This window comes from Jaculus jaculus, chromosome 1, assembly GCF_020740685.1.
Source record: "Jaculus jaculus isolate mJacJac1 chromosome 1, mJacJac1.mat.Y.cur, whole genome shotgun sequence".
Lineage (NCBI taxonomy): Eukaryota > Metazoa > Chordata > Mammalia > Rodentia > Dipodidae > Jaculus > Jaculus jaculus.
The window spans coordinates 11,021,798-11,165,650 of NC_059102.1; the positions used below are offsets into that span (position 1 = coordinate 11,021,798).

General features: G+C 46.0%; 3 protein-coding genes across 3 annotated transcripts; 2 read left to right on the forward strand and 1 right to left on the reverse strand.

Moving 5' to 3' along the window:
* The first annotated feature begins 5,182 nt into the window (after window positions 1–5,182).
* LOC101616319 (protein FAM24A-like) lies at window positions 5,183–6,400 on the forward strand. The gene is made up of 2 exons (XM_045141693.1): window positions 5,183–5,307; window positions 6,208–6,400. Exons 1-2 carry the CDS (start codon window positions 5,183–5,185, stop codon window positions 6,398–6,400), a joined length of 318 nt encoding a protein of 105 aa, XP_044997628.1.
* Window positions 6,401–9,360: 2,960 nt separating this feature from the next.
* Cuzd1 (CUB and zona pellucida like domains 1) lies at window positions 9,361–19,779 on the forward strand. Its single transcript, XM_004659205.2, has 9 exons — window positions 9,361–9,442; window positions 11,360–11,510; window positions 12,860–13,074; window positions 13,617–13,767; window positions 14,111–14,328; window positions 15,711–15,883; window positions 17,122–17,513; window positions 18,908–19,176; window positions 19,541–19,779. The coding sequence occupies exons 1-9, from the start codon at window positions 9,361–9,363 to the stop codon at window positions 19,777–19,779; spliced, it is 1,890 nt and encodes a 629-aa protein (XP_004659262.2).
* Window positions 19,780–24,980: 5,201 nt separating this feature from the next.
* On the reverse strand, window positions 24,981–110,554 carry LOC105944059 (deleted in malignant brain tumors 1 protein-like). The gene is made up of 42 exons (XM_045141712.1): window positions 110,467–110,554; window positions 110,336–110,404; window positions 110,011–110,088; window positions 103,625–103,942; window positions 103,094–103,123; window positions 101,014–101,052; window positions 99,618–99,765; window positions 97,529–97,719; window positions 96,462–96,491; window positions 94,710–94,751; window positions 91,646–92,020; window positions 90,502–90,531; window positions 88,796–89,113; window positions 87,851–87,877; window positions 83,483–83,708; window positions 81,023–81,240; window positions 78,375–78,692; window positions 75,243–75,453; window positions 72,179–72,396; window positions 70,996–71,307; window positions 67,251–67,404; window positions 66,292–66,509; window positions 65,102–65,413; window positions 61,297–61,590; window positions 58,056–58,370; window positions 50,603–50,641; window positions 50,268–50,306; window positions 50,121–50,159; window positions 49,786–49,824; window positions 49,041–49,079; window positions 48,900–48,938; window positions 47,393–47,431; window positions 46,914–46,952; window positions 46,698–46,736; window positions 46,562–46,600; window positions 41,320–41,358; window positions 39,230–39,268; window positions 37,094–37,405; window positions 34,169–34,204; window positions 33,491–33,666; window positions 30,679–31,061; window positions 24,981–25,266 (listed from the first exon to the last, which is right to left on the reverse strand). Exons 1-42 carry the CDS (start codon window positions 110,552–110,554, stop codon window positions 24,981–24,983), a joined length of 6,240 nt encoding a protein of 2,079 aa, XP_044997647.1.
* Window positions 110,555–143,853: the final 33,299 nt, after the last annotated feature.

The window sequence follows — 143,853 nt, forward strand, 5'->3', positions numbered from 1 at the left end:
AAATCAAGTTCAGGACCATCCTGGGAAACATTAGCTGGGAGAGGCCTATAGAGCCACAGTTCCAACTCCATCCCAATGAAGACAGTGCCTGGATAATAAATAAAATAAAAAAAAAAAAGAGAGAGAGAGAAATGAGCATTTGAATCATCTTTCCTGCTTTGAATCTGGGCTTTCAAACTCTCAAGTTAGTTATCATCCAGCTCCAGCAAGACATTGATCACCATTTAAGGGCAGTTGTAGGCTCCACTGGTGACCTCTATTCTTGTGGCCTGTGATTCTCTTTATTCATACCTTTTTCCAGTTTGGGAATAGCTGTTTGTCCTGACTTCCCTTCTCTAGTTGACTCATGAAGAGTTATTGATCTGCAGGCTGGTCAGCTGGTTTCTATTTGCATGGACACAGTAACTTCTAAGCTCTTCACACAACTGGAGCAGAAACCGAAAGCCCTGTGCTGGCCTCACCCATCCTTTGGTTTCCCTGCTTCTTGGTCTAGATAAGATCAATGGCCCTACCTTCAAATTCATGGAATTTCTCTTGCTCAAATTTACTACTAAACCTTTCTAGTGAATTTTCCATTTCATTTATTACACTTTAAAACTCAATATTTTCTACTGGGCTCTTCATAATAGTTTTATTTTCATTGATATTCTCAAGGGTAATAGACTTTCTTAGTTCTTTAGACACGGTTTCCTTTGAACATATTTGAGATGGTTGAATTAAATCTTTGTCTAAGTAAAGTCAATGCCTTGTATTTTTGAAGAAAAGCTTTCATTGATTGCTTTCCAATATTTCTGGAAACTTTCCCGCTATTTTTTTTTTTTCTTAAATAAGACATGGCATCTTTGGAAATCTGATTCTTTTGTCTTCCTAAGATGTGTTGTTGCTGTATATTATAAGTTTTTTTTACTTACTTTCCCCAACTACTTTGACAAAGTCTATATTCTTTATTGTGTGTGGACATTGATTAATTTAGTGGAAGCTAATTATTGGGCAAAGATTTCCTTGAATTCTTGGAGAAAACCTCCCAATCTTTACTGAGGGGCTCTAGGTGTATGTGGGGAATGCCCTCAATACTCATTCAAGCAGTTGGAAGCTCGATGTTTGTCTTCTCTTTCTGGTTGGGAAGAGACTTGAGGTCATCCATTTATAAGAGCTTAGGGTCAATTTATATCTTCTAAAGCATGCTTAAAGCCTATAGCAGCTACTCCCTTGTTGCTGGGACAAACACCTGACCAGAAGCAACTTATGGTTGGGAAGGATATATATATATATATATATATATATATATACATACACAATATATATACATACATATATATATACAATATTTAAACTTATATATATGATTTTAAATATTTTATTTATTTATTTGAGATAGAGAGAGAGAGAGAGACGGGGGGGGGCACACTAGGGCCTTTAACCACTGCAAATGAACTCCAGACACACTTGTGCATCTGGCTTACATGGGTCCTGGGAATTGAACCTGGATCCTTAGACTTCACAGGCAAGTGCCTTAACTGTTAAGCCATCTCTCTAGCCTGCAAAGGGTATATTTTTATCTTACAGTTTCAAGGGGAAGTTTCATTATGGCAAAATAGCATGGAACAGGCAGATAGCCAGATATCACATTTGGTCACAGCATCATGGAGGAAGCAGCAAGAGTGAGATAAGGACCATCCATTGGGGCTGGACCAAAAAATCCAGTGACATGCCTCCTTCAGCAAGGCTCCACCTCCCAAAGATTCCATCAGCTGGGAACTAAATGTAGGTTTAACCACAAACCCTGGAGGCTATGAGGCACTTCATGACTCTTTGTTTCTGCTACCACAATCCTTTCCAGAACCAGCACTGGGTGGGTTGCCAAATTTATTAATCCAGCAGGGATAAAGCCTGATCTTGAGGAGCAGGAAAGTCCTCCAGCATTCTTTCTTCATCTCCCCTCCTTTAAAAAGAATTAGCATACTTCCTATTGTAGCTGGCTCATCCTCAACTGTGGTAATCTCTTAGACAAGTGTAGCTGGGTCAGCTGCAGTCTCAGGGTCTGAACTTGTTTACATTACTACCTGTGCCAAACTACATCTTTTCATATTTTTCTGATCTGAATTTTATTCTGCTAACATACCAGTTGTAGTAGACAGCTTCAGGTCCCTAAGATGAACTTCCAGACCAGATACAGTTATGCAGGAAGGGATTTATTGAAGTTTACAGATCCAGGGGAAGTTCCATAATGGCAGAATTAGCTGGCTCTGCTTTCACAGGGAGAAGCAGAGGGAGGGAGGGAGGGAGGGAGGGAGGGAGAGAGAGAGAGAGAGAGAGAGAGAGAGAGAGAGAGAGAGAGAGAAGAAAGCCACAAGCCCAACAGCGAAAAACCACACTGCACACTTCAGGAACACCAGGTGGAACTCAGCACTTTGCATATATTTAGACTGGAATTGCAAATCCACCACTATACCTTAGATCTACCAGTGACACCTCCTCCAGCCAGGTGGGGGCAGATCCAAGCTACAAACTAATAAAACACTGAATATATTGGGGGCTATCTATTCAAACTACCACACCAGTCCATTACTTTTAAATGCAACTTTGCACAAGTTCTCAGGACACAGGCAGAATGCAGCCTGTGTCTTTTACCAGAACTTTACACAAACTGTCTCTAAGCCAGTCCTATATTATAAAGTTATAAAGTCCTATATTGCCCTCTAAACTTCATAAGCCAAGCCTCCAGAGTTCATGCCTCTCTCTGCATTTTTCTTTCTTTTCTTTTCTTTTTTTTTTTTTTTTGGTTTTTCAAGGTAGGATCTCACTCTGGTCCAGGCTGACCTGGAATTCACTATGTAGTCTCAGGGTGGCCTTGAACTCACGGTGATCCTCCTACCTCTGCCTCTTGAGTGCTGGGATTAAAGGTGTGTACCAACAGGCCTGGCTCAGTTACCTTTCTTGTGATAAAACACTAAACCAGAAGCAACTTACATAAAGAAAAAGTTCATTTCCAGTATACGGGGTTCTTTTCGAGGTAAGGCCTCACTCTAGCTCAGGCTGACCTGGAACTTACTCTGCAGTCCCTACATGGCCTCAAACTTGCAGCAATCCTCCTACCTCGGCCTCCTGAGTGCTGAGATTAAAGGTGTGCACCACCATGCCCTGCTTCATTTTTTTTTATGTAAAAACATTTTGAAGTTTATTATATTACTAGTATTGTGTGTGTTTGTGTTATGTGTGTATGTGCATGCATGTCCGTGTGTGTGTGGTGCATGTGCATGTATGTGTGCATGTGTGTGGAGGCCCCGATGTTGGTTGTCTCTTTCTCTTGATCTCCATCTTATTGAGTCAGGGTCTCTCACTGAACCCAAAGTTCAGTGGTTCAGTTCATCTACTTAGTCAGCTTTCCCTGAAGATCTTCCTGTCTCCACGTTCCAAGTGCCAGAATTACAGGTACAAAACGCCACACCTAGCCTTATGTGAGTCCCTAGACTTCTGTGGCAGCTACTTTACTCACTGAGCCATCTCCGCAGCCTCTTCTTTTATCACTATCTTATTGGCATGTTCACTGCAATCCTTGATATCACCTAGGTTTTGCTCAGAATGGTAGGAAATAACCTGTTGTAGTTAAAGCAAGTATTTAATTAATCTAGCTTCTCTGAATTGACATGCCTTGAAATCCTATTTTGAGTTACCTTAAAATTTTTCATCTTGGGCTGGAGAGATGGCTTAGTGGTTAAGCACTTGCCTGTGAAGCCTAAGGACCCCGGTTCGAGGCTCGGTTCCCAAGGTCCCACGTTAGCCAGATGCACAAGGGGGCGCACGCGTCTGGAGTTCGTTTGCAGTGGCTGGAAGCCCTGGCGTGCCCATTCTCTCCCTCTCCCTCTGTCTGTCTTTCTCTCTGTATCTGTCACTCTCAAATAAATAAATTAAAAAAATTTTTTCATCTTAATCATAAAGAATGATACAATGCCATGGGATCTATGTTTGGACCCTCTTAACTGACTACATATTCTTTCATCATGTGGCTAAAATACAAAGCCTCGCTTGTCTTTTACAATTAGACCTGTAGTTATTTGAATATTTTTCAGATATTGACTTCCCCACATTACTGCCTGCTAATTTTATTGAAATCTTAAACTTGTTTTTATTAGCAATCAAACCCTAAGCTTTTCTGGGGGAAACAAAGTCTGAAAAGGCAAAGCTAAGAATGAAATGATTTAACACAGCATTTTGGCATTCAGGGTTCTGTTGGTGCTAAGGTGTATCTGAGTGTGCAGTGGAATTCGGAACTCTATGTGTGAAAGGACGTTGGTCTCCAGAGAGGTGATGTCACATAGTACGTGTCCCTGCCCGGAGAGGTGCCGTGCCCATAGTGGCTGCCCTTTGCAGCAGCTGTGATAGGAGACTGCCCTTCTGGAAGTAAGTTCTTCACACTTAAATCTTAGTAATTACAGTTTTCTTTGTCAAAGTTTTAAGAAATTCCTAAGGTATCCTATTACTCAAGGTTTGTTTTAATTATACTTAAAAAGAACAACCTGTTGACTTCACCCAGCAACGAAGAATAGAAGGCAGTAAGTAGGCCTTGTTGGTCAAATGCTTTTTCTTTTTTCCCTGGTTCACTTTTCAACTCAGATAGTTTCAGAGAGTAGATTAAAGAAATGGACTATTCCAAGTTATATTTCATGTGGGCATTTGAAATACAGGCATTAGCAGGAAATGGCATTTTTTTAGTAGAAATCTTGAAAACACTTTTTTTCCCCCTGAAAATATGCATTATTTACAAAAGGGATTGACATGTTCTCAGTATTTCTACAGAAGTCCCGTGAACCTGATGCACAACCAGATCAGTTCTGGCTCGGGGTGAACATGGTCCAGGAGGCCCAGGTGTGAGGAAGACAAGCCACCGACCCTAACTAACGTTAACGCCAGTGAAAGGTAAAGGTTTTTTTCCAGTGTATGTCCCTTTGCATTTCTGCTCTCTGGATTTTCCTTGTAAGTCCCTTTTCACATAGAAATCATCTCTGCTGCCCCCCCTGGTCCGGCTGAGGGCTCCCTGGGAAGAGCCTGTCCTGGTTTACATGCACACGGTTCTGTTTTGGGGCCCATGCCTCCTCCATGGAAGGAAGTATGTGGAGGCTGCAAGTGGCCGTGTGGGGAGGGTGACCACCTTCACCGCTTGCCTGCCTTTCTCTGCCCAGGTATGTCTAGCAGTCTGGACCTCCGGACCATAATCACGCTCACCATTGGTACTGGGATCCTGGCAGCCATGCTTGTGTTGACGGGCGTGGTCCTCTGTCTTTACTCCAAAGTATCCAAGGCAATAAAGTGAGTCATGTGGGTAAGAGTGAACACCCCTCTCCCCTTCCAATGGGACACCGGGGCTCTCTGCTTGAGCAGGGTCTCTCCTGCAGTGGCCATAGTTTAGGGTGTGGGGCAGAGGTCAAGAACTACAGGTGGGTTTGAGGTGAAGGCAGGTGGGTGCAGAAACCTGTGGCTTTCTCCAGTGCTTGAGTTGTGAGCTTGCAAGTAGCAGGTGTTAAACATGGAGGCTGTGTGTGTGTCAGTCCAGCTTTGCTGTTCTCACTTGATCTCACCGAGGGTGCCTTCAAGTGTTTAATAGTCTTTGGCTGAACACTCCTGGTGTCCCAGCACTGTAGACTACAGAACCCACGGAGGACGCTGGTGGCGATTAGCTCTGCCTACTACTCACAGAGTACAGGGCACAGTGTCCTCCTATCCCCTCGTTTGGGAGTTCTTGGAAGGTGTCCTCATTAATTACTGGTGGCCTTGGGGATAGTGAGGTGGGCCAAGAGGGCAGAGGCCCCATCGAAGGTGTGGGTCAGATAAGCGATGGTTGAGTGGAGCCTTAAGAGAGAGATTGGTTGTCAGAATCAGTGGTGTCCCCATTCTAGAGAGTTAGAAGGTGGAACCCACCGCAGGACCAGCCAGCCATAGCACTTTCCTAGTCACTCACACGATTTATGGACCTGAAGCAGCCACTGGGGTACAATTCCCTTCCTTTGGTAACCAGTTCCACACGCATAGCAATGGTAGAAGAGGAAGGGACGGGCAAAGAACTTGCACAGGGGCAGAGAGTTTGAATCTAGGGCTGCTGTCACGTGTGTGATGAGCTTCAGTCTGGTTCCACACTGCCTGACAGTTGTTGGGGGGGGGGGAGGGGAAGGAAAAGTTCTAAGTCCCTGTTTTGTGCTGTTTCTTCTTAAGAGCCTCAAAGGAAGCAGATGTTGTGGCTTCAGACTGTATTCATCTATGCAAGGCCACCCAGAGCAAAGCCATCCCAGCCAAAGCCATCCCTGCTGAGTCTTGTCGCGTCCTCCAGCCCTGTGACGAATGTAGCATATATGCTAATATTGATGCCATGCCACCTTGCTTTTGTGGCATAAGGGAAGGACTCTGATATGGCAGTGGTGTGCACAAAAATCTTCATGATCAATATATCTTTCTTGGTAGAGTCTTATTACTTGTCAATTTCTATAGTGTTTATGTTCATGTTTCTATGTACTAACGCTATTATTTATGGACCTTTGTATAAATGTACAGTAATGAAAATACTCCTGTCTGCCTCCAGTATGCTTTTTAGCTACACTCACCCCTTATTTCAGTACACGTACTACCACTGTGACTTTTTGGGGAACCAAACGTGTAATGTTTCTTTTTGAGGCAAGCTCTCACTTTAGCCTAACTGGACCTGGAACTCACTGTGCAGTCCAGGCTGTCCTTGAACTCACTGAGATTCTATTAGCTTCCCAAGTGCTGGGACTATAGGCATGCACCACCATGTCTAGGTCTTGTAATACTTTCTGGTAAAAGAAGAAAAGGCATAATCTAAGTTAAAGTGACTAGCAATTTTCCAACTGTAGGGGGAATGTGTAAGTTGATTTCAGGGCGTTTACAACTTCAGCAACAGTGAAACGTGGGAGACTGGAGAACCGTGAGTAACTCTTCCGAGAGCTCGTTCCCTGCCAGTCCAGGTAGTCACACTGACAGGAACAACACTGGTGAATAGGCAATGAAGAAAGGTGGGGTGTCTCTGCGTTTAAGCGGGCTGATGTGTGTAATTGTTGAGGTGAAGTTACTGGCTTCAAAAGGACATGGAGAGTAAGGTCTGGTGGCGCACACCTGTAATTCCAGAACTTGAGAGGTAGGGATCAGAAGTTCAAGGTCATCCTCAGCTACACTGTGAGTTTGAGCCACCCTGGGAGTGAGACCCTGTCTCAGAAAAACAAGCGAGGGATGGAGAGATGGCTTAGCAGTTAAGGCAGTTGCCTGAGAATCCTAAGGACCCATGTTCAACTCTGCAGGTCCCATGTAAGCCTAATGCACACTGGTGACACAAATGTACATGGTCGCACATGCACACAAGGTGGCGCACATGTCTGGGGTTTGATTATAGTAGCTGGAAGCCCTGGTGTGCCCATTCTCTCTCTCCCCTTCTCTCCACCCCCTGCATAAAAACAATGGCCAGTCTGCTGGGTTTGCCTCAAAAAAAATTCTTTTGAAAAGCAAACAAACAAACCTGCACAGGAGATCCCTCCTGCTGCTGTCGTCCCACATATGTTCAGAAGCAAGAGGCTCCTTCTTGGGTCATTGTCACCCTCAGAGCCAGGCCCTGCCCTGTGGGTATCTGAGGGGTCCAGATGGGCTCAGAATGTACCCAGATGCCACATTGTCCCTGGCTTGCTGATCCCAAAGGCTTCCATTTCTGGAGAAGAGCAGCAATAACTGCAGGAGTCACTGGTATCAGTACAGATTTGGGGGCTTGAGGAAGGGGTCTCCCAAATTTATGAACTCCAAGTTTTGGGTTCTGTCCTACCTTTAATAAAGAATTAATAAAGAGAGACTCAAGAAGGATTAATTATGAATTATTAAGCTTATTTAGGGAGAAATCACAAATTGTGGGGTTTATTTAAGGGAGATTGGGATTTAAGAGAAGCGGAGGCTTAAATTAAAGCCGCTAACACATGGAAAACAAATAGAATCTAGGAGCTGTGTATGAAGACATAGGATGAATCTGCATGGCATCTGCCATGTGCTTTTCCATGTAGGAAAGTTGAGAGGGCAAATGGTGTTCTTCAAGGAAAAAATGAGAAGGCAGATATCAAAACAGAGACCAGGAGATTCAGAGGAGAAATGAGCACTGAGAGGGTTACCCCAAGTTTAAAGAAATCACACAGGCATCAAGCCTGTGTAGAGTTGGTGAGAGCGCCCACTTGGTAGATCTGGGGTGTAAGGGAAACACACACATGGTAGATTCGAGACCAGAGGAAGACCAGGCACGTAATCAAAGTGAGAAGTTACCCCAACCTACAAAGCAGAAGCAGAGGCAAGCGGACGAGATCTCCCAGACCAAGAAACAGGGTTAGTTCTCTCCCCTTCTTTTTTTTTTTAATATTTTTTTGTTCATTTTTTATTTATTTATTTGAGAGCAACAGACACAGAGAGAAAGACAGATAGAGGGAGAGAGAGAGAATGGGCGCGCCAGGGCTTCCAGCCACTGCAAACGAATTCCAGACGTGTGCGCCCCCTTGTGCATCTGGCTTACGTGGGACCTGGGGAACCGAGCCTCGAACCGGGGTCCATAGGCTTCATAGGCGAGCGCTTAACCGCTAAGCCATCTCTCCAGCCCCAGTTCTCTCCCCTTCTATCCCAGGGAAAGCTAGACTCATGTGTGTCCTCGTGGCTGAGGGAAGAGAGGCAGAGCTGAGCAGCAGAGCCAGAAAAACAGAGCTGAGCTGAGCTGAGCAGGGCGGAGCTAGTACCAGGCAGTGACAGGCAAGGGAGGACCCACCTGGTTTGTAGATTTGGAGGGCAGACCCCAGAGCCAGCCCCCCTGCGCTGTTTATTTAGGTAGCACTAGACTGCGGGCAGGTGGGCATGCTGTCCATCGATCAGTCTCAATCAACACAAGTTCCATTTCTGCCAAGAGTCTGGTTCTGTATCAGGGTGAGGTGGCATCTCCTGGTTCTCTTTGGGCCTCACTATCTAACTAAAACTTCCTCAGAAAGCTAGCCTTCTCCTGTCCTTCAGTGCCACCCACTTGTGATCTGCAGACAGGGCAAAGGCTCAAGTGCAGGTCAGTCAGCAGAGAAATCTCCAGAGCCAGCTGTGCAGCAGTGGAGCCCCCGGGGCCTGCTGGGCCAGGCCTGCCCAAGCCCTTCCCGTGAGTGCCCTGAGGCGGGCCGCTGGCTGGAGGGCAGCCCCGCAGCTGCTCTGTTCTCACATGCGTCCGCCTCTTTCATGGCCACATTGACATGTTCTCCTACAAGTGGCCAGGAAACTTATGAAACCACATGCTTATAGAGCCTGGAGTAGTATAAAAGCTTGCCAGCCCCGAGGGCTGCTCAGCCCCTGACGAAGATGGTTGTCACAGGAAGACTTTTCCTTTGGGCCTTGTTAGTGGCCTCCTGTTGGGCAGAGCTGAACTACACTGAGGCTGAAGGTAAGAAAATTGGACCAAATTTCTCAACCCAAACAGGGAGGAACAGCTTTCACAGTGCCACTTCCAGACTTTGAAAGCTTTCCTTCCTGAATTTCTATCAGAGTATACTCTATTGCTCCTGGTGGGATTTTGGTTTAGGACTCCTTTTATTTAGGCCCATATGACCATTTTCATTGAATTAAAAAAAAATCACTATCATAGGGTATCATTGGGAAATAACCCTACCCTAACAGGACACAATGAAACACGTATGAGAATACTTGTATTTGCATAATTTTAAAGCAACCTTAATTTTTGTCACTGGTTTTGTTATGGTAAATTTCTACAAAGGAATACTCATGCAAGTTTTTTTAAAATTCTTTTCTTTTATTTTATTTTATTGATTTTTCGAGGTAGGGTCTCACTCTAGCTCAGGCTGACCTGGAATTCACTGTGTAGTCGCAGAGTGGCCTCAAACTCATGGTGATCCTCCTACCTCTGCCTCCTGAGTGCTGGGATTAAAGGCATGCGCCACCAAGCCTGGCTCAAGTTTTTCTTTTTAAATGTTAAATAAAGTATCTACAAGAAAGGATCTCCATCAGAGGAAAGAAGTACTTAAGCTTTTACAACATAATAACATTTATATTTAGAAATATGAACCAGGTTGTTTTTAAACCCAGGAAGAGAAAATGACATAAAGAACCTGGAAGTATTCACAGCAAGGTGTTAATGATGATGCTGGTTCTGGATGGATGGGATTGTGGGGTTATGCTTTTCTGATTGTTTTCCTAGGAAACACAGCTGTTGTTAGATAAACAAAAACGAAGAACTTTTTAATATTATTGACAATTCCATAATTGTAGGCAATAAACCATGATAATTCCCTCCCCCTCACTTTCCCCTTCACAACTCCACTCTCCATCATATGCCCTCCCCCTCTCAATCAGTCTGAAGGACTTTTCATAAGACCATTTTCACTTACCAGTCACAGATGAAAAAGACTATGAACAGGTCTTTTTGAAATACATGGAGTTTTTTGAATGTGAGTCTCCTTTGAAAGAATGTCTTGTTTTTGTTGTTGTTTTCTTGAGGCAGTCTTTCATCACGTCCTCCAGGCTGGCCTTGAACTTGGGAGCCTCCTTCCTTGGCCCTCCAAACACTGGGATTACAAGTGTCGGCCGCCACACCCAACTTGTCGGCTACTGCACCCAGCTTTAACCAGTTAATTGGGTCCTTTATTTTTCAATTATTCAATTTTAAGAATTCTTTACATATTCTAGTTATAAAGCTTCCTTTCAAATTTATCTTTCTTCATGCCCAAATATGTTCTTTTTATAGACCATATGTAGAGAAATGACATTTTTCTCTCTAAGGGCTAGAAGGACAAACCTATGGCTTGTGACTTGGTTTGGAGTAAGAGGAACATTGTTCTCAATTAGTTGCTTCCTTTTATGGACATTTTTAAAAATGTTTTTAAAGTTTATTTATCTATTTATTTATTTGAGAGAGAGAGAGAGAGAGAGAGAGAGAGAGAGAGAGAGGGAGAATGGTGTGTCAGGGCCTTCACCCACTGCAAATACACTCTAGATGCATGCACCACCTTGTGCATCTGGCTTACATGGGTCCTAGGGAATCGAACCTGGGTCCTTTGGCTTTGCAGGCAAACACTGTAACAGCTAAACCATCCCTCCAGCCCTCTATGGACATTTTTTTGTCTGTTGTTTTTAAAGGCAGGGTTTCACTTTAGCCCATGATTACCTGGAATTCACTCTGTACTCTCAGAGTGGCCTCTAGCTCCCAGTGACCCTCCTACCTCTACCTCCCCAGTGCTGGGATTAACAGTGCACACCACCACTCCTAGCTTCCTTCTGTAGTTATTGTATGGGGGCAGATAGAGTCCTAATTTCCATCCTGAGTGCCAACTGTGGTCTCTCCTAGGTGGATCAAGCTGCAGGGCCAGTCTGGGCGGGGCCAGTCTGGGAGAGACACACAGAGCCCTGATCCTGCAACTGGATGGGAGTGAGAACTGCACCTGGACCATTGAGAGACCAGAAAACAGGAGCGTCAGGCTCATCCTCTCCCATGTGCAGTAAGTGGGGCTGCAGCCCCCAACGAGGCCCTGGCACCAGCCATGTTGGGCAGGAGGTGGGGGTCTCTGCTGGGGAACACTGCTGCCACTGACAGTGGAAGTGATCATGATGACAATGGCAGTCTCTCAGCAACAGTGATAGCGGCAATCAGGGCTTACAGTCATGGATGATGACGTAGGAGCAGATCATCATTGAGGACTGCCTACCCAAGCCTGTGAAATCACTGCCAGGGTTACAGACCCCTGGAGGTTGAGAACGTGTTAAGGTCACACAAGGAGTCCAGGAATGAGCAGGGTTAGTACCCAGTAGTCTTTTGCCAGATTCTAGGCTTACAGCTTTCAACTTTGGTTGTAAACATTGATTTGATTATAATCATCATAAAAGCTGAAAAAAAAACCAAACAAACCAAATTCCCAGCTGTACCCTATAAAGTGAGATCAAAGCCTATGAGGGCAGGACCCAGCACTTGCAATTAAAGCCATGTTTTGAAAACAGCATACATTCATAAATGCTGCTTGTAAGTGGCCATGTCATGCCATGCTGAGATTCTGGAGACTGAGCTACAAAGCCCCAGGGCCTCATGAGTTCTGCCCCAGGTGATGTCTCTAGAACCCTCTGCAGCAGATGCAGTCAGATCTCCCTGCACTAGATAGGAAGTCTCAATGGGTCCAAGGTCATGGATTAATAGAAATGGGAGGGAAATAGAATAACCCTAGCCTCTCAGCTCCTAGCCCTGTCTCCTATCTTACTTGAGTGGCTCTCACACCTCAGCCACAAAACATCTGGGAGGCTCATCCAGGCACATGTGCTGGGCCACCACAAGATGCCCACCATCCCGTTCAGATGGGGTGGGTGGTGCCAGAGGTTCTGCATAGGAGATGAACCCTCACAAAAACTGAAATGCTGGGCTGCCCCATTCAATTCAAAGTGTGGGACTGTGGTTTAGAATGAGAAAGTGGTGATGCAGAGAAGAAAGCCATCCTGAGGTTCGCTTTACCTAGAAAGAGTTGCCTCTCCTTTCAATAGACTTACGTATCCAACCTCATCAAAGATGAATTCTACGTTAGAAGGTTCTATACCAAATAGTAACACAGGCACAGGGAACAGGACCAACGGAAACAGGAGAATGAATGGAGTTCTGGCTTCAAAGGCCCACCTCTGCTATCCACTTAATATGGGCGCAGGACGTTGAGGATGTTGGGACTGGCTACTGGTCTTAGGGAAGTTTAAATGAAGCAGATGACTACTACTTTATACATTGTTTTGTCAATATGAACAAAGGACAACACCTTTCGAAACCTACTTTGCTAGTGGTTCTTGTCCGGCCACAACCATGATCTGTTTGCAGGCTGAATCCAGATGCAAGTTGTGAAAGTGAAAACATCCAAGTGTTTGATGGCAGCTCTACCAGTGCTCCTCGGCTCGGGAAAGTCTGCAGCAGAAATGACTTCGTTCCTGTCTTTGAATCGTCTTCCAGTTCACTGACTTTTCAAGTTGTCACTGACTGGGTGCAAATCCCGAGAACTATCTTCATCTTCTACTACTTCTTCTCCTCCGAAGCCTGTAAGTTGACGTTCCTCACCCTCTGCAAGCTCAGGTTGCCCTGCTCCTGCCCGGGACGGTGGCCTCTTGCATCTGAGTCCGATCCCACAGAGAGACCTAGTTGGTAGAAGAGCAGTCCTCCGTCTCTAGTGCGCATGAATCAGAGATTCAGTCCCAGCTTTGAGATTCTGATTCCTTGGTTGTGGTGAAGCCCATGAGCTTTCCGTTTTTACCCATTCCTGCTCATGGCAGTGGGATGTGGCTTATAAGACGGCGACAGGTTGAGGGATACTGTGAATTTGACTTTCTTGTCTGTGGCTCAGTGGAGGGCTCCTCCTTCCAGGACAGACTAGCATAGCTCATTTCTCAGCAGGATAAGGACTCATTCTCTGACTTCTACCAATGCCAATGAAGGTTGGAGACCTCAACACCCAACCCATGTATAAGAGAGAGATGGGGTACGACTCGGAAGACAGGTTAATCTTCACACGCAGGAGACAAATTACAGGTGGTTTCTAAATGACTTCCATCTAGATCATTGACCATCTTCATGTCCCTTGCAGCTATTCCAGACTGTGGTGGTTATTTGGACGCCTTGGAAGGATCCTTTACCAGCCCCAACTACCCAAAGCCACATCCTGAGCTGGCTTATTGTGTGTGGCATATCCAAGTGGAGAAAGATTACAGGATAAAATTAAACTTCAAAGAGATTTTGTAAGTGCTGTGGTCGACTTCCTGTGTCGTGAAGCTACCTGGCAATTGAGGGGCCAACTTGGGGAAGAGAAATAATGGAATAACCAAATGTTCTTTCCCATATGTGGGTATGTGTCAGAGGATCAATGATAAAGGAAAACCCTTAACAATATTACTATACCTATGTAAGCTGACTCTGGGGAGATTCTGAGGTCCCGTTAGTGACTGACAAAGGCCCAGACTTGTCATCATAAACCTGAGATGCCATTGTAAGGGAAATTCCTTAATTGTTTAAGAATGGGATGGCAGAAAATAGGACTGAAGTGGTTGGAAAAGCTTTTACACCAGAGGTCCTTCTTCTCAGCCTAGAAATGGATGAACACTGCAGGTTCGATTTTATTGCAGTCTATGATGGCTCCTCTACCACATCTGGCCTGATGGGGCAGATCTGTGGCCGTGGGACACACACATTCGAATCTTCCTCAGACTCCTTGACTGTCGTCTTATCTACAGATTATGCCAATTCATACCGGGGCTTCTCTGCTTCTTATACTTCAGTTTATACAGAAAATGTCAACACTAGTAAGTCAAATTTTATGATCTTTAGCTGTTCTTTTTTTAGAGAGTGAGAGAATGAGAGAGAGAGAGAGAGAGGGGGAGGGAGAGAGGGAGAGAGAGAGAATGGGCGCCCCAGGGCCTCAGGCACTGAAATCGAACTCCAGACACTTGTGCCACTTAGGGCTCATGTTCGACCTTGTGCTTGCTTCACCTTTATGCATCTGGCTTACATGGGATCTGGAGAGTCAAAAATGGGTCCTTAGGCTTCTCAGGCAAGTGCCTTAGCCGCTAAGCCATCTCTTCAGCCCCTTTGGCTGTTTTGAGCTCTTTGTCTTTGTGTATGTGACATGCATGCATATGTATGGGGGTGTACTTGTGTGTGTAGCTATGCATGCATGTGGAGCCCAGAGGCCGATGTCAGTGGGGTTTCCTCAGTTTCTCTCTACCTTCTTTTTCTCCTCCTCCTTTTTGTTGTTGTTGTTATTTGTTTTTGAGACAAGTTCTCCCACTGAACCTAGAGCTCACTGATTTGACTAAGCTAGCTAGCCAGCAAGCCCTAGGAATCCTCCTGTCTCTGCCTCTCTAGCACTGGGATTACAGGCATGTGCTGCCGTGCCGTGATTTTACGTGGGTGCTGGAGATCTGCGCTTAGGTCTTCATGTTTCCATGGCGAGCACTTTACCCACTGAACCATCGCCCAGACCTCCTATTTGAGCTTTTAATATCACATGCATAGAAACTGCTACTTAATTCATAGCCCGACTGTGGCTCTCCCTGTGTGAGAACCTGTCACATATAAACAGATGCATGGTCATAATCTGAAGCTTGAGAATCTGTTCTGTGGATGACAACACAGGAGGAATCAAATGTTTTTTTTTTTTTTTTTTATAACCTGAAAAGAATACAGAAACTAGTTCCCTTAATGTCTCTGCAACATAATTAAGAACAGGTTTTTTTGTATGTGAGTAAATTTTAATATTAACAGACCACTGCTATGTCACTAAGATTAACATTCTAACACAATTCTCAGGTTCATGAACTGCCCAAGTAGGAAGCATTAGAAAAAGAATTGGGGCTGGAGAGATGGCTCAGAGGCTTGTCTGCAAAGCCTAACAACCTGGGTTCAATCCCCCTGTACCCATGTAAAGCCAGATGCACAAAGGGGTGCATGCATCTGGAGTTTGTAAAACATTGGTTTTACAGATTCTAGCTCTATATAAGGTGCAATTGAACACTGTAAAAAGCTTGTTGACTGCCTGTCTCAGGCTTCTATCCTACCATGTAAGGCAACATGGGTTTCAGCTTTTTAGAAATTTATCTGCACACAGAAGTCTTCAAAATGCAACGTTCAAAGCTGGAAACTATCATCATGTAATCATCTCTTCTCCCCCTCTTTCATCTGACAGCATCTTTAACGTGTTCTTCTGACAAGATGAGAGTTATCATCAGCAGATCTTACCTAGAATCACTTAGGTACAATGAGAACGACTTGCAACTAAATGATCCGACATGCAGACCCAAGGTGTCAAACGTTGTGGAATTTGCTATCCCTCTGGATGGATGTGGTACAGTCAAAAAGGTACTATGAAGCTGACGGCTGGGTTCTGCCAAATGCCAAATGCATAAGCCTAATGCTTGCCAGCCTCTTCCACAAGACATTGCCAGTTCTTAGTGGTTGGACTAGAAGCATGTGTGGATATGGAAGTGTATACCCTCACTCACACACAAGGGCCCAATTGTCTCACTCATTTTCAGGGTAACTGGAAGGGGGTATTTTTCCACCCAAAGATGAAGAACTCTGAAAACTCCCACTAGAGAGCTTGAGTCACTGTGATGTGCTGGGTTTACTAGCAAAACCAGGAAGAGCAGTACAAAAAAATGTTTACATTCCGTATTTAGTAAGCTTTCAGCTACATTCTTAGATCTTATTTGCTTTGTAAAGACAAAAGACAGAGCATCTTTATTTTAAATATGAAGGCCTTTCTGTACATTGGCGATTTGCTCTACATGTTCTAGAAATCCCACTCGAGATCTTAAGCACTTTTTACATTTAAATTCTTCAGGATATAGACTCTAAGCTTTTCACTTTGGATGCTAAACAGCAATGTAATTTAAAAAAGTGGAAGCTATACTAGAGGACAGAAATAAATAATGTTGATATTTTGTCAAAAACGAACACACAAACCTCATTATGACACTAAGGAAGGAAGTCTAGTGAACACAGAGGCAGGTCTTCTGTCCATGTAGAGCTGGGCAGCTACTCCGCCACACCAGCTTAGTGCTCTCCACGCAGGGATGGGTTGTAAAGTCCAGTCTTTCATCTGTTGCACCTGGGGCCCCATGCACGCTAGGCAAGCCCTCTACCACTGAGCTACATTCCCAGCACCCTTTTTACTTCTTTTCCGCAGTCTCAGTAAATTGCCCAGGCTGGCTTGGAGCTTACTCTGTAGCCCAAGCAGGCCTTGAACTTACGATCCTTCCGCCTTGGCCTCCCAAGCAGCTGTGGTAACAGGTCTGCACCACCAGGCCTGGTCAGTTTAAAGTCTTTATAGGACAGGAAATTTGCATTCAGAAATGATTTTAATGTAACTGAAACAAAATTCTATTCAATTCCATCTTCAAGTGTAATATGCTTTTTTCTTTCCCCAGAGCATTCCTTCAATAAGCCACACTTAAGGTTTGAAGTATTTGACATGAAAGCTGTTACCTTGTGATTTAAGGAAATTATGTCTCTACCTGAAAGTGCCATTCACATGTGTGCTCTAAAATATTAATGGAGTTAAAAATATAAAATCTGAATTCCATCCTATTCTGTAGGCTGAAGACCATTCAATTATTTACACCAATGTAATCACCTTTACAACATCCTCGACTTCTGCAGTGATCACCCGTCAGAAACATCTCCAGATTGTTGTGAAGTGTGAGATGGAATACAACTCCACCGTGGAGCTCATGTACATGACTGAAGATGATGTCATACAAAATCAAAACGCCCTGGGCAGATACAATACGAGCATGGCTCTTTTTGAATCCAATTCATTCCAAGACCCTATACACGAGTCACCGTATTACGTGGACCTGAACCAGACTCTCTTTGTTCAAGTCAGTCTGCACAGCTCAGATCAAGACTTGGTTGTGTTTCTGGATACCTGCAGAGCCTCTCCCACGTCAGACTTTGCATCTCCGACCTATGACTTAATCAAAAGTGGGTATGTATTGATGTGATTGCTGTCGCTATTCTTTATCAGATGTACTGATGATTTTAATCAAGTAATTTGGTTTATAGAGTTTTCCTAGAGCAACTATCATAGAATTGTATTAAGCTTAATATTTTAAAAATATACAGCTATGATATAAGTTAGAACATTTATATAGACAGTTCATATCCTTCAAAAGTTTAGTATTATAGCAAAATATCTTCTAGTAGAAAAAAATACCTTAAATTTTGTCAAGAAGACTATTTGTTTTTGCTTTTTGTACATTTTTTTTCAAAGTCATGTGCCACCAAGTCTAGCTTCAGGGATTATTTTTAAATATTTTATTTATTTATTTCAGGGAAATAGAGAGAGAGAGAAAGAGGCAGATAGATAGATAGATAGACAGACAGACAGACAGATAGAAAGACAGAATGGGTGTGCCAGGGCTTTCAGCTGCTGTAAATGAATTTGCACTCCATATTCATGCTCTATCTTGTGTAACTGGCTTACATGGGTCCTGGGGGATTGAACCTAGGTCATTTGGCTTCATAGGCAAATTCTTTAACCATTAAGTCATCTCTCCAGCCCCTGTACATTTTAAAAAATACTAATTTTTATTTGCGAGAGAGAGGATGATAGAGAGAGAATGGGCATGCCAGAGCCTCTAGCCACTGCAAACAAACTCCAGACACATGCACCATCTTGTGCATCTAGTTTATGTGGTGCCTGGGGACATCAAACCTGTGTCCTTTGGCTTTGTAAGCAAGTGCCTCAACCGCCAAGCCATCTCTCCAGCCCTGCTTTTTGTTCATTTTGGCTATTTTCAACAAAAACCTGGAAGATCACTTAATGTGTGTCATACTTAGAGCATTATGTCATTTTATTGGGAAAACAAAAATATAAAATTCACTGGGCGTGGTGGCACACGGCTTTAATCCCAGCCCTTGGGAGGCAGAGGTAGGAGGATCGCCGTGGGCTTGAGGCCACCCTGAGACTACACAGTGAATTCCAGGCCAGCCTGGGCTAGAGTGAGACCTTACCTCAAAACCTTCCCAAAAAAGTGTAAAATTCTTTGAAAAGTTTCCTTATTCCCTAAAAGGTGCACTTGTATATTGCTATTGAGCATGTAAGGAAAATGTTTGATTTTCAGTGGATAGATACTGATTTTCTGACCAGAATTTTAGACCTGGGAGGAACCACTTTGTCTTATTCAGGAACCAGACTCACAGTTTTAGCTCTCTATCATATGTCTCTAGTGCGCATGAATCAGAGATTCAGTCCCAGCTTTGAGACATTTCTGGATTCACAAATATAGACAGTTTAGAGAGGAGTTTATCATCTCTTTTAGTGTCCCCAAACCTAAGCTTCTATGCCTCTTCTGAAAGTGTGTCTCACTTCTGTCCCAGATGCAGCCGAGATGAGACGTGTATGATCTATCCCTTATTTGGGCGTTATGGAAGATTCCAGTTTAATGCCTTTAAATTCTTGAGAAGTCTGAACTCTGTGTATCTGCGGTGTAAGGTTTTGGTGTGTGACAGCAATGACATGGAATCTCGCTGCAATCAAGGCTGTGTCTCTAGAAGGAAACGAGATGTTTCTTCATACAAGTGGAAGGCTGATTCCATCATTGGACCCATTCGTCTGAAAAGGGATCACAGTGCAAGTGGAAAGTCAGGTAAAAAGAAAAGTCATTTTGTGGGGTTGAGTACATAGCCAAGTCGGCAGAGTGCCTGCCTAGTATGTTCAAAGCCCTGGTACCACAGAGGACAACTTCAGGCGTTGGTCATCACCTCCCATCTTATTTTGAGGCAAGGTCTCTCACTGCCTACCAATGTATTCACTAGGCTAGCTGGCCTCCAAACTTTTGATATTCTCTTGGCTCTATTTCCATCTCTTCATCAGGCGGGCTGGGGGTTACACATGCTTGCTACTGTGTCTACTATTTTTATGTAGGATCTTGCAATCCAAACTCTGCTCATCTTTCCAACCACAACTTTTGCAATGCTAACTCTGTTTTTAAAAAATCATTTCCAATGCAGGACTTCTGCCTCAAACACATGCAGAAGGCAGTCAGGATCAGCGGCCTTTCGACAGTCTGCACCTGTTCTCGTTCCTGGTCCTTGCTCTGAACGTGGTGATTGTGGCCTCAGTCACGGCGAGGCATTTTGTACACAAGCGGACAGACTACAGATACCGAAGGCTGCAGAACCATGCTGCTCACGCTGCGAAGGCGCAGTCCCCCTGGGCAGAGGACTGTTACCTCAGAGGTTCAGAATAAACCAGGAAGGGCCTGGGAAAGCAACCCACAGGCCTTCATGTCATTGTGACAGTGTGTTTCATGGCAGGATGACAGAAATGAACAAGTATGATGTCCACTCACTCACTCTTGTTCTTTTTTTCCGGTGCTGAGGACTGAACCCGGGGCCTTGTGCTTGCTAGGCAAGCACTCATCCACTGAGCTAAATCTCCAACCCCTTACCCACTATTAATAACTAAAGATATTACATGGACTAAAAAAAAAATCACTTTTCCTGAACATAAAACATTTGAGTATTAGAGCCGGGCATGGTGGCGCACGCCTTTAATCCCAGCTCTCAGGAGGCAGAGGTAGGAGGATCACCGTGAGTTCGAGGCCACCCTGAGACTCCATAGTGAATTCCAGGTCAGCCTGGGCTACAGTGCGACCCTACCTCGAAAAACCAATAAATAAATAAATAAATAAATAAAACATTTGAGTATTACATGAAAAGAAAAGAAACTAATATTTACTTTAAAAAGTAGTCTTCAGTGTATGATGCATTTGTGTTTTAGATGCTAAATAAGACCAGAAATTATAGAGCACAAGTAATTCGTAGCCAATATCCTACCTTTGAAGCGTCCGAAGGCATAAGCGAAAGTGCAAATGCACGGCTGCTTCCTTGATCCCTGTGCCTCTGCCCTGGCTCGCGTCTCAGCGCCTCTCACCCTGAGCAGCTCCGCAACGAGCAATAAAGCGAGAGGTTTCCTGCTGTTTCTGGGTTAAGGAGATGAAGACATTTCTACTCCTATTTACCTTGAGGATGGGTGAACCAATATTATTAAAGGCCTCAAGGTGAACTGATCATGCACCTGCTAGACACTGACTCATGTTACATGACAAATACAGCTTCACCTGGCCACTTGCACAGATATCACAATCGAACACAAACTGAAGCAGGTCACTGTATTCCAGATGCCAAAGGCACTGGCTCTTGTCGTTTTTTAAAACTTCTGTAAACACACTGCACACACCAGATGGTGGTGGGAATACACATATACACAATGGGTACAACAGAAACTTGATTCTTATACAACAAGTTTTTAGGGGCCTGGTGGATTTTTGGCTCTGAATCAAAATGAAAAGTCCCCATTTTCCTTTTAATATCTCCACCAGACCTTCAATAAAACCCAAGCAGTCATGTTAAGACTCTTCTCTATGTCCATCCATATAACCTAAATCAAAATACTGTAAACGTCTTTTTCAGCATAATATAGAAACATCTAAACATTTCACTAGTAGAGGCAAATCACATCAAGTTCTCCTTACCTCCCCCTCTCTCTGTGTGTATCTGTCCCTGTGTGTGCACATGTGTGGGTACATGTATGTGTACATTTGTGTGGAGACCAGAGGTTGGCTTCATGTGTCTTCCTCAATTGCTCTTCAGCTGCTTTTTGGAGTCAAGAACTCTCAAGAACTTGGAGCTGACTTACACATTTAGACTAGCTGGTCAACCAGCCTCAGGGGTGACTTCTGTCCCTACGCTGGGATTACAGACACGTGCCACCACACTCAGAATTTACATGGGGGCTGGGGATCTGAACTCAGGTCCTCATTTTTGTCAACAAGCACTTCACCTGCTGAACCTTCTCCCTGGCCCCACCGTAAGTTCTTCACATAGCATAGCCTTGCAGCTGTCTCTGACCAGATGTTCTGCACTGACTGGCTGTCATGGTAGGTACTCAGAGACACTCTGGCATAAAAGTGGAATTCTAAGAGAATTATCAAATATTGTGTTTCTCTAGGGAGTGCACAGTCAAAAAGTCCTTTATGGTGGAGAATTAAGCCACATTGATGTGACTTCCAAACATATGCTTCTACTCAAGGAAATTTAAAAAAATTAAATATTTATATTTATAGTTATTTGTTTATTTGACAAAGAAAGAGGGAGAGAGAGAGGGAAGGAGAGAAGGAGAGAGAGAGAGAGAGAACAGGCAAGCCAGGGCCTCCAGCCACTGCCAACGAACTCCAGATGTGTGTGCCCCCTTGTGCATCTGGCTAATGTGGGTTCTGGGGAGTCAAACCTGGGTCCTTTGGCTTTGCAGGCACATGCCTTAATTGGTAAGCCATCCCTCTAGTCCTCAAGGAAATTTTTGTATGTGTGCTTGTGTGTGTGTGTGTGTGTGTGTGTGCATGTGGAGGCCAGAGGTCAACTTTAATTGTCTTAATCATTGACCTTATTTCTTGAGACAGAATCTCTTGGTTAATTTTGAGTTTACCAATTCAGCTAGACTAGCTGATCAGTGAGCCTCTGTGATTCCCTATCTCTGTCTGTCCAGTGCCAGTGTTATAGGCATGAACTCACATGCCTGGCAATTTATATGGGTTCTGAGGACCTGAACACAGGTTTGTGCAACAAGCACTTTACCTACTGTGCCATCTCCCATCACCATCTTTTTTTCTTTAGGAAAAACTACAGCAAACCAGGCAAGGCAGTATCTACCTGTAATCTCAGCTACTCAAGAGGGTAAGGCAGGAAGATTAGAAATTCAACATGAGCCTTGTCTGGAAAATTTAGTGAAACCCTTAAAAAAATAGTGATGTGGCAGAAGAGCGCTTGCCTGGATTTGTAAGGCCCTAGGTTCAACCCCCAAGTACTGCAAAGGCACCATAGTACAGTGATCAAAGGTCACAGGTCTGGAGTTGGCCTGGGTGCTATTCCTTTCTACTTACTTGGTCAGGTATATTTTCCGAGTCACCTTCTGCTTTGGCCTCCACATTTTATTTTGAGACTGATAGTAGCTACCATTCCCCTAGGGGGTGTGGTGAGGATTATAGGAGAGAATTTCATAGCAGTCAGGCTCATCCATGCTCCACTGGCCACTAGTAAAGGGTCCTCAAGTGGCTCATCTTTGGATGAGGGGTTCAAATTGGGGCTGTGGACTTGGACAAGACAGCAGACTTGAGGTGAAGCTATAAAGGGATGGGCAATGGAGTACCAGGCACATGCAATGTAGAGGGGCAGGGAATGGAATCCAGGCTACCATCGGCTTCAGCTATCCCAAGGCTGCCTTCTTACTTGGTGGCAAGGGTGAAAGTCCTAGCTCTCCACAGGGTCTGCTCAGAACCAGAGGGTGCCTCATCTTTTCTACTAGGTGTGAAAGAAGTCCAGGCTTGCCACCTGTGCTGTACCTGACAGGGAGGTTCAGGTGAGGACCTTACTGCTTTCTGAGTGATGAGCAGCCCAATCCTGATGGTGCCTTCTCTGATATCACCCCAGAGACTGGACTTGATTGCCCTTTGCTGGCGGGGGTAGAGGTGGGGCCCAAGTCTTTCTGGCAATTGGGTGGAGTCAGACAGGTTTTATCTGAAAATTTTCTGTCTTGCTAGGCTGCCCTTCTGTTGAGAAAGAGGAGAGAGAAAGAAAGGAGGATTTTTTTTTTTGTACCTTTCTATTCCCAGACCACAGGTTTCTTCCTGTTTCATAAATTTTGATAGATGGGCTATGGAATGTTAAATGGTGGCTTTGGCTGTCACACTATATGTTTCTGGAGATACCCAGAGTGTTTTTGGAGTAGGCCTTTCTTGCATCTCATCCTTTAACCACCCCAAGAGGAACTGTTTGTTTGGATTTTGTGCTTATTTATTTGAATGCTCATTTTTTCCACACTTGGGGTTTGTTGAAAGTCATAAATGTTTGGTTTTCATAACTGCTAGTTTGACTTCCTCAGGACGCTATTGTTAGTGGACAGACAAACTTTGAAAGTAGAAACTCCAGCACTCACCAATGATTGGAAAATCTTATTCTCTGAAGAATTTTCATGAACTATACAATCATTGCTCAAGGACAAAGTCACTCAGGGACAATTCACTCTGATTTAAAGATATGTGAGTCACCAAATCAGCCACCAGTGACAGGTCATCAGCCGCCAGTCACAGGTCATCAGTTTTTATGTATAAACATGGAACTTCATAAAAATAATCATACCAAGGCAGTTATTGATGAAGGTTATTTGGTAATCAAACTGGGATGCTCTCTTAGAAGGAAGGCCCTTCCAGCTTATTTGTCAGGTTTCCATCTTTCAACTCCTGGGGTTAGCTCCTAGGCTCCATCAGACATTGCCTCCTTGCCTCAGAACTCAACAATACTGTAGTCTCATTTCCTACACGCTGTTTCACAACAAAGACCAGAGTAATTTCTTGGAGGTAAGGACTCATTTTTAATGTTGCTACTGAATATTTCTCAACAAGTGTAAAAACTAAAAGCCATCGACTATGCTTAAATTGTATCAAAGACAACTTCGAACTGGGGCGTGATGGTACACGCCTGTAATCCTAGCACTTGGGAGGCCGAGGTGGGAGGCTCATGAGCCTGAGGTCAACCTGGCATACACAGTGATATCTTGACTCAAACAAGGAAATACAAAATGCCACGTGGAGAGCAGTGAGAGAAGAGGGAGATGAGAGCCAGCCCTCCCTGTCCAGGAACCTGGTGGAAAGTACGATCCCTTCTTGTTTGCTTTTGGGTTGCCTGGTCACTTTCCAGGTTAACCAGATGTCTTGAGACCCGGGAGTCAGCTGAGAATATGACTTATGTGAGCATTTGGCGGCTCGGAGCACAAGCACCGTGGCTCTATGTCAGGCCCCCTCTCATTTGCATCCCAGCCCCCCAAAAGCTGGGACCACATTTGTTACTTTCAAAATAAAACAAGTGAAGCTTGTTTCAATGAACCGATGACTTGTATAATTCAGCTCTCCTGTCACAATAGTTTAAAGACAAATGGATCATGGCTTCCTGACAAATACCTAGTTTATTTTTTCATAAGACTCGTGGCAAGATCTGAAAATAAATTCTCACGTCGTCAGAGGCACAGAAACAGAGGTCCACTTACCAACACCTGAATAAGTGAGAATTAAACATCTTTAAGCTGTCTACAAGGTAAAGAGAAATAACCGTTTTTTTTTCTAACATTTTCTACACTTTAAGACACAATGATCAATTTCTTGATAATGAATAATAACAAAATCAGCATTTTTAGCCTATAAGGGTAACTGCCCTAGGGCTTAGTAACCAGAGAATTTTCAGTAACCAGCAGCAGAGAAGCAGTTCCCTGGTTCTTTGCCTGTCTGCATGGGTGGTGTAGACAATCCAGTGGCCGTTTGACTTTCTCAAACACTGCCTCCCTGATAAAAACAGACTTTGCCTTCAGTTATCTAGCCCAATCATGCGAAGGTTGGAGAGATCACACAAGGGTCTGATCAGCTGCTCTGTGGATCTTCAGGGGTCCCACCATTTGGAAATACTTAGTCTGTTCTTCTGTGACCTCCAGGGGGCCTGCCCCTCTCCTGCCCTGCCCTGTACAGCGCTGGGAGCAGTGAGGAGAGGAGTCCCTGGCTCGGCACACAGCAATCGTACACTGCACAAAGACCACATCGTAGCCTTTGAGAAAGCTGAAGGCATTGAACTTGAACTGGGCCACGTTCTTCTTAGGGGAGTGGAGGTTGGTATAGGTGTTGTCTTTGATGCACCTGTTGCAGGAAGAAGAACCCAAGGTCAAAAAGATTTATTTAAGTATGATATGAAGATATGAATTCATTCTATCCAGGTTGGCCCTAGGGTTCTGAATTCCAAGTGGGGTTTTTCCCACTACCCTCTATTTATGAAGAAACTACTAAGACCATGGTTAGAACAATTTAACTGGAAGGCCTATTCCTGGCTACAAGTACAAGGAAACTATAAAATAAACACAAGATGAAAACAAGTTTTTAGCTAGAATTCTTGCTTTTAGAAGGCCTACTCCATTTAGACTAAAGAGAAGACTGTATGTGCTATCTGTATTGTTCAAAGGCGTGAACTTACATTATCTAAAATGTATATTGTCAGGTGGGGAGTGTAGGTCAGAGCTACAGTGCTTCATAAGCCATGGATTCAATTCCCAACACTACCAAAAAGTATATTACAAACCCTAGGGCAATCATTGAAAAAAATTAAGGAGAGTAAATGATAAATTTAAAGAAGAAAAAAAAAATGGAATCACATAAACTACTCAATTAAAATCAGAGAAGGCACAAAAGGGAAAGTAGAAAAAAAACAAAAGCAATGAGTAGATGATAGATTTCAGTCCACCTGTATGAATAATAACTTTAAATATGAATGGTTTAAATACAACAATTTGAAGACAGAATAACAGACTACAAAGCAATACAGTGAGAACATCCAACTATATGTTGTCTCCAGGAAACTCACTTTAAAAATACCAAGACAAGAGTCAATTTAAAAAGTGGATGTTGAAAGGCATAATGATTCAATCTTATACAGGACAACTTTAGAGAGGACAATGGTCACAGACAAAGGGGGATAATATGTAATGAAGGGAGGAGACAATCCTCCAAGAAGATGACCTTTAGCCCCACTAGTCAAGTAAGGAGTAGTCTAAAATAACCAACCTCAATGTGTAAGTGCCTGCAAACAGAGCATCGAAACACACGAGCCTTGCAAGGACTTATAGAAATTCAAAGAGAAATGGCCACACACACTACTATAACTGGGTTTTTCAAAATCCTTCTATCAGTTGACAGGTTTGGCAGGCAGAGAGCCAGTAAGGATGGAGATGGCCTAAGGGACACTACCAATCCAGTAGACCTACTTGACATTCATAGAACACTCTATCCAGCAACAGCATACGTATTCTTCTAAAACCCACGCGGAACATTCTTCAAGACAGACCACATTCTTGGCCATAAGAAACACTTCAACAAACTTAAAACGATACAGATCCCATCATATGCATTCTCAGATAACAATGGGATTAAACGAGAAACCAGTAGTAGAAATATTTCTGGAAAATTCCAAACTATTTGAAAAGTAAACATCACACTTTTAAGTAAACCATGGATCAAAAAAGTCACTTCATGGGTTGGAGAGATGGCTTAGGGGTTAAGGTGCTTGCCTGCAAAGCCTAAGGACCCGTGTTTGACTCTCCAGGTCTCATATAAGCCAGACGCACTAGGTGATACAAGCACGTGAGGTCACCCATGCGCACAAGGTGGCCCTGGATTCGATTGCAGTGGCTGGAGGTCCTGGTGCACCAATTCTCCCGTCACTCTCTCTCTTTCTTTCTCTCACACTCTTTCATAAAAAAGGCCAGTCTGTTGGGCTTGCCTCAAAAAAAGGCACCTTGAAAGAAGTTTAGGGGCTAGGGAGATGGCTCAGCAGTTAAAAGCTTGTTTGCAAAACCTGGTGACCCAAGTTTGATTCCCTAGCATACAAGTAAAGTTAGACACAAAGAGTTACATTGTCCCGTGACCCCTGTGTTTATGGCAATGGGAGGAGGACCCAGGAGAATCCAAAGCTCAAGGGCCGGTTTGGCTTATCTTTTGTTTGCATGGCAACAGGCCCTGTCTCAACGTAGACTCAATGTAGACACAGACTGCTCAGGACTGTGCATGTTCATGCCCACACACAAACTATTTATTTATTTTTTTTTTGGTTTTTCGAGGTAGGGTCTCACTCTGGCCCAGGCTGACCTGGAATTCACTATGTAGTCTCAGGGTGGCCTTGAACTCACGGTGATCCTCCTACCTCTGCCTCCCGAGTGCTGGGATTAAAGGCGTGCACCACCACGCCGGGCAAACTATTTTTTTTTTTAATGTAGGGTCTCATTTTAGCCCAGGCGGACCTGATATTCACTCTGTGGTTTCTGACTGGCCTCGAACTCACAGCAATCTTCCTACCTCTGCAACTTAATTTTTTTTAAATTTGGGAAAAAATTGAAAATATTCAAGCTAAGTAAAAACAAGTACTCATAAAAATGTGTGGGGTGTAGCTAAGGCAATTCTTTGTTTTTTCTTTTTTTAATTTTTAAAATTTTTATTAGCATTTTCCATGATTATAAAAAAAATCCCATGTTAATTCCCTCTCTCCCCACCCCCCACACTTTCCCCTTTGACATTCCATTCTCCATCATATTACCTCCCCATCACAATCATTGTACTTACATATATACAATATCAACCTATTAAGTACCCTCCTCCCTTCCTTTCTCTTCCCTTTATGTCTCCTTTTTAACTTACTGGCCTCTGCTACTAAGTATTTTCATTCTCACGCAGAAGCCCAATCATCTGTAGCTAGGATCCACATATGAGAGAGAACATGTGGTGCTTGGCTTTCTGGGCCTGGGTTACCTCACTTAGTATAATCCTAAGGCAATTCTTAAAGGGAAATTTTTAGCATTAAATCCATACATTAATAAAGCAAGATGTCAAATCAATAAGTTCAGCTTTAAAAATTAGAGAAAGGCACGAAGGAGGTGTCTCCTGCAGAGCATGGTGTGGATCCCCAGGGTACATTGGAGCTGGAGGTGCAGTGATGCCCAGACTGCAATCACAGTCCTCCTAGGACAATGGGAAGCGGGTCCAAAGATTCCCAAAGCTCCCAAGCCAGCGCACTGTTCATAGAAGGAAAGAAAAAGAAAGACCAAAAGAAAAAAAAAAGAAAAGAAAAGAAGACAAACAAAAAACCCAAGAGAAACCCTGTCTCAAACAAGGTGGAAAGAGGGGAGCAACATCCAAGGTTTTCTCCTGACTTCCACACAGGCACCTGTACACGCATGCATGCCAGTAAGAACAGGTACACATTTAAAAATAGAGAAAGGAGTCAATTAAGACTAAAGCAAGCAGAAGTGCTACTTGTTAAATTTTGGCACCAAAATGAACTTTTTAAAAAATATGTTCTAAGATTTTATTTTTATTTATTTATTAGAAACAAAGAGAGGGGGAGAGAGAGAGAGAGAGAGAGAATGGGTGCACCAGGGCCTCTAGCCACTGCAAATGAACTCCAGATGCATGCGGCACCTTGTGCATCTAGAGAATTGCACCGGGGTCCTCAGGCTTCACAGGCATGCGCCTTAACCACTAAGCCATCTCTCCAGCCCCTTTTTAAAAAAATATTTTTATTTTATTTTATTTTATTTATTTATTTTGGTTTTTTCGAGGTAGGGTCTCGCTCTATCCCAGGCTGACCTGGAATTCACTATGGAGTCTCAGGGTGGCCTTGAACTCATGGCAATCCTCCTACCTCTGCCTCCCAAGTGCTGGGATTAAAGGCGTGTGCCACCACGCCCTAAAAGAATATTTTTAAAAACGAACTTCTTGCCTTAATATGCACATCAAAGGAAGAGCTTCCCCTTGAGCTCCGTGAAGTTCAGGGCCATTTTTGTGCAGGGGTCAGATGGAGGCAGGTGCCTCAGTGGCCCTCATGGAGTTTAGGCTGCTGGGCTCTTACCGTGCTAACACTGCCAGTCAGTAAGTGTAGGTTATTGTTAGTTTTGAGCTGATCCCGAGTTACCCCTCTGGACACTTGGCCTTTTTGTGAAGCATTGTCCCCAGGCACGACACGATGACCTTTGCCATCTCAAGGTCAGAGGAGTTCTGATTATCTGCACTCATGAGACCCTTAACCCAGGCCTATAATGCTTCCTCATAGAAGCAGGGGGAGGCGTGGGTCCCAGACCCAGATGCTCATGGCACCTGCTCCTCCAGGCCAGCTGCAGGTAATTATGGCCCAGCTGCCTGTGCTCTGAGGTGCTGCGTACATAGAAGGAGGAAGGTTAACTGAAGGGCGGACCCCATCTATGAAGCCTTTGTGTTGTGCTAGGTTGGGATTTTTCAGTGACACGGATGAGTTTGGGTCACCCACGCTCCTGTAAAGTGACCCCTCTCATCCATGTTCCTGTAAGTGAATCCAATACATTCACTGGGTATCCCAGCTGGGCTTGGATGGATTTTTTGTTTTTGGTTTGTCCTTGGTGCTCTATCTGGGGTGAAGAGATGTTTGTTTATATCTCCTCAAGAAAAGAAATGCATTGACCTCTGATAAGGGATGAAGGAATAGTAAAAGCAAATATGGGCTGAGCAGTTAAGGCACTTGCCTGTGAAGCCTAAGGATCCATGTTAGACTCTCCAGGTCCCACATAAGCCAGACGCACATGGTCACACAAGTCTGCAAGGCTGTGCACGTGCACAAGGTGGCACATGCATCTGGAGCTATTTTGTTTTTCTTTCTTTTTTTTTCTGAGGTAGGGTCTCACCCTAGCTCAGGCTCACCTGGAATTCACTATGTAGTCTCAGTGTGGCCTCAAACTCACAATGATCCTCCTATCTCTGCCTCCCAAACGCTGGGATTAAAGATGTACACCGTGCCTTTATGCGTATGGAATTCTATTGCAGTGGCTGGAGGCCCTGGAATGTTAATTCTCTCCCTCCCTCTCTATCTCAATAAAAAATATGAGAAAAGCAAATGAGGGCTGGAGAGATGGCTTAGTGGTTAAGTGCTTGCCTGTGAAGCCTGTAAACCCCAGTTCAAGGCTCGATTCCCCAGGGCCCACATAAGCCAGATGCACAAAGGGAAGCATGCATCTGGAGTTCATGTGCAGTGGCTGGAGGCCCTGGCGCACCCATTCTCTCTATCTGACTCTTTCTCTCTCTGTCTGTCACTCTCAAATAAGTAAATAAAAATAAACAAAAAAAATTTAAAGAAAAAAGGAAATGACTTGCCAAGCTTGTGAACCTTAGAAGCCACGTGTTCAACTAAGAGCTTTGCTTGGGAAAACACCTCAGTCTATCAGCATAAGCCAAACACTCCAAAGCCTTTCCTTGATAGCAGAAAGCTGACAAAAGTCATCAAACTAGAAAGAAGGGAAGCATAAGCTTGGTAGGCAGGGTAGCAGAGTCCAGGGCAGCAGGGGCCCTGTCCAGGACTCAGGAATCAAGCGAGGTTGTCCAGGTTGCCTGCAACTACATTTTCCACTTGTCTCTGAGGTTTGGGGGTGAGTCTATTCACTCTTTTGGTTTAGGACTGTGGGCTCAGAACTACAGGCTCCCTAAAGGGATATGCCACGAGCATTTGACAGGCAACCAAGGAGAACCTTCCATTTTCCTTACCCTTGCTGGATCAAATCGTACTTGACAGTTGTGAAATCACTGGCATCTGGTGAAGCCACACAGGTGTCCACGACAAGTCTCAGGTCAGGGTTGGGGCTTTGGAGGGTGGCCTGGAGGAAGACCTCTTTCCCCTGATTGGCATAGGGAGGTGCCATGCCCCCCATATCCTGGGATGTAGGTGACTGGAGGAACGAAATGGTCACATCGTAGCTGGCATCGTCTGTCTGGATGTCATCCCCGTGGCCGATTTTAACTGCTGATGGGCCATTCACTTTGCAGGTGAACTTCACCTGGGGCACCTTGTGCCGCACAATGATTCGGCCAGGGTGGCCGTGTATTCGGCCTCTGATGGAGTTGGAGTAGCTGAGGGACCCGAGCTGCTCCTGTGAGGATGAGAGGAGAGCTGGGGGCCAGCATACCTGGTCCCCGACATCACCTACTTTCTAGGGCACAGCCTTCTTCTTCTCGTACCTGCTGGGCACCACGAGGGCAGGAGCTTCTGGCTGGAGCTCTGTGGCATTTAATGCCATAAGGGGGTGTTGGGATGTGAGGGTTATGTGCATGCAGGGAGCCCCCTGAGGTGAGGGTTCTTCCTTTCCTCTTCTGGGGGTTAACCGGTGCATCTGTGAACTAGGTGGCAGGTTCATGAGAGCTCTTTCTTTCCTGAACTCCTGGACAAATTCCACTTCCTTTGCCTCCCCAGGCCATGCCCCATGGTGGCACTTGTCTCCTTTCTGCCCTTGACTCCAAGACAGTTTTGCCTCTAAGTTAGCTGCAGGTCTGTCCTGCCAATCTCGGCTCCTGTCCTTGTTAAGATCTATCACACATCAGCTCCAACTCCATTCGCGGGAGTGCAGGGTAGGGAGGGACTGAGAGCCCTATGGGCTGGGGCCGCTGCCTGTCTTTCTTTTGCCTTGAGTGGATACCCAGAGGCTCAGCCTGGCAGGGACATCTGCTCCTGGAAGCTGCCACTTGTGTGACTCAGATGGTGGGACTTTCTGCCTCACATCCCTCCAAGGAGGTGAGGAGTCTACGGGACACAGGCGCCTCTGTGCTGAGACCAGCATCTCTCAGCCCTTCGCCTATGGTGACCCTCTGAAGAGTTGGGTAGACATTTTTATTCCCACTTGTTCTGCCCTTGTTCCAGTCTCCATGAGGAATTTTATCACAATAAATGCACTGTTTGTGTGATATGTATGCCTGTGTCAATCCATAGAGGCTCTGTTGCTTTTACGTTCATGAGAAAGACTCCTCCTGGAGGGTGTTACTACCACCTTCAGAGCTCACAGCTTAGAACCACAGCCCTGCGCGCCTCCTGGCCTGACCCTCGAGTCTGCTCCTCACCCTGCCCCCAGGCTCGCCACTACCTCGAGCTTCACCTGTTGACGCCCTGCACAGAGCACTCCTCCTGGCCATGTTACCTCATCACACGGGCTGGGCCCCTTTAACCAATACAATATTCCTTTGCTCTCTTTTCCATCAATGTATTCTCACTTGTGTCTCTGTTAGGTGCCCATCTCCCTAGCACTGAACTTAGAGCTGTTTCTGGTCTCATGGCTGCTGTGTCCTCAGTACCCAGAGGCTTGACCACTCACTGACTCTGAAATCAAGCCAGGAATGTCCTGTGACAGTGACTTCCTCAGGCTAACCTGGGCGTAAGACTGTGCTGTGCCCTCTGTCCCCCACTCCATAGCACAGCAGATGGGTCTTTCTGGGTGAACCTGGGCATCTAGGGCAGGAGAGGATGTTTGCAGCATCACCTCTGTGGCTCAGAGCATCCAGGGGATGATTTCCTCCCAGCCTGGCTTCTTGGGCAAAAACCACACAGGTACAAAGTAGTTTCCAGAGCAAAAAATATGGTAAGAATGACCATGTCTGAACAATCAAATAACAGATGTGGGGTATGAAGCTTGACAGGTTATTTTGGTATCATATGGACTATTTGAATGAATGTGGCCTTCAATTATATCAGGAGGGCCTTTTTTTTTTTCTTTTTCGAGGTAGGGTCTAACTCTAGCTCAGGCTGACCTGGAAATCACTCTGTAGTCTCAGGATAGCCTCAAAATCGTGGCAATCCTCCTACCTCTGCCCCCCTCCCCCCACCCTCACGAGTTCTGGGATTAAAGGCGTGTGCCCCATGCCTGGCAGGAGGGCTTTCTGAATGTGTATCTAACAGGACATCAGGACACCAGCATGAAGACCATGCTTGGGATGTGTCATTGTTAAATATGACAAAAAAGGATGCCATGGCCAAGCAATTCACACACACACACACACACACACACACACACACACACACACACACAATGTGTGTATTGTTTTCTGATTTCAATGTCTTTGTTTTGTGAAATAAGCAAGTGGTTGGGGAAAACTGAATGGACAGTGTTTTCTGATTCATACACATCCTAGAAGGTTGCCTTCCAGGTGGCATGTGACTACCTACCTAGTTACAAACATAACACTCAGACACCAGACAGCTTGTCCTCCTCCATCTCCAGGCCACAGCCTCCACACGGTAGGCATGACACTAATGCTCAGTCAAGAAGCATGCTGTGGGGCTGGGGAGATGGCTCAGTGGCCCAGGCCCTTGCTGTGCCAGCGTAAGTACCCGAGTTCGTATGTGCAGAACCAACATCATCCAGCGGGCACAGCAGAATAAGTGTGCTAGTGAGCTACTCTAGGTCTCACCAAATTCAGTGGTTGTGTTTGTCCTCGGTCCCTAGATGGGATTTTAACAGGTGGTTGAATTTTCCAAGCCCCTCCCTTTGGACTCCATTCATAGATGGATCCTGCCTCCTTGTTGGTTTTTTACCTGTTTGACAGTGCCACAGTGGCCATAGGGGATGTTGAAGATCAGGTAGCGCCCGGTGACTTGGGGGCGACACATCTTGTCATTTAAATGGATGTCCCAGGAGGAATAGCCCAGTCTTCGGAGATAGCCTCGGTCAATGACAGCTTGGAAGAGGTGAGGCAAGCAGGAGAGCTGAGCTGCGGCAGAAGGAGGGGTGGGAGGGAGGGAGAGAGAAGATGGCCCACCAGATGTGAAGGTCGGGGCTGGATGTACACTCACTTTCTGGGCCAGGGCTGGCTCAGCTCTCCACTCTACACCCTTGGTTTCCACTGTTAATGCTCTCTAAGGAGGTCTGAATCAACCACATCCACAGGGAATCCTATTCATCGCACATCACCCACAGGCCATAAGCCGGAGTCTTGTCCCAAGGTTTAAAGGACAGCTCGTTTCTCTGAGAACACATGAACCTGAACTTGTGTTTGTCTGGGCCTCCATTCAGAGGTAAGCCAAAAGCCAATAGGGAGAGAGCCTGGGTGCAAAGGGGCTTTTCTTCAACCTCCTGCATCCCATAAAATGAATAAAAACACAAGCAATCTTAGGGGATGACTCTCACAGCCTGGTTTTTCTTCCCCGTTCAGCCTGTCTTAGCTCCCCCTTTAAGCAGCCTCAGACCCAGGGACAGAAAACACACAACTTTACCATTATCACTGGGCACAAGGGTGTCCTGCACTGGACCTGTTGAGGGGAGAGATGATAGACAAATGTCAGTGGTGTAAAAACACTGGGAGAGGACAAAAGAGCTAACAGTAGACAAGCCACTGAAGCTGTGAGAATATTCCAGAGCGTGCAAAGGGGATCCAGGGCTTCCTGACGGGGTTGGATTCTGATACGTGTGGAGTAGTGCTGAGAATATAAGTGCCATCAATACCAAGATTTGTAGGAGCAAAGCATGAAAACAGAAAACACTACCACATGTATGAGCTCTTGGCTGGCGTCCCTTTCCCTGCTCATGACACACAGGACCTCAACTGGAAAACCTGGATCTGGCTGCTTTGAAGGGCTTCTCTGGCTCAGACTCAAGGCAGCTCAGTGACTCATGATAGGCTCAGCCCAGGAAGTATGGCCAGTTGGACTCACTCACCTCTTTCAGACAGCCCAGAACCCAGACCTCTGGCCCCTTAGACGTGATACAGGATGAAACAAAACCCCTCAGTGGATAGTCCGGGAACGGAACCTGTACTACTGGGAATTGCCACTGAGATGGAGTTCCCTGTCAGCACCAGGAATCACTGGAATGTGACAGGCACCATCGAAATGAAGTTCTGGCAGGTTAGAACCCAGGAGTCCAGTACAGACTCTTGGGGTTAGTGCTTAGTTTCAGGGGGCTCTGACAGGGTTTAAGTCCGGGCCCCGTGTCTATGAAAAACAAGGCAAAACCTATACAAGGGCCAAAGCAATGGCAGCAATTTGATTATCTGTAAAAAAAAAAAAAACCAAAATCTAACAATGGAACAAACAACATAAACTCAGACTCCTTCGGATTCTAGAACTCCCTAACTCCCTGAGATGTGCATGAATGAGTTTAGGGCAAATTCAGGACAATGCAAGGAGGAAGTCAGACTTCCAAGAATGACATAGATAATAAATACATTCCAGGAAAGGTATAAGGGATATAAATAACCTGTGAGAAGACGGGACACTGCTGGGATGTCTTTTTGATTTTCAGCCTTAGTGGAGGTCACATGATATAGCGTCCTGGGCATAGTGCCCTTGCAGGACAGAAATGCCCTGCAGAAGCTGAAGAAAGCTTAACCCTAAAACCATGGGTTCTGGCTGGTAAATTTCAGAGGTAGAATTGGGTTCCCACAACAGTGAGCTGTTGGCCAGGAAGATCCATGAGGTCCCCAAAACAATGCTGGCCATTACCAAAGCACTTGATTACTGGCCAGAGCTAACAGATAAGACCCTGTTGCTGAAGATACCACAGGTGCTGTCACAGGACATCGAGAGATCATGCTGGAACTGGGAGGGAAACCATTTCCCTCCTGGCGACCCCTCGTAGTGCTAGAGAGAGCTATGGGAGCTGCTGGGGTAATGGTTGTCGGCAATGTGAATAAATAGGAGATCCTGCAAGCTACAAAATCAACCAGCCAGGCAATAGTGGCACCTTGCAATAGTGGCACACAGCCCATGCAGGTAGCCAGCTGTTCTCAGATTGGACATGACGCCTGCTCAGTGGGAGAGAACTCATACCTAATACTGGAAACCACGTCAGAATCCCATAGGTAGGAAGCCAATAGGCTCCAGAGAGAACCTCCACTGCTCTTTGGCTAAGAAGAGTGTGTACCCACCTCAAAAAGCCAAAGAACTGTGCTTATTCCCTTTAATCAAAGCTGCTCTCACTCTTGGTTAAGGAATCTGTTTTGTTTTACAGATGGCAGTGAACACTGGGGAGATAACAGGATCCATTAATGCGACAAGAAAAGATAGCTGGCTGTTCACCATGAGATGTGTCACCTCTACCACATCTGCCAAGGCCCAGGTGACGTTGCAGAGGAAGCAGCAGCACAAGTACTTCTCTCACTACTTGCCTGACAACCAGCTCCAGGGAGATGGCAATAGACCCTACAGCCGCTCAAAACTCATCAAAGCAGAAATCCAGAGGCGACAGAGAACTCAGCACCAAGTCAGACTCCTAACACCCCCACCAAGTCTCAGGGAACATTGCGGAAGAAGGGGCAGAAAGATGGCAAGAACCACTGGGTGGGTAGGGATACTCTGGAGCACTGTCACCCCTGCAGGAGACTGAGGCCTTCAGGACCTCTCAATGAATAACAATAACCCCACTGAGGCGGGCCCTCAGTGGAATGGGGGTGGGGGAGAGGGGATATAAGAGTATAACTTTTTATTATTTTATTTTCACACACACACACACACACACACACACACACACACACACTCACACACACACACACAGGAAGAGAGAGAGAAAGAGAGAGAGAGAGAGGGAGAGAATGGGTGTGCCAGGGCCTTTCAGCTGCTGTGAATGAACTCCAGATGCATGCGCCCCCTTGTGCACATGTGCAACATTGCATGCTTGTGTCACTTTATATGTGGCTATGTGGGACCTGGAGATTTGAACATGTGCTCATGGGCTTTACAGGCAAGTGTCTTAACTGCTAAGTCACTTCTTCATCCCAACAATATAACTTTGAAAATAAATTAAAAAAAAAAAAAAGAATGTGGCCTTTGATGAACTGCTCAAAGCTTGACAAAGGAACAGAACAAGTTGCAGGTAGATACATATAGTGGCAAATTTCATGCCCCCAACCATTTTATGACAGTCACCCCTTTCTTTGATCTCAGAACCTTTTAGCTAGATTTCAAGTATTCCCTGACTTGGAATTAGAGCAGATGAGTTAATAAACTCCCAGGTCAGATGACTAAAATTTACCACTAGGTGTTTGCAACATATTAGCCCTATTTCTCTTGGGACCTGGGGCATCGGCCAAGTCCATGTGGTGTGTTTTGACCTCAGGCAAAAGCTTCTTTGGTGGGCGATGCTGGGACGGAGCTTCAGGGAACCTTCCTACTCTTGCCTGGACTAGCACTGGGTGCCCATACCTGCGCAGACCACACCAGCATCCTTGTTGTGGTGGCAGTTGTGATGTGCCCAGCCCGCGTGGGCACAGTGGTCCAGTGCATCCTCATTCCCTGAGCAGCGCACTTCGTCCATCAGGATGGGGCCCGAGCCTGGTCCAAAGTGACCACGGCCTGGGGCGCCCAGCGCACGGCCACAGCCCAGGAGGCGGCACACCACCCGGGCGTTCTTAATGTTCCAGCGGTCATCGCAAACCGTGCCCCACACGCCCTGGTGCCGCACCTCCAAGCGACCCTCGCAGCGGTCCTGCCCTCCCGCCAGGCGCAGGGGCAGGTCTGCAGGTGAGAGAAGTCAGCAGTTCATGGTCAGGGGTCTAAGTACATGGGCACCCATCTCAGCGGGACACTGTGATACTTGTAATGGAAAAAGTGACACGGCAAGAAACCAGTTGCTGGCTTTACACTTCTCCTCCTCCTCTTCCTTCTCCCCTCCCCCTCCTTCTCTTCCTCCTCCTCTCCTCTTTCCTTCCTACTCTCTTGCCAGTATGGGCAAGTCTAATTTCCCAAACATCTAAGAACTGAATCTTAAAACAAAACAAAAAGCCGGGCATGGTGGCGCACGCCTTTAATCCCAGCACTTGGGAGGCAGAGGTAGGAGGATCGCCATGAGTTCGAGGCCACCCTGAGACTCCATAGTGAATTCCAGGTCAGCCTGGGTTAGAATGAGACCCTACCTTGAAAAAACCGAAAAAAAAAAAAAAAAAAAAAAGAAAGCAAACATAGGCATAAAAAATAAAAAAATAAAAAAATCAAACAATTAGCACCCCATACACCTAAAAATATCTCTGGAAAACAGTTATTTTAAATAGGAACACTGCCTTAATACGTCAAAACATGTCTTACAAAATTACTATTACTTTTAATGGCTAAGAGGGAACATTTTGACAATGAAATCTATATACCTTAGCTATTCTACTCATGTGTTCACTCAAGATACCTGAGACCGTATGTCCACAGAGAGATCTGTGCATACAAAATTCTTCACTGGCACGTGGAAGAGGCTCTTTGAACGTTAGTGATCCCACTGGCAGCAGTTGTGACTGCGGTATGCTGCTCTGGACTAGCTGCCCTCTCTTGGCTCAACTGGGCCTTCATAATGGAAGCAGTACAGTAGTTTGAACTAAGAAAACAGGGTAAGGGCGAGGTAGAGTGCTGGCCTGTCTGATTGAGGTCCTGGTTTCTATCTTCAGTAGCAGGGAGAGAAAAAGCTCGACACACGAATGCAGATTAAGATATTCTGAGTGAAGTCCTGGGAGGTGAGTTTTGAGGGAACTTGACCCACACTGTGGGTATGTCTATTATATGTATATGTCTATACATAATACACCTGCTCATAATTTTTTCAGTAAGGCATAAAAAGTTTAAGTGACAAAGAAATATACTATTGGTCTAATAGAAGCATCATTTTGATGATTAGAAAGAAACACACATTACCAGGTAAAGGAACCATTTCATCACCCACTGAAATTGTACCTGTAAAAAAAGTTATGGAGGTTTACAAAATGCATAACTTCAAAGTCACATATTTTTATTTAATATGAAGAACCAAATTCTCTAATATCAGACACTAATACTTTGGTTTGACTGCAATACTTTGGTTTGAATGCAGAAATACTGTACCCTAGGTTTTATTTTCTTGGCATCAAATGCATCAAGTAGCATTATAACCTGTTTATTCTCTAGAAGTAAAAATTTATTAAATGGTCATAAAAGAAGTGTTATAAGTATACTAAATATTTTAGAGGAAGAATAAAAACATTATGTTTTATGGAAAACTTAAATATTAAATCCAGATTAACATTAACTTTTGACAGTTTCATACATGAATATAACATATTTTAATTATATTATTTCCCATTACCCTCTCTTCTTCCCACAAAAATGGAAAGTTTTTTTGTAAGAGCTAAAAATGAAGTGAGGAAAGTCATATTGGATTCCTCAGATATATTTTTGGGTAAGAAAAATATGTGAGAGGTATAATTCCATATTAATGAATATAGAGGAAAGTCAAGTTGGAAATTAGCAATGGATTTTTCTGACATTTGGAGCCATAAATTATAAAACTTAGGTTCATCTTAGCAATAGGCAAAGGATCATTACCAGGTGATGGTGTAATTTTTGTGAACACTGGCTCTGTGGCTGTTGAAAAGAAAGAAAGCAGTAAACAGAAAGTGTTAAAGTTTGGCTGCATTGAAGTTTTACACTGTAGACTGCAGGTTTATGAAAACAAGCTGTGTGTGTTCACAGTGATACGTATTTGTTTTGTATGGCCATGACATGGTGTGTGACAAGTTAGGGTTCAGCAAGGTGGATCAAGAATGATTTTCATGAACATCTATGTGTCAGATCATTTGCATCTCAAACCCTAATAAAGACCAATACAGGAAAGTACTACCACACTTCTAGGGATGAGGAAATGGAGACTCAAGGGGACTGGGTAACATGTCCAGGAAGGACACTCACAGTTCAAAACCACAAGCTCTCTGAGCGTACGCTGTTCTTTCAGAAGCATAAGGTGGGAACATTGTGCTCACACTGACCCCACTGTGAAGAATCGGGGATGAGGAAGGAGGAAGGTAAGGGCTCATGGCCACTACCCCATCCTTATGCTCCAAGAAGTACTTCGTGCAGACATAGGAAATGATCTGGGATGTCATACTTTCATTAAGGAATTAAAACATGTGTGAGCCAGGCATGGTGGCGCATGCCTTTAATCCCAACACTCAGGAAGCAGAGGTAGGAGGATCGCTGTGAGTTCAAGACCACCCTGAGACTATGTAGTGAATTCCAGCTCATCCTGGGAGAGAGTGAGACCCTACCTCACAAAAAAAAAAAACAGACACAAAAAACGTATGTGTGCCACCAATCTGCATAAACTCTAGTTGTCAACCAGGTGTACAAAAATTATATACATAAACTTGCTTCATGTGATGTCGAGGGCCATGAGAATTATTGTGAGATAATCTTTTGGCAAGACCCAAGTTCAGCACCTTCTTTTTATTTGTTTTTAACATGTTCTCCCTTTTTCCCTGCCTCTTACTTCTTTCCCTTCTTAACCTCACCCCCTCCGCCTTTTCTTCTCTGCCCTTATCATGGGAGAGCTGCTTTTTCTTGCCCTAGCTCTGTGATCTCAGACAAATCTGTTTCTTCTCTGGAAAGGAAAAAGATAATCTCTACTTGGTCCTTTGGACTCTGCATTTGAGGCTCTTTTATCCTGCTCATCCTGTCCCCAGTATCCAGCTTCACAATATCACAGCCAATGGTGGGAGAGTGCTCTGATAGCCTTCGAGAATTGACTGGCCTCTCCTGATCTCTCTTCTTCCCTGACTTCTCCTGGGGAAACAGGAAGAGTTTTTTTTTTTTTTTTTTTTTTTTTTTTTTTTCTGGGCCTGTTAATTTTTGCTGAGCTGGGGTTGCTCAGAAAGTGGTTACCAAGGAACCACAAGGGGCAGAGAACATAACCTGGTGAAGAAGGGGCTTTGCATGAAAATGCCAAGAATATTTTGGTTTGACCAACATCAATGTTGGAAAACAGGAGAGCAAATAGAATTAACACAGTCACAACCCAATTGTCCCGTGGAAGGCAGAAAACATTACTAGAGGAGTTCTCCTCTTCTGCTGAGGCTGATGCTGCATCTGTGTATGAACCCAGAGGATAGGATGCTTAAAAAATAAAAGTGGAACAAACCTGGGAGAGTTTTCCATTGATTTTCTTTTTACCTTGTCAATGTGAGAGTTAAGTAAACTCATTATCTTAACACAATGTCATAGAGAAGAGACCCATCTTATGAGTTTACAATTTTTTTAAAAAAATATTTATTTATTTGCAAGGGCATGCCAGGGTCTCTAGTCACTGAAAATGAACTCCAGATGCATGTATCATTTTGTGCATACAGTTTTACATGGGCATTGGAACATTGAACCCAAGTCATTAGGCTTTGAAGTAAAGTGTCTTAACTACCGAACCATCTCTCCAACATGCATTTAAACTTCGTAAAAGATTTTACTGATGACCTCCATACATAACACAACATACCATGTTCACAATCCCCTCCCATCATCCTCTTTTGTCCTTCCTCCCCATCCTTCCTTACTGAATCTCTTCCTTCCAACTATTTTGATTGAATTATATCCCCCTCTTATTGGGCAGGTCCATCTCACTAGTTTAAGTAGCCCAATGGGCCACTTACCAGTTAATGAGGTCACTTCTTCTGAGGCTGAAGAAATATCTGTAGACAGAGAGAACAAGAGGCATATCTAACACCGATGGTGCTTAAGAGATGTGGATCTGGGCTGGAGAGATGGCTTAGCGGTTAAACGCTTGCCTGTGAAGCCTAAGGACCCCGGTTCGAGGCTCGTTTCCCCAGGACCCACGTTAGCGAGATGCACAAGGGGGCACATGCATCTGGAGTTCGTTTGCAGTGGCTGGAGGCCCTCGTGCGCCCATCCTCTCCCTCTCTCTCTCTCTCTCTCTCTGCCTCTTTCTCTGTCTGTCATTTTCAAATAAATAAATAAACATAAAAAAAAGAGACGTGGATCTCTGGGTAGGAGGGCAGTGAGAAGCCGTGTCTGAGTGAGCGAATGTGCTTAAGAGATGAACTTGGGCTACCAGCTTGTGTTGCTTCTGACCCCCATCATCCAGCATTAGGTGTCACCACAATGAGCTGCTCTCGTGACCTGTACCAGGCGGCTGGATTAGGAGAGCATTGCGTGTGGACCGAGGCAGGCAAAAGGCCAGGTCTGTCCGGTGCTGGTGTCCAGCTGGGGCACTGCTACACTGCCACTGCCAGTCAGTGTTAACTGTCTCTACTAGCGAGCTGTTTGCTGGGAGAGAAAGCAAAAGGCAAAGGGGGAGGGGCAAGCTGTTGATGGAGAGTGAACTGGAATGAGGTAATCACAACAGCGAGTAGAAGAAGGACGGCCAAGAGCCCCGAGTCTGAGTCAGTCGCCGGAGGAAATGACTCCCCTTCCTCTGCCCTTGCTGGGGGTGTGTGGGGCATAAAAAAGAGTCACCAGAGGGCTCTATGTGCTGTGAACTTCAGGCAGACCTTCCTTCAGAGCCTTCAGGGCCTGAACTGCAGAATGTCTTCCTGAAAAACTGGTTAACTACCTGCAGAATGGAATTATGATACCTACTACCTTGCACAAAAGTAAATTCAAAATGTGTCAAATACTTTAATTAAAACCTGAAATGGAGACTTCTGAGTAAGACACCAAAGCAGATTAGGGAGGGAAGCAAGCAGGAAACAACAAAGCACACTCTTCTACCGCAAAGTGCAGGTGTGTAAGTTATTATTAACCACAGCAGAGGAGAGACCCAGATCTTGTAGAAAGGAGGAAGCCGGCCAGAATTCTCGAGGGGCTGGCAATCCCAGTCCATGCACGTGCCGCCTGGGAGGCCCCGAGCTGCAGGAGCAGAGGTCAGGTGGAGGGATTTTCCACTCACATCAGCCTCGCAAAGTCAAGAAACCTGAAGCGGGGACAGCAGGGAGCAGCTGAGCAGCCGCTGAAGGAGATCACAAATGGGAGCAGCTGAGCAGCCCCAGTACGACTTGGGGCACCCTGCACAGCCCCCCATCCCCCAGCCGCCAGTGCCGTGAGCCTACTGAGAACTCATTCACACTGCCCCCCCCCCCCGGCACATGGCATCCACCCTAGCCGATCAGAACACTAGATTCACAGTGCAACAGAGAGATCGAGGTGGACACTCAGCACTGGTGAGATTGGAAGCCATCCCAAAAGGTAACAAGGCCTACTTACACAAAGCCAGGTACATGGGCCTGATGAAAGTGCTAATCTCTCTTTCCATGTCAGGGCAGGATAGGTGTTACATAGTCTTGGTTGGTTTTACCATTCTCCAGTGAGCTGTATTTTGGTGTCATCTATTATTGTCTTTGATGCTTCCTGATTTATAAGGCTTTTGTCTTTTTCTTCTGTCATTATTGGGGGCAGAATATGACTTGGACCCAGGCTGACCTGGAACCCATTTCAGACCAGAAATCTCAGCCTCCCAGTTGACAGGATTAGGGGTGTGGGGCAACACACACCCTTAGGGACTTTGGCTTTGATAGATTATCTATTTGTTTTAATCCCCACTCTTGTATACTCTGTGCTGGTTTGATTGAATGTGTATATTGCTCAGTTGAATTTTAGAATTTGCCAGTAAATTGCTCCACCCAGTCTACTAGAATACTCGAATAGTATTCTATCCAATTAGGGCCACTTCTGCTGTCTCTCTTGGAATATAAATGGTACATCTGGCACCTTGAAGTCCTACCCTGAAGATACGTAAAGTCAGATTTACTGGCTAAGAACACTGCAGGTATTTGGAAAACCCAAGCATCAAATTAATTTGAGATAAAAAAATCTCTACATCATAGTACAAGAACTACAAAAAAAAGCAAAACAATATAATCCCTCCAAAAACTATAAATCCATTCAGACATAACCTCCAAGAAGAATGTTTTAGATGAAATGCCTGAAAAGTATTTCAAAATAGTGATTATATCTATATTAAAAGAAATCAAAGAATCAAAGAAGGAAATAAACTCCTGAAAGAGAAGACAGGAACAGGCAGATTGAAATAATTTCTTGCACTCTATCTAATCACAATGGGATTAAACTACAAAACAACAGCAACAAAAGCCATGGAGCATACACAAAATCATGGAAACTAAACAATACACTACTAAATGATGAATATATCAATAAAGAAATCAAGAAGGAAATCAAAAAAGTCATAGGGTCAACTGATAAAGAGAACACAACATACCAAAACCTTTGGGACACAATCAAGGCAGCCCAAAGCAGGAAATTTATAGCTTTAAGTGACTATATTAAGAAATAAGAAAGGTCACAAATAAACAACTTAATGCTTCACCTTAAGGCCTTGGGAAAAGAAGAACAAGGCAACCCAAAAATCAGTAGATGGGAAGGAATAATAAAGATTAGGACAGAAATTAATGAAATAGGAACCAAAAAAAAAAAAAATACAAAGAATCCATGAAACAAAGAATTGGTACTTTGAAATAATAAACAGTATTGGTAAACCCTTAACAAATCTGACCAAAAGAAAGAGAATAGAGACACACATTAGTCAAATTAGAGATGCAAAAGGCACAATTACAACAGGTACCAACGAAATTCAGAAAATCGTAAGGACATACTTTAAGAACATATACTCCACTGCATTAAAGATACTTGTGCGCCCATGTTTATTGCCACCCTATTCACAACAGCTAGGAAGTGGAACCAGCTTAGATGTCTCCCAACTGATCAGTGGATAATGAAGATATGGTACATTTATACAGTGGAGCTCTATTCAATGGTAAAGAAAAATGAAATTGTGAAATTTTCAGGGAAATGGATGGACCGGGAAAAGATGATACTTAGGGGGGTAAGCCAGGCCCAGAAAGCTAAGCACTGCGTGTTCTCTCTCATACGTGGATCCTAGCTACAAATGTTTGGACTTGTATGTGTGTTGGGATAAAACTCGGTAGCAGAGGCCAGTGTGCTGGAAAGGGGCTATAAGGGAGGGAGGAGAGGGGAGGACTTACGGGGATGATATTGTATATGTGTAAGTATGCTGAAACTGTTAGAAGAAAACACTTCAAGATATATGTCTGACTAGGACCCCATTAGCACAAGAATTAACAAATGGGATTATATAAAATTAAAAAAAAACCCTTCTGCACAGTGAAGTGAAAAGACAGCCTATAGAAAGGAGGAAATCTTCGCAGCTATACTTCAGACAGGTTAATACCTAAAATACATAATGCACCACAATAACGAAACACCATCAAACCAAAACTACCAATCAATGAATGGAATAATGAACAGAACAGTTTTCAAATGGCCAATAAATTTAAAATATAATTTTTTTTTTTTTTGGTTTTTCGAGGTCGGGTTTCACTGTAGCCCAGACTGACCTGGAATTCACTATGGAGTATCAGGGTGGCCTTGGACTCAGCGATCCTCCTACCTCTGCCTCCCGAGTGCTAGGATTAAAGGCGTGTGCCACCACGCCCGGCTTTCTTTAATTTTTAAATTTTTTTGCCAATAAACATTTAAAAATTGATCAACATTCTATCTAATCTCAATTAGTATGGTTATCACCAAGAAAATCAATAACAAATGCAGATGAAAATGTGGGGGAAGAAGAGCCCTTATTCATTGCTGGCGTGAATGTAAACTGATGCAGCCAATGTGGAAATTTGTGTGGAGTTTTCTTTTAAAACTAAAAATAGTGCTGTAAAGATGGCTCAGTAAAGGCACTTGCCTGCACAGCCTAAGAACCTGGGTTAAATTCCTCAGTACCTATGTAAAGCCAGATGTGCAAGGTGGCACAGGAATTCGGCATTTGTTTGCAGTGGTTAGAGACCCTAGGGCACTCATTCTATCTGCCTCTCTCTCAAATAAGTAAATAATAATTAAAAAAACTAAAACCAGAACTACCATATGACTCAGCCATACCCCTTATGGACTATGCCCAAAGAAATATAAATGCTACCACAGAGATGCTTTTTCACACATGTTTATTGCTGCTCTATCCACAGTAGCAAGGAAATGGAATCAACTTAGATATCCATCAACCCATTAACGGACAATGAAGATCCGATGCATATATACAATGGAATTTTACCCAGCCATAAAGAAAAAGTGAAATCATGAAATGTACAGGAAAGTGGGTAGGCCTGGAAGTTATTACATTAAGTGAGGTAACCCACATCTATGAAGACACCTGCCACATGGTTTCTTTCATGTACTGATTCTAGTTTTTAGTCTCTCTCTGTGTGTGTGTGTGTGTGTGTGTGTGTGTGTTGTGAGTGAGTGTGGACATAGATCATCTCACCGGAAAGGGATCCATTTGAGGAGAAAATGAGGTTTTAGCAGGTGGTAGCCTATGACATGTGACTGGAATGTAGAGAGCAGTCAGCTGGCGTGGAAGGGAACCAGCACTGGCATGGGCAAGAGAATGGGGCAGAGGAAGATTAAGAGAAACAAAGCACTGATGAAACTTCTATCATGGGGGTTGGGGATTTAGCTCAGTGGAAGAGAACTTGCCTAGCAAGTACAAGACCCTGGTCTTCAGTGCCAAAGCAAGAAGAAAAAAATAAAAGAAAGAAATAAAAGAAAGAAATAAAAGAAAATTCTATAATGAAAAAATTAACTTTGTATGCTAAGTAAAACATATATCAAAATAATTAATTATAAAAACATAAATCTGACAAATAGACACATTACCAGAGCGGATCTTCTGTCCCGCTGAGGTTGAAGGTGAGTCTGTGTGTAAACCCAGACAACAGCCTGCTTTATATGACTGTCTTTCCCTTGATTTTTACCTTGTTGCCAATATGGTCATTAAGTAGAACTCATTTTCTAAATGGTGAATAAGAGAGCCCACACATTAGTTAACACAATGAGGGACCTTACCAGTTGGAGAGGTCGCTTCTGCTGAGGGTGAAGACGTATCTATAAAGACAGAGAAGGGATGAAATAGGAACACATATAACAAACAGAAAGAGAAAAGTGGCGTAACTTAAGAAATGTGTCAGGCAGAAAAGATTACCAGAGGAGCTATCCTCTTCTGTTGATATGGAAGATGAGTCTGTGTATAAACCCAGAGAAGAAGGGTGCTTTCAAATGAGTAGAGCAATACTGGAAGTGTTTTCAATGATCTTTGATTTGATGTCAATGTGATCATTAAGTAGGCTCATTTCCTGAACACAAAACGATAAATAAGAAAGCCATCTCACCAGTTTAAACAACACAGAGAGGGACTTACCAGATGAAGAGGTCTCTTCTGCTGAGACTGAAGATGTATCTACACAGAGAGAAAGGGACATGTCTATGACCACTTGCCCAGTGGAAAGGAAAAGCTCTGATTGTGCTCAACCTAAGAAGTGAGGCAGGCAGAAAGCATTACCCAAAGAGGTCTCCTCTTCTGCCACGGATGACGACGAGTCTGCGTGTGAACCCAGAAAATAGGACGTTTTAAAATGACTCTCTTTGGCTTGATCTTTACCTTATTGTCATTGTGCACATTAAGTAGATTCACTTTCTAAATACAACATGAGAAATAATCCAATGTGTTAAACAAAACAGTGAGATACTTTACCAGTTGAAGTGGTCACTTCTACTGAAGTTGAAAAAGAAATGCCTACAAAGAGACAAAACAACATAACCAGAATCACTTGTCAAATAGAGAAAAAAAAGTCTCTGATTGTGCTCAACTTAAGAAGTGAGGCAGGCACACAGCATTACCAGGGGAGGTCTCCTCTTCTGCTGAGGATGATGGTGAGTCTGCGTGTGAACCCAGAAGACAGGATGTTTTAAAATGAGCAGAGTACTGGGGGAATCTTTTTACTGATCTTTTTTTTTTTGTGGTCATTGTGATTGATCAGTAAGTAGGCTAAATATAACATGGCAAATAAGAAACCTTTCTTACTGGTTTAAACAGTACAATGAAGAACATACCAGTTGGAGGTGTTGTTTCCTCTGAGGATGAAGAAATATCTAGAGAGAGAGAAAGAGAAATACCTAGGACCATATATAACATCAAAAGAGAAAGTGTTGCCTGTGCTCAACTGAAGGAAGCCAGTTCCCAGACAATTAGCCCATATGGGGCTGTGAAGTGCTACACGAGCTGCTGGGGGGAATGGCCAACAACATCACGAGCAACCAGGACACACTGCTATGCAGAACCAGCAGCCTGAGAAGACGTACACACCGGCGCAGTAGCAGCACACAGCCTAGGTGGGTAACCAATGGCTCTCTGATTGGCTAAGAGATCTGCTCAGCAGAAAGGAACCCACAGTTGGAACTGGGAACCAAGTCAGAATCCTACAGAGACCAGGATCATGGACTCCAGTGAGAAGCTCCCACTAGTCTTTGACCAAAAGAGAGTCTACACACATCAAAATTTCTCTAAATTGTGCCTATCCCCTTTAACCTATGCTGATCTCACTCTCTGTTGGAGAACCTGCTTTTTGTTTTACAGAAGGCAGTGAAAACCAAGGACAGCCAAACTCTATCAAGAAGACTAGAATAGATAGCTGACTCCCTGTCAGGAGAAGAGCCACCCTCACACAGCAGCCAGGGCCCAGGTGAAACCACAGAGGAACTGGTGAGAGGAGCAAGAGCGCTGCTTCCACCGTGAGCCTGACAACCAGTGTCAGGGTGATGGTGACAGGCACTGAAGATACTTGAAACGCACCAAAGCAGAAAATCACAAGCAATTGAGAGCTCAACACTAAAGTATACTTAAAACATACCCATGAAGGCTCAGAGGATTTTGCAGAAGAGGGAGTGGAAACATTGTAAGAGCCACAGGGTAGGAGGGAATAAATATCCGAAAGCATTGCCCCACCCACCATTAACTGACAGCTTCTCTACCAGCTGATAACCCACAACCCCATAGTGAATACCAGCAACCCCCGCCCCTGCCAGGAGGGCCCTCAGTGGAATGGGGGTGGGGAGGAAGGAAATGATGGTACCAACATATAATGTGTCTACATACAGTTTCTACTAAAAAAAAAAAAGAAAAGGAAATGTAGCAGGCATTAAGAATTACCAGAGGAGGCCTCCTCTTCTGCTGAGAATGAAGATGAGTCTATGTGGAAACCCAGAGAACAGACTGCTTTAAAGTGACTATCTTTCCCTTGATATTTATTTTGTTTCAATGTATACAGTCAGTAGATTGATTTTCTAAACACAACGTGACAAATAAGAAACCATCTCACCAGTTTAAACAACACAGTGAGGGACTTACCAGTCGAAGAGTTCTCTTCTGCTGAGGCTGAAGAGACATCTACAGAGAGACAGAGAGGCACATCTAGGACCACTTGCCAAGCGGGAGACAAAAGCCCTGATTGTGCTCAACTGAAGAAATGAGGCAGGCAGAAAGCATTACCTGAGGAGGTCTCCTCTTCTGCTGAGGATGACGACGAGTCTGCATGTGAAGCCAGAAAACAGAATGCTTTAAAATGTGCAGAGTACTGGAGGAATCTTTTTTTCTGATCTTTACTTGTGGTCATGGTGATCATTAGGTAGGCTAAATATCACACGACAAACCAGAAACCTTTCTCGCGAGTTGTAACAGCACAATGAGGGACGTACCCGTTGGAGAAGTCGCTTCTACTGAGGATGAAGAAGTATCTAGAGAGAGAGAAAGAAATATATCTAGGACCACTTGTCAAGTATAAAAAGTGGAGGGGGGGAACCCTTTGTTTGTGTTTAACTTAAGGAATGTGTCGGGCAGACAAGGTTACCAGAGGAGGTCTCCTGTTCTGCTGAGGCTGAAGATGAATCTGTAAACCCAAAGAACAGGAGGATTCAAACAGGTAGAATGACACTGGGGATGTCTTTTTATTGATCTTTACTTTGTAGTCAACGTGATCTTTAAGCAGGCTCATTTTTAAGCAAAATATGGCCAGGAAGAGTGCCATCTCATTAGTTACATAGCACAGTGAGGGACCCTACCAGCTGCAGAGGTCGCGTCTGCTGAAGTTGACCTACCTGTGAACAAAGAGAAAAGACATACCTAGGACCATCTAACAATCAGAACAGGGAAAAGTGGTGTAACTTAAGAAATGCATAGGCAGAGAACATTACCAGACTCATTTAATTCATTTGTTAAACAACACTACGGGACTTACCAGTTGGAGAAGTCACTTCTGCTGAGATTGCAGAAATATCTACAGATAAAGAGCAAAAGAAGGGTATCTAAGAACACTTGCCAAACAAAAAGAGGGAAAGCTCTGATGGTGTTTAACTTAGGAAATATGCCAGGCAGGAAAAATTACCAGAGGAGGTCTCCTCTTCTACTGAGGTAGAAGACACATCTGTGTATAAACCAGAGAATAAGATGCTTTAAAATGATTATCTTTCCCTTGATTTCACCTGATTGCCAAAGTGATCACTAAGTAGACTCATTTTCTAAATCCAACATGACAAATTGAACTCATTTGTTAAACAACACGACGGGACTTACCAGTTGGAGAAGTCACTTCTGCTGAGATTGCAGAAATATCTACAGATAAAGAGCAGAAGATGGGTATCTAAGAACACTTGCCAAACAAAAAGAGGGAAAGCTCTGATAGTGTTTAACTTAAGAAATATGCCAGGCAGGAAAGATTACCAGAGGAGGTCTCCTCTTCTACTGAGGTAGAAGACACATCTGTGTATAAACCAGAGAATAAGATGCTTTAAAATGATTATCTTTCCCTTGATTTCACCTGATTGCCAAAGTGATCACTAAGTAGACTCATTTTCTAAATCCAACATGACAAATTGAACTCATTTGTTAAACAACACGACGGGACTTACCAGTTGGAGAAGTCACTTCTGCTGAGATTGCAGAAATATCTACAGATAAAGAGCAGAAGATGGGTATCTAAGAACACTTGCCAAACAAAAAGAGGGAAAGCTCTGATGGTGTTTAACTTAAGAAATATGACAGGGAGGAAAGATTACCAGAGGAGGTCTTCTCTTCTGCTGAGGTTGAAGATGCACCTACATAAACCCAAAGAACAAGAGGCTTTAAAATGAGCAGAATGGGGCTGGAGAGATGGCTTAGTGGTTAAGGCATTTGTCTGCAAAGCCCAAGGATCCCAGTTCAATTCTCCAGGACCCACATAAACTATATGCACAAGGGGGCACATGCATCTGGAGTTCATTTGCAGTGGCTGGAGGCCCTGGCATGCCTATTCTGTTTATCTCTCTCTCTCTCTCTCAAATAAATAAATAAATAAAATTAAAATGAGCAGAATGATATTGGGGGTATCTTTTCCTTTGTAGTCAATGTGATGTTTAAGTAGTCTCCTTCTCTAAGTACAGCATGGCAAATAAGAAACCCATTGCATTCGTTTAAACAGCACAATGGTGGCTATACCAGTTGGAGAGGTCACTTCTGCTGAGGCTGAAGAAATATCTATGAACAAAGAGAAGAAGAGAAGTATGTAGTACCACTTGCCAAATAAAAAAGAAAACTTCTGATTGTATTTGACTCAGGAGATGTGACAGACAGAACATATTACCAGCGGAGGTGTTCTCTTCTGCTGAGGGTGAAGATGCATCTGTGTATGAACCAGAGAAAGGGTGCTTGAAGATGAGAAGCACAATGCTGGGCATGTATTTCCACTGATCTTTACTTTGTGGTTAATATATATCATTAAATAGGCACATTTTACAGCTATCACATGACAAATATGAAACCCACATCTGGGACTGGGGCGACAGCTCACTGTGTAATATGCTTACGACACAAGCATAAGGAGCTGAGTCTGGATCGCAAGCCCCCAGATGAAAAGCACAGCAGTACTTGTTGCTTGGAACACCAGCGTTGGAGAAGCAGAGACAGAAGACTACTTACTACCTATGGCTTGACAGCTGGCTAGTCTAGCAACATCAGAGAGCGCTAAGGTCAGTGTGAAACCATGTCCCAAAAGATATGTGGAGTGTGATCGAGAAAGAAAGCTGATATCAACTTCTGGTCCCCATATGGACACGAACACACATGTATCAGCACACACATGAACACATGCATGCATACATAAACACTACACACATACGCACACACAAAAAAAGAGAACCATCTCATTAGTTAAACATATGCAAGGAGCAACTTTGCCAGTGGGAGAGATCGCGTCTGCTAATGCTGAGGAAATATCTACAAAAAGAAGACATTAGTGCCTGTGGAGGGGACCCGCGTTTTGCTTTTACTGAAGCTGTGTTGGGGGCAAACGTATTTGCACACATTAAAGTCCAAGAAGAAGTGGTTGAGACAGAAGCTTCTGATGACAAAGTGGCACAGCAGCAAGTAGAAAGTTATGTCAGGAACTCCGGCTCTCGAAGACGCAGGGGACGCTGTGGTGCCATCAGAGAGCGGCATGACCAGGCAGGCTGACTCCTGCTTCCAGACAGCCGTGTGATAGGGCACCTCCAGATCCTCCACTTCAAGCCATGCCCCGCCCCCCCATCCTTGGGTCCCCATTCCTGTTGCCCAGCCCTCACTTCTTCCAGCGGAGCTGGAGATTGCGCATCACGTGACCACAGGCGCTGTTGCGTGGAGCTAGCACCAAGAATCCCGCCTGGGGACCTGACTCTCTCTGCCTTCCTTCAATCTGGACATTTAAACTCTTACTTGGAAAGAAAGGAAATAACTAGTCTTTGTAGAAGTTTCCTTTCAAATGGGGAAGAGGGCAGAACTCAGAAAGAGGCTCGCTTTCCAGTTGGAACTTTCTCTAGATGGGCTGTTTCAAGAATGAGCTGAGGGTGAATGGGGGCAGGCTTATCTGTCCTTCCCACTAAGCAATCTCAACTCGGCTGATCAGTAATGAAGGCCATATTTTATGCTGACATTGATGTCTTATTTCCCAGTTGCATCAGAACTCAGGGTGGAGAGGTATACCTACTTTAGTGCAGCCCTCCAAATCCCTTCCTCATTCTGCTTGTAAAGTTCTTGATCCTAAAGTTGCATTAAGAAGTCCTCAGATAAGCCAGGCATGAGGCGCAAGCCTTTAATCCCAGCACTCGGGAGGCAGAGGTAGGAGAATCGCCATGAGTTTGAGGCCACCCTGAGACTCCATAGTGAATTCCAGGTCAGCCTGGGCTAGAGTGAGACCCTACCTCAAAAAACCACAAAACTAAACAACAACAACAACAAAAGTCCTCAGATAGCTCCAACTAGTATCATGCAAACTGCTGCACTAGAGGTAGGTCGTTAGTTACATAATCACTCTGTGCTCGCTGCGTTGGTAGAGTCACATACACACAGCTCTCCTCACCAGATGCTGGATGGATCTCCAGGAGGATCTGTAAAAGCCATGAATGGCCTCTCCCTTTTCTAGCAATACCACTTGCGGGCTGGTTTCCAGAGACACTTTGCCCACAGAGTCAAACAGGGGATGGTGTTGGCCCACTTATTGGTCGATGTTTTTGTTTTTTTTCCCCCCATGGACTTGATGGAACTGCCCGAACAATTTTTCCCTTGGCCCACATATTTAGCTGGGCCATGCAGAACTCAATCTGCACTGGGGTTATATACATGCATAGCCAGCCAATATAAACATATTTAAAAGTAGATAATAAAGATGATCAAATAATCAAAGAATTAGGTCAAGGCACGAATGGTTGTTGAATTAACTCACTGGAAAATCAAATAATGTAGCAAATATGATAGAACCTATAAAAACACTTAAATTACCTGTAGATGTGGTTATAACAGTAGTCGAAGATCCTGTAATAAGAAAATGTATTTATCAAAACCTACAAAATGGCAAGCAAACATTGTTTTATAGTTGACTCATTTTCTCTCTATACCTAGACCACAGAAAGTTGGCTTTTTTTGTTTGACATTTCTCAGTCACCTAGTCCACCTAATTAGTTGTGACAGGCACTGTGACATGTGCCAAAACAAGATTAGGCCACAAAATTACCCATAGTTCCTGTCCCCAACAAGAGGCTCATTTCTGGGGGAAGATAGACAAGATGGAACCATCACACAAGTAAATGTAGAACTGCCATGGTGACGAGGCCGTGAAGGAGAGACGTGTGACAGTATGAGAAATGGGTGACATGACCTAGCCAGGTCCCCTCCTTACACTGACCCTCCCACCACTTTGCGCCTGGCACTGGGTTTGGCTTGGACAAGCTGCTCTGTTCAAAGACAATGACAGCCACCCCAACCCTGTCCTCATCTTGGCCCCAGTGGCATGATGGCCATCCTACTGTCCTGCATGTGCTGTGTGGTGGGCAGGGGGCATTACCTAGTGATGAAGCTTTTCTTTTTGAAGTGGAAGTGGTATCTGAATATGAAACCCAGTGGGCATGTTAGTAGATTGATCATAAAGATTTCATTCACTTTCTGGTTATACTCAATTGTGCCTTTTCTATGCCCTCAGTCTTTGTTGGTGGAAAAACTCTAGTATGAAGACTAGTTATTTTCTATGTTTTCAAGTGAGAGCTTAAATGTCCAACTTCAACGCCCATGCACTGTGACAATATAAGTCAAATCTGTTCTGAAGCCTGCTTCACTGTTGTTTTAAACAGGAGATACTGGTTATTTATTCATTGCGTGTGTGGTGAATGCACGTGTGTGTGTGCAGATGCTCATGCCCCATTTGCACATGTGGAGATTTCAGGTGTCCACCTCTATCACTCTTGCATCTTATTTCTCTGAGATGGAGTCTCTCTCCGAACCCAAAACTCTTCATCTTCCTCCCAATCAGACGGACTCACTAGGGAGCTGTGGAAATTCTCCTGCCTCCGACCCCCTCAGCACTGGGGCTACAGGCCCGCATGACCATGGCCAGCTTTTTAAACATGGGTGCGGGGTTGGAACTCAGGTCCTTGTGCTTGGGCAGTAAGGACTCTCACCTGCTGAGCCATCTCCCCAGCCCTCCGATCATATTTCAGGCTGCATGATTCAGGCTCACTGGGGAGAATACACAGCTATTAACAGAGGAGCGTCAAATGGCATCGGGGTACGCTGGCCTTTCTGGTCTCTGTTGCTTCTGTGCCGTCTACTAGAGTTCTGCTGTCGTCAGCACGGCTCCACTACTTGGTTGAGCTCTCAAGCTCCTGCACTGGGTCTCTGACCTATGTTTTCTCCTAACGCACAGTCAGTAAGTAGGGAGGCCAGATGGCCAACTGCTTTGGGTGTGTAAAAGAAAGAATAAAATGGCAGGCTCTGAGAGAGGCTTTGTGGAATGCCTTTACATGCATTTAAGCACATTAATTGCACTTGCACTTGAACTTGGGGTCTTGACTTGGCTGCATCGAGGCTCACTTGGTATACTTCTGGGACGTAGTCTATTTTTCTTATTTTATTTATATTTTTTTTTGAGGGAGGGTCTCACTCTGGTCCAGACTGACCTGGAATTAACTCTGTCATCTCAGGGAGGCCTTGAACTCATGGCAATCCTCCTACCTCTGCATCCTGAGTGCTGGGATTAAAGGTGTGCACCACCACATCCAGCTGGTAGTCTATTTTTCAAGAGATCAATTTAGCCACATGACTGTTGGACAAGTGGGGGTTATAATTATAATAACTTGCTAGACTGTTAGCATAGCTATATCCTTCCGACAGGGAGTAAGTGAATAGATGAGTAGAAAACTTGTAACTGAAACTGAGGAAGAAGCTATCAAAACAAGCAAAGAAAATTAATCGTAATTAAATAGCACCCTTATTATTCGAGTTCATTAACAAAAACAATTTTTAAAAGATTTAATTTTATTTATTTATTAGAGATAGACAGAGGGAGAGGGAGAGAGTGAGAATGGGCATACCACGGCCTCTAGCCACTGCAAACAAACTCCAAACGCATGCGCCACCTTGTGCATATGGCTTACGTGGGACCTGGAGAATCGAACCTGGTTCCTTAGGCTTTGCAGGCATGCTCCTTAACTGCTAAGCCATCTCTCCAGCCCAACAAACACTTTCTAATGATCCTATTTGCAAATGTATGCCAACATATTTGATCATTTTCTGCTCCTATTTGAGTCTCTTATTCTTGTTTCAGTAATAAATACTCAGGATGGGGCTGGAGAGATGGCTTAGCAGTTGAGCGCTTGCCCGTGAAGCCTCAGGACCCCGGTTCGAGGGTCGGTTCCCCAGGTCCCACGTTAGCCAGATGCACAAGGGGGCGCACGCGTCTGGAGTTCGTTTGCAGAGGCTGGAAGCCCTGGCGCGCCCATTCTCTCTCTCTCTCTCTATCTGTCTTTCTCTCTGTGTCTGTCGCTCTCAAATAAATAAATAAAAAATTTAAAAAAAAAATAAATAAATACTCAGGACGGTAGCACACGGGGATGTAACCAGAAGACCTGGGTTCCGGTCTCTGCATAGTCAAGCATGTGACCCTGGGCAAGTCCTTCTGCCTCTCTGAGCACAGCTGCATATGAAGACCAGCTGTGGACTGGCAGTTTTGTGACTTGTAGTTAGACGTACAGGATGCCCTGAACCAAAGGCCCCCAAGTGAGTCATGTGTATGTTAAACTCTGAACATGCTACATGAACATTTCTACAGCCCCCCCCCCACCCAGACAAGACAGGACCAGGAGAAAACAGAAAGCATGCACCCTTATAAAAGGAGAGTCCTCCCTGCCCAGTCCCTGCCAATTACTGACCTCATGAAATTCACACTTCTTCTAACCATCTCGACATGTTTCAGTCACAGCTAGCAATCCTGGGCTGCGGGTGTATCTCATAGTAGAGAGCTTGCCTAGCATGTGTGAGGCCCTGTGTTTGATCTCCAGCATAGGAAAAAAAAGATAACTATGTGGATTTTATATGGAAGCTTTCATTTTCAAAATGCGGGGATAATAGTGAACAATAAAGGTATATCACTTACAGGAAAATGGATGGAACTGGAGAGAGACATATGAAACAAATTAAGCCAGTCTCAGAAAGGCAAACATATGTTTTTCTCAAATTTGTGGTTTCTAGATTTTCTATGGCCACGTAAAATCCTGTATGTGTATATGACATGAAAATAGAAGCAAACCCTTCTGGGGGACAAAGTGGGTGTTCTGAATCTCATTTAGGAAGGCACACTAGGTATTTTACCTGCTACTTCAGTTAGTCAACGTAGAAGAATCTTACATTAGTTTGATATCAGTTTGGCTTATAATTTCTTATTTTCATATGATGTTTTTTGAGACATGGTCTTGCGTGATGCAGATTGACCTCTACCTCACTGTTGCAAAGGACGACCTTGCAGTTCCGATCTGCCTACCTTCACCTCCCCAGCGCTGGGATCACAGGCATGTACCACCACACCCTGTCTGTGCAGTTCTGGAGGACAGACCCAGGATTTCATGCATGTTAGGCAAGCAGTCTTCCAATTGAGCTACATTCCCCAGCCCTGACATGCAGTTTCATAAGAGACACAAAATAAACACTCTCAGGTAAGGCAATCTGTACACATCTGGTTCAAAGAAAGCAAAATAAATAAATATAATAAAATTACCAGGTGGTAATGTGGTCATTTCTTTGGCCGATGCTGAAATTACAAAGTAATCAGGAACTTAGAAGGTAATTTTTTTAAATTAAAAAACTTGATATCTTAAAAACATTAAGATTTGATATAAAAAGCTCATGAAATATGAGACTAAGACTACGAACTAAAAGCTCAGCTACATTTCTTAGTTGAGAATGAAACAGAGACAGAGACATATGTGGAGAGGAAGTGAGATATGTTCATTGGTTGTGGGACTACAGCCCCCCTGGGCTGGACCACGAAGGCCACTTCATGGATGCAACACAGAAGTATTTTCTAGAATGGCAAATTACTAGGACCTTTCCTGATTGTGGCCTTAGATTTCTGATATTGATTTCTCATCACTGCCAAATATGTTTATAACATAAGACTTAAGTTGTCTGAACACTAGGAAAATAATTTCAGGACCTTCAGCCACTGTAAATGAAATCCAGATGTATGCACCACCTTGAGTATCTGGCTTATGTGGTCCTGGGGAATCAAACTTGGGGCCTTTGGCTTCACAGGCAAGTACTCTAACCACTGAGCCAAATCAAGCAAGAGGAGACTATGCAGTACAGTTTCTCTATGGAAATAGCTTCATGAGGTGCTTCCTACCTTAGCACATAGGAAGACTATTGCTGGAGGTTAAACGCTGCCTGGAGCCACACCCTAGTTCCAGGTTTATTTTTACAAAACTCACAGGATTCCTTCTCTCCCAGGGCCTGGGAAACAGGCATGAAAATGGGCAAGGGGCCTCCTTTCCTGACACAAGGATGACAGTGCCACTGGGTGTCGGAGCCAGGGGTGCTCTGGGACGTGGACATTCAGTGCTACAGCCAGGCCGAGCAGGGCAAGTTCATTCTACCTGGAACCCCGTGGTCTTCTGGACTGTTCTGTGTGGTATGCTGTTTGGGAGGGGAGCCAATACCCTGCCAGAGTTCAGGTGCCTGAGCAAATGGCCCCGGCGTCCTCATGGTGTCCACCATTGTGTACAGACAGGCCCAGATGGTGGCACTGCCCCAGATTGGTCTCGGTGCCCGAACACCTCACATCGTCTAGGAAGATAGGACCAGAGCCACCTCCAAACAGACTGCTCCTGGGGGCTGCCAAGGCCACCCCACAGCCCAGCTGCTGGCATACCACCTGGGCGGCCTGCACGCCCCAGAGATCATCACATACAGACCCCCAGGTGCCGTTGTGCTGGACCTCCACGCGGCCCTCACAGCGGCTCCCCCCGGCCACCAGCCTCACCAGCGGCAGATCTGCAGAGGTCAAGGGGGTGTCGGGACAAGCTCCTTCAGGGCTCAAAGAAGACAGTGTTTCTGGCTGGAGAGTTCCACCCCAGCCCGCAGCCTGCTGCTGCGGAAGCAGACACCTGCCTGGGCAGGGCGTGCTGAGGTGGGAGACTCCCATAGGCAAAGGAATACATATGACCACATCTCGTACTGGAAGCTTCGCATGGGTTCTATCAACAATGGCTCACTGCAGAGGGCAGGTTTGCTCTGGGAAGCAGGCCACACACTGGATTTCGAGGAAGACACATCCAGTGACATTCAGCTTCCACTGAGGTACGCTCCCAGCCCTTACAACCGTTCCTTCTCGGCCTCCCAAGCAGCTGGGGCTTATGGGCCTGTGTCACCAGGCCCAGAGCTAGAGTTATTTTCATGTCATTTTTCTAAAAATGCCAAGTTCAGGCTGCATTTCTAACCCTGGTCTCTCAAAGAACATGATGAGATTCTCAGAACAAAATGAGTTGTGCTTTACTTAAATCTAGAAAATGGGTATAAATTTATTTATTGGGGAATCATGGAATAATGGGGAGGGGGTGGAAAATAAAAAAGGAAGAATATAGCTTCCCAAAGTCAGAAGGTGAGGAACTGACCAGGCTAGATATACTCTTTGAACCCAGAGCAGATAAAGTCAGTTCTCAGCATGTGAACCCTCGAGATTAGGGCTGGCTCATGGGGTCTTCCCTTGAGTTTTCTAGAGCACAGGGTGGAGCCAGGCTTTCTGGTGCCGCAGCTGGGACGGGCACATGAGCTGGCTCTCTCTTATACAGCCCCAACAACAGGACGAGGCAGCAGGCCAGCTTGTCTTTAATAAACACAGCTTCTTCACCACACAGCTCCAGAGCCGTGGGAATAATTGTCACTACATTCCTGTTGGTCACAAATGGCCCCAGGGGGGAAAAAAGAGTCACGAAATGTCAGAATGAGAAAATTACCTATCGGATGCAAAACATGTGGATGTTCCCCAGGAGTTGACGCTAGACATGTAGAAAAGAAAAATAGGCATTGTAAGTTCATTCCAAGCAAACAAAATGAGCTTTCATATTTTTTTAAAAAATGCCATCTAAAATATAAGTCATATACAAACCCTTTGCGTCTCTGGCTAAATGGTTACAATTTAAAACGTGATGGCAGCTCATGCATGTGGTTACATTATTCTGATTATGAATACATAAGTGAAATTCATGTTGGATAGTGAAGCGGTGGCCCAAGAACAGAGGCCCTTGTCAAGACCAGAGTGCAGGCTGGAGACATGGTTTGGTGGTTAAGACTTGCAAAGCTTGTTGGCCTGAGTTGAAATCCCCAGTACCCATGTAAAGCCAGATGCACAAAGTGGTGCATATCTTTGGAGTTCCTTTGTAGCAGCAAGAGGCCCAGGCACACCCATTCATTCATATTCGCACCCCCCACTCTCTGCAAATAAAAATAGTAAAATAATTTTTAAAAATTTATTATTATTATTATTGAGAGAGAGGGAGAGAGGGAATTGGCATGCCAGGGCCTCAGCCACTGCGAGGAACTCCAGACACTTTTGCCACTAGTGGGCATGTGCAACCTTGTGCTTGCCTCACCTTTGTGCGTCTGGCTAACGTGGGATCTGGAGAGTCAAACATGGTCCTTAGGCTTCACAGGCCAGTGCCTTAACTGCTAAGCCATCTCTTCAACCCAATAAAAACATTTTTTTTTTTAAATTTAGAGAGAGTGCACATGCATGCAAGGGAGATACAGAGAAAGAATTGGTGCACCAGGGCCTCAGCCACTGCAATCCAACTCCAGACACTTGTGCCACCTAGTGGGCATGTGCAATCTTGCGCTTGCCTCACCTTTGTGTATCTGGCTAATGTGGGATCTGGAGAGCAGAACATGGATCCTTAGGCTTTGCAGGCAAGTGTATTAACCTCTAAGCCATCTCTCCAGCCCAATAAAAATATTTTAAATAAACAGGGTACATCAGCTGCAGCCCAGCTTCTAGGAAGGGCTGCAGATGGAGAAGCAGCTTTTGTCCCCACCCCGTCCCATTCCCAGGTTCATCGGCCCCCAGGGCCACCTGCTCTTTCTGGCCTGCCATGGTCTCTGTTTCTTGAACAGACATTCTGGGTTAAGAGCTGGTTTTAGATCCCTGCTAAATGGCAGCACCTGAGTGCAGCAGGGATGACCGGTCAACCTGTCAGCACCCAGAGCATGTTTCCCTGGGGTCCATGGCGAGGTCTCAGGGAATGGGAAACGGCCTTGGTCTTTACCTTATGGAAGAGTCTGGAGCTCAGGCAATTGTGCAAGAAAGTTAAAGCTCAGAGCGTACCCAGTATGGCAATCCCTGAGCTGGACTTGAACTCATAGATACCTGGATGTCCCACAGCTGCAGACTCTGCAGAGAGGGGGCATGACGGCAGTGGATATTAAAACCCAGGAGAGCTGGGGTTGCTTCGAGGCAATACTTTCTTGGTCAAATGTGACTGAAGAAAGCTAGGTGTAAGTGATCGCTCTTCAGCATCAAGGTGTGTCCCCTCTAGCGTGAGTTGTCTCTCATTCCTGAAAACTCTGAGGCAGTGATTCTGACAGAAGCTGCCCAGTGACTAGAGTCACAACAGACCAGCAGTGTTTGTGTGTATTTATGGATGTCAGATGTTTGACTAAACATCCTATGCAGGTTGCCTTGTTCACTTCTTTCCTTCCAGAAGCTCTATAAGGTGCCATTATTTTCTTTATTTTATGGCTGGTTAACCTCATGCCAACCCTCACTTTGAATAGGGCCACCCCAAATATCATAGAGCAGACACATTTTTCAAGTGTTGGAACAGAAATCCACTGTCAAGAACACAGCGGCTCAAGGTATGGAGGCATTCAAGCTTGGCCTGGCACTTCCATGACTGGCCTAGGATGGACCTTCACTCCCCCGAGCAGATGACCCCAGCGTCCTCACGGTGCCCACAGTCATGGGTAAGCCAACCACTGTGAGGGCACTGCTCCAAGGAGGACCCCTTTCCTGTGAAGTTGACATTATCAAGGACAATGCTGCCTGATCCAGGCTTGAAGCTGGCTCCTGGAAGGGCAGACAAGGCCAGCCCACAGCCAAGCTGTCCGCAGACCACGTGGGCATCTTCTATGGACCAGTTGCCATCACACACAGTACCCCAGGCATTGGCATAGTAGACCTCCACTCGGCCCTCACATCTGTTTGTCCCACTCACCAGCCACAGGCCCAGACATCAGTGACCATTCCAAAGGACAACCTCTGTGGGGGCTCACTCTCAGACCACCAGAAAAACCAGCCACTTCTGGGAATCGTGTGGTGAGAGTTAAGGATAACAAATTCACTTCTCCTCCAATTTCAATTCAGCGATCGCCCCTGACACCTCTCCATGTGTTCTTCAAGATTATACTTGGTTAAGAAATGATTGTTCTAGCCGGGTGTGGTGGCGCACGCCTTTAATCAGGAGGCAGACGTAGGAGGATTGCTGTGAGTTTGAGGCCACACTGACACTACCTGGTGAATTCCAGGAGATCCTGAGCTAGAGTGAAACCCTACCTTGAAAAGCCAAAAGAAAAAAAAAGAAAGAAAAGAAATGACTGTTCCTTGCCAGCTGGTCAGTAACCTGCTCCCCAGTATCTGTCCTTTCACTGCTGTCTTGGGTTCTGACACCCAGAGCCTGTTTTCTTTCTCATGGGAACTTACACTAACCGGTATGTGTGAACGCGCATGTGTTTACCACTGCGCATGCTGGTCAAGAGAAATAGCTCCCAGGATCAAGTGAGACCAATGTGTGAAGATGTCTCAGGGCATGTGAAAGGCAGTTATCACAGGCACATGCTCATCTTCAAATGCCAGGGTGTCAAAAGGGAGAAGGTCATACCAGCCAGCACCAGAGTGCAGGTGGGATAGGTAGAGATGGGTGGTCTTCAAGACACCCCAAGCCTCCCAAGGCACCAGCTTCCAAGCACCCCCTTCTCAAAGCCATTCTTGCATCTTACAGCATTTTCTTCCCTCTCACTTTTTTATTCTCAGGTTTTCTAGGTGGGCCAGGCATCCCAGACCTTCCTCCAGCAGCAGAGCAGCCGTCGATAGGGGCCTGAGCTGGGGAGGAAGGTGGGAATGGCAAGCGAACCAGTGGGGATGCTTCTCCCACAGAGCGGCTGGGATCTCTGTGAGCTCAAGCTCTACAGGGAGAATGAGACTGAAGAGAGAAGAAAGGTTTACCTGTGGGTGTGGGTGCCTCTGTTGGTTTTGGAAAAGTTGCTAAGGACAGAAATAAAAAGAAGAAATGAGACAACATCTTGGTTAAGTATCTTAGCAAATTCAGCTCTCTGTCATCTGTTAACAGGGCTCTTCCCCTTGTGCACTGTCTCCAGACTATTTCCGGTTCTAAGCCAGATTCTCTTCTGGTACCCTCTCTCTGTAGGGAGGACCTCTTTTAACCCCTAGTGTGTGCACAGTAAATATTACCCAATTTATAAACTCAAGAAAACCAAAACCTGCATTAATCCCAGCACTAAGGAGGCAAAGTAGGAGGGTCGCACGGGTTCGAGGCCCCTCGAGACTCCGTGGTGAATTCCAGGTCAGCCTGGGCTAGAGGAAGACCCTGCCTTGAAAAACCAAAACAAAACAAAAAAGAAAACCAAAACCCAGATTTGTAGATCTTAAACAGTACATTTTAAAGTCAAGAAAGCATTCTTTGGGGGAACTCTGCCTTCTAGAATAACCTACTCTGGTCCTTCCTCTGAAGGCTTAGGGTCATTTCTTTCCCCAGACACTTCCCTGCATGTTAACTGAAATAAAAACTGTAGTAACTACTGGGCAAAAATTAGACCCAGAAACAAACTAAGAAGTGATGTTTGGGCTTGCAGAGATTGCTCAGTGGTGAAAGGGGCTTGCTTGCAAAGTTTGAGGCCTGGGTTTGACTACCCAGTACCCACATGAAGCCAGATGCACAAAGTGATACATGCATCTGGAGTTCATTTGCAGTGGCTAGAGGCCCTGGTGCACACATGTTCTCTCTTGCTCTGTGTTTATTTCTCTTTCTTTGTCTTAAATAAATAAGTGAAGTTTTCAGCTTTTCCATTCTTAATTCTGCCAAGGAGAAATCAACGTACACAGACAAATTCCTGCAGGATTTTGCCCGTGGGGGCAAGAAGTTAGATACAATCTCATGTATTCTTACTTTTAATTAATTAATGGTCTAATATAATCTGAGACATGGTCTAACATAGTGCAGCATGACTTTAAACTCATATGTAGCCATGGGCAGTCTTGAATTCTTGATCCTTCTGCCCTGGACTCTTGAGTGCTGGTATTTCTGAAGTGTGACCCTATCCGTTTTTGAAATTCTTCCTTCCTGCCTGCCTGCACGTGTGTATATGTGCACACACGTGTGCTGTCTTGTGCCTTATCTCAGGGTTATAAATGTTAGTTGGTAGAAGGCAGAGCCACATTGTTTCAAGAATGGACATGTGCGCCTTAGTACGGGGAGGGAAGTGTGCGGCAGCGGAGCTGGGAATGGTGCTCCAGGATGGGGAATGTGGAAGAACTCAGAGCTGTTTCTTGGCGGCCCTTCCAGGCACCTCCAACCCCATTCCTGACAGCTAAGGGCCCTAGTTCCAAACATTCTGTATTCAGTCCCCTGCCTTGACTGGCCTCTGATGTCACACTTGACATATGATTTCAGCTTCTGCCTAGGATTTTGTTCCTTGACGATCCCTTCCTCTTAGAACCTTCCAGTAGCCTCACCCTCCATGCTCCTCCACCTTATTTTCTCAAGGTGACAAATCAGTCTGTCTCTTTCCAGCCAGGCCCAGCACTATGCAGAGACAGAAGAGGGATTTTAAGTCCAACTACAAAGTGTATTTGTAGAAACTCAAATTGAGCAACGAAAGGCCTGGGCTACCTGGGGGCCTTGTTGTTAGGAAAGATCTTTGGGATACCTGTAAAGCACTGTAGAACAGGGGAATCAAACCACAGAGATGGTTGCCAAAGGTTTCACTCATCACTGGTGGGACTGAGATAATTCAAGGGGTTGTTTCCTACCTCAAAATTTGCATATTTATTGTATTAAAGATTTTAAAAGTATATTTGGTTCTAGCCTACAAAAGGATATTTTCAGAATGCATGGACATGAATGGATTAGAAATTTCATCTTTTATTTTAGAGAGAGCGAATGAGTGAGCGAGCGAGTGAGAGGGAATTGGTGCCCCAGGACCCAGCCACTGAAATCCAACCCCAGACGCTTGCGCCACCTCGTGGGCATGTGCGACCTTGCGCGGGCCTCACCTTCGTGTGTCTGGCTTAGGTGGAAGCTGGAGAGCCTAACATGGGTCCCCAGGCTTTGGAGGCAAGGCCCCTAACCGCTGAGTCATCTCCCCCGCCCTCAATTTCACTCTTCTAAAGAAAATTTTAAGCATTTCCAACATGGTTTTATAACCATTCTTTGTGTTTAAGCATTGCTTGTTTTCAGCAACTGGTCCTAGTTCTCGGTGCAGATAAAGTTAGGAAGTTTCCTGGTAAAATGAACTCGTGTGCATAAAAAGAATTGGTTTAAAGCAGGCTTATGGAAATCACACAGTGGGCAATAGGTAGACACGCTGGAGAGCTGAATGGCTGATGTGTGGGAACAGTAGCCTGGGGATTGTCAGGGTTCCCCACCTGCTCTGTATGTGGGGCGGGGCCGGAGGCTACCAGTGATGGGATATCAGTAGCCCAGAACCTCACTCACCTGAGCAGATGACTCCAGCATCCTCATGGTGGCCACAGTTGTGGGCAAACCAGTCTCTGTGCAGACACTGCCACAGCCTGGCCTCTGTCCCCACGCACTCCACATCGTCCAGGGCGACAGGGCCCTCTCCTCGGCCGAAATGTGCGCTCCCGACGGCCGCCACAGCCCCGCCACAGCCCAGCTGCTGGCACACCACCTGGGCGTCACGCAGGTCCCAGCTGTCATCACACACGGTGCCCCAGCTGTGGCTGTAGCGAAGCTCCACGCGGCCCTCGCACGGGCGGCTGCCGCTGGCCAGTCTGAGCGCCACATCTGGGAGAAGCAGACACACTGGGTCACCTCCCAGAGCAACTCTTTGCGGCCGAGTGCTAGGGGGCCAGGAGGGCGCGTCCCCCATCTTGGCTGGTTTTGAGGACCTCACCCTACTTTACAGATGCACCATATGGGTTAAAGCTGCCTGCAAACGCATATGGGGCCCTTATCTCCCACATTAATATGATTTTTTTTTGGGGGGGGGCTTTCAAAGTTCCCTGCCGGGGTTAATTTCATGGAGGTCAAATGGACTTCTTAAAGCCTTCTGTATAGTTCTAATCAGCAAGCATGTCACACTGTTGCTGTGGGAATTATGGAACGTGCTCCTTAACATGGCTGTGAGTGTCACAGGCTTTAGCCCGGGCGTGCCCATGGCTGCTTTCTTGGCATGGTGCAGCACACCACTGACCTCAGGGGACATGTGCCCACAGCTGTCCAGGGCAGCGCTGGGTGCCCAGTTAAGTTCTCCACCTCATGTCGTGGGAGACAGGACTTCCCTGGAGTTTAGGAAACCCCTTGTGAGGGTTAAATTCCATTGTCATCTTGATCAGATTAGGAGCCAAGACCTTTTTGGTGGGTCTATGAGGGTATTTCCAGGAAGGATTAATGGAGGGAAGACCTTTTCCCAGAGTGGGTGGTTCTTTCTGCAGCCAGCTGTATGTAAGGAAGCTCCGTGAGCACATAGAGCCCCTTGCCTGCTGCCCTTGCTGCTCCTCGGTGAGTGCATCTACGTATATCCATTCTATTGGTTCTGTTCCTCTAGGGAACCCTGACGGATGCACTCGTCTCGAGGCCTCGGCATCCAGTTGACCAAGTGGCCATTTGAGGCTAGTATCATTGCCACGTGAGCCAGCTGCTGGATTCATGGAAGAACTCACCTGTGTCTTTCTCATCTTGCACCAGAGACTCGTAGGAGGCATAGAACCCGAGGCTGGTGATGATGGCGTCACTGTGGAACACCACGCTCATGCGGTGTGACGAAGACGTAAAGACTGGGGTTATTCCTGAGCAGAATCTTCCCAGTGACAAAGAATCATTTTGTGGCCCATCGAAGACTTCAATGAAGTCATAGGGACAGCCATAGAAGTTTTCCATTCTGTGGAGTGAAACAGTGACATTCAAATGCCACCCCATGGGGGACTTTTCTCCAGTCAGCGATTACTCAGATGGTCTCATCCAGGGTCTTTGAAAGCTACTGGAAACATGTATGTTTTTCACAGGCTACAAGAAGGAGTGACCTTACAATCACGGACAAAAGTTACCTTGTTGCTTTAAAATATCTTATTTTAAGTTTTAATTCAATGGCACTTTCTGAATAGTTGCTATTAGTACAAGGGACAACACTTAAGTGGTATTGATGGCTTATGGCAAAAAGTGAAAATTTCTCCTGTCCCGTACTCTTCCAACCACACATCATCCTCTCTCTCAGAGGCAACTCCAATGAACTGCTTCTTCAGAGAGAGAGATAGTCTATGCATGAATGCTGACAGACCTTATACTGCCCTTGTCTTTTGGTAGTCAGATTCACTAAATATGTGACAGCAACAAGAGGCTGTATCAAAATCTTGACGGGCAAGTAGATGGATCCAGTGTGTTGTTAGTATATAAGAGCTGCACAGCCGTCGTCGGAACTCGCAAGACTCCCTCTGCAGACTGAATTCCCAAGACTGGAAACTCTGGGTTAGAAGATTTGTGTATATCAACTTTTAAAATCAATATTACTATGTGCTTCAAGATACAGCTCACCCTCAAAATTGGGTCAGGGAAGGAAGAGAGGCATTAACCCTTGTGTATAACCAAGTAGAGGCAGCGGGACAAGCAGGAACTATTTACTCACTTGACCACTTCAAATGTAAGCTTGACATGAGCCTTGGCATCCACCTGTATGTCCCAGGCACATACCACATTTGTGGGGTACTTTTTAGGATACCAGGGACTGGAGAAGGAGCCTGAACTGTTTACGAGCAAGCCACCACAGCGGAAACTCTCATCTGCAAGAAAGGGAAGAAACCCCTATCAGAACGGCCACTGACCTCTGGCAGTTTTTAACAAACAGGGTCAAAAGAAGAGACAAGCCAGGCGTGGTGGTGCACGCCTTTAATCCCAGCACTCGGGAGACAGAGGTAGAGGATCGCTGTGAGTTCTAGGCCAGCCTGGGACTACAAAGTTGAGTTCCAGGTTAGCCTGGGCTAGAGTGAGACCCTGCTTCAAAAAAAATGAAAATGAGGGCTGGAGAGACGGTTTAGCAGTTAAGGTGCATGCCTGTGAAGCCTAAAGACCCAGGTTTGATTCTCCAGGACCCACATAAGCCAGATGCACATGGTGGCGCCTGCATCTGGAGTTCATTTGCAGTGGCTGGAGGCCCTGTTACACTCATTCTCTCTCTCTCTCTCTCTCTAACAAATAAATAAATAAATAAAAATAAAAAAAATAAAAAAGAAAGAGGAGATCCAATTAGAACAGAATTAAGGAAAGCAAGCTGGGCATGGTGACACACTCCTGTAACACCAGTGCTTGGAAGGATGAGGCAGGAGAATGGCAACTGTGAGGTTCATCTGGGCTGCCTTATATGGCAAAACCGCATCAAACAAAGCAATATAAGAAAAGTGTGTTCTAAAGCTGCTTCCTGAGACTGGGAAAATTTGTTTCAGCATGCCCACAAGCTCTCAGTCTTATCCTCTTGGCAAACGAGGGTCTTTACATGTACGGCAGCTTGAACGAAACATCCCTTACTGGCTCATGTATTTTGAATACTTGGTCCTCAGCTGGTGGCAATCTGGGAAAGTTGTGGGGCTCGTGGGAGGTGAAGCCTTGCTGGAGGAGGTGTGTCACTTGGCAGGCCTCGGGGACTTTGTAGTCTGGTCCTCTGGGTCTGTGGTAGGAGCTCATTCTTGTTGCGACCTCCCAGCGGAGGTGACAAGATGTGGTGGCCAACCCCAGCTTTGCCATACTTTCCTTGCCACGGTAAAGCTTCTCCTTGAGACTGTAAGCTGAAATAAGCTCTTTCCTCCCTTCTGCTCCAGCATTTTGTCCCACCAAGAGAAGGAAAGAGCTTCAGTGTGTTCTGTAGAGGGAGGCCGACAGTATCTATAGTTGAGAGGGTTTTATGAACCCGTATGCACAGGTAGGTGTGTGTATGCAAAACCAGTTGAAAAAGATACAAACATAAAAGTCAAAGTATGCTTTCTTGGGACCCTGCGCTGTGAAACACTCATATTTGAAGATCCCTAGTTGAATTTATTAAAGCAATTAATTGTGAGGCTATTAAACCAATCCAGTGCTTTGGTACCAACATAAACAAAACAAAAGCCAACTCAGTCAGTTATAACCCATGAGAAACTGCGAGCTCACCTCTAACTAGAGACCTCCCACTAAAATGATCCAAAGAAAGCACCCTGGCCCACTTTCATCAAACATTTTCTTTGCCTCAGACCACCTTAGTTCGGAACTGCGTGATTCACAATTTCTATCTGCTCAAATAAATTCTCTAAAGTTTTAAAGTGTTGAATGAAGCTCATGTATCCAATTTGGGCTGAAATATTGCATGTGGCTAATGATCCCCCTGCACAGAAAATTTTCATCTATTAGAGGAAGAAGGAGATTTATTTAGAGACAGGAAGAGCCAAGTTGGGAAACATCCAAGACCAGCTTATAAAACTTCAGCGCCTGTCAGGGTGCTGTCATCGGCAAAGCCAGTGAAAATGCACAGGAAAAATAGCGTGAGTGAGGACTTTATCCACCTCCTTTTCCTAAAATACTGATGATATCGACCCTCAGAAGAAGTGACCTTGCTTTGCCCAATGAGCAGAGATGACCCTCGCGCCTCAAGCATTGGGACGTGTGAACAGGGGTCACGCTGAATGGCCCTGGGATTTCTCGCTACTTGTTCCCTCCAGCATCTCATGCGTGAGCATTGCTACAAGCACTTGGTCTTGTCTGCACCGCAGATGCGGACTCAGGGGAACAAGGTGGCCAGTGACTCTGAATCCTCCCTCCCTGTCCTCCTCTTTCCTTCCTATCCAGCCCCTCAGCCCCACCATTTTGTCAACTCTGATGAGTGACAATGCCATTGTTAACTAGAAACAGGGTGTTCTAACTTGTACTGTGCCCCAACATCAGAACTGAATGCTGGCCAAAATTCCCCTGTATTAGGGCCCTAGCAACTGGCAGGATGTATTAACAAACAGTACCTTTTGATTCTCCGCGTGGCTTGCCATCAACACCTATTCAAGATGAGAGGAAGAGAGGCAGACTGAGTAAGGAGATAGCAGAGCTCATCATAAAAAGCAAGTACTTTGTTCAGCATCAGACATGTTGTGTTCTGAGCCACTGTGAAAGTAGTATCAAATATCAAAACTCATCCCGGGGCTGGAGAGACTGCTTAGCTGTTAAGGTACTTGCCTACAAAGCCCAAGGACCCATGTTCTACTCTCCAGATCCCACGTAAGCCAAGACACACAAAGGTGAGGCAAGCGCAAGGTCACACATGCCCACTAGGTGGTGCAAGTGTCTGGAGTGTGATTGCAGTGGCTGAGGCCCTGGTGTGCCAATTCTCTCTCCACCCTTGCTTTCTCTAAAATAAAAAAGTGAATAAACTCATCCAGGATGGTGAAGCGCTCAGTGACCCTGGGTGAGGGGACACACTGGGTTCTTGCTGCTCCAATGCTGCATAGTGCTTAAGTGCTTTGGGGTCAGTCACTGGGCCGACAGAGCTCCTGTAACACAGTGGAGCTCAGTCTTTAACCCAGAACCTCAGTGGAGCTGTTCTTAGGAGAGTGTGCGGTGAGCCTGTCATTTTGGATACATATGTCTTTGCTGGCCTGGCAGTTCATATGGATGCCAATAGTCTCCACTTTTTATTTCTTTTTTTCTTTTACATGCATATGTGTGTGGTGTGTGTGTCTGTATTTATGCATATGGGTGTGTGTGTAGGGGGTGCGGGCACATGGCACATGTACAAGCTGAGGTTGGGTGTCTTGCTCAATCTCCCTCCACCTTATTCTCTGAGACAGGCTCCCTTGCTTCAGCTCATGGATCCCGCTCAGTGAGCTCCACAGGTTCCTCGTCTCTGTCTCTCCAGCCTTGGGGTACAGATTCACACCTCCACACCCAGGATGTTACATGGGCTTTGGGGACTCAAACTCAGGTCCTCGCACTTTGGCAGCAAGCATTCTGACCACAGAGCCACACCCCCAGCTCCCGGCAGTGTCCACTTGGAGGTTGTAATTCAGGGAGAACTCAAATGCACTTTTGTAACACAAGACTGGACAGACAGCACCGTCAGGCACTAGCTTCCATCCTTACTCAGGAGAATGGACTTTCATCGTTACCCTGGCATGCCATTTCAGGAATAAAATGTCCAGTGCTACTAACCATTCAAACACCACAACTTTTCAGGTGGGATCTTGAGAACCTTACAGATGTAAGACCCTGAGAGAAAGCCAATGAAATCTTAAACAAATTGACTTAAAAGCTGGCTCAAAGCCCAGCACCTGTTGCTGACTAACTGGTGGCCGGCTGATGTTGACATCTCCCTTCCCAGAGGTTCTCCCTGAGATGTGACACATGCCCACATCACTCACCTGAGCAGATGACACTGGCATCCTTGTTGTGCCCACAGTTGGGGGATAGCCATCCGCGGTGTGAGCACTGCCACACCTTGGATTCATTCCCCATGCACTGCACATCACCCATCATGATATGGCCAGCGCCTCCATCGAAGTGGCTCCCGGTTAGAGCTGATACCGCCTCACCGCAGCCGAGCTGCTGGCACACCACCGTGGCGTCTGTCAGGTCCCAGCTGTCATCACACACCGTGCCCCATGTGCCATTGTAGGAGACTTCTACCCGGCCCTCACACCTGTGACTGCCATTCACCAGTCGCAGGGACATGCCTAGGGGATGAAAAACAAGAGCTTCCGAACTGTAGAGTGAGCTATCCTCAAACTCTAGAATCTTTTAGAGGTTAAAAAAAATGTTCTCCAGCTCTTGGACCCATGTTCTCTATTAGACTGCTGGATGCTGAGAGTAGTCCTGTGTCCTGATTTCCTAGGTTAGTCCTGGTTTGTGACTGACTATCATTTAATGCTTGTTAATGATTTTAGAGTCTCTTCTAAACTCTCCAGGTATCGCAGTTGGAAAATAACTTACACATTGCCCTGAGAGCTTTGGGATAGTCCCTGTATCCTGCTATAGAACTCCAGAGGTCCACGGGTGTTCCGTACGGCGTGCGCTAAATTCACTTGAAGTCAGAGAGAGAGTTTTGTTCCAGAATGATTTCTTTTCATCTTTGCTTCCCCTTCCTTTTTTTTTTTTTCTTGAGCTAGGGTCTTGCTGTGGCCCAGGCTGATGTGTAATTCACTGTGTCGTCTCTCAGGGTGGCCTCAAACTCACGGTGATCCTCCTACCTCTGCCTCCCAATTGCTAGAGTGAAAGGTGTGTGCCACCACACCCAGCTTTAAAAAATTTATTTATTTATTATTCAATTCTGCTTCATTTGGGAAAGGAGGGTTCCAGCTGGGTCCTCTATGACACACACAAACAATGAAAGACAGAGACCTCAGACATCTGTTTCTTCAGTGAGGCTGTGGAAGGGGATATCCCAGGGTTGGTGGAAGCAGGGCTGAGGACTGGGGCTATCAGTGTGTGAATGTCAGCAGTGAAGGCGGATGAATGCCAGTCGGCTTTAGAATGTGTCTCCTCTCTTAAAGGAAAAGGACAAGCGCTAGACATGTGGCCCACCAGGACCCATGTCAGGATACCCACCAGTTGGCCCTTCATCTTGCTGAATGGCGTTGAACAGAGCATAGAACCCGGTGTTGGTGATCACAGCATCACTTTTGAACACCACGGTCATGACATGTGAGGAGGAGGTGAACGTGAGCTCTGCCCCAGAGCAGACTCTGCCCATGGACAGTGAGGCAGCTGGCTGTCCGTCGAACACTTCAACAAAGTCATAAGGGCACCCGTAGATGTCCTCTAGTCTGAGGAGAGGAAGACACCATTAGTCTCCCCAAGGAAGCACAGGCATCCCTCCATCTCCTTTTCACACATCCCTCTCATCAATTCACCTCTAAGAGTTTCTTGGGTTTTCCCTCCTGGGACAGCCCTGGCCTGTCAGACTCAATCCTCTCCTCTAGTCTATTTTGTTGGCCTCCACCTAGAATCCTGGTTTATATTTTTAAATATATATATTTTTGCATATGTATGCTTATATAGTGTGTGGGCACACATATGTATGTATATATGTGGAGGTCATAGGCTGATATCAGAGGTTTTTTGTCAATTCTTTTTAAAGATTTATTTATTTTTATTTATTAGAGACACACAGAGAGAGAGAAAGAGAGAATGGGCCTGCAAGGGCCTCTAGCCACTTGCAAACAAACTCCAGACTCATGTACCACCATATGCATCTGGCTTATGTGGGACCTGGAGAATCAAACCTGGGTCCTTAGGCTTTGCAGGCATGCTCCTTAACCACCAAGCCATCTCTTCAGCCAGTTTTGTTTTGTTTTTCTGAGATAGGGTTTCTCATTGAACCCAGAGCTCACCACTATGCCAGATGAGCTAAGCCCCAGGGATCACCTGTCTCTACTTCCCTCACTTTGAAATTGCAGGTGCATTCCACCACACCTAGCATTTTATAAGAAACCCTTAGAGGTGCTGAGATCCTGGCTCAGGTCCTCACGGTTGGGCATTGAGCACTTTGTGACTGAGCCATCTCCCGAACCCTGAATCCTGCCTTCCCCACATTCTTTCTCTCCAGCCTAAAAATCTCCTTAGTATCTCCAATCCTTCCATCCAAATTCTGCCACTCAATGGGGTTGTAGAACGAACTCCACAGTGTCTCATTGAGTAGAACATTCATGGAGACCCCAAGCGGGGAGAAATGACGATGTCTGTGAACATGCCTGGACCTGTTGAGAGGGCTCCTCTCACCAACATCCCAAATGGCCTGTTAAAAATCACATTTCATGACATGTTTCATCTAATCTGGATGGTCGGGGAGCCGTCCCAACCAATCCTACCCACTGCCACATGTTTCAAACAAGCCTCGTCTAACCTGGGTGGTCAGAGAGCTGTACCAACCACCATACCCACTGCCACCTTCTCCTTTGCACTCTCACCCAGAATGACGGATGTCTACTGCTTTTGCTTCCTGGCACTTATCAACATATCACTGTCTGAAGTAACCTGCTGAGTTAATGGTTTATTCACTACTGTTTGTCTTTCCATTTAGGATGCAAACTCATGGGAGCAGAGGCCTTGTCTAGCTTGTTCCACCCTCCAAACCCAGCCCTAGATTGAAGCCCAACATTAAATAAATGAATAAAAACATATTTTGCTCTTAATACACAATGCTCCTACCTAAATGGGATTTGGCAACCATGTAAAACTGGCAGAATCTATTCTGCAGTGCCCATCCTTTCTATGCATTTGAAGGCAGCACTTGGAGCCGTTGATTGCTGGGGCTCATGAACACAGACAGAAAGCAGTGCAGAGGTCTGGGACATTCTTTGGGACAAAGTCAGGAAGACAGATGAGCCAGATGTAAGTCAATGTAGAAAAATGAAACAATGGTTTAATCATATCAGGAAAACTATTTTTCCCATTAAAATTACTCATCTACCGAATACATGCATAGGTATGTAGTTAGTCCCACGTGTCTGTAACCGTTGCATGTAAGGATCCAATCAAGTGCATAACAAACATATTTGAAAAAACGTCTGTACTGAACAAAAATAAATTTTTTCTTGTTATGATTCTTTAAACAAGATACCATAGTGAATATTTACACAGCACTCACATTGTACTAGGAGTTGTAAGTGATCTGGTATGATCTGAAGTGTACTGGAATATGTGCAAGGGGTTTCCATTCAAATGCCATGACCTTTGATATAAAGGCCATGAGCCTCTGTGGCAGGTGAAGGGGATCCTGGAACCAGTCTTTCGTCAACCACAAGGGACAACAGTGTGTACATACATGTACATACACATTAAAATGTGGTTAACTGCATGTACATGCATGTAAATACACATTAAAATGCAGTTAATTGCTTTAAAGTGGGTGACAATTAGAGAAAGAAGTCTGAGGTACCAGGTGCATGTGGGAGGAAGGAATCTGTAGGAGAATCCAGGAAGGACACGACAGAACTTCTTGAAGGGAAGGGGAAGCCAACTGCTTTATGTAGCCTCTGGGAAAAGGATGATTCAACCACGGGACCAAGGAAGAGCAGGAGGAAGAAACTTGCTCGCTGATGGAGGCACGTGAGGGTGCAGGAGTGAAGTCTTCATGTGAGGGCCACCCAGCCCAGGCTCCATGTCTTGGTGTCTAGATGCTCACGGCATCACACTAAAGAGGAGGTTAAGCTAACTGAGTAAGAGACTCCCACAACAAAGACAACCAGACCAATTCTCACCTAAAATGTGAGTGGATTTGTTCCATGGAAAGGCATCCCTCTCAGAAAAGCAAAGACTTAGATCAAGCCTGTCCTTTAAACATTTTTAAAAAAAATTTATTTATTTATTTGCAAGCAGAGAGAGGAGACAGACAGACAGATGCACACACACACAAACACATACACACACACACACACAGGGAGGGGGAGGGAGAGAGAGAACAGGTGTACCAGGACCAGAGGGCCCATAAGTTACTGCAAACAAACTCCAGATGCATGCGCCATCTTGTGCATCTCTTTGGCTTCATGTGGGTACTGGGAAGTTGAACCCCAGTCTTTGGGCTTTTCAGAAAAGTGCCTTAACTTAACTGCTGAGCCATCTCTCCAGCCCCAAGCCTGGCCTTTAAAGTAGAGAAAGGCAAGATACTTACTTCAGGCTTGGGATTGTCAGCTCGATGTGGAACTTCTCACCCACGCGAATCACCCAGATGCACTCCATATTAGTGGGGTAGTTTGTAGGGTACCAGGGACTGGAGAAGGAGCCGGAGAGACTTGAAATTACTCCCCCACAAGAGTCACTTCCTTCTGTGGGAGCAGACAAGAGACTTATGTGTGGTCTCTTCAGACTGCACGTGGCCTTTTCTCAGGTATAGAATACAGAATTCCATTAAATTCAACAGTGGAACCACGCTGGGAGGGGATTATGCTGGTTTTGACATAGTTGTGGCTTGGCCAATATAAGTAGCTGTACTTCTGACTGGGCACAAGGAGGCTGGCAGATGTGATCCTCTGTTATGAGCATGTAAGGACCAGCATATGGTCCAGGGCCAGTTTAGGATAAACAAGTTTGTTGTGAGAGTAAAAAGTGCAAAGTCAAAGTTTGTAAGCAGAACTAAGACTAAGCTGTGTGCGGTGACATAGTAGAGATTAGCAGGTGTGTGTGTGGAACTCTAGATAAGTAGTGGAAGGTATAAAAACCCCAGCTGATCAGCAACCGTTGGCTCAGTCTTCCCAACACTATGACTGACTGAAAGGTTACTCAGCAGTCCGGACCGAGACCTCCGCGAGACGCATCACCGATCCGAATTCATCTGCCCGACACGCTGTCCGAACGATCGAACCGAGAGAAAAAGTCGCAGCACGGACCCCGCGTTGCCAGGTTGTAAAGCGTCAGAGACGTCGCAACCCAAGTCTTGCGTTACCAGGTCGCAAAGCGTCAGAAACGTCGCAACCCAAGTCTCGCGTTACCAGGTCGTAAAGCGTCAGAAACGTCGCAACTCAAGTCTCGTGTTACTGCAACCCAAGTCTCGCGTTATCAGGTTGTATACATGTTAGACTTGTTAGAAATATTCTTGTGTTAGTAGTGATGAATATAATTTGGTTATATATTATATTAGCTATAATATTAGTTGTGATAGTTTGGACTTGCTTGTGTGTGACTTTCATCCCAGTAAACTCCTTTGCAAGTATACCAGTGTCTGAGTATCATTGACCTTCGTGGGCGGAATCCTCTCAACCAATCATCTTTGAGAGTGCTCGCGACAATCCTCAAACTGAGTGAGGGTGATACTAGCTACACAAATGTACATGTATGTGTGGAGGCCTCATTGATGGTGTCCATATATTCCTGTCATTCCAGCCAGCGCAGCTCAAGTGAGGGCGGCTGACAAATCTGTAAGGGCTCCATCCGCCCCTCATGTCACACAAGGCTGACAGAAATCCACTCTGCTCTGATTTGTCACAATTCCACTCAACTTCATAAGTCATAGTTCTTGCTTTCAGTAAAGACACTTACTGTGTGGTGCATGGGCTGGAGAAATGGCAACTGCAAAAGTCACAAACAAAGAGAGTCAAGGGACAGCCAGCATCATGCAGCCATTTTACATGTAAGTGCAAATGAATGAACACCTCACTACTCCAGCATTTTAATTAAGAGTATAGACACACTCAATTCTTTCTTTTTCCCCTACCTTATCTGGGATAATGACTCTCCCCTCTTTTAAGCCAACTCATCAGAAAATCACAGATAATGCATAGTTCCATGACTTCTTTTCTGCTAGGTGTTAGGTTCACCAAGTCTAGGGATGTCCTGACTGGCCAGGTAATAGGAATTGTATCACTGGCCTTTGAGCATATTACTGTGTCTGTAGCAATGTATCAAGCACCAAAATTCAAGAATCCAAAACCCAGAGTCCTTAGACAGGATGGGTAGGGCACACTGGACCAAGGTTCTGTTGAAGGGAGATGGGCCTCCGTGGCAAGTCCAGGGCATCTAAAATCCCTTCTCTTTCCATGTGTCCTGTTGGCTGTGATTTCTATGTGACACATATTTCAATATTATATATCCTCAGCTCCTACCACAGAGCAGGCCAAGGGGAAAGGAGTTTTGAAAACTTTTTTGTAGGGACACTGGTACCTCACTATGTTTCACATGAAGTTTAGTGGAGAAGTACTTTGATCCAGACAGGCCAGATGGTTTGACAATTCCCTGTCTCCTCTTAGCCCCATTGTCTGCTTTCTCAGCCAGCTGCGACATGAGAAGTAGACAGCAATGCCTGCTATCTCTCTGCCCATCTTTCTTCATTCTTTCCAAGAATAGTGTTGGATATTAGCAGAATCTAGATACTGGGACTCTCAGAGGTGCCCTGGGTGATTCTAGTATGTGATTTGAACAAGAAATCACTGGTGTGATCATTTTCCACCAGTGTCCAGATCAAAACACAGGTTAGATTTCTCTTTAACTTGAATTCACATCGTCAGACCCACCCGGGGGAGCAAGCGTCATAGCTTCAGGCCAGTCCTCAGCATCTGTAGGAACAGAAAAGAAGTAAGTTTAGAGAATCTGCATTAAATTACATGAAGACAAAGAAATGGTGATTAGTGGGGGGGGGGAGGGGCATTTAGAGCGAGCTCAGTGGATAAAGCACTGCTATGCAGGTGGGAGGGTCTGCATTTGGGTGCCCAGAATCCGTGGAAGTGCTGGACAAAGGCGGCAGCCCACCTGTGACCTCATGCTTGTGAGGTGCACACAGGGGCCGGTGACCTGCTACGCTAGGTGAGTCTATGAACTCCCGGTTCAAACGAGAAACCCTGTTTGAGTCAGTATAGCAGAGAGTGATTGAGGAGGATACCCAATATCAACCTGTGGCCTTCACATGTGCAAACACACACACACACATTTGCACATGTACCCACCCACCCATGGGCTCTTAAACATTACATACGCATATTGTTTTTTAAAGGAAACGAATTGGTGATCTTTACAGCATGAGCATTTTCACAGAGGTAGACATCATGTGACATAAGCGAGCAGAAGGTTATTTTTTTTGTTCCTGTCAAGGTAGCTTCGCCCCTGGGAAAGGTGCAGAGTACAGGGCAAGCCAAGTGAACGGCCCTGATGACTGTCTTCAGAACAGTCGGGCTCTCAGCATTCTGTCTACCTGACTCAAGGGACCTTTACCTGCTGGCCACCATCCTTTAATCTCCTGGCTCTGCTCTACACGTGGCCTTCACCCATCACTACGATGCCTCAAAGAAGGGAGCTGCCATGGAGGTAAAGGTACCTGAGCAGATAACTCCAGCATCCTCATGGTGTCCACAGCTATGGTCTGACCAGCCAGAGACGGGGCACTGGCCAAAGTGGGCCTCGCTTCCCGAGCATTGAATGTTGTCCAGGAGGATGTCTCCAGAGCCTGGGCCGAAGTAAGCCTTCCCGGGAGCCGCAATGGCATGTCCACACCCCAGCTGTCTGCACACGACCTCGGCTTCCTTCAGGTCCCACAGATGGTCGCACACAGTTCCCCAGGCCTCCTGGTGGAAGACTTCCACGCGCCCTGAGCACCGTCCAGAGCCACCCACCAGCCGCAGCACCGGTGTGCCTTCTAAACAGAGAAGGAGTTCACTGTGGAGCCTGGAAGATTTACGTGGTCAGTGACATCTAGTTCTGTGCTGTGGCCAGGACAAGAACCGGAGCAAAACCTTCACGTTGTCTCGACACCACTGTATGCCCACGGGTGGCAGAGTGAGCCAGGAACTAGGGTTGAATCCCACTCAGCTTTCAGGGTGAATCTTTGAGCCTCAGTCCCCTCATGTATAAAATGAGTATTTCAGCAAGCATCTATCTCAGAGGTTTTTGGGGATGAACCAGTGAGAGCATGCGGGCAAAACACACCTAAGCACCCAGAAGTTGTGGTCACTGAGGATCTTACCATGTACTAGCTACGGGGTAGCAGGCTCCCACTTGCAGTTTTTTTTTTTTTTGTTTGTTTTTTTGCCTGTGTCTTAGATAGGTGTAGATTTAGTCCCCTGAACCACAACAGGATGACTGGGCCTTTGTAGAGTCTGATGCAATGGCTATTTCTGGGTCAAAGGGCTGTAGTCAGCTGAAATTACCTGTTGCCTTCTGGAGGGATCTTAAGGAAGTCTTCCCTAACATGTGCCCATGTTCTGTCTGCCTCAATGGATTTTTGTTGATGTTGTTCCAATATATCCAATGTTTCCCTGAACCCTGAAAGCCTTTGAACTAACTTTTCTCTTTTCCTAGAATGACCCCTCATTGTTAATCATCACGTCTCCTCAGAAAGCCCATCCATTCAGTCCACAGTAGCCCCATCCTCCATCGAGGCACTGTCTACTCTGTCTCCTGCTTTTTATTCCCAGGATTCCCTTTACCTTGTATCATTCGTGTCCCCAAAGGCATCTGGCCTATTTATTCATCTGTGTCTTTGTACTAACCCGCACCCGTGCCGGAATACAAAGCAGGGAGCTCTACTTACATCTATAACAGGGCCTGCCAGTAACACAGTAACCCATTGCAGTAGCCATTACTGAGGGAATGGTGGTGCTCAGAACATGAGAGGCCTGGATTTCAGCAGCTGCCTTGAGGCAGTGTTGAGCATAACTTCCAGGGTCATATACAAGGCATTGTTCTTTTCTTCAGAAATGAACAAGCCCAAACTGTGGCCAGAGATGTCCCGCCTGGTTTTCTGGTGGCCTCAAAGCATTATTGGTGCTTCTGAAGGGACCTCTGATCAGCAGAAGGTCCACAGCTGGCACAGTCCTTTACAGGATGAAAACTGGGCCTGGCTGTGCAATGCGTGTCTATGGCGTCACGGCTGTCGGGAGTCCCCGAACCTCTCACTGAGGTGGGCCCGCTGCCTGGTGCGTTCTAGGTATGGAGTGGAAGGGGAGGCTCCAGGGTTCCTTCACATTTCAGCACTACCCCAGGAACTGCTGCTCACAGGGTTCATCTGAGGCCCCGAGACAGCATACAGCTAGCTGTCTCGTGGAAGGGAGCTGCCTGGCCTTCTCACCGCTATCCTTTGCAGAAACCTGTTTCATGATACACACCACAGTTTTATTAATTGCTTGCCACTTTACTAACAGGCCCTCCTGGTGAGAAGAATGTAGCAGGGCTGATGGGGGTAGGTTTGGGAAGTGTCTTTCAAAACTGAATCTTGGGCTGGAGAGATGGCTTAGTGGTTAAGGCAGTTGCTGACCAAGCCAAAGGAACCAAGTTCAATTCCCTGGTACCCACATATAGCCAGATGATGCACAAGGTGGCACATGTGTCCAAAATTGTTTGCAATGGCTAGAGGCCTTGCTGTGCCAATTCTCTCTTCCTCTCTTTTCCCTTCTTTTTTTTTTAAATTTTTTTTGTGTGTTTATTATTTTTATTTATTTATTTGAGAGTGACAGACAGAGAGAGAAAGAGGCAGATAGAGAGAGAGAGAGAATGGGCACGCCAGGGCCTCCAGCCACTGCAGACGAACTCCAGATGCGTGCGCCCCCTTGTGCATCTGGTTAACGTGGGTCCTAGGGAATCAAGCCTCAAACAGGGGTCCTTAGGCTTCACAGGCAAGTGCTTACCCACTAAGCCATCTCTCCAGCCCTTCCCTTCTTTCTTAAATAAATAAATAAAAATATTTTTAAAAGTAATTTTCAAAAAACAAAAACAACTGAATCCAAATCTTAGGCCTTTGAATAGGAGAGTCTCTCATTAGAAACTGTTCTCTCTCTCTCTTTTTTTCAAGATAGGGTCTCACTCGAGCCCAGGCTCACCTGGAATTCACTATGGAGTCTCAGGGTGGCCTCAAACTCACAGTGATCCTCCTACCTCTGTTTCCCAAGTGCTGGGATTAAATGCATGTGCCACCACACCCTGCTTGAAAGTGTTCTCTTTTATATTCAAAAGCTTCTTGAAGCTTCCTACCTGACTTCCTTCCATCCTGTGAAATTGAATTAAACATAGCATAAAAGCCCGTGTTGGTTATCATGTAATCACTTCGGAACACCACCGTCATGATGTCAGAGGAGGAGAAAAAGATGACAGCTGCTGGTGCACAGAACTTCCCCATGGACAGTGATGCGATCCTGGGGCCATCAAAGATCTCAACAGAGTCATAGGGGCATCCCAGTATGTCTTCCAGGCTGAAGGAATGGAAGTGAAGTGTTAGGGCTACAGTACCGCATCATCAGTATCAAGACCAAAAATGTGGAGCCGGATGTGGTGGCACACTCCTTTAATCCCAGCACTTGGGAGGCAGAGGTAGGAGGATTGTTGTGAGTTCGAGGCCACCCTGAGTTTACATAGTTAATTCCAGGTCAGCCTGGACCAGAGTGAGACCCTACCTCGAAAAACAAAACAAAACAAAACAAAACAAAACAAAACAAAACAAAACAAAACAAAACAAAACAAAACAAAACAAACAAAACAAAGACCAAAAATGTGCCAGTCATACAACTTGAACTGTTAATGAGTCTTTCCAAGTGCTTCATGAATGCTCTATTTCTTTGCCTGAGGGGTGTATGAAGCTTAAAGTCACAACTGTACAATAAGTTTTAAGGCAAATCTCTTGCATAATATGATTTGGGACTTTTCTGTTTTGTTTTGGTTGAGAGTAGGTATTAGCCCATGGCACTGGCACAGCCATTACTGAACAGTCCAGGGCCTGGCCGAGGCTGGTGATCATGGCGTTTCATGTTTTTGTTCTTCTGCAAGAAGGGCCATGTGCAGACTCTGCTCCAAAACCATATACTGGCAAGAGCTGGGCATGTGACATCAGACGGATCTACACCGGTTGTGCTTGGCAAAGATAATTCTCTGTGATTTCATTTTCTCCAGCTCTGTAGGGAATGACAGAGACATACATCTCTGGGCTACAATTACCCCGGAGTATGGAAAAGCAGAAATTCTTACAGTTCAGGGGTTATGAAGATGGCTCGGTCGGTAAAGTGCTTGCCTTCCAAGTATGAGGATCTGAGTTCGATCCCCAGACTCCATGCAAAAAGCAGGGCATTAGGGGCTGCAGAGATATCTCAGTGGTTAAAGGTGATTTCTTGCAAAACCTCAGGGCCAGGGTTTGATTCCCCAGGACCCATGTAAAGCCCAATGCTTAAAGTGGTGCATGCATCTGGAGTTTGTTTGCACAGACAAGAGGCCCTGGTGCACCCGTTCCCTCTCCTCTCTCACCATTCATTCTCTCTCTCTCTCCTGGCAAATATATAAATAAAAATATTTCAAAGCAGGGTGTGGTGGCATAAGCATGTAGTCCATGTAGTTCTGAGGCGGCAGAGTAGGTGAATTCCTATGGTGTTTTGGCTGGCCAGCCTAGCCTGTAAACTGCAGGACAGTGAGAGACCCTGCCTCCAAAAGAAGAAAAGCTGGGCATTGCTGTTCATGCCTGTGGTCCCAGCACCCAGGCAGCTGAAGTGAGAGAGCTGCATGATTTTGAGGCTAGCCTAGGCTACAGAGTGAGTTCCAGGGCAGCCTGGGCTTGAGTGAGACCCTACCTGAAAAACAAACAGACAAAAAATAAACAAAAACCAAAGTTGGACAGCACCCTGGGACTATGTCCTTTGGCCTCTACATGAACACACATGACACATACATGTCTGCTTACTCACACACACACAGCATATAGTTGAGCTTGGGCACACAATATTTTAAAACTGCCAGGCTGGAGAGATGGTTCAGTGGTTAAAGGTGCTTGCTTGCGAAGCCTGATGGCCTTGGTTCAATTTCCCAGTACACATATTAAGCCAGATGCACAAAGTGGCATTTGCATCTGGAATTCATTTGCAATGGCAGGAAATCCTGGTGTACCCATTCTCTGTTTCTGTCTGCCTCTCTCTCAAATTAAAAAAAAATATTTTTTTAATGCCAACAATTATTTTATGTCATGGATAAATGGATGCGGTTACTTTGTAACATTTATTCTTTTCAGGTCAGAGGTAAGGCAGTGACTCTTCTGTTTTGGGAAACATAGAAAATGCACAGCTTAAGCCTGGATTAGTTGACTGATTTGTATAAAAGGAATGTCTTAATGTTCATATAAAACGTAGATAAGCCAAAGAAGACCTGAAAAAGCAAATACTAGTACCTAGTATGCTACAAAGTCAAAGGAGCATACATTGTGATATTTTTAGAAGAAAATTAAAAGGAAAACTATTGAAGTAGGGCTGTGCCAGGTGTATTAACACACTCTGAGTTTTTCCAGCTAGAGATGACTCACTGGATATCTCTATAAAATTATCCTAAGCTTGGACTCAGAAAACCAGACAGCTTTGTGTGCTGATGACACCCCACATCTTGCCCCCTAGATAAATAATAACATAATTTCTCAGGCCAATATTCTTACTTAGAACCTTCTCTTTAAAATTGTTTTCTTACTTCAAGTTTGGAATCACGAGTTCTATGCGGGATTTTTTATCCACGTGGATCTCCCAAACACACTGGATGTCTGTTGGGTAGTTTTCTGGATAGTGTGGGCTAGAAAATGAGCCAGAGGGACTGGAAATGACCCCTCCGCAAGAGCTGCTTCCTCCTGAAACAAAAGGAAAAAGGATGTCAGGATGTGACCACATGGGATCACCCAAGTGACCCTCCGAATGACCAGCTCACAGCCAGTAGTCAAGGGCAGTAAGGTGTCAGTCATCTGGGTGGGCACATACTGCTGTCTGAGAAGATCTTGAGCTTATTATGTCTTTGGAAACCATTCAGTTTAATTCTGATGGGTCTCAAAGCATCACTGTGTGAGAATTTTGTCTTTCCCCTGGCTCTCGTCATTTGAGAAATGTTACATTTGTCTTTCCAAAGTGGCAGCTTTGCTCAGTGGGAGGAATATGGAGATCAATATCCTGAGATACTGGAAAGCAGAGACAAGGAGACAGACTGTTTCCTGTGTAAAGGGGTTTGAGGAGGTTGGGGAACAAGTTGGGGATCTGGTGAGTCAGGGAGGGGAAGGGTCCTCCTCTCAGTACTGTTTCATAGCTTTGCTGGGTAGGCTGTGTTTCCTTTGACCCAGTATGTTCCAACTGGAGTTGCGATTTCAGGAAATTTGGAGGTTCAACAAGATGGTGGTGAAATCTGATTCTTTCATATTGGTTGTCAGATTAGCAGAGACAGAAAGACCCATACATGTGTATAAGGAAATCAGCAGCTGCATAAATAAGCAGAAAACTTGGAATCGTCTGGTGATTTCAGAGGAATTTGAAAATAATGTGCTTTATTGACTTTGCCCCTAAACATTATAAAGTTGCTTGATCTTTCTTCTTTCTGTCCTTTGTAATCCTTGCAGGGTCCCACAGACCCTTGTCTTGTTCCTGAGGTTGATGGTGGGGGGCAGAGATGCATCCAGGCATCCCAGAGTTCTGCCACTGCTCACATTTGGAGGGACCACTGGGGAATCAAACGCAGGGCCTTGCAAAAGTGCTCTAACACTCAGATAAATATTCAGTCCTTTTTTGAAAGACAGGGCTCACTATGTAGCCCAGGTTGTCCCTAACCTTTCAATCTTCCCACCTATGCCTCCCCAGTGCAGGTGTGTCCCTCTGCAGGTCACCCTCCAGTGATCACAGTGGTAGGTTACAATAGCAGTGCCAGGTCACACTGATATTGTGCCTTTGAGAGTTGAGCTTCCTGTGTCTACATATATGTGGTAGGGGAGGGTGAACAGACATCTATGAATGTCCACTACAGGACTGTGTCTCAAGAAGACAGGTTGAATTGGGCCAGATGGACTGTAGAGCTGTATTCTCCCATCTCCTATCCGTGCCAAGGCACCAGTCATGAAAGTGAGACTATAAGGAGCTCTCCAAAGAATCCCCAATGTGAATGGCACCATCGACCCTAGCTGGATGATCTGAAACAGATGAATCTCCCAGCTGAGCCTTGTCCAAATTCCTGACTCACAAAACCATGGCATACATCTAAATGGTAGTTGTTTAAATCATGAAGTTTTGGGAGAGCAATAGATAAACAGAACGGTTCCTTCCACTTAACGTTGTTTACCTTGTTTCGTTTTTAGCCATCATTCATTGCAGTAAATGAGAAAATGTCCTACGCCTTCATTTGAATATCCACTGTTCTTGACTGTAACCATAGACTTTTAACTAGAGACAGTCGTTTCCATTTTACTTATGACCCCAACACTCTAATCTTGCCTTGGCCCACGTCACCCAGCACACATCAAAGTCTCCTCCAGGCATATAGCAAGAGAGATGCTTCATCCAGTGACTGTGACTTATGTATCCTCTGAGGCTGGAGGGGACAATCTAAAGTAAGTGATGGTCGTATAATGTCCATCTCTGCCTCATTTTTAACTCTTATAAATGTCTGGCCACACTGTTGCATAGACTATGTGAAGAGGCCCTGCGACTACCTATAAAGGAAAAGGGTCTGTCACTCCAAGCTATTCCCTAACAGAGTTACCCAGGGCAGGTTTTTTTGTGTGTGTGTTTTTGTTTTATTTTTTATTTTCTTTTTTTGAGGCAGGGTCTTACTCTAGCCCAGGCTGACCTGGAATTCACTATGGAGTCTCAGAGTGGCCTTGAACTCATGGTGATCCTCCTACCTCTGCCTCCCAAGTGCTGGGATTAAAGGCAAATGCCACCATGCCTGGCTAGGGCAGGGTTTTTGATTTCCCTAGTCCTCAGGCATGGGGATTAAATAAATTTAACAAGAGACTCTTGCATCCTATTTACTTCTGGGAAGAGGCTATAGTGAAAGTAAATACCCTTTCATTCACCTCCAGCATCATTTCAGAATGCATAGTGCATGCGTTGGTCCAAGTTTTTTAATTTCTGGTGTTTACTACTGATATATACCACTGAGGTGTTCAATATAGGATCTTCTAAAGCAGAAAAGTCACAAGACTTCCATGAACTCAAACTCTGGGGTCAGGCCAATCAATATAAAACTCTGGTACCACCAGTAACTTGCTTAGTGATGTAAGTTGCTAAACCTCCCTGTATCTCAAACTTGTCTTCCACAAAACCTAACATATCCCTCTCTAAATAACCATGATCAGCAATAATCTCAGCCAAGGAGAAACAGGAGCAATGTAGCTTTTTATAAGCCGACACCCAAGAATAAAGCTCAAAGACAAGGAGATGCCGCCTCATCTACCCTGGTCAAACTAGAAATCAGGGTCTGACCCAGTCTCATCCACGATGGCTACAAGCAATTCCTCAGCAAGGGCACTCCCTACTTCTTCACCAAGAGAACACACCTAGGTGGCCTATCCCCACCCAGGTCAGCCCCTTGAATCCACAAACCAATCAGGTCTCTTCCTTACACAACTGAGTCTGGTGTCAAGGTCTGTCCTAATTGGGTGACTTGCCACATGGGCTGTCACTCTCTTGGCTTCTCATTCTCCTGATGTCTGAGTCTCCCGGTCCCCGCTTGGCAAGTCCTCAAGCTCTGGGCCTGCTATGTGTACAGTTACTCTCCTGACCACTGCTCTCCTGTGTCTGAATCTCCTGGTCCCTGCTGTGGGGCTCTGGGGCTCTGGGGCTCTGGAGCTCTGTTCCATGTGCGGTCTCTCTTTAAGCCCTGGGTCCTTCACTATCCTGTCTCTCAGTCTTTCCTGGCCCCTCTGTGATTGTAAAGGTACTGAGCTCTCATGTTCTGCTTCCCAGGTGTGTGTATGTGTTTCCTCAGAATCTTCTGGCCTGGGTTCCCATGTGGGCCTGCTTCATGGGCTTCTCTCAGAGCCTTCCCCAACTCTCTGCTCTCCCACCTACCCCTATGGCTGGGCAGGGCACGGACTTCCTTTCTCGCCTCATAATTCAGAATTTCTTTCTAAACAATTTTTTTAGATTCATTTTTATTTATTGATTACAGAAAGAAAGAAAGGGAGAGAGAGAGAGAGAAAGAGAGAGAGAAAGAATGGGCATGCCAAGGCCTCCAGCCACTGCAAACGAACTCCAGATGCATGCAACACCATGCACATCTGGCTTACGTGGGACATGGAGAATCAAACCTGGGTCCTTAGGCTTCGTAGGCATCTACCTTTAACCATTAAGCCATCTCTCTAGCCCCTAAACAAACTTTTTAAAAGTTTTTTTTTAAGATTTATTTTTACTTATTTATTTATCACAGAGAGAGAGAGAATGGGCACGTCAGGGCCTCTAGACACTGCAAACAAACTCCAGATGCATATGCCCCCATGTGCATCTGGCTTATATGGGACCTGTAGAATCAAACCTGGGTCCTTGGGCTTCGCAGGCATGCACCTTAACTGTTAAGCTATCCTTCCAGCCCTAAACAAACTTTTAATAATTCACAATTTACCCTTTTCAGAGTCTGTTTTCTCAATTCTTTGTTAAGATATATAAGAACCCAAAGGTTGGGAAGGTTGGGGTTCACAGGCCTGGGAAGACTGCCCTGAACTCCTAGGTCCTATAGCATTAGCAAGAGCTCTCTTTGAATGCAAATTGGGATCCTACCCTGGGCTAGCAATATGTGGTATGGTCCTCACTTGAGCTACAGCTCCCAGTCAGTCACAAGATCTGTGTGCGAACATCAGCTCCTCACAATGTGCTGTTGCTAAGCTACAAAGTTCAGTGGTGTACAAAGTGCATTTTTGACTTACATTATTTTTACAGCGTGTTTACTGTGACATAATTCCATCATATGCTGAAGAATTTCTCTATATATGTGGTGAGCTCAGGACAATGTCTGGCTGCTAGCATTTTACCTTTTTGCCAGTATCATTATTGGGAAGTTTCCTGAATTAGAACAAAACATTGGACGTACCTGGATGTGAAGACAGGTCTTCGGCACCTGCACACACAAAGAAAGACTCACTTAAGTCACTCACTTAAGTCCGTCCAAAGAGTGGGTTAGGTGAGCTGATGAAAGGTGGACAGAGGAGAAAAGGGACAGGATTGTGACCCTTCTGGATGTAGGAGCCTGAGTCTCAGAACTACCCCTCAGGCACCTTCAGTTTTCTTCTGAGAGAGTCCTTGGCTTAGGGCGCTGAGTTAATCTTAGCAGCTGGCTCATCTCTGCCCCACGATGGTCAGGGCTGGATTACCCCTGGCCATTCCATTGCAGAGTCCCTGGGTGACTTGTTAAAGCCTAAACTCCTGAGCCCCTTTCCAAACTTTCTTAGTCATGGTCTGTGGGGGAGGGATCTTGTAATCTACTCTTTAATACCCCAAATGGTGTTGGTGCCTGTAGATATCCCAAACCTCCCACATGCTGCTGGAAGCTACGGGGCCTGCATCTGAGCCCAGAGCCGGGCCCTGAGGGGGCGCTCGCAGGGTGAACAGGTGGATGGATAATCTCTGGTTCTTAAGCTGACGGGACTTAGCATCACCCTGGAAACAAGTTTTTGGACATGAGTGTGAGGGAAGCTTCTAGAACAGGCTAACTGAAATTGGAGGACCCACTTTAACATGGTGCGGCAGCACCATGCCATGGGCTGAGTTCCTGGTCTGAATTAACAGGAGAAAGTGAGCTGACCGCATCATTCATTTCTCTCTGCTGCCTCAGTGTGAGCAGCTGCCTCAAGGTCCCGTGGCCATGCTTTGCCCATCATAATGGGCTATAACTTTAAACCATGGTGAAGATAAACCTTTCCGTCCTTAAGTAACTTTCGTTAGGTATTCATTGCAGCAACAAAAAAAGTTATTAATATGCCATCCATAGAAGAAAGTTTCAAAATGTCTTCAATTTGCGTAAGAGAAAAGTGAATACCTGAGCAGATGACACCGGCGTCCTCATGGTGGCCACAGTTGTGATTCAACCAGCCAGAGTGGGCACACTGGCCAAGGTATTGCTCCACCCCAGAACACTGGAGGTTATCCATGAAGATGTCACCTGAGCCTGGGCCAAAGTGAGCCTCACCAGGACTAGAAACAGCCTGGCCGCACCCCAGCTGGCGACACACAACCTTAGCTTCGTTCAGGTCCCACAGGTCATCACACACGGTGCCCCAGGCCCCCTTGTGCAGGACCTCCACTCTTCCTGAGCACTGACTGGAGCCGCCTACCAGCCGCACCTCTGGCCAGTCCCCTGCAGACAGAGATGAGGCGGGTAAGTCCATCCCACACCCTCACCCGGGACCCAGTAGTACCCAGCCTAGGCTTGAGTCTTGGGGCTTGTTCCTCACATTTCTCCTGGGTTCCTGAGGTGCATATTGTGGAGGGATGCAGAAAAATTTCATTTCATTTCAACAGTGCTTATTGGGGCTGGGGAGACAGTACTGCAGTTAAAGGCACTTGCTCCACTAGTCTGCCAATCTGAGTGTGTTCCACAGTATCCTCACGAAGCTTGGTGCAAAGTGGTGCACACATCTGTAATCCCAATGCAACTATGGCAACGGGAGGTGGAGCCAGAGGAGTCCTAAGGCACATAGGCCAGCTAGTCTGGCCAAGCAACAAGAGAGATCCTGTCTCAAAGAAGGTGGAAGGAGAGGGTCAGCATCTGAGGTTGACATCCTCTGGCCTACACATGCACACACATACACGCACACACATACACACACACACACCATGGCACATGGGCACCCATACGCATACATGGGCATGCACCCACAAAAATTAAAAAGAAAATGGAATTTACTGATTGTCTCCCATGTTAGCCACTGAGGGGCAGCCATAACCAAGGAGATTTACTAGTGACAGACATACATTGATACAATGCTAAAGCTATAAGAGAGAAAGGTCACCATGTGAAGGTGACAGATAGGAGAATTCTGGGAGGTACTCCTTCAAAACATGAGATGAGCTTAGTCAGTGGAAGAGCTGGGGACAGTCTTCTGGGCCAGAGAGAAGAGCACATGCAAAACCCTGAAACAGTGCGTCGTGTGTGTGTGTGTGTGCACCTTTCACTTGGTGTGATGACACAGAGGGAAAGGGCCATAAGAATGATCACACATGTTGACTCTTTGTCCGGTGAATACTGTACAAAAGACATGCAAAAAACCCCCCAAAATATGAAAATATGGTTATGCAAATAATGCATGCAATGCCTCATCATTTGTAAAAAAATATCAAAAGTAATAACAGGGCTGGAGAGATTGCTTAGTGGTTATGGTGCTTGCCTGTGAAGCCTAAGGACCCATGTTTAACTCTCCAGATCCCATAAAAGCCAGACACACAAAGGTGAGGCCAGTGCGAGGTTGCACATGCCCACTAGGTGGTGCAAGCAGCTGGAGTTCGATTTCAGGGGCTGAGGCCCTGGTGTGCCAATTCTCTCTCTCTAAAAAATAAACATAAAAAAGTAATTCCAACCAGACTTTCTTCTTTTTTCTCAACAAGACTTACTAATGGCATCTTGACGTGTGAAAATGTCTGCATTTTCAACAAGGGGTGAACTCAAGAGTTAGAAGAAGAAGTAGCCTAAGGACAAAGTCAAGGGCAGCTGGTATTTAAGTCCCACCAAGCGAAGGTATGACTGACCTGGACCATTAGACACAGAGTCTTCAGCATCTGCAAAACAGGAAGGTGAGAGATCAGCATCTCAGGGGAATCTGAGTTTTAATAAGTGAAGGTGAAGTTTAACAAAACCTTTACACATGCTTAGTCACCCGGTGTAGGAAAGATGAGGCCTTCTGGAGAACACAGCACTGGCTAAAACAAGCTTCTGTCTGGGTGCTGGTTTACTACTATGTTGTGAGGAATTGTTCCCTTGTGAAAGGGAACGCGCTGTGCTTTGGCTGTGAGCGATCCCCCACCAGCTCACGTCTTCGAATGCCTGGCCCCCAGATGGTGATGCTATTTTACAAGATTATGGCACCTGTAGGAAGTAGTTACTGGGGGTGGGCCTTGGGGTATTTCAGTCCACTCTACTTCCTACTCTCTGCTTCCTGGCTATGGACACAACAGGACCAGCGTCCTCACCCTCCGCTTCCACACTTCCTCTGCTATGAGGGACTACATCCCTTCTTACACGGAGAGTCAGAACGCTCTCTTCTTTCCTCAAGTTGCTTTTGTCACTGCAACAAGAGAAGTTACAAATGCAGCACATCTGAGCGAAGGCACCGACTGCAGCAGATGAGTTTCCCTCTGTGCTCTCTGGGGTCTTCTCAGCTTAGACAACTGCCTGCTAGAACACTGCAACTTGAGAACAACATGGGCCCCTCCGTATGTGACCAGGTTATAGGTGCCTCCCATAAGATACTGCAAAGCAAATGAACGGATAAACGAATATACCAGTACAGAAGACACGGAACCCTGAACGCTGCCCAGACACAATCTGGGTGTTCACAGCAGCTCTCGGAGCCAGCCTCAGTCCCTTTCAGCTTGCCTGCTTCGAGGATCCCCTTTACGTCACCCCCCAAACACCTCCCTGCTTCAGACACGTTCTCCGAATGCCTCAGTACAGTACACAGTGGTTTAATTCTTACTGTCAAGTGAGAGCATCAAGAGGTCTAGTCCTGGAGAAACTTAAACTTTGCATTTCACAAAGTCTTAAAAGTATGGCAAAATTTGAGTGCTCCGTGTTGGAGGATCCTGTCTTTGTCCCTGGTGGGCTCCCAGTGCTAGCAGGTGATGGTGGAGTTCCCTGGCACTGGCAGGGTCCACCTGGGAGCCGAGAGGGTACCTGAGCAAATGACACCAGCATCCTCATGGTGGCCGCAGTTGTGCTCCAGCCAGCCCGAGTGGGCACACTGGCCCAGGAAGTGCTCCATTCCAGCACACTGCAGGTTGTCCAGGAAGATATTTCCGGTGCCTTCTCCAAAGTGTGCCTTCCCGAGGGCAGACATGCCCTGGCCGCACCCCAGCTGGCGGCACACAACTTCAGCTTCATTCAGGTCCCACAGGTCATCGCACACGGTGCCCCAGGCGCCCTGGTGCATGATCTCTACTCGTCCTGAGCACCGGTTGGGGCCACCCACCAGCCGCAGCTCTGGCCAGTCCCCTGCAGACAGAGACCTGGTGAGAGTTGCCCTCTGTGAGCATGGAACCCTTCCATGAGCTGGTCGACCTTATCTCCCTATACTATTAGGTAGAAAGCCTGCTAGAGTGCCTATCAGATCAGCATCTCAGGGGAATCCGAGTTTTAATAACTGAAGGTGAAGTTTAACAAAACCTTTACACATGCTTAGTCACCCAGTATAGGAAAGACGAGGCCCTCTGGAGAACACAGCACTGGAAAGGGCCTAAAACAAGCTTCTGTCTGGGTGCTGGTTTACTACTGTGTTGTGAGGAATTGTCCCCTTGTGAAAGGGAATGTACTGTGCTTTGGCTGTGAGCATGATGAGTCACTAGGATTACCAATAACATGTAGCCCCACAAAATCCATTCACAGAGCATCTGTTTTTCCAGAGGTCTGTGTGAATATGCTTTGGCTAAATCCAGGGAAAAAAAATTGCACAAATCTGGCTTAGTGGTTAAGGCTTTTGCCTGCAAAGCCAAAGGATCCAGGTTCAATTCCCCAGGCCCCATGTTAGCCAGATGCACAAGGGGGCGCAGGCGTCTGGAGTTTGTTTGCAGTGGCTGGAAGCCCCGGCGTGCCCATTCTCTCTCTCTCCCTCAGTCTCTGTCAAATAAATAAGTAAATAAAAATAAAATTGCACAATTCTTAGTGATTTTGTGAAGGACTGGCATGTGTGTGTGTGTGTGCGTGTGTGTGTGTGTGTGTGTATGTCACTTTCACCTTTGTGGTAACTCAAGGGGATATGTAGCAGAGTGTTTAGATACTAATTTTATCCATGACAGGAGTAAAAGCAGGAGAAGCAAAATGATACACCCTAATACCACATGTGGGACTCAAGACCCTAATTCAGGGGTTCCTGGGGTAGCCCGAAGCTGCTATGCTATCTCATGAGCTACTCTTGAAATGGGATTGAGTCTCTTGATTCTCAAAACATGAATAAGTTGTTAAAAGTGAGACTAACTGTGGTTGGAGTAGAAAAAAAAGAGATCCCTGCTGCAAGTAAGCTGTTCAGGCTTTGGCAGCTCTGAGTGACAGCAAAGCAAAAGCAAAAACAAACAACAACGAGGCAGAGGTAGGAGGAGGATCACTGTGAGCTCCAGGTCAGCCTGGGCTAGAGTGAGACCCTACGGAGAGTCAGGTAGCTCGTTAGACAGTCAGGGTGACTGGGCCCCTGAAAATTAAAAATAAAAAACACAGAAGCTCTTTGGGCCTATCTTTGGGGTCTCCACTTTGCTAGAGATCAAAGCAGGATCTGACTTCGTATCTCTTGCCTTGATCAGATTTTTCACAAATAACCTGGGCTCCTCCTGGGAGGGAGGTCTCTCCTAGGATTTAAATCGAGCCCTAACATTATGGCTGGCCAAAGTTCAGTCCCTAGAACTTGGTGTCATGGCTTGCCTCTTCCTGAGACAACCTCTAGCCCAAACCAATCAGCTGCCCCTCAGGTGAGGAACCAACAGATAGTGCCCACCACCATAAGCTTATAAGTAAGCTTGCGAGGGAGGGCATGCTTTTTGAACCACCCGACCACTTGGGAACCTCCACCTGCTGGCGAGTTTCCCCTTGGCTTGGCCCAGGCCCAGCAGAGGGGAGGTCCCCAGCCCTTACTTACTCCCCCCATGGGCTCTTTACCCCCTCCAGTTCACCACATGGCAGGAACTCTTTAAACTTTCTTTTCTTCTTTTCTCTCCACGGGTTTTCCTGGCCCTCCACTTGGGCTCTCAAGCCACATGGGTCCCTTTCCTTGGCTCTGCACTTCCCTCAATAAATACAATAACTTAACAATTACCCTTCTCAGTCTTATTTTATTCAATTCTTTGATTAAAATTAGACATGAACCTAGGGTTTAGGGTTCAAAGACTTTCTTGAACTGGTAGCACACTGTTACACTACCTTAGGAAAAAAAAAATCAAGGGCTGGAGATATTGCCTAGTGGTTAAGGCTTTTGCCTGCACAGCCAAAGGACTCAAGTTTGATTCTCCAGGTCCCACGTTAGCCAGATGCACAAGGGGGCATTGGCCAGAGGCCCTGGCACACCCATTTTCACTCTCTCTCTGTCTTTCTCCTTCTCTCTGTTTCTACTAAATAAATAAAAATAAATATATTTTTTAAAGTTTTTAAAAATCAAGGAAAAATAACAACTTAAAAAGAAAGAAAAGAAAACACCTTTCTTGAATACGAACACCAGAAGATTCTAAAAGTTCTGAGCGGTCCCACTCGTTTGAGTGCAGTGGCCTTGCAAAGAGATGAACTGTGTGCAGTTCTAGAGCTTCCACACAAGACACAGATGCAAGAGGAAGGACCCTTGTTACACATGGCAGGGGCCTACCTGGTCTTGTTGGTACCATCTGGGACATTGCTGTTGGCGTGGCTGTGGAAATAAGAAGAGATCTTGAATAATAAAGGGGGACCTTGGGCTTCAAGACGCAGCATTCCCAGATCATCCTCATTAAATACCCACATTTTACCTGCTCTCCTCGCATCTATGTGACAAGGCGTGTCCCCAGCCACACCATCTTACAGCAAAACAAAGAGAAGCAATAACAAAACCACCTTGCTCCTTCTGGAATGTGAGAGCCAAACAGATGCTAACAACGGTCTTGAGAGTTTCTACAGGCTTAGGCAGACTCAAGCAGATGACCTGTGTGGGGCTCTCCATGACTACACTCAGACAGGAGCAATGAGATGCCCAGGGGAAGGGGCCTTCGGGGTGTGGCCTGGGGCTCACCTGGTCTTGCTGTTACCCATGTGGATGTTGCTGTCGGGATGGCTGTGGAGATAAAAAGAGACCTTGAATCAGCGTTTTCAGAGGAATCTTTATTCTTTCTCCCTGTCATGTTTTGCAGATGTGTAGAAGCCAGGTTAAAATTACAATCCCCTCTGCCCAGTTACTAAACAAATAGCCATACTTCATTTGTGCCCTTGTGTGTTCAAATACAAGCATCCATGGGCTGTGACCTCCAGGGACAGCCACATAGCCATTATCCTTTTTGTTTCGTTTTGGTTTTGGGTTTTCAAAGTAGGGTCTCACTTGAGCCCGGGCTGACATGGAATTCACTATGTAGGGTGTCCTCGAACTCATGGTGATCTTCCTACTTCTGTCTCCCAAGTGCTGGGATTAAAGGCGTGAGCCACCACTCCCTGCACAGCCATTATTTGTACTTCCTTCTTGTGAAGTGATCTTAATGTCAACTTAATCAGATTTAGAACCATCTGGGAGACAAACCTCTGGGCACATCTGTGAGGACATTTCCAGAGAGGTTTAACTGGGCTAGGAAGACATAGCCTGAAAATAGACAGTATCATCCCATGGTTTGCTTCCCAGAACGTCTAAAAGCAGGGTGTGTTGGCCCACACTTAACAATACCAGCGCTGAGGAGGCAGAGAAACCAGACCCCTGGGACCCGCTAGTCAGCCAGTGCAGTCACTTACTCGGTGAGCTCCAAACCACCGAGAAACCTTATCTCATAAAAAAGGGTGGGGAGGCGGGAGAGATCGTGCAGCAGTTAAAGCTACTTGCTTGCTTGCCGAGCCTGAAAGCCACATGACCCAGGTTCCATTCCGCAGTCCCCGCATAAAGCCAGATGCACACAGTAATGCATGTATGTGGAGTTCATTTGCAGTGGCAGGAGCCCCTCACTTTCTGTCTGCCTGTTTCTTTCTCTCTCAAATAAATAAAACAATTTTTATTTGGTTTTTCAAGGTAGGCTCTCACTGTAGCCCAGGCTGATCTGTAATTCACTATGTAGTCTCAGGCTGGCCTCAAACTCACAGTGATCCTCCTACCTCTGCCTCCTGAATGCTGAGATTAAAGGTGTGCACCACACCCATGGAAGAATAAAATGTTTTTGTTGTTGTTGTTTGTTTGCTTGTTTTGTTTTTTGAAGTAGGGTCTCCCTCTAGCCCAGACCTGGAATTCACTCTGTAGTCTCAAGGTGGCCTCGAACTTACAGTATTCCTTCTACCTCTGCCTCCAGAGTGCTGGGATTAAAGGTGTGTGCCTCCACACCTGGTTGGTTTTTTTTTTTTTTTTTTTTTTAATATGTGTACAGTGCCTGAGGAACAACACTCAAAAGTTGTTTTCTGCCAGGCGTGGTGGCATACGCCTTTAATCCCAGCACTCGGGAGGCAGGGGTAGGAGGATCTCCGTGAGTTCAAGGCCACCCTGAGACTACAGAATTAATTCCAGGTCAGCCTGGGCCAGAGTGAGACCCTACCTTGAAAAACCAAAAAAAAAAAAAAAAAAAAAAAAAAAAAAAGTTGTTTTCTGACCGTACATATGTGTGTAAACACATACACACAGACATGGAAATACACACACGCACACAAGGACATTTACACATAACTCTGCAGACAGCATCGCTCCGTGACAGTATTTGTACTGGGAATCAGGAAACAGAGGTCACGTAATGACAGTGACAACTCCAGGCTGGGGCAGAAAAGGAGCTGGAAATGAGGGCTGAGGAAGAAGGTGGCTTACTGATGAGATGTGGCGTCCTCGTCGTCAACTCTGCCAAAACAGAGAAGTCACGGTCAATAGTGTTTGTCCCCAGTCAGGGAGACGTCCCTGAAGAGGGAAGAAGGTCTCCTGGGTGTTACAGCCCGAGTCCCTGGCTTGCTCATGAGGTCACCCTGCCGCTGACTAAAGACTGTTCTGAACAGAGTCCTGCACAAGGAGATGCGCAGTCCCAGCAACGCTAAGGGCTCCTCTGCAGTGCTGACAGGACCTCCGACAATTACTATGCCTCTGAGCCTCAGTTTCCCTCTGCGAAAGGAGACAAACCACGGCTCTATGCGAGGATGACACGTGCAAGGAGCTTCAACTGCTGTCACACAGGTACGCCGCAAACACTAGCTGGTATCTGGAACAATTGGGGCAATATTATTTCTGTTGTTCTGCCAACTCGAGTACCCTGTGCCTCAGCAGAATGGCTCAGCATACACTCTCTGCAAGCAATTCCCAGCCCATTGTCCCTCCTCATGGGCCTTCTCAATGCTTCTCTATGCGCAGTCCCGCCAGGGGTACACAGCCGAACCCACACTCAATTTCTCTGCTGGTTTCCATGGCACTTGCAGCCTGCTTTTGCTGCCCCAAGTCCTTCCTAATGCCTTTCCCTGAAACACAAGCCTGTAGCCAGCTAGTACATTCAAGAATATTCTCTGTTTCACTGGTTTAGTAGATTACACGTTTCTTCTCATTGCATCTTGTGTACTGTCTTGAACTCCTGATGGCTTGTGCACAGCCTGAGAGAGGCCTTAGAGGGACCATCCCCTCTTCTTTCAGGGGCCCTAAGACACCCAGCTGGGACCCAATTCAGAGCAGCATCAGAAATGGCTCACCAGTGAGCTCTTTTGTCACCGCATGGAGCCCTCACAGCAAGTCCAGAAAGGAAGATTCTCCAATCAGCCCCACTGTATAGGAAGGAAATCTAGACCAGAAGAGGTCAAGTAGCTAGCCCAAGGTCAGAGAGCAGATGATGCGCCTCCCCCCTCCTCGCCCCGGGGATAGCCCAGAGCCGTGACTCCTCAGCCCTCAGCCCTTCTTACCATTTGCTTTAGAGTAATAGTAAGCCATGAAGGGCTTCCCGATATTGTTGAAGTTCCGGAAGTACACGAGGGTCATCGAGCTGGAGGTGGATATGAAGGAGATGTGGAACCCAGAGCAGCTCTTCCCCAGGGACTTCGTGGAAGACGGAGGCCCATCCAAGATTTCAAAATACTCATTGCTGCAGTCGAGACTGGGAACGAAACACCATGCGTGCCTCAATGCCCCCTCAGAAGGTTGGGGGTGCTTTGGGGGACCTGCCTTATTTCACAAGGAAGCTGGGAACAGGGGGTAACCTACCAGTCACAGAGGTACAGTATGATCCATTCATCCTACTGTTTGCCCCCTGAGAGCCACTGCCTACATGGGATGGGATTTCACGGGATAGCACAGAGAGAAGGCCAATTCTTGATGTAACCCTGGCCAGGGCCTGGGGGATGCTCTGGCCCCAGGGAACTTCACAGTTATGGGCCAATGGCTAATGAAGGTCATTTCACCATGGTTAGGGGGTGAGATCTGGAATGAGGAGACAGGGCTTGGCTTTCATGGGCCTGGCAGCAAGATGCAGTTCTAGATTCCCATCAACCCCTGCATTAGCTTTTGGCAGTCAACTTGTCCAGAGGGAAGTGGCTCCAGATCTGCCCCCTGGCTTTGTGGAAGTCATCCAGCTGTGCTCCAGCTGTCTGCTTTGTTGTGAACCTTTGTGCAGCTGCCACTGGTGCTAGAAACCGTTCCCATACCACAACCCCAAGAACATCTGTTCTAAGCCATCTCTTGATTTATTAAGCAAAATTCAAGAATCATAAAGAACTGAGGTTTTCCTTAGGCACTGATTTTTAAAATATTTTTATATTTGCAAAGAGATGGAGAAGGAGAGAATTTGGCATGCCAGGGCCTTTAGCTGCTGCAAACAAACTCCAGATGCACGTGCCACTTTGTGCATCTGGACTTACATGGGTACCAGGGAATTGAATCTAGGTCAGTAGGCTTGTAAGCAAGTACCTTAACTGCTGAGCCATCTCTCCAGCACCTTACACATTGTCATAGGATTTATACCTATTAATGACCTCAAATTTATCACTTATAATATTCAAAATTTAAAATTTCCTGCCGGGCGTGGTGGTGCACACCTTTAATCCCAGTACTCAGGAGGTAGAGGCAGGAGGATCACCATGAGTTTGAGGCCACCCTGGGACTTTCATAGTGAATTCCAGGTTAGCCTGAGCTAGAGTGAGACCCTACCTTGGAAAACAAAACAAAACAAAAAAACCAAAAAAAAAAACTTAAAATTTCCTCATTTAATATGTCTAAACTATGCTAGACTCTGTCCTCTGTCTTTCTCTTTTTCTTATCCAAAGCCTGTAAAGTGAATTGCTTCTTAATTAAAAATTAATATAAAAAGCAATCATGTTTCTATATGAGTAACAAGTGGTGCATGTATCTGGAGTGGCTAGAGTCCTTGGGGCATCTATTCCCTCTCTCCCCCCTTGAAGATGAATAAATACATAAAAATTAAAAGAACTTAAAAGATGGCAGTTTAAAAACAAATGGGCGTGGCCACACACATCTGTAACACCCGTCCACCAGATCCAGGAGGAGCAGACATGGAAGAATCACTTGGACTCTGATGGACATCAGCTCCAAGTGGAAGAGATACTCTGTGTCAAGGAAATATGTCATATGAGAACAACAGCCAGTGTCCTTCTCTGGCTTTTTCATGCATGTGCATGGGGGTATATACATGTATACATCACATGTCACGCATACCATATACACCACATCACAAAACACACACACTCACGTGCCAAAAAAAAAAAAAAGTTGGTAGCAATTGAATAAGGTCTGTAGTCGGGTACACAGCATGGCACCAATATCAACACCCTCCCTTTGATATTGTTCTAGTTACTCATGATGACACCATTGTTGGGACGGTGGGGGGGGGTGTGCAGGAGACCAAGTATCTTGACAATTTCCTATGAGTTTACAGATATTTCAAAATAAACAGTGAAAATGCACAAAGGCCTCTTTTGCATATAGAACCGACACAGGGAACGTATGATCCAAGGCTCCTTAAGCAGACTTGCCACTCACTTAAGATGTGGAAACGCCAGCCGCACATGGGAGGATGCATTTGCCTTGATTTCCCACACACAGGTTATGTTGTTGTGCATCTCGTTCATTGGGGGGTTCCTGATCGCCCCAGACGAGTTGGTAATAACGCCACCACACTTAGTTTCTCCTAGAAACAGAGCAACTTTAGAACGTTAGTTTTCCATGGCTCAGTTTAGCAATTTTGTAATTCTCACTTTTCGCATTTTTTTTCTTTCCCAAGGAGGTTTCACTGTTCATCACTTGGTGGGCACAACTTAGGATATATCAAAGGTATAAGCCTATTTACAACGTCTTCCAAAGTTAGGACACTAGGCATAAACATGTTTGTGTTTCGAAACGTCTCTCATCTCCTTGGCGACTTCTGTTCCCTGTCAGGAAGAGCTGGTGTCTAATATTGGCTGGAACCTTTCCCTATGGTTATCCATGATTGTGGTCACTTTAATTTTGTCAGCCTCTGTCTCCTCATCCACGTCTCACTGCCACACAGCACTAGTGAGTGAAGTACTGCTCAGTTTTCCCAACTAGGGCTGAATCCATGTGGGACCACTGCACAGGACAATGCCAGCAGCTCTCCCTCCCTCCCAATTGTCATTCTTAAAATTAGGTTCTTAAAAACTACTAAGTAAAAAGAAGTTGGCCTGCATCGGCCACCCCTCCAATACTATACAGCATTTATCATCTACCTGTCCCCCATCTGTTTTTTTTTCTTTTCATCTGCTTATCTGTGTGTCTGTCTATCCATCCTTCTAGCATTCAGTCCCATGGCGATGGGCAGAGCAGGCTGTTCCCTCAGACGATCTGACTGTGTGGGGACTGGACGGGCACTTGGCTGGCCTCATCATCTAACTGCAGCTCATCTCTAGAAGACTGCCAGGCTCTCCAGCCCTTAGCATTGTTTTAGCTTTTTGTCACCAGGAGTGCTTAGAAACTTCTGGACACCCAAACCATAGTGAAAAAAGAGAGGAGAAGAAGTGGATAAAAAGCAGAGCTTTGAGGAAGTGACTGTGAAAGGGGCAGGGGAGGAGGAAAAGACGCCCTTCATGGTCACACTTTCTAAGCTCATGTCCTTGGCAACATCATTACCTTCATGGCTGGCGGTCTCTCCTTCCTCCATGATGTCCTGGCTGGAAATCACTCGATTAATTATGCTTCCTTCTCTGACTAACCAAAGACAGAATCAGCCTTTCTGACTACACTCGTCACACGGAACACATGCTAAGTGGGGTGACCTAGATTAGACGACAGCGTGTGGCACTGTCCTGGTCTCTCTCAGCACAATTGAGTCAGAGTCTATATTTTGCATTCAATGTCCTCAAAGACCAATGTAAGGCTTGAGCTATAAGGACAAAGACATCCCAGACCACTAAGTTCTTACCTGTAGCCACTGAACCATCCATGGTAGCTAACGGAAGGTCTGCCAAACACAAAAAGAAAGTGTGGATCAGCACCTGGCCCTGAGGTCTGCACCGCCACTTGAGCAGAAGAACCTTGGGCGCTGGCGGCAAGGGCTCTGCCTCACTCTCTCCCAGGACTGCTGAGTCCGAGTCTGTAGGGAGAGCCCTGAGCACTGAGGGGCTTTTAATGTGAAGAGTGAAAAACACTGACCTACTTCCTTCCTACACTTTGACACGCTATTCTTTGTCACACAAGAGTAGCATGAGATATTTTAGGATTTGAGGAGATGGCTCAGTCTGCAACGTGGTTGCCTCACAAGCACGAAGATCTGAATTTAATCCCAGAATCGAATCCACATAAAAATGCCAAAAGCATACGCCTGTAATCCCAGCACTGGGTAGATGAAGACAGGAGATCCCTGGGGCTCCCTGGCTAGCCAACCTAACTCAATTAGTGAGCCCAGGCTGATAAGGGACCCTGTCTCCAAAAGAACCTGGGTGGATGGGGCTGGAGAGATGGCTTAGCAGTTAAGATGCTTCCCTGCAATGCCTAAGGGCCAGGGTTCAATTCCCCAGTACCCATGTGAAGCCAGATACATAAGGTGGAGCATGCATCTGGAGTTCGTTTGCAGTGGCTAGAGGCCCTGGCATACCCATTCTCTCTCTACTTGTCTCTTTCTCACTCTCTCAAATAAATAAATTAATTAATAATTAAAAAAAAATAACCTGGATGGTGTTATGGAAGAATCACATCCGAGGCTGTCTTCTGGCTACACAGACATGCACACACACACACAAACATATACATATACATATACAAACACATGTGTACCCACATGCACACACTCATGAAAATGAGCTACTGTTAACTTGATGGTTTATGCAATCATGAAATCCTTCCTCCTAGAGCCTCTCACAGTGACTGAAGGGGCTGGCACGCTATACTTGGGATGTAGAAATAGGATCAGACACTGCTTAGAGGCTTGGAGAAGGTGAGTCAGGACCCAGAGATGCCATGAGTCCTGCCCTCAGCATCTCCCCCTGGAGATTATCCTACAGGATTTATTCATTCCCACCTGGTACAGCTGGCAACCAGGAAGGGACAGGAAAGAAACCAGACCTTGCCACACCAACTTTATTCACAACTCACTCTCAGACTTAGAGCAAGGCATCAAGGGATCTCATGGCCTTATGAGAGAGCAAGGGACTGGTCGTGAGAAACTTTTAAGTGTAGGGCTGGGAGAATGTGGAAAAGCCAATGGTGATGGAAGCCCTGTGGAGCCAACTACTCCAAGAACAAGGCAGAAGCAAGAGGGCAGGAACATGGGATTGGCTCATGTGACTTTAGCCAGACCTGTCCCACTGGACATTCCCCAGTGGACAGGAAGTGTCTTAGCCACACCTCATATTTCAAACACTTTCTTTTTTAAAATTTAATTTTTAACTTTATTTTTATTTGAGAGAGAAAGAGGCAGAAAGACAGATAGTGGGAGAGGGAGTGAATGGGTGTGCCAGGGCCTTTAGCTGTTGCAAACAAACTCCAGACACATGTGCCACCTTCTGCATCTGGCTTATGTGGGTCCTGAGGAATGGAACTTGGGTCCTTTGGCTTTGCAGGCAAATGCCTTAACTTCTAAGCCTTCTCTCCAGCCCTTTTTAATTTTTTAAAATATTATGTTTAAATTTTATTTATTTTTATTTGGGAGAGAGAGAGAGAGAGAGAATGGGACATATCTCAAATGCTTTCTAAGCACCCATAGCTCACTATCTCTATTCAAGCCTCAGAACTAAGAAAAAAAAAGAACTCTGCAGAAGTCTGAGAAATTTCAGAATTTGTCTCCTGTGTGCAAGATGCATAGCAAGCAAGATAATGAGGGTGTTAGCGAGGCTGGAGAAATGACTTGTAAGGTACTGTCCAGTCTCCCACTGGGCAATCAGATTGTTTCATATCTAGCATCCCAGCCCTTCCATTGGTTTAGAGAATAAGGCACAGCCAATTTTTAGCAGAACCTCTTCCCCAAGCCTTTGACAAAGTGCACACATAAGGGCTGCCTTCCTTACCTGTTGGCATGATCCCTGAATATTCAGCATCTACAAAAGTGAGAAGTGAAAGCGTCTGTTGTAAGGGAATAACATACTGGACCATGTTCAATGGCTACTCGGAGACCTTGTGTTGTGACAGTTAATCATTATCAACTTGACTTCATTCGGAATCACCTGGGCTATGAGTGAGGGCATTTCCAGAGAGCTTTATCTGAGGAGGGAAGACCCACACCAAATGTGGGTGGCACCATCCCGGGGTGCGGTCCCTGACTGAATACAAAGGGGAAAGGGAAGAAGCGGCGTGAGCACCAGCATCGTTCCTCTCTGCTTCTTGATGAAGGGTGCGCTGTGAGCAGCTGCCTCTCCACCCACCCCTGTGTCTTTCTCGTCATGACGATTGCACCCTTGAACTGTGTAAAATAAACCCTTCCTTCCTCAAGTTACTTTTGTCACCATCTTGTCACCGCGATGGGACAGGTACCTAGTCCAGGCCTGAAAGGGATTCTCTCAAGAGCCGACGCCGGCTCTGCTGGGGAGGGGCAGGTTTACCTGAGCAGACCACGCTGGCATCCTCCCTGTGATCACAGTTGTGGGACAGCCAGCCGAGGTGGGAGCACTCCTCCAGGTGCTCCTCCTGGCCCGTGCAGTTCATGTTGTCGAGGAGGATCATCCCAGAGCCTTCCCCAAAGTGGGCCTCGCTCAGAGCTGCAACAGCCGAGCCGCAGCCCAGTTGCCTGCAGATGATGTTTGCTTCCGGCAGGTCCCAGAGGTCATCGCACACCGTCCCCCAGATTCCCTGGTACAAAAGTTCTACACGACCAGCGCAGTTCCCGTGGATGCCTACCAGCCGCACAGGGGCCCAGCCTCCTGAAGAAGAAAAGGTGGGTAGTGGCAGCTGCCTCCTCTGCCTACTGAAGAGGGACCACTGTCTATCAGGGTCGGTACAACCCAGTGTCTGGCTTGATTTTCCTGATTTTGCCACAAGCCAAATGTGTCTGCTTTACGGGCAATGGAGCTTCCCTTACCTACGCTCTTCATTTCATGACAGGCACGCAAAGCAAAAGACCTACTAAGCACGTAAAGAAAAGTAACTGCAGTGTGAACTCTGGTGCTTGAAAAGCCACAGAGCCAACAGCGACACTTACGGTGTCTGCCATGTCTGTAAGGCCGTGGTCAGTGGGGACACTCCACAGTCAATGGCGAGGAGCTATGTGCATTGCCTCACTAAGGATTCTTTCAGTCCCTGGGATGGTGACAGTGGCCTCTCTATGTCTTCCCTGAATGTTCTGGCTGCCTAGGTGGATTTGGAGAACCAGCGTGTCTAATATTTCATTGCTACCTTGTCTAGCCCCAGATTGAATTTGTCTTATAAAAGCCCAACACCCAATCAAGGCTGAATACCCCTAAATATTAAATATCCCTGACCACAGCAAATAGCCATCTTAGAGAGTCTGAGCCACCGCACCCTCCGCTGGTGCTGTGTGGGCACTGGGCAGCTGCAGGGGCTCCTCTGGAAAGTGAATTGCTATCTCTCAGCCTCTGAGGAGTCTATTCCCCTCATTTCTCTTCCACCCAGCAAATCCCATGGCTCGCTCACTCTTCGGGTCCTCAACATCGTTGCCTCCTACCCAGCACCTCCTCTGTTCCGTATGGACACCCTCCACCTGGCGTCTATGGCACTTACACCCCTCATCACAGTACCATCATGATACCACAGTACACCCAACACACATGAGATCTGGCTTTGTTCATTGCTCCACATGTCCCAGTGGAATATCAACTCATGTTCACACATATTCACTCATTCTTCATTGTTAAATTGATTCAGAAGACGTGACACAAAAGGACAGAGTCCTACCTGGCGGTGGAGACAGAGGTGGATGTTGAGCCAGTGTCATCACGGGTGGTGTGAGAACCAGGTCCTCATGGGCTAGAGAAGAGTGAAAAGGAAGGACTGTCACCAGGGAATCATCAAACTTTGGGGGAAGAGATACCACTGCTATTCGGATGGCCTCAATCCTGCCAAGACGCATCAGGAAAAAATGATGCCACTGTGTCCCATGACCTCTTATCCTGAAGACGTCCATTTAGGGCACAGCATGGCAGTGCCACTTGCGGAAGCTCTCACATGCATCATGTGGTCACTAAACAAGTAACCCGCTTATGAGAGGCGATGGGCTGGCTGCCCTCTCGTTTTCCCCCATTGCGTGCTTCCGCTATACCTCGTCTGTACAAAGCAAGGAAGGTCACATGGGGAGCCCCACAGGGGAGGGGGACCAATTCTGAAATGGATGAGTAAAGTTTGCTAGGCAAGGGGGCTGCCGTGTGGCTGATGTGGAGCTGAGTGAGCAGCTCTGCATAATGACCATGCCAAGTGCACGACATATAAATCAAACTTAAGAAAAGTCAGACAGACTGGAGCAAGACAGAGATGACAAATAGATTTCAAATACATTATGGGATCTAGACAGGAGGACATTATTAAAGTCCTCAAACCTAACCTGTGGAATTTTTTTTAATTATTATTTTTTTTATTAGAGAGAGAGAACAGTCACACTAGGGCCTCTAGCTACTGCAAATGAACTCTAGGTGCATACGCCACCATGTGCATCTGTCTTATGTGGGTTCTGGGGAATTGAACTGGGTCCTCAGGCTTTGCAGGAAAGCGCCTTAACCACTAAGCCATCTCTCCAGTCCACATGTGGAATATTTTGCAACACGAATTAAGATGCTAGGGTGGGGGGTGTGTCTTTTACTGTCTAATGCAACATCCTTGTCTCTGTTTTGTTATTAGTTTTGTTTGTTGTTTTGGGATGGGGTCTCATGTAGCCCAGACCAGCTTCAAATTTGCTATATGGCTGAGGATGACCTTGAATTCCTCCTGCCTCCACATTTTCAGTGCTGGGATTACAGACGTGTGCCACCACCTGTTTCTGGTTTTCTGTGGCAGTCCCTTGCTTTCCTCTGGGGCACATGCATCCTTCAGCCAGTCCAGGCACCTGCTTACAGTCTGCTCTTCAGTTAGCGAACTTCAAGGGAACAGGACTGTGGGGCACATGGAACTAAATGAGCCTGCTCCAGTGACGCGGAGACTGATGGTCAAGGCCATTCGCCTGCTGACAGATCAACCTGGATCTGGATGTGATTTCTACAGACTGGGACCCTTCCCACTCCCCACATTGTATCTCTTATGCAAGCACACGACCCAAAGAAGGATCAGTGCCATGCAAGTGCCCACCAGGTGCTAGGTGCTGATAGGCACTGGTGTGCTCAGTCCTTATTCACGCTTCTATGATCTCTACTTCTGTAGAGAGGAAAGGGGGATTGAGAGGTGATATAACTTGGCAGAGATCACAAACCCAAGGGGGGCTACATGTCTCATGTCACATCTATTTCTTTGCTGGGGTGTAAACCCCATGAAGGAAAAGATCAGGAAGGTTAAACCCCACCTTTTTTCTAACTTTGGTGGCTGAAGAGTTTGGCTGAATGAATGGGTGGGTGGCTGAATGAGGCTTGGATTCAAATGAAGAGCTGATCAAACTGCACGATCTTGTTGTTTTCTTTCTATTTTAAGTATATTTTGTTTATCTATTTATTTGAGAAAGAGAAAGAGGCAGAGAGAAAGAGAGCAAGAAAGAGAGAGAGAGAGAGAGAGAGAGAGAGAGAGAGAGAGAATGGGCACACCAGCTACTGCAAATGAATTCCAGATGCATGCGCCCCCTTGTGTATCTGGCTTACATGGGTCCTGGAGAATTGAACTGGGATCCTTTGGCTTTGCAGGTAAACACCTTAACCGCTAAGCCATCTCTCCAGCACCTTCCTGTTTTCTTTTTAACTTGTGTATGTGTGTGGTATTATGTGTGTGTTTTATATATATATATGTATGTATATATGTATATATATGTGTGTATGCATGTATATATATATATATATGCATGTATGTATGTGTGTGTGGTATATATATGCCACACACACATACATATGCAGATGTGTGAGCCCCATTTGGACTCATGTGAAGGCCAGAGAAGAAAGTAAGGTGTCGCTCATCCACATGTTTCCTTGACATGGAGTTTCTCAGTGAACCTGGAACTGCTATTTCCAGTCAGTTGGGTTGGACAACAAGTCTCAGTGACTTTCTTCATCTGTCTTGTGCAGAACTGAGGCTGTGAGCACACGTAGTCATGGCCAGCAGTTTACATGGGTGCTGGGGGAGCAAACTCAGAGATAACTGGACTCTCTCGGGCCTTGAGCTTACACTGCAAGAACTCTTGTCCATTGAGCATCTCCCCAGCCCAAACCACATCATCTTTTTTACATTGTTCCCAGACCATGACACTGAAGACACTATATGGTCAGAACAGCTGTGGATCGGCACCTGTCAACGTGAAGAGAGAGTGTATGTTACCATGCCTTAATCACTGAGTGCTGACAGGGCTTCCCTGCACATAGGGAGATGTGAAGGAGAAAGAGGTGGGGCGCTTGCCTTAAGGGACTGGAATTTGCTGGAGAAGAGACTAGATAACAATAGTTGAGTGTCCTTACGGGTTGCTGCTTCCAAAGCCTTGGGGTGTTGAGAAGGCCCCGTACCCCTAGAGAGGGCATAGCTCAGGATGGCCTGTGTGCAACCTCAGAGCTGGCCTTTCATAGAGATGGTATTCCAGATGCCATCGGAGCAGAACAGGGAAGGCTGTACTATGCAGCCTTCTGGATTTTTCTAGGCTTTTGGCCATATAAATGGAGATATACCTATATAAAAAACATAGGGCTGGGGAGGTGGCTCAGTGGTTAAAGGCACTTGCTTGCAAAACCTCTCAGCCTGGGTTTGATTCCCCAGTTACCATATAAAGCCAGATGCACAAAGTGGCACATGTGGCTGGAGTTCGTTTGCAGTAGCAAGAGGGCCTGGTGTGCGCATTGTCTGTCTGTCTCTCAAATAAATACATGAGAACATTTTTAAAAAAGTATATAGAAGAGAGATTGCAGTTATCAAATAGCCAGGAATTACCTAACTTGAACAGGATGCATAGATAGTGACTTTTCAGAAAGGTTTCCAAATTTATCCCATGCCAAGTAGCCCAAACAGTTCTTTTATATACATATGTATGTATGTATATATGTATGGATATATATGTATGTATATATGTATGTATGTATGCATATATACACACACATACTTATTCATTCATTCTTACCTACTGGTAGAAGTTGTGGAGAATCTATGCCTATCCAGGATTGGTAGGTGGGTTCAGCAAGATACATAGAAGCAAAGAGACAGCAGTAAGAAACACTCCTGGTAGAGCATCTCAAAGTATGGTCAGCTGACCAGTGGTGCCTGAGACCCCTTGATTTCAGGAATTTGTTGAAAGCCCAGATTTGGGGGCTTCTCCCTCAGCAGATCATATTCAGGGTGGCTCTAAGGTGGGAAAGTTATCTTTTGCATGTAATTAAGTACCAACATAAAACCCTGACAACCCTGGAGCCCAGAATATCCAAGAACAACTTACAATGTGATGACAAATTTAACAAGATGAAAAAGCAGATGGGAATAGTCACAGGAGCAGATGTGAGCCATCCTGGTGGTCCTGCCTCTACCCCTAAGTGGCATGCCCAGCCTGTGGAGCCCAGAAGCCGTTGCTGTCTGTGACACTCCATTGTCCATGCCCAGTCTCATGACTAATGGTGTTTCTGCCTTCCTTTGGCATCCAGAAAGCTCAGAGCCATGTGCAGAGGAATTATGACAAGCATTTGGATGGTACCTCTTTTTGTCCCATTTTTCTTTCTCCTAGTTTCTAAAAAATATTGATTGTATTCTGCTCTATTTTATGTATTTCTAAATCTTTCTCAAATTTGTCTATACTCAATCCCATTTTTGTAACCATATATTTATTGATATGATTGTTGTTTAAATGTCTAGCCGCTTCACAAGGGCAGCTGGGTTCATCTCATAATTCCAGTGCTGGGTACAAGCTCTGGATATAGGTGGACCTATATGCTAATACATCAAGATGTTTTCTAAAGAAATGCACCATGCAAAATGTTAAAAAAAAAAAAAGTAGAATCAATAAAGCTTCCTTCATTCTTTGACTCTCATCTATTTCATCTGAAAGAAATGGAGATAGCCTTTGTGATGGAAATTTCATTGGGTTTTGTGAGGCTCACGTGAACTATATGAACACTAGTTCTTAATCACAGCACAGCATTTTCCTTAATTAACTAACTAGGCTCAAACATCTGTTGATTTTGAATGTGCTGGCTGGGCGCTAGTGATTGAACCCGACCAGTGCTGCTGGCACGAGCGATGAGTGACATGGAACATTCTTTACAGCTGCTGGCCCATGTTCACAGTGACAGACACGAGCAATGGGACCAGCTCAGACCCAAAGGAAGAACTAATCAGCTGAGTTTTGCTTCCTTCCCTGATGCGCAGAGAGTCCCATGTCACTGCACTATCTGGTGGACTTGCACATTGCCCTAGGTTGCTAGCTGCACACGCCCATCATTCCCTATGGGTCAAGCACACTGCCTTCCTCAGAGAGCTCTGCAGATCTGACAAGCTAACTAGAAGGAAGACAAGGAAATGGTCCTCTGCTCTCGGTTGAGCTCCAACAGAGTCTTCCCAGAGCCTGCCCCAAAGTGGGCGCCAGTGGGGGCTGCCACTGCTTGGCCCCACTGCAGCTGGTGCCACATGACAGAGGCCTCAGAGGCCATCACACACCGGACCCCATGTGCCCTGGATGGGGACCTCACCACGGCCTGAGCACCTCCCTGTGCCATCCAGCAGCCTCTCCTCCACCCAGGCTCGGGGTGGGGAGAGAACGGCAGTTGGGACACAAACAAGAAAGGCATCGTTGGAACAGGAAACATGCTTGTTATGTGAAAGCCACATCCAGGTTACCCAATAAATGTTGGCTCCTTCTCCACGTCCAAGGACTTACCTGCCGGGCGTGTGGGTGTGGCTGTGTTATGCATGGCCACAGTCTCTCTTGTGGTGATGTTTGCGGAGAATTCATGACCTGTCACAGACATAGGCAGAGGCAACTCTAGTGAAGAGGACGTCCCCAAAGCCAGCTTCGATAACACACATGGCCCGAAGGTCACACTCAAAGGTGTGGCTTCATCTCCTGACAGAGTAAGGACCCCCCGGCCTGCCGAGACGTGGCCAGCACTTGGTGAGGATTCGGGGACACAGCGGCCCATCCCCAGCCATCCTCAGCCGAGCCTTCAGCTCCCTGCCCCCGACCACCACAAATGCCAACTGACCTGATACTGTGGGGGTCGGGGGCAGCACCATAGACTCTGTGGTGGGCGGGGTCGCTAATGATGCGTCACCTGTGAAGGCAGAGCACAGAGACCTTTGCTGCCGAGCTTCCTTACGGCTCGGGAGAGCAGACCTGTGACAGCAGCCACGGAATGGCCGGCCCGGTCTGCCCTGCCCGCGCTGTGGCTGGCCCTCGGCTTCCTCGGGCTGCCGCTCTCCATCGGGAGATACCAGACTCCCCCGTGCGACAGGGAGGCTAGTGCTCTCACGGGGTCTCCTTGGTGGCTTCTGCCTGACCCACTGAAGTGTGAGCTGATTCTTTTTCTCTTTCAGCAGCAATCTGGAAGGTCTGTCAGGGGACAGGACAGCCGGTGGGATGATGGGGCACGTGGTTTCCAGCGGTGCAGCTGGGCCTCCGTTCTCAGAAGCCTCGACCAGTGAGGCTTGCTTCCACGTGGCGTAAGAAAATACCACATTCATCTGTCACACTCATTAACACATGGGCCAGGTATTGTACTGTTTTCCTATGTCACTTGTCACAATCATTAACTCATGGGGCATCAACCAGGTATTGTAATGTTTCCTGATATCACTTGTCATTCACCAGGCACATGATCATGGTCAGATTTTTCTGGATGTTTTGCTCAGCAGACATAATTTTTTTTTTTTTTATTAGAGATAGAGAAAGAAAGAGAGGGATGGAGGGAGAGAGAGAGAGTGAGAGTGAGAGAGAATAGGCATGCCAGGGCTTCTAGCCATTGCAAATGAACTCCAGATACATGTGCCACCATGTGCATCTGGCTTACGTGGAATTGGACCTGGGTCCTTACTTAGGTTTTGCAGGCAAGCACCCTCACCGCTAAGCCATCTCTCCAGCCCGACACAAATACTTTTAAATAAAGAACAAGCATGAAGACATTGAAGAAATCTACAGGAAGAACAATTTCTACAAATCCCTGCTGCATGCCATCCTTCATTTAGGTATGGCCATTGAAAGTGCAGGCGACACGGGGCCAGCCAGAAGGCAGGGCGACTATCAAGTCACTGCAACACGGGGTGGATTTTAAGGGATTTCAAGAGGCAGGGAGAAGAGGATGTGTCCCCTCGGGGGGGGGGGGGGTTGACAAGAAGCAGCAGCCCGCTAAAGAAGTAGACGAGTGTAATAAATATGTGGCTTTGCATGAAGCGGCCTTGACGGGTGGGAAGAGATGAGAGGATGGGAAGACAGGAATGGCGATTTCAGACGCCTGGAGTGCTGACGCACATTCTAACTCGACTAGAACAGTTTGGCTCCATACGCATTCATCTCAGCGCTTCCCGGGAGACGGCACATGAAGAAAAGGGGGTTGGGGTCAACTGCATTGCAAAAAGCATGCATGGCATCCTACAAGTTCCAGTGGGCATTTTGAAAGATTAACTAAGGAATCAAGGCTCCTGTGATAGTTAAGGTGTTGTCAACTTGATCTGTTTAGTAATCCACAGGCTGCTTCTAGGAAGGATCAACTAGAGGAGGAGGTCTTTCTCCCAGGGTGAGCCCTTCCCCCAGAGTGGGCGGTCCCGCTCAGAGGGGGACTTGATATAAGGAAGCTCTGGGTAGAAGAGTTCCCTTTTTCCTTCCTTCCTTCCACTTGGCTGCCGGAGCTGCTCCCTACCTTCTAGCGTGGATTGAAGACCAGTACGGACTAAAGACCAACATCAACCGAAGACCCACGTGGGCAAAACCCAGAGGCTCCTCAGGAAGCCTCCAGGCTTTCTGGCACCATCTGCAGTGCCAGGTCGGGACTGCTGAGGCATCTGGCCACGTGGACTGAGCAGCTACCAGGTTCGGTGATTCTCGGGCCTGCAACTGCTATTGGACTACTGTAAACTAATCCAATAAATACCCTTTATAAAATAATTCATTCTAGTAATTCTGTTCCTCTAGAGAACCCTGACTAATACAGCTCCTCAGTATCCTGTAACACAGCAGGAGCCTATATATATGGCGTTTAGCACTGTGAACTCACAGGAGTATAGAACTCGTGTGTGCCTGCGTGTGTGTGCCTGTGTGTATGCCTGCGTGTGTGCACCTGCCTGTGTGTGCCTGCGTGTGTGCGCCTGTGTGTGTGCCTGCGTGTGTGTACACAGCACATTCACAGCTGACACTGAGCCTGGCTGACCTAGTGCTGCTAGACGCGTGTTCTCAAGAGCTTCATGTCACTCTAAAGGATCCCAGCAGAGGCTGCAATGCCTGGTAATGTTTATTATTAAATTCTATTTCTATTCATATTTCTAGAATATAAACACTCATAAACACTGACACCGGACATGAAGTTTCAATACAAACTCAGAAGAGAAGCGTCCCAATGTACCTGTTGGTGTTTGCTCTTCCAAAGAGGTGATGGATTCCTCCGCTGTGGGGGGAAGAAAGCGTCAGTTAGTAATGGCCACTACTTCAAGGGGACAGACAGAAGCCCAGCACAGGGAAAGCTACGTGACCCTCCAAACCAGTCTCTGTTGTTTCTTTGAAGAAATGTAACATAAGAAGGCACTTTAATTGGCTTAGTGAGTTCCCATGCTAAAAACATGATTGTTTTAACTTTCAGTCTGTCTTATTCCATGACATATGACACATGAGCCCCAGTTTCCTGCCCTGTAAAACTAGAAATTAGATTTGACAATGAGTAGGAGAGATCCATGAAGCCGAAAGTAAATAAATTAAAAATTATCAAAATATCTCTAGTCATGAAATACTTGGTCTTTGGAGAAAATTTATTAGGAACAAAAACTAGATATTGAAGTTAAACATAAATGCCTTTTACAATAAAATCAAATCCCATGAAATTCTTATGGATAAGTTGAATAAATATGTGTAAAATTCAGGTGTACAAAATTGTAGGACATTGATGTTGTAAAGATCTAAATAAAATGTATATACTATCCTGATTGATTAGAAAACTTAGTATTGTTAAGATGTCATTTTTCTTCAGATTTATAGATTCAATGCAATCCATATTAAAACATACCAGCACTTGTTTTGTAGGAATTAATAGGCTTATTTCTGTTGGGCTCTTTATATAAGGCATACCTTATCAAAACAACACATTTGGGCCTGGGGAGATGGTTCAGCAGTTAAAGACACTTGATGGTGCAGGTTCAATTCCCTAGTACCCGTGTAAAGTCAGTGTACCAAGTGGCACATATGTCTGGAGTTTGTTTTAGCAGCAGGAGACCCTCGTGTGCCTAATATCCCTCCTTCCCTCTCTCTCTCTCATAAATAAATAAAAATATTTATTAATAACATGTTTCAGCCAGGTGTGGTGGTGCAGACCTGTAATTCCAGCACTCAGGAGGCTGAGGTAGGAGAAACATGAGTGTGAGCCCAGCCTGAGCTGCGTGTGGAGTTCAAGATAAGCTGAAGGGACATAATGAATTTTAGGTCAGCCTGGTCTACAAAGTGAGACCATATGCTTGAAGTAAAAAAAAAAAAAACAAAGAACAAAACTCCCCAGCATCTTGTATACCTTAAGTATGCATATTTTAATTTGCCATTTCCCCCACCTTTCCACCAGGATGTCCTGCTTCACCACAGGGCCCAAAGCAAGGAAGTCAATCAACCTCTGACACCATGAGTCAAAGTAAACCCTTCCCCCCTTAAACTGTTTTCTCAGGCATCCTGTCACACAGCAAAAAGCAACCGACACGCTAACTACGGAGGAAAAGAAATTCATCATAACAACCTACTGACATCATATTCTACATCCAGAGATTTGAGAGCAGCTTAACATTTGCTTAAGTATTCTTATTTGACTAGTAAGCTCTGTACATGCAAAACCGCAAGAACACGTCACCTGAAAATCGCTAGGGAAGCCCACGGAGTTAGACTTACGCCGGAGATTAGCTTTTGATGATAATGGTGATGCTGAAAATGACGGCACTTCTGATGATCGCGAGGATGAGGAAGATGGAGCTGATGGCAAGAATGACAGGAGCGATGATGATGATGATGATGATGGCAGTGATGACCGTAGCAATGATGGTAATGACGACAATGATGAGGGTGATGTTTCTGCTTCTATGTATTAGGATAAGAAATATTCCTCTTCAGTTTTTTTTTTTTCAGATAGTGATTTTCAAAATGTGGTCCCCAGACTAACATCATAAGCATTCTAGACTTGTCAGAAAGGTGTATTTTTACACTGTACCCTAGATCTACTTACTCAGAAACCCTGAGGGCAGGCCTCGGTGACCTGTATTTTAAAAAATGACCTAACTGGGTGTGGTGGCACATGCCTTTAATCCCAGCACTTGGGAAGCAGAAGTAGGAGGACCACCATGAGTTCAAGGCCACCCTGAGACTGCATGGTGAATTCCAGGTCAGTCTAGGCTAGAACAAGACCCTACCTTGAAAAATAAGAAAGAAAAAACAAACAAACAAAAGTTAAAGGGCAGCAGGATGCGGTGGTGCATGCCTATAACCCCTGCACTTGGGCGGCTGAGGTAGCAGGATCATTGTAGTTCAAAGCCAGGCTGTACAACAGAGTGAGTTCCAGGTCAGACTGGGATAGAGTAAGACCCTGCTTCAAAAAAAAAAAAAAAAAAAAATCAAACAGAGCTGGAGGGATGGCTTAACAGTTAAGGCATTTGCCTGCAAAGCCAAAGGACCCAGGTTTGATTGCCCAGGACCCATGTTAGCCAGATGCACAAGGGGGGCACACATGTCTGGAGTTTGTTTGCAGTGGCTGGAGGCCCTGTTGCACCCACTCTCTCTCTCTCTGTCTGTCAGATAAATAAATAAATAAGTAAAATTAAAATATTTTTAAAAATCAAACAATAGCTGGGTATGGCAGTGCCCACCTTTAATCCCAGTACTGGGGAGGCAGAGATAGGAGGATTGCCATGAGTTCGAGGCCACCCTGAGATTGCACAGTGAATTCCAGGTCAGCTCTGAGCTAGAGCGAGACCCTACCTCAAAAAAATAAAAACCAAACCAACCAAACAAACAAAACAACAACAACAAAAAACCCTTCCAGGTGGTTCTGAAGGACAATAATGTCTGGGACATTCGTTACCAGGCATAAAAGAGGTCCTGGAAGTGTGGTGAAAATATCTTGCATGTGTAACATGTTCAGTTGTGGTCATCCTTTTACCAACTCCAGAGGAATGGTTTCCGATCTAGTGACTCAGCAATGTACATGGCCATTTCCTCCCAAACAATTGCTTTGTGATCCCTGCTGGCCAGAGTCATGGTAGAGCATATGCCAAAATGAAAACTGTTCCTTGCAGTCTTGCAGGGGGCACAAGCAGTCCTGTGGCCACTTTAAGTATCTGGAAACTAGACTGTGATCAGGGAAGGCCCCACAGCCTCCAGCTGCCCTCCCCTCCCCTCCCCTCGTGGTTCGGAGAGGCTCACAAGGGTGTGGCCGTTCTCTGGAGAGTCCTGCTTACCTTGGTGGCTGAGTCTGGGCACACTGGCTCTGCGACTGGCAGGTGCTGAATCAGCCACCGGTAGGACTGGAATAGTAAGACAGAAATGGGATCAGAGTTGAAGGGCTCTTCCCAAGAGACACGGAACTCATTGGAAAAGGCCTCAGCTAGCCTCTGGCCCGGAGCCACCAGCTCAGGCACACCTTAACCCAAGTGTGTGGATGGCCGTGTGCTCCTTATGGAGTGCTGGGTTTCTGGGACGCCAACCAAGCTCAGGAGACTGACAGAGGGTTCCCCAGCACAATCCTTCTATTCAAAGGACAGTGAATGTCTCTGTTGACTCCACAGAGGACATGATGCAACCTAGTGACCTGTCTCCTGGGCGTCCCAGCTGCCTGGGAGGTGGCTGCCCGTGACAGGCAGGACCAGCAAAGGAGTCGCCTCTCTTACCTGTTAGGACAGTTGGTAACTTTTCATTATCCGACGACACTGAAACATATACAAAACAGACTTGTCAGAGCTACCTGGCTTCATTAGTTTGCTCATATGTGAAATGGTAACACTTCCGTCTGAGGAGGGAGAGTTGTACAAACAGGCTACTGGCATTTTGCTTTTCATGTGTGTGCATATGTGTAGGCAAGTTCGTGTGTATGTGCATACACGTGTATGTGCTGGCACACGTGCATTTGTATGTGTGGAGATCCAAGTACAACCTTAGTTGTCCTTCTTCAAGGACACAGCCCACTTCCTTTTGCGACAGGGCCTCCCACTGGATTGAAGCCCACCTATTAGTCTAGACTGTTTGGCCAGTGAGCTCCAGTGATCTGTCGGCCGGCCCCTGGCTCCCCACAACTGGGATTACAAGTGTAGGTCACAATGCTACATGATCTTACGTGGGTGCTTGGGATCAAACTGAGGTCCTTGGGCCAGTGAGGCAAGCACCTGACTGATGGGCCTATCTCCCCAGCCCCGCGACACTGTGACGAGTGCTGTGACTTTGTGGCTCAATGCAGAAAAGGATTGTCCTTGGCCATGACCAAAGCTGCCTCGAGGCTCAAATGGCCTGCCCAGTCATGCGCTGCTCGTGCATTCTTCTGTTCATCCAATATTCACTTATTTGGTGCCCATCATGTCATCGGGAGAAGCAAGAGGATTCACCCTGACTGTTAGAGACGCAAGGAGGCAGATAGCGAGCTTGGGGCTGTCCATGGGCAGTGCGCACGTGAGTCTAGGGGTGTCAGAATGAGCAAAGCGAATGCAGGCTCAGCTCAGAGGCCAACCCTTGGACTCTTATTTCCCTCTTCTCAAAGGATCCTCTTGGTTCCTGAATAGTCAGTACTCCTGGTCCATTTTTAAGTAAGGAACAGGGTCTTGATGTGGTTTAGAGTTCATGGTGGCTTAGAGACTGAAGCCTGCGCTCTCTCTCACACTGTTGTTCCTGCCACTCCACTATCTTGGGGGGAGAGAGCAGCAGATTTGAGGATGAATTTTCTCATTCGGAATAGAGGTTGATTACACAGGGCTCCTCATGCAGCCATTGGGAGGGCCAGAGAAGAAACCCAACAGGAAGCGTTCGATGCAGTGATTCAAGTGGCACAAGGCAATGCCATTTAACAGAACTTAGCCACAGCCACAAATGCAGCTTAAATTTCTCTGGTGGGCACATTCTTTTTAAACGAGAAAGACGCAACTGAGATTTGCTTTAATCATCTAAAAATATTTCATATTACATGTATGCATGTGGTACACATGTTCTTATGTATGTGGCATGCGTGTGAGTGTATGTGTGGGGTGTGCATACATGCCTGTGGAGACTGGAGGGCAACACCAGGTATCTTTTTCAACCACTCTTGTTTTTTTGAGGCAGGGTCTTGTACTCAACCTAGAACTCACCGATTCAGCTAGATGTGCTATCCATCAGCCCAGGCGTCCCCCATCTCTGCCTCCCCGGCACGGGGGTTACAGGCATGTGTCACTGCACCCGGCTTTTACAAGGGCACTGGGAATCAAGTCCTCCTGCTGGTGCAGCAAGGATGGTGCCCACTGAATCATCTCCCCAACTCACGGGCTCTAATAGTTCTTCAATATTATCATTTGGGTGTGTAATTAACATAAACAAGGCAACATTCCTCCTAACACTATTTTTTAGGAAGCAGTTTTGTTAAACTATAATTGATAAGCCCCAAATTTGCATACAGTTTATTTATGTAATTAAATGAATTGGGGCATAGGATACATCTAGGATAGCTTCACATAGTCACATAATCCATGGAATGAATGCATTCACGGCCTGCCAAGGTTACCTTCGGTCCCTTGTAGGTGTGCAGAAAAAAGCCTTAATGAGATGCGCTGCCTTCACGGCACGTCAGCGCGCTGTGTTACCAGCTGCTGCTAGCGTCTGTCCAGCAGCTCTCTAGAACTTACCTTGCATAACAGGGGTTTCATACCCGTCGAACAACAACTCCCCGCTTCCTAAGTCCTTAGAAGTCCAGTGTGCGCTTGACACACACACACACACACACACACACACACACAGCACATCCTCAGCCCCAGCGTGTTTCAACCACTCAGTACCCACATGAATAGTGTGGCCGGAGGCCCGACTTACCCCAGCCTTGTTACCCCATGAATCACACGACGGCGTAATGGGAATGTCAGTTTTGTTATAGACGACTGGAGACTGTGTCAACTAGCCCAGTGATAAATGACAATGGGCTGCAAGATAACCTCTGCTCCTGCGAGGGTGGAGAGCCACTCCTGCTTCCTGGGACCCACCAGCCAGCAAAATAATTAAACCTTACTGTCTCGGGCTCTTCCCAGACATGAGGTAGGTATTCTGCTTTCCTTCTATTTTTTAAATATTTTATTTACTTACTTATTTATCTGCAAGCAGAGCTAGAAGAGAGACCAAGAGTGGGAATGGGCACTTTAGAATGTCTAGCCACCACAGATGAACTCCAGACACATGTGCCACTTTGTGCTTCTGGCTTTATGCGGGTACTGGGGAATCGAACTCAGGTTGTTATGCTTTGCAAGTAAGTGCCTTAACCGCTAAGCCATTTCTCCAGCCCCTACTGTCCTTCTTAAGTTCAAAAGATACAAGGTGACCCTAACCCACGTGCAATGACACGACACGGAGACACATCCACCCCGATTCTCGTCTTGCTCTCTGATTTTGTGACAACTTGTGAAAAGGGAAGCCACGAGTTGCCATGTTCTTCGACAATAAAATTACCGACAATCATAAAGGGAAGTGGGTCAGTGTGAAATCCATAAGACCGCAATCCCCTTTTTCTCAAATCACATGACCTCAAATGAATTGTTACCAGCCCCCAGCCACGCAAGCACAGCCACTGGCTACCACTAGGCACAGCTTAGGAGCTACAGTAAGTTCGGTCGTGGCAGCAGTGAGGTCCTACCTGGTGACGAATTCGCAGCAATTAGAGGAGATGGCTGAGTCGAGACGGCGGCAGGTAGAACTGGAACAAAGAAACACCTGTTAACAATGACTGCTTAAGGCGGCTCAAGACCAGGGTCATCCTCCAGGGCTCCCTGTGGCTTCACAAGGTACAAGTTATATGTCAACTCCAACTGACCACCAGATAAGTGATATACATCCTAACCCACCCTTACCCCCTGCCCCCCAGTCCTGCTGGACTCAATATTCCCCATCCTGCCTCTCTGCCAGACTTGAGATTTGGCATTCTGAGGTGAGAATGATGGGATTTGGGTCTTCATGTTTCCCAGAGAGTTCTCCTTATGCCCTGGGCCTTTGAGAACTTCTGGAGCTTCAGTGGACAGCTTATGCTTATTTTATGCTGACTTCTGTTTCAGTATTGACGTTTTTGTCAGTAGGTCGCATAGTGCCTAGAGGCACCATGCGCTCCATAGACACCGGGCTCTCCATAGACACCATGCTCTCCATAGACACTGTGCTCTCTCTAGACACTATGCTCTCCATAGACATCGTGCTCTCCATAGACACCATGCTCTCCATAGACACCGTGCTCTCTCTAGACACCATGCTCTCCATAGACACCGTGCTCTCTGTAGACACCATGCTCTCCATAGACACCATGCTCTCTGTAGACACTGTGCTCCCTGTAGACACCGTGCTCTCTGTAGACGCTATGATCTCTGTAGACGCTATGATCTCTGTAGACGCTGTGCTCTCTGCAGACACCGGGCTCTCCTAGGTGCTACACTAGTTTCTAGGGGATACGGCAGTTGCTAGAGGGTGCATTTTCAGGTGTCTCCCTACATGTAGGCATTGCACAGTCTCTCATGTTCACTAGACTGATATCATACCAAAGGTGGAGGATCATTACTCATCCTTTGATATTCACTTGGGTATATTCTCTCTGGCTTCTGTCTCACATTTCTTCAGTCTGCTTGCTGTTTAGGTCACAATATTTCAGTGTGAGTTCTGAATATGGTGCCCATTGCAAAGGCACTGTTCAGTACCAAGTGCTGAATTGTATTTCATGCAGAAGGGTGATAAACACCACCCCCTTTTCCAAAGACATCTACATTGTAATACCCAGAAACTATGGTGGGCTACTTGACACCAACTAAGATGACATGTTAAAATAGGTATGCTGATAGCTGTCTCAAAACAGGGATAGGGTATTATCCTGGAATACTCATGTGTGCACAGTGCAAGTGCAACAGTCCTTAAAAAGAGCAGCAAGAGGCAGAGAAAGATCAGTAAGTGCTAAGGCGCTGGCTTTAAAGACAGAGGGCTGGAGCCAATAGTCAGGGAATGTGAATTGCCTTGAAATACTGGAAATGTCAAGGAAACTGTTTTGGTTTGGACAAGTGAAATGTCCCCGATGGGCTCATGTGTTCTGGGAGGTTATGGAAACTTTGGAACACAGGACTTTACTGGCCCATTTAGGCCATCAGGGGCAACCGTTAGGGTTTATAGCCCAGCACTACTTCTGGCTGAGTACTCTGCTTCCTGGGTTGACCTCCCTGATGTGACCAGCCACTCAAGCCACAGCAGCTCTCACTGCTGTGGACAGCAGCCATTCAGGACGCCAGTATTTGTCCACCATGATGGGCAGTGCCCTGTAAACTGAGAGCCAAAAGAAGTCCTTCCTCCCTTAAGAAGCTTCTGTCATGGATTCTGTCACAGGATGAGAAACACTAACATAAAAATGGACCTGCCATTTGCACACCTTCCAGAGTGAACCTAGTTGGCTCAGCACTTTGCTTTTAGTGAAGTGAAACCCAGCGTGGACTTGTGACCTCCAGCGGCAGATGCAGATAACCATCTGTGCTGTGTCAGCCATCAGGTTAGGGCAGTCTTTTAGGGCAGCATTATAATACAAACTCATTCAATAAGTAAACATTCTATGTGAGGACATGGACTCGTCCTCCAAAGAAAATTCGAAATATGTAATTTACAACAACTGGGGGAGTTTGTACACTCTCAGAACAGCTAGCCAAACTGAAGCCTAAAGAAAATTCTAAACCTTATATGTTCAGAATGGTTTCCAACATTTTCCAAAATAAGGGTATTGTTATCTTTGCTTTAGGAAGTTAGTGAATGGATTTCAGTGACACAGTGGAAATCACTTCCATACAAATTCATTCATCAGGGCAGGCTATGGTGAATCACTCAGTGAAATAGCTGGACAGCCACTTTTCCATCTGTTGCCTTCCTGAACTTGGTTGTCCCAGAGAAAAAGAGCACAAAGTAAGCACTTATGGGCTGGAGAGATGGCTTAGTGGTTAAGGCATTTGACTGCAAAGCCAAAGGACCCAGGTTTGATTCCCTAGAACTCATGTAAGCCATATGCACAAGGTGGCACATATGTCTGGAATTCATTTGCAGAGGCTGCAGGGTCTGGTGAACCAATTCTCTCTCTATATCTGCCTCTCTGTCTCTAATACATAAATAAAAATATATTCTTAAAAAAGCACTTACCTGATAATATGGTTGGTGAATTTCCATCAACTATTAATACAAATAAATAGAAGTATTTCTTTTTTTATTTTTATTTTTTTTAATTTTTATTACCATTTTCCATGATTATAAAAAAATATCCCATGGTAATTCCCTCCCTCTCCACCCCACTTTCCCCTTTGAAATTCCATTCTCAGCCGGGCATGGTGACGCACACCTTTAATCCCAGCACTTAGGAGGCAGAGGTAGGAGGATTGCCGTGAGTTCAAGGCCACCCTCAAACTACAGAGTTAATTCCAGGTCAGCCTGGACCAGAGTGAGACCCTACCTCAAAAAACCAAAAAAAAAAAAAGAAAGAAAGAAATTCCATTCTCCATCATATTACCTCCCCATCACAATCATTGTACTTACATATATACAATATCAACCTATTAAGTACCCTCCTCCCTTCCTTTCTCTTCCCTTTATGTCTCCTTTTAGAAGTATTTCTTATTCATTGAAATGAATAACTTTTACTTGTCATACTTATTAACTTTCAACAAATCTTTAATAGATCTGAAGTATAAAATGCAAAATAAATACCTGGTGAAATATAAATCCTTGGGATTAACGAAGTATTTACTCTACGAAGTATTTACTGAGTCAATTACTTTGAAGATTCTCTAGGAATAAAAGCCTTTACACCTGATGCTGACTCGGGACTATCCCCTACTGGTAGCAAGCCAGTCCCTGCGGGAACTCAGGACAATCAAGGGAGCCTAGACTAGACTCCAAGCCAGATGACTGTGGTATGTCTACGTCTGAGCTATCTTCTCAGCTTATGGTCCCCTAGGGCTTAGTGGCCCCTTGGTGACATCTTTATTAATATTTTCTATATGTTAATTACTCTATACATTGTTATTATATCATGCCACACATAATATGTGACATATAATAATACAGCATAGATGAGAATATATGATGTACAGAATTAGTCCATATGTCAAATTATTATACACAGATGATCTTTGATTTATGATGAGTTGACATCCTGAAAAAAGCCATTAGTCAAAATGTCCTAAGTTAAAAAAATGTCATAAATACATTTAATACACCTAACTACCAAACTTTATCAGTACAGTTTGCTATAGATACCTGTGGAAAGCTTTGACAATCATTCAATTTACAATTTACCAGCCCACACTCGTTTCTGTGACAAGGCCAGACTACACACATATGTTCTAGGGAAAGATAAAGAGAAATTGATGGCCAGAAAATTGTGGCCATCACAAAGATGAAAGATGATGGGACTCTAGGTGACAGACGTCGTGGGAGATCTAAGGGGTTGAGCATGTGTTTTAGAAGTAGGGACGGAGAACTCTCTAATGCATTACTGTGTGGAGTGAGTGAGAAGGAGAAACAAGGAGTGGCTCTGATTTCTTAATGCAGAGGAGTAATATGGCTTCCTTTCACATCAGCTCTCTAGCACAGCCAAGCAAGTACTACAATGTCTAACAGGCTAGCAGCTGCTTGCCTCACCAGCTAGCTATGTTTCAGGGAAAGTTGATTAACTTTTCTTAAACAAAATAATTTATTTAAGAAAGGGAGAGAGAGAGAGAGAATGGGCACACCAGGGCCTCTAGCCACTGCAAACAAACTCCAGATGCCCACTCCACCCTGTGCATCTGGCTTACATGGGTACTGGGGAACAGAACCTGGGTCCTTATGCTTCACAGACAAGCACTTTAACTGCTAAGCCATCTCTCCAGCCCAAATTTGACTAACTTTTATGAGTCTGTTTTTATCACCAATAAAATGGAAACATAAAAGTACCCTGAGTTTCTTGTGAAGATTAAATGAAAAATGTTTAGAAGTTATTTAGGTCAGGGGGCAGGAAACTGAGGCCTGTAGTTCAATCCAGAACCAGAGACTGCTTTTACATGAGAATTTTTATGGGTCACAGACAGACCCACAAATTCGCGGAGTTTCTGTCACTGCTTTCTGCTACCCCAGCAGTTTGGTAAATGACAAGCCACTTTTTTTCTGTGATGGCTAAAATATTTACCGTGTTGCTCTTTCCTGAAGATTTTCTAACCCCTGAAGTAAACAACTTGGAAGTGCAGGAAAAGCTCCCGGGGCAGACTCTGGGACTGTTCGGAAAGCTCCGATCACGCTGACTTACCTCTGACATCTATGATCTCCTTTGCCCCAGATGGCCCACTGGGCATGGAGCGGGTGTTTCTGACCCTCTTTCAAGAGGGTGCAAGTGACTTGTCAAGGTCACTGCTGCCAAACTGGCCCTCACCCAAGATTTGACCTTAGGTCTTGAACATGTTTATTAAATAAATAAAAATAAACAAAAAAATTTTTTTTAAAGTTTTCCTCAGCCAGGCGTGCTGGTGCATGCCTTTAATCCCTGCACTTGGGAGACAGAGGTTGGAGGATCGTTGTGAGTTCAAGGCCATTCTGAGACTACAGAGTGAATTCCATGTCAACCTGGACTAGGATGAGACCCTACCTCCTAAAACCAACTCCCCCCCCAAAAAAAAGTTTACCTTGCTGGGCATGGCACTGCATGCTTTTAATCTCAGCACTCAGAGTTAGGGGGACCTCTGTGAGTTCAAGGCCAGCCTAGGACTACAGAGTGAGTACAAGGTCAGCCTGAGCTAGAGTGAGACCATACCTTGAAAAAAAAAATAGTGCCTCAGAGAAGGACTGCGAGTGAACCTGAGTGTGAACAGGTCTCCTATCTTGGGGCATTGGCCTGGGTTCCAACACCTTCTCTGCAGGTGGAGAATCTTTGTGGCTGTTAGGACAGGAAAGAGCGAATGGCAGTGAGCCACATCCTTTCTCCAGCCTCTCTGACTTTCACAGTGAGCCGAAGAACATCCCAGAGAACATGTGCTAGCCAGTCATATGAACCTCACCCACAGTCCACCAGGAGGAAATATGCTTCTAACAGCAGTTCCCCTGGGAAAATGAAAATGGCAATATTAGGGACTGAAACCTAGATGGCTGCAATGGAAATGAAACTAATTATTTGGTAGGAACAAAGTGACCCAGCAGCATTTTCTACATAATGGACTATCTTCATGGCTCAGGGACGACCCCTGGGAAACGCCATCCGATCCCCTCCGCTGCTCCACTGCCATCTCCTCACTGCCTGCCCTGGAAGCGGCTAGAACGGAAAATGCCACTTCCATAAAACGAAGCGTGAACTGACCTGTGGTGGGCTTCGGAGGGTCAGTCCCTGTTAACAAAGAAGGAGAGGAAAAGGGCCATTTAAGGAACGTGCTAGTTACTGCTAGAAATGCTTCAACTGAAATGAATTTCAAGATGAAATGTAGACTCCCCTTGCCTCAGTTTACTTGACCTTCACTAGCCACCGAAGGTGTCCATTAGCCTGAGGGCCCATGTTAGAGCCGAATGCGGCTGTTCTGTGACCAGTGGGACAGCTCTGTGACGTAAGATCACCAATAGTTGGCCTGAATTTACAACCAGCGGGACAAACTGAGCTATGCTATTTCGTAAAGTATTTTTGAGACAAGTTCTCCCTAGGGAGCCCAGGCTAGTCTGGAACTCTACGTATCCCAGAAAGGTCTCAGCTATCCTCCTTCCTGCCACACCTCTGGAGTGCTGGAATTACAGGCATGCACCACCACACCAGGCTTCGACCGAAAAGGTGTAATGGAAAAGTTTGGTCTTTGTTTCCCACAGTGCCCATAAGTGAGTCTTCTCACTGGGGAGTTAGGTTGTCTCATCACAGGATGTCTTGAAATCTAGTCCTTGTGACGAAACTGTCCATCAACAACTTCCTTTTTTTCTTCCACATAAAAGCCATTTCAACATCTCATGGCTAATGAACTCCCGAGTTCAAGTGGTGTGCTCTTGTTACCCATGGCCCTTTACTTGTGTCCCACCCAACTGGCTTGCCTGATTGTCATCACAGATGTACCATACGCACAGACGGAATCCTGAGAATGAGATGTGCACCCCCAGAGGGACAAGAGGCTCTTACCTTCACAGACCACACCGGCGTCTTCCCCGGGACCACAGTTATGGAGGTGCCAGCCTGCATGAGGACACTGTCCCAGGAAGCTCTCTGCCCCGGTACAGTCCACATCATCCATCAGAAACTCGCCTTGACCACCACCAAATCGTGCCTCGGCTGGGGCTTCGAGGGCACGGCCACAGTTCAGCTGCCGGCACACCACGTCGGCATCCTGCAGGTCCCACTGGTCGTCACAGACCCTGCCCCACTGGCCATGGTAGTAAACTTCAACTTGCCCAGAGCATCTTCCTGGCCCATTGGTGAGTTGCAGCTGAGGCCAGTCTTAAACATAAGAAAGCACTGTTAAAAGGACACATTCTGCATGGGCCCATTCGCTTAACCACACGCCAAGCATTTCTTGTACAGGCCCCAAGTCGTGGCAATGGTTTTGGGGACATTATGATGAACAGAATGAACTTGGTCTTTGCTAGTACAAAGGTAAGAGTATAGTTTTGGGGTCTGGAGAGGGTGGTTATCTGAATGTAAAGTTAAATGGAGATATCCAACTACGTCAAGTTACAAGTAGTAAAGGGGGAAGATATCATGATGTTTTGAGAGTGCATAATGTTGGGGGAGGGCTGGAGGATAGAGAAACCTTTTCTTTTAAAAAATATTTTATTCATTAGAGAAAGAGAGAGAGAGAATATGGGTGTACCTGGGCCTGTAACCACTGTAAACAAACTCCAGGTGCATGTGCCACCTTGTGCCTCAGGCATACGTGGGTACTGGGAAATTGAACCTGGGTCTTTAGGCTTCATAGCCAAATGCCTTAACCACTAAACAATTTCTCCAGCCTCACCACAAAAATATTTTTATTTATTTATTTGTAAGCAGAAAGAGATAGGAGGGACGGAGGGAGAAGGGGGGAATATGAATGGGCGTACCTGAGTCTCCAGCTACTGCAGCCAAACTCCAGATGCATGTGCCACTTTGTATGTCTGGCTTTATGCGGGCACTTGGGAATTGAACTGCGGTCATTAGGCTTTGCAGGCAAGTACCTTAACTGCTGAGCAATCTCTTCAGCCTTTTTTTTTTTTCTCAAAATAGGGTCTCTCTCTCTCTAGGCCAGGCTGACCCAGAACTCACTATGTAGCCTCAGGCTGGCCTTGAACTCACAGTGATCCTCCTTACCTTGGCCTTCTGAGTGCTGGGATTACGGGCATATGGCCCCACACTCAGCAGAGATATCTTTTCTAAGACTTGACAGTGGAGTTGGAGAGGAGTAGGAAGGAGCTAAGTGAACAAGGAAAAGTGAAGAGGTGGACAGAAACTTACTCAGCGCAGTTAGCAAAACCGAGCAATCAAAACTCACGGAGCTTTATGATGGAGGCATAGCACACAGAGCCTCTAGTGACATCATTCTGCCCCGTAACAGAAACATGCCCACCAGCTGGAGGCCTATGACCACAAAACCACATCCCACAAGGAGCAAGAAAACCTTGGACACTCACCACCAGGAAACGGTGTTAACATCTTAGCATCTGAGAGCAAAGAGAAGTAAATTAGCATCATTGCCATACAAAACGGTCCGCCCAAGTTGATCAGACAAGTAGGACACGTTTGCTGCCTCAGTGAGAACGCGTCAGCTGACAGCATGCTTGGGGGGGAGGGGGACGGGGGGTCTTCAGCTAGGTTCTGGTCAGTGGAAAGTGAGAAATTGACCGTGTGTTCAGGTGGCTCATTGTCAAATGCAAATTGGGTTATTTGTGCAAATATGCTGACTTCCAGAAGGCAAGTGTCAAGAACTTATAGAAGAATATTTCCATCACACTTACAAAGGGACTTTAAGGCAGGAGGGACTTCAAGGACGGAGGAATTAGGAGATTAGTAAGAAAGGGAAGGTCTTTCTTCATTCTCTCTATGCCTCAATGGGGACCAAAAGGACACTGTGTCCTGGGGCTGCTCTCCCTGCCTCTCCAGCCTCACATGTCTATAGTTGGGATTTTCCTTAATCAATTTGAGTTCAGTTGTGCTGCTGAACACTAATTTACTGACCTATGCTCATGTCCCCACTCTATAATTTTTAATATAGTTTACTTATTTATTTGCAGAGAGAGACAGAGAGGCGAAGGACAGAGAGAATGGGTACACCAGGACCTCTAGCCACTGCAAATGAACTCCAGTTGCATGTGCCGCTTTGTGCATCTGGCTTTCCATGGACACTAGGGAATCAAACCTGGGCCACTGGGCTTTGCAGGCAAGTGCCTGAACTGCTGAACCCTCTCTCCAGTCCCTCATTCTACAATTCTATGAAATATATTTAAATAAGAACAAAGCTATTGGGAGAGAAACTAGTTTCTGTATAGTTCAAGTCCTAAATCCACCTTTCCTTCTTTCCTCTGTTGAATCATTTTGATTAAATCCACAGTCTGTCTTGGGCCTCACGTAGGGGTTATGGTGGTAAATGCAGTCAGAGAAGCTGTAGGATACTTGCGGGTGGTCTACTAGAGACAAACTGAAGTGTGGCTCTTACCAAAATCGTCTGAAGCTTCCTCTTCCATGAGACTGTGTTCAGGCTCTAAAAGAAAGAAAAGAAAGTGGGATGTAATGTGAGTCCATCAGAAATGATGAAAACTCTGCAGTGCCCTGTGCTTGCTGAGTGACTTATTGAGGCCTCACTGCTACGGCCCGGTGGGAGGGCTCAGCCTGGCCTTGATCTTACATGGGCGGGGCTATTCCAAAATGGCCTTTGCTATGTTGGAAGGAAATCTCGGTTGGTCAACACTTACAGGAATGTGCATGTGTCAGTGGCACAGCATGGGGCTATCACCCACAATGAGCTTTTGATCAGAGAAACCTACAAGGTTTCCTAAAAGAATGACAGATTTCTGTCAATGGCTTGCCCAGGTCCTTCAGGACAGGTTGGTGTGCGAGGCTCGCAGCCTGAGACTGGGGCAGAGGACCCTCACAGGCCGAACAGGTGTGCCTTCACAAGGGCCTATGCTCCCTGGTGTTGAGGATGTTCAACGCTGCTTAGTGTTAAAATGATGTGGCTTTACTATATAATTTGGACTTTGAGAAATGATAAGACTTCAAAGAGAACCACTGCAGACAAACCCGGAGAGTGCTGTTTGGGAGCCACAGGCACAAACTTATTCATGGGCGTTTACTCTCTCTCATCAGTTAATTTCTCATTCTCCAGTTAGCGCTCATTGACTTTTCGCTGACATCAGGAGAGGAGAGCACTCCAGGAGACGGGACGAGGGATGGGTGTTTTCATAAGGGAAGGCGGTCTGAGGGGCTGGATTTAAACAAATGAAGACAGCTCAGCACATGGGTTCTCTACACCTGGTGGGGGGTATGAGAGTTTGTTGGCAAGGTGAGACAGATGAGAAGGGTAAGACCACTAGAAAAACATCAATAAAACTATGAATATTTGCAGATGTTTCTGAGGTTCAGGGCAATTTTTTCTGGATTTGTAGCCACGCAATATATAGTGAAGAAACAGGGTATGGAGTCAACAGGGTTAAATCTGTTCTGGGTGGGCCTGGTCAAGGTAGTCAACCTTGATCTTAACTTTGTCCATCACCTCACTTTCCTATTTGAAAAACAAGAATCATAAAACAAGCCCGCCAGAGGTGTGGTAAGGATGGGAAAGGGTGATGGATGGGAAAATCATACAAGAGTTGAGAGAGCTGTGTGGCCTTTGCGATTTGAGGCAGCCTCCCAGGTAAAATCATTCACAGATTTTTATACCCTGGCCTTGGATTACACGATATGCTGTGATGCCAATGTAATTCAGTCAATCTGTCAAAATAGAATATTTATAAGAATTACCTTACCCCTTCAAAAGTGACAGGACAAATTTGATAAACTTTAATCACTTGAAGAGATTCTTGGGCAAAACCAGACCCAGGGTAACAATTGTGGAAGGAGTTGTAGAAAATCTTGCTTTCATTGTTAAAGAAATAATCAGTGAGCCATCAATTAATTACTAATAAGTGGTTAAAATGAGTATTTCCAACCGTGCATGTCTGATCCAAAAGTGGGGTTTCTCAACTTTGGCACTACTGACATTTGGAGCTAGAACACCCTGTGGCAAGGAGATGTACAGAATTTTATAGGAAATTTAGTACCAGGCCTGGCCTTGACCCATAGATGCTCATAGCACCTCCAGCCATAAGCATCAGAATGTCTCCATGCACTGCCAAGTGTTTCCTAGGACACACAGTCACCTCTAGTTGATAACAGCCCTGGAAAATACCCATGACCCCGAAGTAAGACTTACCCTTGCACTAATTTGCTAACTGTCCGAGTCTCATTCCCTCCCTCCATTTTGCTTAGCACTGAACTCCAAAGCTTTCTACAGTGAGTACTGTTGAGTACTGGGCTCTTAGCTACTGGGTAAAGCCTTAGGTCTGGCTTTCTAGCATGTTGAATTAAAAAACCTGAGCAGGGGCTGGAGAATGGCTTAGTGGTTAAGGCGCTTGCCCGCAAAACCAAAGGACCTCAGTTTGATTCCCCAGGACTCACATCAGCCAGATATATGATCTGGAGTTCATTTGCAGTGGCTGGAAGCTCTGGTGTGCCCATCCTTTCTCTCTCTCTCTCTCTCTCTCTCTCTCTCTCTCTCTCTCATCCTCGTTCCCTCGCTCAAATAAATAAATAAAAATAAAAATATTTAAAAAGAAAAAAAATAACCTGAGCAGATGACTCTTAGAGAAAGGGAACCCTCTTCTGGCTGCCCAGCCTACCCGGAGTAGCCAAGTGAGGATTCACAGGAGCTTTGAGAAGCACGTGTCACCGTTCACCTCTACGGCAGGTCCCCACATGCAGGGGGTGGCAGGCTGCTGGCTGGAGACCTTGGGAAGGGCAGTTTCATGGACCAGGGCCCTCCTCTACCAGCCGCAATGGGAAAGGCCCCAGCCAGAGAAAAATTCATGCTCCCCATAGTAACCAGAATGAGGTCTGCTGGTTGTTGACAGAAGCCGTGACATTTTCCAGAGCCTGTAAAGTTCATCCTATGGATCCAGGGGCATTTTGCTTAGCCTTAAACTCCAAAGTGCTCTGCAGCAAGCACCGTTGGGTGCTGAGCTCCTGACCACTGCATGAAGCCTTAGGCCTGTTGAACCTAAAAAACCTGAGCAGAGGAGTCTCGGAGAAAGGCTTCTGACCCAACCACAGTCAGCAGTGGAGGAGCAGGGAAGGAGGCCGCCCTCCTTCTCCACTTCCTGGCTGCATATTAGCCCATCATCCAACATCGCTCATCAGAGGCACAGCTGCTCTGTGTCTGGGAGGCTGCTCTCTCCCAAAAGCCGAAACTCAGGCACAGCATGATCCATAGCCAGCATCCCAGGTTATGGATGGACAGGCCTGGGGTTCTTAGTGAACGTAATCACCCTCAAGCATACTGTGAAAGGGCAGGTGATTATTGCAACAATGATATTCCTATTTGGTTAGTAAAGGTTGGACCACACACACACATACATACACACACACACACACAGAGAGAGAGAGAGAGAGAGAGAGAGAGAGAGAGAGAGAGAGAGAGAAGATATGGGGAAGGGAGGTAGACGGTTATAGGTGAGGTACTTCCAGGGGACCCCATGGGGCCTGCTGTGACAAGGGGCCCCTCCTTCTTCAATGGTCAGCTGTCACTATCCTGAGATCCTTTTGGCTTTCATGCTAAGACTCATAGATTGCATAGCCCTGAGGCTGCTCTGGGATGTTTTCATTTTTGAATGTAGCCCTTGTTCCCATGTGTTTACTCCTGGCTGCCCATCAGGGTACTCATATCCGCTGCTTCCCCATGAGCGACAGGCACCCCACGAGTGTCTCTCTTGGGGAAGGGTCTTGGGAAGCTGACTGAGGCCCTGGGCACACAGGCTTATGTATCATGTACCCACCGGATGATAGCATTATAAAGGCATCTTCTATTGTCAGGGGGAAAAGGTGTCTTGGGGAGTGACTGCAGAAAGTCAAAGATCAACTCTTAGAAAAGACGGAAAGAATGTAAGATCCAAAGGAAGGGTGGGACTCCTTACAATGTGCTCCCCCCAGACACAAAAGGGCCTGGATATCCATGACCTCACAGTGCCTGACACTACCTACACAAGCCCATCATAAGAGGAGGCAAAGATCATGACATCAAAATAAGAGAGACTGATTGAGTGGGGATATGATGGAGAATGGAGTTTCAAAGGGGAAAGTGGGGGCAGGGAGGGAGGGAATTACCATGGGATATTTTTTATAATCATGGAAGTTGTTAATTAAAAAAAAAAAAAGAAAGAAAGAAAAGACGGAAAACTATTTACCAGAGCAGATGACAGCAGCGTCTTCCCAGTGCCCACAGTTGTGGGTGAGCAGGCCGGCATGGGAGCACTGCCCCAGGGAGAGCTCCTGCCCAGAACAGCGCACGTCGTCCAGGAGAACGGGGCCCGAGCCCGGGCCAAAGCCGGCCTCGGCGGGCGCAGCCACGGCCGCCCCGCAGCCCAGCTGCCGGCACACGACCTGCGCGGCCCTCTCGTCCCACAGGTCGTCACACACCGTGCCCCACACGCCTTCAAAGTACACCTCCACGCGGCCAGCACACCTGCCAGAACCTTCCACGAGCTGCACCGGGAGCCAGTCTTCGGGGAGAAAGGCAGCTCTGCCCCCTGCGCGAGTGTCGGTGGATGGAGTCTTCCCCACCTTCTTCCCCCGCACCCCACCACAGAGGCAGCTTCGCTCCCAGGACCGGGCAAGCCCTCTACGGACCCTCCCTCTCCAGCAAGAGTATCCGCATCTGCTGATCCCAGCACTCGGGAGGCTTTCTGTGAGTTCGAGGCCAGCCTGAGACTACACAGTGAATTCCAGGTCAGCCTGGGCTAGAGCGAGACCCTACCTCGAAAAAATAAAAATAGCCGGGCGTGGTGGCGCACGCCTTTAATCCCAGCACTGGGGAGGCTGTGGTAGGAGGATCGCCGTGAGTTCAAGGCCATCCTGAGACTACAGAATTAATTCCAGGTCAGCCTGGACCAGAGTGAGACCCTACCTCGAAAAAAAACAATAAATAAATAAATAAATAAAAAGAGTACCTACACCTAAGAAGATAGAAACTGTCCAACCCTGAGATCCTTGATATTTAAGCTTAAGAGCTATATTCTTTTAAAAAGTATTTTATTTACTGAAATATAGAAATAAAGCCAGGTGTGGTGGCGCACGCCTTTAATCCCAACACTTGGGAGGCAGAGGTAGGAGGATCGCCATGAGTTCAAGGCCACCCTGAGACTACAGAGTGAATTCCAGGTCAGCTGGAGCCAGAGTGAGACCCTACCTCAACAACAACAACAACAACAAAAGATAGAAATAAAGATAGAGTGAGAGAGAAAATGGTCATGGCCAAGGCCTCCAACCACTGCAAACAAACTCCAGATACATGTGCATCTGGCTTACACGGGTTCTGGGAAGTCAAACCTGGGTCCTTAGGCTTCACAGACAAGTGCCTTAAGCACTAAGCCATCTCTCCAGCCCAAGAACTGGGTTCCTGGATAACTTTTGGTGTGCCAGTGTTGGTGCTGGGTCAGGGGTGTTGGAGAAATGCAAGTGCCCAGAACACCATGTAATGTGTGCGATTCCGAGACACAGTTTCCTCTCCTGCCCTTTGGCACCCACATGACACCCTTGAGGACTTTGCCGGCAGCATCCTGTTGGCTGCCCTAATAACCTCAAGAATTCGCATGTTCACCAAGTTTTTGTACACCCCAATAGAGATCCTTAAGCCACTGTTCGAGGTGTAAGAACCACAAAGGTAGAGAAAGATCTGGCAGCATTTCTGTCTACTTCAGCAGAAATGAGCAGTTCACCCTCCTGAGTGGGGACCACCCACCCCCCCAGGGGCTTTGTATCTCTGAACCCTCCCCTTCAAGGTCCTGCCAGCCTTGGCCCCTGCCTCCTGCAGGCCCAGGGTGGGTCTGGGACTCACCTTCCGGCTGCTCCGAGGAAGTGTTTTGCGTGAGGCTTCTCTTAGGAGGTCCCTTCTCCAGCCTCCCTCCAGATCCTCGGGGATCCTTCCTGGAGCAAGCTGAGAGACATCAGCCATGTTAGATCTAAGCCGCAGGGATCCTCAGCACGACAGGCCCTCCAGCAGTTCTGTGGACCCAGTTCTAAACCCACTAATTCCCAGACACAGCAGAACACAGCCAGGCCCGGGGATCTGAGTGTCCAGTAAGAGCGCGTCCAGTAGGACAAGAGCCCGTGTTCTGAAATCAGTTTTCCTTAAACTCTTGCCTTGGGGCACACTTGGTCTTATAATTCTCCCTTTTCTTTCTTTTCTTTTGGTTTTTTGAGGTTGGGTCTTACTCTAGCCCAAGTTAACATGGAATTCACTCTGTAGTTTCACGGTGGCCTCGAACTCATGGCAATCCTTACACAATTCTCCTTTTCTATCAGCCACATATTTGAGCCAGGTATTTCCCATTTTTTGTCAGCCAGTATGTTTTATGATGAACATCCAGCTATCTGTAGTTATAATGAAGTATTTTCTTAAAGTAATTTATGTTTATACACAAATTCTACTATGCTTTAGGTTAATTTGGTGTTTTTTTTCTTTTTCTTTTAAATTTTGTTTATTTATTTGAGGAGCAAAGAGAGTGAATGGGTGTGTCAGGGCCTCCGGCCACTGCAAACAAACTCTAGACTCATGTGCCACCTTTTGAATTTGACTAACATGAATCCTGGGGAATCGAACCTGGGTCCTTTGGCTTTGCAGGAGAGTACCTCCACCACTAAGCCATCCCTCCAGCCCTTCTTTTTTCTTTTATATTGAGAACTTTAACATGTGAAATTGGTCATATTCCCATTGGGTGACACGCATGTTTCCTCTCCCCGACTGCACTTAAACCAAAGGCTCTTCTTAGTAGGGTTATTAGTATTCATTGTGGGGTCATGAACGCACTGTTCAGTAATTTCGTGTTTTGGAAGATCTCCTGGGCTTGCCATTTCGTTTTATGCTTTTAACAATTTTTTCCATTTTGTGTTTTTTTTTCATTTTTCTATTTTTATTTTAATTATCCTTTTATTTATTTTAGCTTTGTGTGTACACACATGTGTATGGGGTGTATATTGTAGGCATGTTCCTGTGTATGTGGGTGGGTTCCCACATGTGTACCTGCTTGTGGAGGCCAGAAACAACACCAGGTATGGTGGTTTGAATTAGTTATCCTCCATAAACTTACATGTTCTAAATGTAAGTCCCCAGCTGATGGAGATTTGGGAATTGGAGCCTCCTGGAAGAAGTGCATTGCTGGGGCTTCCCCTTGCCAGTGTTTGGCTCACTCTCCTGCTGCTGTTGTCCAGCTGACGTTGGCCAGGAGGTGATGTCCAGCCTCTGCTCATGCCACATTTTCCCCTGCCATCGTGAGCTTCCCCTCAAGTCTGTAAGCCAAAATAAGCCCTCTCCTTCCAGAAACCGCTTTGGGTCAGATATGTTCTGCCAGAAACTCGAAGCTGACTACACCACCAGGCACCCTTCCCTGGGTGCCATTCACCTGTTTGCTCACGTGAGCTAGGGGTGCTCACTGGCCTGCAGCTCACCCAGTAGTCTAGCTGCCTGGTCAGCCAGCCTCAGCTGGGCCTTGTCAGTGGACATGAGAAGTACCCAGAGCCAGGTCCCTTTGCCTGTCCACAGACACGCACCAGGTCAGGCAGTCTAGAACCCAGCGAGCAGAGATGTCATTTGGATTACAAACCAGAGGAGAGGTTCCCCTGGACTCCCAGAAGTCCACAGGGTTGGCGCTACTAAATCTATTCAATGGCTATGGGCACCTACCATTGTTCTAAGAAATTCCCAGTGGTCTGCCCTGACTTAGAAACCCACTATCATGGTTTCCATCCCCACTGAACACATCGGAAAGCTGGGACACAAAGCCAAAACCTAGAGGCAATGCTGGGACTTGCTTCCAGAGGACATTGAGCCTCTGAGCCCGAGGCTCCCCACACTACGCTTCTTCCTCCGGGCCTCCCTTTCCTTCCACACCTCGTATCCCACCCCACCACCTCAGATCAGTTCTTCCACTTTCCATCGACGTGCCCTGTCTTCAGTTGTTGCCCCCCTCCTTGAGAGAGGGTCTCACCGTGTAGCTCAGGCCAGTGTCTAACTCAAGGTCTTTCTACCTCAGCTTCTTGTGAGCTGGGATTATAGGCATGCACTAACTTGTCGGGAAATACATTAGTTTTCAGTAATAATACTAAATTGCCACGTCTACATAGGACTCCTGTAATTTTCAAGTTACTTTCACGCCTCTACTCTCGCTATATTATTAAAAAATCCTTTTATGTGTGCTGGTCAGAGGAAAGAGGCTTGGACTGTGGATGGTCATTAAAAAAAAACAGAGTACGCAGAATCTCTATGTGGCCATCCTGAGTTACGGTATTGTATTGTGCTGTGTGTGAGCGCATGTGTGCAGGCTACAATCCTTATTTTTCAAACCTATTACTCTAATTCAATTACTCCTCCACCTTAGTCCATGCCACTGCCTGCACATCTGAAAAAAGCCACATTAACGTCACTTTGATGACTCTAATGGTTTGTAATTATCTCCTGCATAAAGATCAAAGTTCTTCACCTGAATTTCAAATTCTTCTAGAATCAGATCACTGCTTCCTTTCCAGTCCCTCTTATTTGTAGGTGGGTTACTGCAGAAGGAGGCCTTCCTTACGCTGCGCCCCTCTAGCACTTTTCTTTAGTTACTAAAATTGTCTGTAAAGGGGGGTGAGGATGTACACTCAGTTGCAGAGCGCTTGTCCAGCATGCTTTTTCCTGGGTTTGATCCCCAGCACCTCGTAGTGCAGGCATGGTGGCTCATGCAGGGGGATTTTGAGTTGGGCTATGTGAGGCCCTGTCTCTAAGAAAAAAAACATTCCCAAGCTAGGCATGGTGGCGCACACCTTTAATCCCAGCACTCGGGAGGCAGAGGTAGAAGGATTGCCGTGAGTTCGAGGCCACCCTGAGACTCCATAGTGAATTCCAGGTTAGCCTGAGCTAGAGTGAGACTCTACCTGGGGAAAAAAAAAAAAAATCCACAAATTCCCTGTTCCCTGTGTTGTCCAAACCCCTCATAGAACCATGGAGTCCCACTTAATTCAGACAAGGTCAATGCTAAATCAGGAGGGGTTTCAAGTTCAAGTGAGCAAACTGCTCAAGATATGATAGTACAAATTAACCCAGGTGAGATATATGGGTGCTGTTTCCGAGCACAAAGAGCTCTTTGATACACTCCGTGTGCATGGGAAAGCCCGCAGCAGGGCCCTGGGGGTGCTGGCAGTGCAGTCGTGGCTTACTCCCCGAGACAGGCACCGGGGCTTCCTTTGGGACGGGAGCAAGAAGGAACGAGTGATCTAAGCAGGTTAGTCATGTGGGGTAGGTCTTTGTGATCGACTGTGTATAAGGAAAGCATTTGCAAGAGCCTGTGGATATAAGCAAATGTGAGTGTGTGTGTGTGGTGGTTTGATTAAGTTTGATAAACTTAGGTGTTCTGAATGCTAGGTTCCCAGCTGATAGAGATTTGGGAATTAACACCTTCTGGAGGCAGTATGTTGTTAGGGGCGGGCTGATGGGTATTATAGCCAGTTTCCCCATGCCAGTGTTTGGCACACCCTCCTGTTGCTGTGGTCCACCTTATGTTGGCCAAGGGGTGATGTCCACCCTCTGCTCATGCCATCATTTTTTCCTGACATCATGGAGCTTCCCCTCGAGCCTGTAAGCCAAAATAAATCTCTTTTTCCCAGAAGCTCCTCTTGGTTGGGTGATTTCTACCAGCAATACAAACCTGGACTGCAGCAGTAAAGTGGTACCGAGGCGTGGGATTGCTGCTAGACACCTGACTGTGTGGCTTTGGCCTTTTGGAGCTGATTTTCAAGAGGAATGTGGGAGGACTTGAAACCTTGGCCTAAGAGATGCTTTGCAGTGCTGTAAGTACAGCTTGATGGACTATTCTGTTCTGAGTTGCAAGACCTGAATGCAATAAGAACTATGGACTGTGAGGTTTGGCTTATGAGGGTGAGAAAGAGCTTTTTTTAAAAAAAAATTTGTTTTGCTCATTATTTATTTATTTATTTGAAAGTGACAGAGAGAGAGGAAGAGAAAGAGACAGATAGAGAGGGAATGGGCACACCAGGGCTTCCAGCCACTGCAAACGAACTCCAGACGCGTGCGCCCCTTGTGCATCTGGCTAATGTGGGTCCTGGGGAAATGGGCCTCAAACCGGGGTCCTTAGACTTCACAGGCAAGCGCTTAACCGCTAAGCCATCTCTCCAGCCCAAGAAAGAGCTTTGCTTGAACTGGGCTAGCAGTTTGTGTGAGAAGCTTGCTCTTATGCCCATGTCCTGAGAAGTTGTGCAGGGTTGCTTTGCGTAGAAATGAACTGGTGTGTGCAGAGGGATATGACACAGAAAGAAAAATCTTTGGGTGAACTGCTGCCTGTTCAGCTGCAACTGAGAGATTACAACCTTTGAGACTGGGCCAGCTGACCTGCGCTGGGGCAACAAGAAGAATGTAGACTCTTTTTGAAGGGGTCTGGGTGCTCAAGGAGTGTCCTGTTCTTCAAAATCTGCTTTATTCCCCCCTGGATTAACAAATTGGCACCCTACCTGGTATCATGGAGTATAAGAAATGCTGGAAAGAGGGTCATTGAGTTTGCAACATAGTCTTGTGTTTTGGAAATGGCCATGGGCAGTGTGAAGCAGGTTTGCTGGTTGCCTGCATAGAGACCCCATGGGGCCATGAAGATGAACCGTGGCTTGCAGTGGAGACCCAGTGGAGATGCCGGGACCATGAGATGGCTGCCAAGGGGCTGCCGGCGCCAATGAAGTTTTCCAGGACTGTGAGTAGCCTAGCTGGAGGGGTGGAATTGGAATGCCAGAGACTTGTTGCTGGTTAGAATTATCGGACTTGAAGATTTGTCACTGGTTAGAGTTGCTGGACTTGAAACTACAGAGTTTGATATTTGCCCTGGTTGTTTTAAATCTTGTATTGGTTGAATGTTTCTTTGCTATGCCCAATGCCATCTTTTGCAGTGTGAATATTTGTTCTGTGCCATTTTTATTCTGTGAATATTTACTCTGTGCTTTTTGAGGTTATTTTTTTGGTATTATGGCTCAGTTAAAAGATCTTGGACTATGGGGATGTATGAACATTATTGGGATTGATAAAAACTATGGGGACTTTTAAAGTCAGACTGAATTCATTGTATTTTATATCATGTATGGATATCAGTTTATGGGGGCCAGGGGCAGAATGTGGTGGTTTGATTCAGGTGTCCCACATAAACTTAGGTGTTCTGAACGCTAGGTTCCCAGCTGATGGAGATTTGGGAATTAACGCCTCCTGGAGGGAGTGTATTGTTAGGGGCGGGCTTATGGGTATTATAGCCAGTTACCCCATGCCAGTATTTGGTACACCCTCCTGTTGCTGTCGTCCACCTTATGTTGGCCAGGGGTGATGTCCACCCTCTGCTCATGCCATCGTTTCCCCCTGTCATTGTGGAGCTTCCCCTCGAGCCTGTAAGCCAAAATAAATCTCTTTTTCCCAGAAGCTCCACTTGGTTGGGTGATTTCTACCAGCAATGTGAACCCGGACTGCAACAGTGTGAATGTATGTGACTGTGAGGATGTGAGTTCATGTGAATGAATGTGAGTGTGAATGAGTGTATATAGTGAAAGTGTTCACAAGTATGTCGATATGAATGAATGTAAGTGAGTCTGTGGGAAAAAAGAAAGTGGGAATAGATGTGTATGAAGGTGTAAGAATATGGAAGTGAATGAGTGTATGTGAGTGTATGTGCTGAATCTGTGTACTGAAAGTGTGCACAAGTGTGTGTGAATGGGAACCAATGTGGCACCCTGCAGGAGCAGGGTTTGTAGAGACTGTTGTATGACCTAATTTGGACAGTTGACGACCTGAAGTTCCTAGAGAAAAAAATCTTCTGCTGAAGATTCTACAAGGCTGACTGCCTTATTAGAACATTCTCTTAGGACCTGATTAGTCTGTGCAGAGTGGACAAGGCACAGACCTGCAGTGAAAATTATCCTGAACTCCCTTTAGTCACCACAATAGCCTTTAACATCCACCTTTGCTGTATCTCTCCTATCACTCTGCTTTTTTTTTTAAGTTTTAAATTTTTTTATGCATATTGTACCCCCTGGCCCCTGTTCCCATTACCCTGGGGGCTCTTCTCAGTGGGATTATGGTATTCACTGTGGGGTCATGATGACCTCACTCAGTCAGTCCCTGTGGGATAGTGGAGTGGGGTGTGCCTCAATATATCCCTACCCACTCTGTGACTCTTACAATCTTTCCACCCCCTCTTCCACAATGTTCCCTGAGCCACGGCAGGCCCGTTGGCAGTCTGATCTAGTGTTCAGTTCTCTGTACCCTCTAGATTTCTGCTTTGATTGATCACCGTTCTCACCCTTTCTGATGATCACATGATTAGCTTCCACCAACCCAAAGGCTAAGAATGTCATTAAATAATACCTGAGGCCTAGAGCAGAGGATTCTCACCTTGCTGTAACCCACTACCTTCTGCCCTGACCAATGCATTTTGGAAATGTCTTGATCTACTAAAAAAAATTGACTAAACACATAACTACCTCCACAGTGACATGCCTTTTTGGGGCAAACTGAATCTATGTTCCTGGGCCGTGGTCACTCATACATGGCTCAGGTGAGAGCTGTGTTTTGCATGGACAGCGTTGATCAGACGTCACCCCAGGGGAGGATCACCGACTCAGAAACGGTCCTTGTCAGCTGCACGCCAAGTGGCTCTTTGTCTTCCCTGTTCATGTGACTTGCCCTGGTCGGAAAGTTCTCCAGGTCCCTTCTGTTGGTTCGTGACTTGCAGGGACGGCCCCTGGGTGTTAGGCCATGCCTGGGAGCTCACACTTGCCCCATTGTCCGCCACTCTTGTGCCATCAGCAGAAAGAGCCCAACAAAGCCAGTGGGGCTGTATCATATCACTAATCTTGGGCACCCCAGAGGCTCAAGAGCACCCCCACACCTGAAAGCTGTGGGGTGACATGCATATCATATCACTAATCCTGGGTACCCCAGAGGCTCAAGAGCACCCCCACACCTGAAAGCTGTGGGGTGACATGCATATCATATCACTAATCCTGGGTACCCCAGAGGCTCAAGAGCACCCCCACACCTGAAAGCTGTGGGGTGACATGCATATCATATCACTAATCCTGGGTACCCCAGAGGCTCAAGAGCACCCCCACACCTGAAAGATGTGTGGTGACATGCATATCATATTACTAATCCTGGGCACCCCAGAGGCTCAAAAGCCCACCTCTCTACCTGAAAGCTGTAGGTGGCATATATATCTTGGAGGAGAGTTGTACGGAGAAGGTAGGCATGGACTGAAAGGTTGCCAAGGGGTCAAAGATAAAGGAGGTACCCAGGAGCCAGGAAGAAAGTGGCCCTGTTGATAACAGAGAGTTATAAATCATGCACTAGGGCTGAGGAACCTCTCAAATATCCTGGGATTTTTTCAGAGCTCGGGAGAGCAACCTCATAATCCTCTTGGTTAATTTTGGTAGAACTTTGTAGGTAAAGAGGGGACAATGGCATGACATCCCTGCTTCTTGTGTTTTCATTGACTGCTCAAGCTCTTTAAGCTCATCCTCCACTGTGCTTGGGGCCATGTGTGCTCCCAGCATGGAAGACAGCTCTGGCATCCAGCCGGAAGTGGGAAAATTTCCAGGAGAGCAGAATAAGGCAAAAAAAAAAAAAAAAAAAAAAAAAAGGGAGAGCTGAATATTATAACTAAATTATCCACTGTTCAATGTAATAATAGCCCTCTTCAGGACAGATTTTTTAAACATTATTGGTATGAATCAGACATATAGAAACCCACTTCTTTGCTAGCCAATAATATATATGCTGAGAGGTGGGGGGAATGGACAGAAGTATCCTATAGACATGGGTAATGGTGCTCCTAGAAGGCATAAATTGGTATTAGAAAACTTTTAGTGCCAGGGATGGGATATCTTTCAGTGCGTTATTGGTGAGGGAGATCCATGATGCCCTCAAGACATTACAGGCCATTTCCAAGGCTCTTGTTTGCCCACCAGATCTAGGAGGTAAGACCCTATTGCTGAAGACTCTACATGCTTGGGCTGCAGGTCACTGAGAAACGAGCTGGAGCTGACCTGGGAACCTCCCTGTTGACTAGCTGTCAGAATGCCGGAAAAAAACGATGCAGCATGAAGCCTTCTGGGAGAGAGAAGTCACCAATGGTGTTAGCCAGGTGTGGACTCTACAAGCCTTACACTGTCCAGTCTGGCCAAATGTGCCAACTTGTGAAATAGTGGCATGCCTAGTGTGGGGGAAACCAGCTGCTCTTGGGACTGAAGGCTCACTCCAAAGGAAAGAATGCATGCTTTTATACTGTACACCTAGTCAAAAGGCTGGGGAAGCCACAAACCCCAGTGTAGTAACACCTGCTGTTGTCTGGCTAAATGCATATATTATGCACATCAAACTGCCCTCTAAGCACTTATGCTATACCCTCATATTACTTTTGGTTAGAGAAGCTTCTCTTTTCAAGCGGTCATGAAAGTGGGGTGACTCAAGAGTCACCAGAGTGCTGAGAATGACAGTGGAAAGTTCAGCACCAAGTATGAGATCTCTGTCACACCTTCTAATGCTCAGGGTCCATTGGAGAAAAGGCGGTGGAAGGAACATAAGAGCCAAAGGAAGGGGAGGAGCGCTTACAATACTGTCATCCAGACACAAGGTGACCTTGGTATTCGTAACTCACAGTGGCTGATGCTACCCACACAAGACCTGAGTGATTGGAAGGAAAAAAAATGGTGGCATCAAAATAGATGAAAGACCAGTTGGAAAGAAGGGATTCAGTGGAAGGTGGTTGGGAGAAGAAAGGGAAAGAGGTGAGAGGGGATTATGATCATGGTATATTGTCTGTATCTATGGAAGTTTTCAATAGTTAAAAATATTTACATATATAATTATAAAGACACTCTTCCAAGTACTTACTAATATTATCTCATTAATTTCACTTAGTAACCCTATGCATCATATGCTTCTTAAAGGTGGGGACACACCACAGCATGGAAATTAAAAACTTGTGCCAGAAAGTGCTCGCCCAGTTGGAGCGTGAATGCTTTGGACCTTTGTGTGTCTGAAGCCCATACTCCCATATTCAAATCTTATAGGACAAAGAGACGAGACAGAGAGCAAAAAGGATCCAAGAATCACTAAGTAATTCTTTATAGCATAGTCTAACTTGATCGCTATTGTTTTAATATTGGGCAGAAATATGTCCACACAATCACTTTCAGACAAGCAAAAATGAGATGAAGCTCTTCTTACGACCATTATTCTCGGGTTGGTGGGTTTTCTCTCTCCTTTACAGTGAGAAGAGTTATATTTAAGCTACTGGCATTTAAGGATCCTTCCAGATTGTCATTTGTTAGTACAAGTGGAAATGCTAAACAATAGAGTCTTCAATAATTTCCCTCAACAGAACAATAGTAAAAGATAACCAGATTTATGTAAATATTTCAAATTAGTTTAGCCCCTAGTTAAATTAAAACTTCCTTCAGAAGACTAGGTGTGGAATGCTCATTGAAACCAAGACCATCAAGTGGGCCCATCTGGTTTTCACAGAAAGGCACAGCTTTTCAGGATAGAAGGCTTCATAAATCTAGACAATTTTATGCAATGCCAAGTGCGATGTTTTAGCAATGTTTTCCAGCTCCATTCTGCACCAACAGAGAATAATAATTCAATACTCTCACTGCTCAATAGGAAAATATTAACACACAAACCAGAGACTATTTAAAACCCGGATTACCTTACAGCCAAACATCCTGTCTTACCCATTTCTCTCTATAATTCTACGGAAGAGCCTTGTTCTACAAAAGCAATGCATTAGCTGGTGCTTTCTCTGTTCATAGCAAACAAATCTTACATAAAATATTCAACCCAACTTTCCTACATTTGATCACGGCGATGTACGGTGGATCACCACAGTGACATGTCATCCGTGACTGGATTGTATTAAATGGAATCAAAGTGCCCTTTGTATGGATTTAACTTTAAGCCAGTCTACCAGTGGACGAGGTACAAATAAACACGCGTCCCCACTCTGGCTTCTGACAAGGCGTGAGCAAAGAGCCCAGGACATGTGCTGTGCAAGCAGCCCCGGGGGCATGAGCTGAGTACCTGC

Excerpts from the sequence above, each read along its gene's own strand:
- Cuzd1 (XM_004659205.2), top strand. The coding sequence starts at position 9,361 with ATGGTTGTCACAGGAAGACTTTTCCTTTGGGCCTTGTTAGTGGCCTCC. Across the intron at positions 11,511-12,859 it reads CTCATCCTCTCCCATGTGCA|GCTGAATCCAGATGCAAGTT; the intron begins GTAAGTGGGGCT and ends ATCTGTTTGCAG. Across the intron at positions 13,768-14,110 it reads TTAAACTTCAAAGAGATTTT|CCTAGAAATGGATGAACACT; the intron begins GTAAGTGCTGTG and ends CCTTCTTCTCAG.
- LOC101616319 (XM_045141693.1), top strand. The coding sequence starts at position 5,183 with ATGTCTAGCAGTCTGGACCTCCGGACCATAATCACGCTCACCATTGGT. Across the intron at positions 5,308-6,207 it reads AAAGTATCCAAGGCAATAAA|AGCCTCAAAGGAAGCAGATG; the intron begins GTGAGTCATGTG and ends TTTCTTCTTAAG.
- LOC105944059 (XM_045141712.1), bottom strand. The coding sequence starts at position 110,554 with ATGGAGAGCGGCAGCCCGAGGAAGCCGAGGGCCAGCCACAGCGCGGGC. Across the intron at positions 99,766-101,013 it reads GGATGGTTCAGTGGCTACAG|GAGAAACTAAGTGTGGTGGC; the intron begins GTAAGAACTTAG and ends CTCTGTTTCTAG. Across the intron at positions 37,406-39,229 it reads AAAAATTACACCATCACCTG|ACCTGCCCCTGCGCCTGGCG; the intron begins GTAATGATCCTT and ends TCTCACCTGCAG.